General features: G+C 43.1%; 1 protein-coding gene and 1 pseudogene across 4 annotated transcripts; one reads left to right on the top strand and one right to left on the bottom strand.

The window, feature by feature from the left end:
• The first annotated feature begins 63,958 nt into the window (after positions 1–63,958).
• On the top strand, positions 63,959–128,860 carry Spin1 (spindlin 1). 4 transcript variants are annotated; one of them, XM_045130896.1, is made up of 8 exons: positions 64,565–64,647; positions 89,375–89,507; positions 94,604–94,813; positions 101,773–101,821; positions 103,393–103,476; positions 114,109–114,362; positions 119,631–119,864; positions 125,497–128,860. In XM_045130896.1, the coding sequence occupies exons 3-8, from the start codon at positions 94,762–94,764 to the stop codon at positions 125,694–125,696; spliced, it is 873 nt and encodes a 290-aa protein (XP_044986831.1). In that variant the 5' UTR covers positions 64,565–64,647; positions 89,375–89,507; positions 94,604–94,761; the 3' UTR covers positions 125,697–128,860. The 4 variants fall into 4 exon arrangements, with proteins under 4 accessions (XP_044986834.1, XP_044986833.1, XP_044986831.1 ...); XM_045130899.1 differs by lacking the exons at positions 64,565–64,647; positions 89,375–89,507 and adding an exon at positions 63,959–63,977; XM_045130898.1 differs by lacking the exon at positions 89,375–89,507 and having other exon boundaries at positions 64,542–64,647.
• Positions 82,174–82,290, bottom strand: LOC123453955 (annotated as a pseudogene).
• Positions 128,861–144,179: the final 15,319 nt, after the last annotated feature.

Below are 144,179 nucleotides of genomic sequence, written 5' to 3'. Positions count from 1 at the left end.
GCCATGAGTTTGAGGCTAACCTGAGACTACATAGTGAGTTCCATGTCAGCATGGGCTATGGTAAGACCCTACCTCAAAAAAAGTGTGGTGGTTGACTGGAGAAATGACATAGACATTAAGGAGCTTGCCTGAAAAGCCTAATGATCCAAGTTTGATTCCCCAGTACCCACATAAGTCAAACACACAAGATGGCACATGCATCTAGAGTATGTTTGCAATGGCTAGAGGTCCTGGCGTGCCCATTCTCTCACTCTCTCTCTTTCTCTGTCTCTGTCTCTCTCTTCTCTCTCTGCTTGCAAATAAATAAGTAAAAATAATTTTTAAAAGAGTATCTCTGCACACCATTAGCTGGTAAAAAAATAAACATTGTATGTTATATTTTTCAGGAAAAATATCCCCTGCCTGAGAATGTCATTTTGCTTTTTTCAGTATGTGTGTTTATGTTAATGTTCATGTATGTTAATGCAGGTACGCCTATGCCACAACATACATGTGGAAGTCAGAGGACCACTGGAGAGTTAGTCCATGCCTTCCACCTTGTTTTGAGATTGTGTCCCTTGTTTGTGGCTGCCCTTGCCAGAGCCAGCTGGTCCCCGAGGTTCAGGAGTCTCCAGTCTTTACCTTTCTTCTCACAGTTGGCATGCTGGGATTAGTGAGGCTTGTGCCACACATATCTGGCTTTGTGTGGAGTATTGGGGTTGAACTTGGGTCATTAGGTTTGAATAGCAAGCACTTTGCCCCTTGAGCCATCTCCCCACTCTGGAACAATTGTTCTTGATAGCTGAAGCTCATCCCTTTGACCTCTGTGTGACCCTCTAGAAGGTCACCAGGGGTTATCTGTAACACAGTGGAAATTTATATTGATCCCTCCCTAGGAGGTCACCCATGACTTGGCATAGTTCACCAAACAGGTGAAAATGGACTTGAACTGCAAGTCCTTCCCTTCCTTTCCTCTCCTTTCCTTTCTTTCCATTCCCCTTCCTTCCTACTTTACATTGTTTTTGCATGTGTATGTGTGTGTGCACATATGTGTGCATAGGGTCTCGCACTAAATTTGGAGCTAAATCAGACTAGCTGGCTAGTAAAACTCAGAAAAGTGCTTGCCTTGAATTGTGTTTCGAATATAAAATGCCTCTCATTGGCTCATGGGTTTGAAAAGTTGTTTTCCAGATATTGGTTATTTCAGGAGGTTGTGGAACCTTCAGGAGTGGAACCTTGCAGAGGAAGTGGGTCACTGGGGGTGGGACCTAAAGGTTTGTGGCCTGGTCCCACTTCTGTTTGTCCTGTTTCCTGTGAGGCATGAGGCCATTTTCCTTCCACAAGTTGCTCTGTGTCCTCATCAAGGCCTCTGCCCAGGAAAACACCAGATGACTAACTTTCAAATGTCCTGGGACTAACTCAATGCCATAATCCTGTTATCAACACTGCCCACTCTCTGTGGACCCCCTTCATCTTGACATTGCTAGTGCTGGTTTATTAATCGAACACCCGACAATCTGCACTGACTCCTGTGGACTCTTTGCTCTTCTCCAACTTTCTGTAACCTGGATATAATTTTGAAGTGTCATATAGGATTTGAGTGTTAAGGCATTCATGGTTGAGATTAAAATGGAATGTAGTAGACAGCTTCAGGTCACTGGATGAACTTCCAGACTAGACACAGCTATGGAGGAAAGGAGTTATTAAAGCTTACAGATCCAGAGAAAGTTCCATAATGGCAGGGAAAGCTGGCCTGCTTTTATAGGTCCAAGCAGAGAAAGAGAAGCCACAAGCCAAATTCATAAAGCCACTTCAAGAATTCCAGACACTTTGCATATCTTTAGATTGGAATTTCAAATCCACCACCACATCTTAGGGCTGGGACCCTAAGATCTTCCCAGTAATACCTCCTCCTCTCAAGTAGCTGCAAGTCTAAATTACAAACCGTAACAAAACACTGAATATATTGGGAGCCATCTATTCAAACTACAGCATTCCACTCCTGGCCCCCAATATAGTCATAGCCATCTCACATTGTAAAATGTATTCAGCCCAATTTCAAAGGTTTCCACAGTCTTTATCAACTTTGGATAGTCCCAAAATCCCAAGTCTCCTCTACATTTAAGATTGTCTCTTAGCTGTGAGTCCTGTAAAAGCAAACAAGTTACATACTTTTAACATATAAAGGCAGAGTAAACATGTCCAACTGCTATAAGGCATAGCAAGGAGAGACTGGACCAATGCAAACTCAACAATCATCAGGCAAACATAAAACTTCTGCAGTTCAGGTCCAATACCAAAGTGACTAACAATCTCTGGATCTTCCAATTCTGTCCCTCCAGCTGGGATGAAGAGCCAGGGAAAACTTCCATCCCAAGTCAACAGCCTCCATGGTAGCCCTTGCACAATTCTGGTATATCCAAAACATATTTGGGTCTCCATACAAACCATGGTCCATCTTCCAGTGGTTTTGCCAGCCTATCAAGATCATCATGCCCTGCCTCATGCCACATCTCAGCAGTGGCTCCAGGAACCATGTGTCCATTTATTGACACACTCCATGCATTTTTCATGCTTCCAAAACCAATACTGGGTGTGTAGGACATAGCTATATTCTTAGATCAGGGACAAAATAAATTGTAACCTTGAGCAGGTTTCTTCTCCAGTCAACTCTTTCCAAAAGACTTTGCATTTCTATCATAGTCTCTCCTAATGGATCCTCTTGATTGTTTTAATGCAAAGCAGTTGGGCCATCTTCCTTAAGATTGCTAATGTGTTTGACAACAGCAGCTCCAGCAACCTAAAAGCAGTCTCAGTGTCTATAATTTTAACTTGCTTGAGTTTTTCCAACTAAAAATCTTAAATCTCTCACTCCAATATCTTTAGCCAAGCACATCAGTCCATTACAAATTTAACCTTGATCAAACTCTCTGGGCCTGGGCAGCAGAACACATACAGACCTTATGCCAGTAGCCCAGTTCCAACAAAATCCTCTACAGTATTTTCTTTCCCTTAGAAAGTTCACTTAGAAAGTTCAAGTTCACTTCTCTCTGCACTTAGCATTCTCAAGTTCATCATAATAGTCAATAATACTTGGCTTACTGTTCCACAAGGCATCTTTAGTGGCAAGTACCAAGTCCATGCCTATTCCTCCAAAACAAAAGTTCCAAAAGACCAAAATCCACATGGTCAGATTCGTCTCAGGACTCTACCTCACTCCTCGTACCAATTTCTGTAGTAGACAGCTTCAGGTCACTGAGATGAACTTCCAGACCAGAACAGTTATGGAGGATGGCATTTACTGAAGCTTACAGATCCAGAGGAAGTTTCATAATGGCAGAAGAACCTGGCCTGCTTTCACAAGTCCAAGTAGAGAGAGAGAAGCCAGAAGTCAAAGCCCCAAAATGACACCACAGACAAGCATATTTCAGGAACTCCAGATGCTTTGCATTATCTTTAGATTGGAATCTCAAATCCATCACCACACCTTAGGGCTAAACCTTAAGATCGTCCCAGTAACACCTCTTCCACTCAGGTTGCTGAAGATCTAAATTATAAACTTTAATAAAACACTGAATATATTGGGGCCCATCTATTCAAACTACCCCAGCAGGCATGGTGGCTCATGCCCTTAATCCCAGCACTCAGGAGACTTGATGTGAGTTCAAGTCCAGCCTGAGCTACAGAGTGAGTTGCTAGTCAGTATTGACTAGAGTGAGACATTCCCTCAAAATAAATTAAATGGAGGGCCAGAGATGTAGCTCAGTTGGCACAGTGGTGCCTAGCTTGCACAAAGCCCTACATTTATCCCTTGCCACACAAAAACCTGCTGTTACAGCATATGCCTCTAATTTCACCACTTGGACTTTGGAGGTAGGAGGATTAGCATTCAAGGTCATCCTGGAACACATGAAATACTATCTCAAAAATAAAGGTTAGGGGCTGGAGATATGGCTTAGTGGTTAAGCACTTGCCTGTGAAGTCTAAGTACCCCAGTTTGAGGGTCGATTCCACAGGCCCATGTAAGCCAGATGCACAAGATGGCACATGCACCTGGAGCTCATTTGCAGTGGCTAGAGGCCCTAGTGCACCCATTTTCTCTCTCTCTCACTCTCTCTCTATCTCTCCCTCTTTCTTTCTCTCAGTCACTCCCAAATTAAAAAAAAAAAAATTAAACTAAATAAATAAGTAAAGTTTAGGGCTGGTGAGATGGGTGAATAAGGTGCTCGCCTGTTAAGCCTAAGTCTAAGGTTCGATTCCCCAGTACCCATGTAATGCATGTGGTGGCACATACATCTGGAGTTTGTTTGCAGAAGATGGAGGCCTTGATGCACCCATTCTCTCCCAAGTAAATAAATAATCAAAATAAAAACTTAAAAAACAAAACAAAGGTTGAAACAAAAAATAATTTATAAGAAGACTAAAGCTATGAAGGAAGTGCAATGGATAAAGTATTTGCTGTGTAGGTATAAGGACCTGAGTTCAGATTCCCAGTATCCATATAAGTGCCAGGTGGGCATGGTGGTACACCTGTAATCCCAGTGCTGTGGAGAGAAGGACAGAGGATTCCCTGAGGCAAGCTAGTTAGCTAGCCTAGCCAAGTTGAGTGTGCTGAACTCAAGTAAGAAACTTTGTCTCAATAAATATGGTGGAAGCTGGGCATGGTGGCACTTGCCTTTAATCCCAGTACTCGAGAGGCACCATGAGTTTGAGGACACCCTTAAAGTACAGAGTGAATTCCAGGTCAGCCTGGCCTAGAGTGAGACCCTACCTTGAAAAACCAAAATAGATAAATAAATAAATATGGTAGAAAGCCTTTGAAGATGACAGCCAGCTTTAACCTCTGGCCTCAATATGCATGTATATACACATGCACGTAGACTTTCCCATAAACATGTTAACACCCATACACATACATGCATACCACACACACAAATGAACTGAACACAATTTACAAAAAAAAAAAATGAAGAGGAACAAAGTATTTGTGATTGCTGAATCAGGAGTGAAGGGAATGTATACTCAGTGTAGGGAAGCCAGTAGAACTGATGCAGGCCTATTCTTGACAGTTGACACTTCCTCTCCTTCTTTCCTAAGAGTATAATTTTGAACATCATAAGCAGAGATCTGCTAAAGAGGCCACATGGACATGGAGAACATCCAACCAGCCTGCAGCTACTTAAGCCCATAAGGCTGAGGCACAGTATATGGGGAGTTTGCATTAGGTACTTTTCTCATCACTGTGACAAAATACTAGACAAAAGCAACTCAAGGAAAGAAAGGTTTATTCTGGTTTACCATTGGAGAGGACACAGTCCATTGTGGTGGGGAAGCCCTGGCAGCAGGAACGTGAGGCATTCAGCTACATTAAGTCTGCAGTCAGGAAGCAGAGAGGTGGATGCTGGTGTTCCCTCAGCTCTCGCCATGTTTAGATACATAATTTCGTTTGTTTATTTGCAATAAAAAGACAGAGAGAGAGAATGAGAATGAGTATGCCAGGGCCTAGTGCCACTGCAAATGAACTCCAGACACATGTACTGCTTTGTGCATCTGGCTTTACATGGGTTCTAGGGAATCAAACCTAGGCTTTTCAAGCAAGTGCTTTTATCAGCTGAGCAATCTCTCCAGGCCAGCTCTCTCCTTTTTATTCATTCCAGTACTCTAGCCCATGATGCCACCCACTGTTAGAGTGTTTCTTCCCACTTTGTCGGGCACTGTCAGGCACAGAATGGAGCCTTCAGGAGACAGGCCTGACCTTCCAGGCATGGCTAAGGACCCCTAAGCTACAGGAGCTCACTCCCTCTCCAAGCCTGGCACACCTGAAGTTAGGCTTTGCTCATAGCCCTGTGACTTTTGGCCAGTTGCCTAGGAAACTCCTTATCAGCCTTATCAGCCAGCAGCCTTCACACAGCCCATCCCCCTGTGACCCTTTTCCCACCACTATGTAGATCACTTGACTCTCTCCCTACATCTGGAATGAATGTCCCTAGGCAGAGGCTAGCAACCTTTGAATCCACCAATCCCCTTAGGACCCTCTTCCCACTCTCAACTGCTTATAAACCCGTTTCCCTATTGAATAAATGGAACTACTCTCTGGGGTTGTCTCCTGGGTGAACATCCCTTTGTGTTCACAGCTGCTCAAAACCCTGCTCTCCACAGTTGCCTGGATGCCTTCAGGGAACCGGGGCCCCAAGTATCCAGGGACCCACTCCACTTCAACTAGTATAACCTGAAAAACTATATCTGGGCATTGTAGTGCACACATTAATGCCAGCACTTGGGAGGCAGAGGTAGGAGGATTTCCCTGAGTTCAAGGCCACCCTGAGACTACATAGTAAATTCCAGGTCATCCTGGCTAGAGCGAGATCCTATCTTGAAAAAAAGAAATCTCTCACAGATATTCCCAGAGATTTGTCTCCTTGGAGATTCTAGATCTTATTAAGTTGACAGTGTTAATCTCCACAGCTTTGTTGGATGTGCCATGTATTGCAGCCCTGACACTTCTGCCCACTTCCATCACATGGAGCAGGTCTTCCCAGCTGAACTATGCTCAACTCCTGACCACACAATATTTCACAAGTTCATGGACAGTATCATCTCAGGTACTGAAGTCCGTGGATGTAAGCAGGACTCCCAGCAGTGCAGAAGGGAAGTGTGAGCAGCCAGGCCATACAAGTGCATCACTAGCCATTGAGGTCCTGTCTCCTGGGCATTCTGGAAGAAGCAACAACATCATGAGGCCTTGATCGCAGACGCTGATTTCTAAAATAGGTAGGGATTATATACTTCAAACCAAAGCCTGAGGACAGAGCTCCATCCCCCATCCCAGATCTGACCCCACAAAGTAGGAGGAAAGGCATTCAAAGGGCCCACAAGAATGTGTCTAAGCAACTGAATCATAATCTTGTTTTCAGGTGAGATCAGATGCTCCATGTAATTCAATGTGTCAAATGTTTCCATTGGAATAGTTTTATCAGAATCTGTATTCAGGGCTGGAAATATGGCTCATCTGGTAGAGAGCTTACCTAGCATGCATGAAGTCCTGGGTTTGATCCCCAGTAATGGATAATGCTATAATGGCCAGCGTTGGAGACACGAGGCCTTATCTCAAGAAAACAAAAAGAAGCGATTTCCTACCTGGCTCCATCTACTACCTGGCTGTAAGTCCCCCTTGGTCTCCATGGAAGTAGAGAACTAGAGGGGCCAAAATAGGTATGCTATGATAACAGCTCACTGCTTGAGCAGAGAGAATGTTTGGAAGGAAATTGCAAAGGAAGCTACAGCCAGACTTGCAGCTGTGGTTGGAGTGGGCACAGGGTATGTTTGAGTTACTTTCCACGTTGCTGTGGCCAACTACCCAGTAAAAGCAACATATGGAAGGCAGGGTTTATTTTGGCTCAAGGTTTAAGGGTACAGTCCATGATGGTGGGGGAGGCATGGTGGCAGGAGCATAATTCAGCTGGTTGCATTCAATTCACAGCTAGGAAGCAGAAAGTAGAGAATCCTGGTGATCAACTTGCATTCTTCTTTTATTTAGTGTAAGGCCCTAGCCCCTAGGGTAATGTACATTATGGGCAGGTCTTCTCTCCCCTGGAAACCATTTTGGACACACTCACACAGACACGCATAGAAGTTTTCCAGGTGACCCTCAGTCCTATCAATCTGGCAATAAAGATTATTGCAGGGTATGTACCAGAGTGGGTTCTTGGGCTCAGAGATAGAAAAATTGAAACCAGACTCAAATGTCTACAGTCAGGAATGTAGCTCAGTTGGTAGAGTGCTTGTCTAGCATGTACAACGCCCTGGGTTCAATCCCCAGGTCTTCATAAACTGGGTATGGTGGTGCATATCTGTAATTTTAGTACTCAAGGGGTAGAGGCAAGAGAGGGCAGCAGTGTGTCTGTGGATACCGCCCCAGGAGCCATAGTTGACATACTCCTTCTCTTCATTTATGGGTGCAACCAACAAAGGCTGTTTGGACTGCCAAACAAAAAGTTTGATGTGTCCTTGGCTACATAATGAGTTCAAAGCCAGGCTGGGATACATGAGAACTCATCACAAAAGTGTCTAATTTCTATGTCTTTGCTTCATATTTGTTCATCTTGCTTTTTTTTCTTTCTTTCTACAGTGTAGTAAGGAATTCCAGCTTCAGGGCAGGGAAGCTGGATCAGTGGTAAAGTGCATGTGCTACAAGCATGAGGTCCTGAGTTTGGCCCTAGAACCCACGTTAAAAAAAAAAAAAAAGTCATGCATGCAGTACACACTTGTAATCCCAGCTAATGAGCTCTATCTGCTCACCTTATGGAACTGTTAGTTCACTAAGTAGCTGAGGATGACCTTGAACTTCTGATCCTATTGCTTTCTGGCACAGGGTCTAATGTAGCCCAGGCTGTTCTAGTCTTCGTTATCTAACAAACAGCAGCTACTGGCTTTCCTATAATAAAGAAATGTCCAAGGTAGGAAATATAATACAAAACAATGTAAACAGAAACCATAAACATTTTACCAAACTTGATCACAAATTCAAGGAATTCTAAGCCTCATGGAACTTGAAAAATGAGTTCTAGACTTTTGTTTTTATATTTTTGCAATACTGGGGATTGAGCATATGGGCTCATGCTTTCTAGGCAAGTGCTCTGTCACTGAGCTACATCCCCAGTCCCCCTTTGTGTGTATGTGTTTTGATACAGGATCTTACTAAATTTCTCAGGCTGGCCTTGAACTCATTCTATCCCTTGGGCTAACCATGAACTTGTGATACTCCTGCATCCCTCTCCCAAGTAGCTGGAGTAATAAGCCTGAATTCTAGTATTCTGAAAGAGAAACTCAATCAAATCTATCCAGGAAGATGTGAAGGACAGGAAGAACAAGAACACAGTGTGCTAGCCACATGTCAAAGTAGGCAATGGTTTTTGCAAGAAAATCATATAGCTTTGGCACTTAAACACCATGCTTAGCATAAGGTGTTCAAATTCTAAGTGAAAGCAACTCGGTCAATAATAACCCAGTATGTACAGCTGGGCAAGGTGGTGCACGCCTTTAATCCCAGCACTTAGGAGGCAGAGATAGGAGGATCACCATGAGTTCAAAGCCACCCTGAGACTCCATAGTGAATTCCAGGTCAGCCTGGGCTAGAGTGAGACGCTACCTCGAAAAACCAAAAATAATAATAATACTAATAACCCAGTATGTGACAAAGTTTCCCTTTCATCAAAGCAGAGAAAGCCTGAGTGATGATCAAAATGCTGTTGAGACAGTGATCTGTCAAAATAGAAACAAGTCTCCCTATATTCTTTTCCTTTTTTTTTTTTGGTAATGGGGTGTAAACTCAGGACCAGGCACATGTCAAACTTGTACGATATCAACAAGCTATATGCATCTAGAGTTCATTTGCAAGACGTTGGCATGCCCATTCTTTGTCATTCTCTCTCAAGATAAATAAAATATTTGAAAAAATAAATAAAAGACTATGGGAGATGGCTAGGGAGATAATTTCGTGGTTAAAGGTGCCTGCTTGCAAAGCCTCCTAGCTGGGTTCAATTTCCCAGAAGTCAGATAAAGCCAGATGCAAAATGGCACGTGCATCTGTGGTTCCAGTATCTACAGCAATGGAAGGTGGAGCCAGGAAAATCCAAAGCATTCCAGTCAGCTAGTCTGACTCTAATTTGCAAGTTGGAAGTTCATTTTCAGCAGCAAGAGACTCTGTCTCAAAGAAGGTGAAGCACAGACACCTTGAAGTGTCCTCTGACCTCCACATGTGCACCATGACACACACACACACACACACACACACACACACACACACACACACACACTGTGTCTCTCTTGCAACCACCATGATTTCCCTTCTCTTTCTTTTCTTTGGCAGTGGGATCCATCTTTTTTTTTTAATTTAATTTATTAGTTTTCTTTTCAGCAAATACAGGCAGTTTGGTACCATTGTTTAGGCTCATCCATGACCTACCCCCTCCCAATGGCCCCTCCTTGTTGATGTAAATGGGTCATGCACTATGGAGTTAGCCCACAGTTATTGGTACGATAAATGTCTCTGCATATCATGACCCAGCGTGTGACTCTGACATTATTTCTGCCCCCTCTTCTACAAAATTTCCCTGAGCCATGTCGGGTTCATTTTTGGTCTGCTTCAGTGATGAGGTGTTGGGGGCCTCTGAGGCTCTGGCTCTCTGATTTGGTAGGAGTTGATTTTTCTCTGTGTTGGTCTCCTTCCCCTTTGTCCTGGTATCCAGTTCATCAGGAAAACAGCACCCTTGCTTGTTTTGCCAATTTTCCTTGGTTTCAGTCGGGCCCTTTTTGAGGTATGATGGGGCAGCTCTCTCCTTAGGATCTGCATTTATCTGAAAAAGAGAAGCACATTCTCTAACGGAGAGTAAGTTAGCACCTGGAAAATTGAGATAGCACTTACTTTTTTGATAGAGAGTTTATTAGGTGTAGGCCCTCTTATACCCCGTGATTGATGGTAGCTTGATATTGGAGAATGGGCTTATGTTTGGATATGGTTCTGACTTGTTTCCAGCTCCAGCTATGGGTCCCGTACCACTGAGGGGATCAGTTAGCCGAATCAAGAGCAGTTGGTTCCCCACCATGGTTGTGTGCCACTATTGCACTTGTGTGGGCATCACACCAGATTATTTGTTGCTAAGTAGGTTAGACCATGAGTTGCTTGGACAGATAGTGGTCATTTACCCCAGTCACCCATGTAGTACCTTCTGGCACTAGACATGCTGACTGTCTGGGGACTCTCTCCTGGCTTCCAGCCATGCCATTCCATTTTACATGTCAGCTGCGTATGGAGTCTTCAGCAATAGGGTCTTACCACTAACCTTTGGTGGGTCATCAAGTACTCTGACAGAAGTCTGTCATTCTTTTAGGAAACCTTGTAGGTTTCTCTAATCAAAAGCTCATTGTGGATGATAGCCCCATGCTGGTAGTGGGGGTTACAGGTCAGTGCCCACTAAGAAAATGAGGGAAAAAATAACTACTATACAAGAGTTGGGGGGGGAGGGAGGGAGGGAGATGTAGAAGATTTAGGTTAGACTTGATCCTACCCTCTCCAGTATCTTGTGGTTCAGGTGTTTCCTGTAAGGGTCTAGTGAAGGTTCAGCCATTTGATCTGTCTTTTAGGAAGTAGAATTTTATGGTACCATTGCCGTTTGGGTCCAGATTAGTGTTTCCCACCCCTTCGATGCTCTCCCCTCCCTCCCCATCCATCCTAGTGTCTAATCCATGAGGTGCTTGCTTGGTATGTAAGGTATCTTGGGTGGATTCAGGTTAGGTGTTGTAGATGAGTGAGACTATGTGTCGATTTTTTTTCTGTGATTGGGTAAGTTCACTGAGAATGATCTGCTCCAGGTTCAACCATTTTTCCTCAAATTTCTTTGTGTCATTTTTTCTTGCTGCTGTATAGAATTCCATTGTGTAGATATACCACATCTTAGTTATCAATTCTTCTAGTAATGGACATCTGGGTTGATTCCAGCTTTTAGCTATTACGAATTGAGCCACTACAAACATGGTTGAGCAAATCTCTCTGGCCTGTGGTTTGAAGGTTTTAGGGTAGATGTCCACTAATGGTCTAACTGGGTCTGTTGGTATCTCTATAGTCAGCTTTTTCAGGAGTCTCCATATTGCTTTCCATAGTGGTTGTACCATCCTACATTCAGTGTAATCCATCTTCCAGTCTCCAGGTCAAGAGGAAATCATGACAATCTAAACTGGTAGTATGGAGCTGGGCTATGACTCAGTGACAGAGGGCTTGCCTAGCATACCTGAGGCCTTACCACCACAATAAATAAGTTAATAAATATCTATGTAAACTGTTATACATTTTATACTCTGGGTTTTATTTATTTATCTCATCTGTTTTGTAGTGCCAAGCCTTGCACATTTTATATAGAATGGTTTAAAGTAATAATACAAACTGTGCTGGAATACGTGAGCACTTCAATTCATGCTTTTCTCTGTATGTTATATTTGATATTCAGAGGATATTTTACCTAGAACTCTATTTTATTTGTAGAGCTCATATGTTGTTTTCTGACAAGCTTGATTTAGCAGCTTCCTTTGGAAATAGCATCAACAATATTTATCAGTATTTCTTTCAGGGATAAGGCTGTAGCTCAGTTGGCAGAGTCCTTGCCTAGCATGCATGAGGCCCTGGGTTCAATCCCCAGCACTACATAAATCACGTGTGGTAGTACATATCTATAATTCCAGATCTTATGAGGTGGAGGCAGGAGGTTTAGGAGTTCAAGGTCATCTTCAACTACATAGTGATTTTGAGGCCAGCCTGCACTATATGAGACCCTGTCTCCAAAAATAAAAAGCCATTTTATTTTTATCTTTTAAAAAATGACTGAAAATAAAACAAAACAAAAATGACTGAATCTTCATTAGTAATGGAGGTTCTGCAAATCAAACACAGGCTTGAGGGACCTCAGAGAATGTTCGTGAGAATTTGCTTATGCAGCAGTTTAATCTTTCACGGAGAACATTTAGTCTCTGGACTTTGCTAAGAGCAATCATAGTGTCAATATTTGCACCAAAAATTTTAATACACCCTGCCTTGCTTAATTAACTGGTTTCCATTTCTGGGCAATATTTAGGATGGTAGATTATGAAAGTAATATAGACGTGCCTGACTTGCACGTGTTTATGAATCAATTAGTGTTATTGTTACTCTTGTTTTTCTCTTTGCAAAAAGAATTGTGCAAACAAATTCAAGGGAGCAGTTGGAAAATCTAACTTCATATTTTGGGGGGATTTTCTCCATAAGTGGGAAATTCTTTTGTCTTTCTCTTTAAACTTTCTTTTTTTTTAAAGATTGTTTTACACTTTTTAATAATTTATTTATTTTTTTATAAATTAGTTTTATACTCAGTGAATACAGTCAAGTTGGTACCATTGTTAGGCTCATCCATGTCCTACCCCCTCCCCCTGCCCCCTCCTTGTTTATGTATATGGGTCATGTATTGTGGAGTTAGCCCACAGTTATGGGTAGGAGAAATGTCTCTGAATATCATGACCTAACGTGTGGCTCTGACATGGGTTCATTTTGGTCTGCTTCAGTGATGAAGCGTTGGGGGCCTCTGGGTCTTTGGATATCTGATCTGGTAGGAGTTGATTGTTCTCTGTGTCAATCTCCTTTACCTTTTTTTTTTTTTTTTTTGAGGTGAGGTCTTGCTCTAGCCCAGGCTGACCAGGAATTCACTATGTAGTCTCAGGCTGGCCTCCAACTCACAGCAATCCTCCCACCTCTGCCTCCTGAGTGCTGGGATTAAAGGCATGTACCATGACATCTATCTCTTTAAACTTAAAAAAAAAAAATTATTTGTAAGCAAAGAGAGAGAGAAAACATGGGTGTGTGCCAGGGCCTCTATCCATCACAAATGTACTCCCAACGCAGGTGCCACTTTGTGTATTTGGCTTTACATGGGTAATGGGAAATAGAATCTGGGTCTGTAGGCTTTTCAGGCAAGTGCCTATCTGCTGAGCCATCTCTCCAGCCCCTGTTTGAACTTGTGAACCAGCCCTGGCAGCTCTTGTTTTTCCCAAATAAAAGCTTTCATCTTTAGCCGGGCGTGGTGGCGCACGCCTTTAATCCCAGCACTCGGGAGGCAGAGGTAGGAGGATCGCCAAGAGTTCAAGGCCATCCTGAGACTACATAGTGAATTCCAGGTCAGCCTGAGCCAGAGTGAGACCCTACCTCAAAAAAAAAAAAAAAAAAAAAAAAAAGCTTTCATCTTTGCCTCAGAGTGGTTTGTGTGGTCTTGGTCACTCATGAACCTTACACTCAGTAGCCACGTAAAGCCAGATACACAAAGTGGTGCATGCATCTGGAGTTTGTTTGCAGTGGCAAGAGGCCCTGGTATGTCTGTACTCACTCTCTCATTCTCTTTCTCTTCTTTAAATAAATAAAAATTTTAAAAATTCACTGACCTGTTGGGTGTGGTGGTGCATGTGTTTGATCCCAGTACTCGGGAGGCAGAGGTAGGAGGATCATTGTGAATTCAAGGCCACCCTGAGACTACATAGTGAATTCCAGGTCAGTCTGTGCTAGAGCAAGACCCTACCTCAAAAACAAAAACAAAAAGACAAACAAAAAAAACTTGACTGATTGAGATGGGGAGAATGGAGTTTCAAAGGGGAAAGTGGGGGGAGGGAGGGTATTACCATGGGATTATTTTTATAATCATGGAAGTTGTTAATAAAAAAAATTTTGAAAAAAAATAAAATTAAAATTAAAAAACTAATAATAAAAAAAACTTTCACTGACAATGGAATGCTCTTCCTGCATACAAGTGCATTCAACATAAACCCACAGACAATTGTACAACACACACATAGCTTTCCCCCTAGCACACTGTGGTTTGCCTCTGACTGAGAATGAAGAAGTAAACATTAGACTTTGAACTCTGCACTTTCCTACCAGCTCCTCTGGGATTAACCACAGCTGTTCTCCTAGACACACTCTTTCCCCACACATTGTTGTTTTTCTGTGGTCAGGGACTAGAGTGTCAAGATTCTGAGACTGAGGCTCACTCTTTCATTTACTAAATAAAGAAACAGACCGTTCTGTCCATCACACTGGTGGTGGGTTAGTCACTGTTACGAACAGAACCAGATGTGACAACCAGCCACTTATTCCTTCCTTTTCAACAAGGTTAAAGAAAAATTATTCTGACACTTGATAAAACAAGCAATAGCCACAAACGCATACATGCATATGCTTTATGCACACACATGCAAATCATACAAACATACATATACAACATATACACATATACATTATATGCACACATGCATATACATCATATATACACATGCATATACATCGTATACACAAATACATATACATCATATACACATACATATATATGTATATCATATGCACATATACACATATATCAGATACACATACGTGAGATATACACATACATGCACATCATGTACATATACTAGGGTTTGCCTAGCAGCTAAGGCTGACCCCACACTTCCAGTCCTTCTGCTTCAACCCTCTGAATGCTATGGTTACAGATGAATAAGGGATACTTTATTCTAGGCTTTTGCAATAGAGAAGAGAGAAGGGGCTGAGCTCCCAAAGCAGTGGAGACCACTGGAGATTGATAATAAAGATCAGGGTGGGGGAGCAAGTGAATGGAAAATAATGAAAAGAAGTCATCAAGTGTAGGATTCTACTAACCTGCATGCTATGGTGCGGCTAAGTGTGCCCCAAAGGCCCATGAGTCAAATGTTTTGATACGGCTTGTGGCGCTGCTGCGAAGTGGTGGAAGCTTTAGAGAGTGGATTCTAGTGGAAAGATGTCAGGTCACTGGAGCTGTGCTCTGGAAGAGGATTTGGAGTCCTCCACTCCTCTTACTTCCTCTCTCTTTCTGATTCTCTCCATCTCTCATCTTCATTCCTAGCTGCCATGAGGTGACTGAAACCTTCAAAACTGTGATTCCCAAATAAAATCTTTTTTTCTTTATTAAGCTGATTATCTCAAATATTTTGTATACTGACAGAAAGATGATTAACATGGTATATATGAAATGCTGAGCATATTACTCATAACACCATAACTCTATGATGTGATCTTATTTTCTTAGTCATGATAAAATTCAGCAATAATTTACATTTATAAAAACATGGATTATAGATTAAGGAAATTTCAGTCTTGCTATTAGAAGCAATATGCTTTATTTAGCCTCAGCAACAAATTATGAGTGAATTAAAAATAACATAAAAACAACTTGCAGCAGCAGGTCTAGAGTTATAGTTAGATTCATTTTTATTAAAAACAATATGGCTGGGTATGAGGCCACCCTAAGACTATCTAGTGAATTCCAGGTCAGCCTGGGTAGAGTAAGACCCTACCTCAAAAAGAAAAAGGAAAAGAAAAAGAAAACAATAAACTTCAGTTGAACATGGTGGCTCCTGCCTGTAATCCCAGCACTTGAGAGGCAGAGGCAGGCAGATTTCTGTGAATTTGAGGCCAGCCTAGTCTCCACAGTGGAGTTCCAGGCTAGCCAGGGCTGTCTCAAAAATAAATAAATGTCAAAGATGAGAGGTTAGTCAGTGATGGTCCAGCTCCAAAGAGATGAGCCAATAAACATATCGAATACCTTCCTCTAAGTCTCTGGGGGGTGGGTGTTAGGACATGCCCCCTCCTTCTACATGGAATTCAGTGTTTCAAAAAACAACAGAGACAGGTAAGTCATTCCCAGCTTCCCCCTTCTCCTTTCCTTCTGAGGCAGGTCATGAAACCTTCATTCTAGAGGTGCCCTCCTTGTGCCTGGAAGAAAGGAATATTCTTATCTCTGAAGATGAGACACAGGGCCATGGAGAGTAATCTGGACACACAGGTGCTAGGACCCCTCCTCTCTTCATCCCCATTTACCCAGTCTTACTTCTACACAGTTGTTGAGTCTTTACCAAATTTAGCATAAAACCTGACCATGCACAGAAAGTGAACCATGATTTCTGTGGTTTTCAGTTACCATTGTCCGACCATAGTCCAAAAAAATATTCATTGAGAAATTCCAGAAAAAAACAATTCATGGGTTTTAAATACTATGTTATTATGAATAATGTGATGGAATCTCACACCATCCTGCCCAAGGACAGGAGCCATCCTTGGTCTAGTGTGTCACACTAGACATGCTGCCCTCCCTCTACTCATGTACCAGTCTTTGGCTGCTATAGATCTTGTGTTCAAGGAACCCTTAGTGGCATCCAAGTGCAAGGGTAGTGGTGGTTGCTTGATTTTGTTGGCATACTTGATTGTTCACTTGTTACAACTGTTCAATCCTGATTGTTATAATCGACCCACTTTAGTATTGATCATCATTTATCTCTTATTGTACCTAATTTATAAATTACTTTATCATAGATGTATCTCTGTGTGTGTGTGTGTGTGTGTGTGTGTAAAAACATGTATGTATGCAGTTCTGCACTAGCAGCAGTATCTAGTATCTAATGGGAATCTTGGAATGTATTGCCATGGATAAGGAGGATTGAATTAAGATAATGTGCAGTTTTCCCTTTTTCTTTGAAATTATTTCTGAAGATGCTTGTGTGACATGAAACTTATATAAAAGATAATTGTATGGCTTTCTTTTGATGGTCTGTCTTTTCTGAGAGGGGCTTCAGCTATGAGCCCAGGGATGGGGAAGGAAAGGCATTTGTTTTCCCTGTATCTGCCCTCACTGTGGAGGTCAGCCTAAGTTTCTTTATGGCTCTGGGAATCTGGTGTGATACATATTGACTGAATAAATCCAAGTAGGAGAAGTGTTTATGGAATGAAAGAAGTCAAAGACATTTCACTGGCATGAAGAGACTTTAAAAAATACATATTTATTTATATTTTCAAGCAAAATGAATGAACACAAACTCTAGATGCATGCATCACTTTGTGCATCTGGCTTTATGTGGGTACTGGGGAACTGAACCTGGGCCAGAAGGTTTTGCAATAAATGACTTTAACCACTGAATCATCTCTCAAGCACCAAGAAACTTTTCTTAACAGGAAGACTTTTGTGGAGGACACTGAGGCTTTCTGGAGGTCTCCTCAATTCCTTCAGTCACAAAACAGAAAATAATGTTTGTCCTTATCAAAGGCCAAGTCAGGAAACCTGTCCATCTCACTCACAGGAAATTGGGTGTGGTGGCACACTCAGGAGGCTGAGGCAAGAGGAGCACTTCAAGTTTCAGGCATACTAGGACCACACAGGACCAAGCCAGACTTGGCTAAATAACAAAAATTATTAAAAACAACCAGCTAGGGGTGGCTGCTCATGCCTGTAATACCAGTGCTTGGGAAGTGGAGATGGGATTCTTGAGGCAAGCTGACCAACTACTCTAGCTGAATAAGTGAGTCCTGGGTCCAGTGAGTGACCCTGCCTCAATAAATGGGGTGGAGAGTGATTTGGGAATGACACACAACATTGACTTCTGGCCTCCACATGTACTCACACACATAGACACCCACACACATGCAAAGCCTAAGGACCCATGTTTGACTCTCCAGATCCCACATAAGCCAGATGCACAAAGGTGTGGCAAGCACAAGGTCGCATATGCCCACTAGGTGGCACAAGCATCTGAAGTTCGAATGCAGTGGCTGAGGCCCTAGTGCACCAATTCTCTTTCAATCTTTAAACGAAAAAGGAAGAAATAACAAAAGAAAATAAGGGGAGAAACTTTCCCTCCTTTTTCCTACAGAATGTCTTTCTCCCATTTCAAATGTATAGAAGTCTCTTTTGTAGCTAAATAAGCCTATTCTTAAAAATATTTTTAATATTTTTAATATTTTATTTATTTAGTTAAGAGAGAGAGAGAGAGAAATAGAATGGGCATGCCAGGGCCTGTAGTCGCTATAAACAAACTGCAGGTGCATGTACCTCCTTGTGCATCTGGCTTATGTACTTATTGGGGAACTGAACCTGGGTCCTTAGGCTTCTCTGGTAAGCACCTTAACTGCTAAGGCATCTCTCCAGCCTGGACTCTTTTTTCTTAAAGGAATAAAGACAGTTTATTCTTGAGTCAAATATGAGTAGTCACAGCCCAGGAGCACATATTTTTGTTGCTTCAAATATCATGTTCCAATGTGGTATTTATGAAGTTTTTATAGTAACAGAACAAAGAAAGTCATAAATCAAGGCACTTTTCAAATACATTAGTACAAATATCAGCTAAATTGGTTATAGCACATCAGGGAAATACTATCTGATGACCCTTTGTGTTGGTGGAAACCAGGGGTCTTAAACAGGACTCTCACCCAGCCTCATAATCCTGTGACTATTTTGTTGGGACCTAAGAGGCCTCTCTCCAAAGAGCCACCATCAAGGAATAAAAATTGTAACCAGAGTCCAGAAGCCAAGCAAAGTGGGTTCTAGCAAACCAAATCTGACCATTTGCCCCAAAGAAAGCAAATAAAAGTAATGGTGCAAAATCAGGAAGGAAAGCCCAGTGTGGTGATGCATACCTTTAATCCCAGCACACAGGAACCAGAGGAAGGAGGATTGTTGTGAATTTGAGGCAAGCCTGGGACTACAGAGTACCAGGTCTGCCTGGGTTAGATTGAGATCCTACCTCAAAACAAACAAACTAACTAACTAATTATCAAAAAAAGCAGAAAGGATTTTTTTTTTTTTTTTGGGCCAGGTAGGGTCTCACTCTAGCTCATGCTGACCTGGAATTCACTGAGTAGTCTCAGGGTGGCCTCAAACTCATTGTGATCCTTCTACCTCTGCCTCCTGAGTGCTGGGATTAAAGGTGTGCACCACCACACCTGGCCAGGAAGGAATTTTAATCAAAAACCTGAAGATGGACCTGACATGAGTTCTAGGTTTAACTAGAGGAAGAATTGGAACAGGGGACAGTTATGTAGAATTCAGCATTTTGGTGAACCTGTGGCCTGATTGATCACTGTCTCAGTTCTGGTCTTTAACATGGCCCTGGAGAAGCCCTGTTCTCTTGCCATGGGATGACTGCCCCTGCTGGGAATGATCTCCTCATGAGGTCATCTGGCCTGTAGGCTCTGCTATTGTAGGGATTCAAAGTGACTGGTAGACTGAATGTGTGTGCCCCACAGACTCAGGTGTTTCATTTGTTTATTTATTTATTTGAGGGAGAAAAAGAAAGCGAGAGAGAGAAAGAGGCAGGGAGAGAGAGACACAGAGAGAGAATGGGTGAGCCAGGGCCTCCATTCACTGCAAATGAACTCCAGACACATGTGCCACCTTGTGCATCTGGCTTAGGTGGGTGCTGGGGAATTGAATCCATGTCCTTAGGCCTTGTAGGCAAGTGATTTAACCACTGATTCATCTCTCCAGACCCACTCAGGTTTTTTAATAAAGTTTATAACTTGGATCTCTAGCCACCTGGCTGGTTGAGGTGTCATTGGAGGCAGATCCTGAGGTCCAGCCCTAAGGTATGTTTAGAAGTGGATCTGAATTCCAGTCCAAAGGTGTAAGAGAGTAGTCTGAGCTCTCAGATCCTGCTGCTGTGGGTTTGTCTTTGTTGCTTTGTTGAGTTTTGGTGTTAGTTGCCTGGTGATGGTTCCTCTCTGCTTGGATGTATGGAAGCAGCTTCTTCCACCACTGATGGAAGTCCTCCCTGGATCTATAAGCCTAAAATAAATACCTTCCTCCCCTAAACTCTGCCTGGTTATAATGTTCATCCCAGCAACATGGAAGTGACTACAATAGTGACTGAAGGTTTAGGACAATGACTGCAGATGCCTGGGTGCCTTTTGGAGGTCTGGAAGAGAACATTGTAAAGCTGATAGCAAGGTGCCTCAGTTACTCTCCTATTTGAGCCATTAGCCTTGAAAGGGGATGATATGGGTGAGGTTTCACTGCATTTTAGACAGACACTTCTTGAGAGATTGACATATCTATGTGTAGACTTAGGAAGGAACTTGGCTCAATGTAGAGACACATGCAAAATGAAGACAGAAAAACCCAGCTTCATCCTGCTTCAGTCACCTCTAAGCCCAGGTGAAGAGTCCATGACTTTTAGCCAAAATGGCTTCCTTAGTACTGGTTATAAGGCCCTAGTGGAAGAGACAGGCCTCACTTGTCATCTGACTCCACAATGCAGACATGTCCCTATGATGGATTATAGCCATGTAGCTGTACAAAAGAGGAAAGTCTTTCTTGCATTCTTTGCAGCCCCTTTCACAGATGACCTGTGATGTGTACCACATCCAATGTAATGTTTATTCCATGATACAACTTGTTTTTATTTTCAGATTGGATCTTGCTTTGTTGCTCAGGCTTGTCTCAAAACTAGGGAGCTCAGTGATCTTCCTGCTTTAGTCTCCCCACTAGTTGAGACTCTATATGCATGCCAGCATGCCCAGTTTTAATGTTGTTTTCTTTCTATTCTACCTTTTTTGAGAGGTTTTAGGGTTGGAAAGAAATTTTCTACCCAATTCTATTTCTCAGGCACTGACTAGCTATCTGTTACAGGCTGTTTGCAGGTGGGTGCAGTCACTTTACCCCCTTGGCCTCCTGGGAAGGAGTCTTTCCCTGATGCTCCTCTAAGGTACCTTGGGAGGTCCAGAGATGCTTATGTGGTAGAAGGACCTCAGCTGATTACCATCCATCAGAATTCCTGGGAGTAAGGCTAGGACATCAGCATAAAAGAAGCAACTCCTCCACTCTAAAACAATATCGGATGATGCTAAGGTTCTTGGCTGCCCACCTTAAGGATACCACATGCTTTGGTTGCAGGCCATGAGAAATCAAGATAGGACTAAGCTGGTAGTCTCCCTGTTGACTAGTGGTCATAGCACTAGAAAGTGCTGTCCAGGCTGCTGGGGGAAAGAAGTCCACATCAATCTTAACCAGCAGTGACCCTGAAAGCCACACACCTGACCAGTCAGTCAAGATGTGCCTATCAGTACAATAGTGGCATGTTTATTATGGGGGAAACCAACTGCTTTTGGATTAGACTTGAGGCCCACTCCATGGGAGGCACGTCATGCCTTTTACTGAAAACCTCATCAAAAGCTTATGGCTGGGAATGTTCTAGACCCTGAGGGGGGAAGTTACTACTGTTGTTTGGCTACATGGATAAGTTATGCCCACCAAATTGTCCTCTAAATATTTATGTTTCTGTCCATAGTTTAGTGCTACTCTTACTTTTGGTCAGGGAAGTGGTGACTACTGGGGAGACTCAAGACTCATCAAAGTGCTGAGAAATGATAGTTGAATGTTTAGCACTAAATGAGATGTATCTATCTATATGTCTATTATATCCTCCTCCGAGACTCACTGATTGTTGGGGAAGAGGTGGTGGAAAGACTGTAAGATCCAAAGGACAAGGACACACAAAGTGGAGGTTGCCTTCAATGACCTCACAGTAGCTGTCACTATCTCCATAAGACAGGCATAATATTGGGCCCACCAAGATATTGCCAAGAATGATAGAGAAGGGCTTTAAGAAAAGACATCAAAATAGAAAAGGAGCTGGGCATGGTGGTGCACACCTTTAATCCCAGCACTTGGGAGGCAGGGGTAGGAGGATCGCTGTGAGTTCAGGGCTACCCTGAGATTGATTACATAGGGAATTCCAGGTGAGCCTGGGCTAGAGCAAGACCCTACCTCCGGAAAAAAAAAAAAATAGAAAAGGAGCTAGTTGGAAGGAAGAAGAGGTTCAGTGGAGGAGGGATGAGGAACATGGGAAAAGGAAGGTGGTGGGAGGAGATTAGAATTAGAATACATTGTATATATGCATTTAAGTAGTCAATAAATGTTTTTCTAAGTATTTTAGTTATTTATGAGAGAGAGAGAGAGAGAGAGTTAATGGGCATGCCAGGGCTTCTAGCCACTGCAAACAAACTCCAGACGCATGAACCACCTTGTGCTTCTGGCTTTATGTGATACTGAATCAAATCTGGGTCCTTAGGCTTTGCAGGCAAGCACTTCAGCCACTAAGCCATCTCTCCAGCCCAATAAAAACATTTTTAATGCAGAAAGCAAGCAAGCAAGAAAGAAAATGCTCCCTAGGTAACTCCAATGTGCAGACACAGATGAGTTGGCTCAGGGAAAGTCAACAAACCCATCAGTGTTCACACAGAGCCTCAGGCAATGACCAAAACCTGGAGATGAGGCTGTAGCTGGGCTTTGAGCACTTGCTTAGCATATGTGAGACTTTGAGTTTGATCCTTATTCGTGGGGGCGGGGGGAGGAGATTATAAAACAAAGCTAGTATGTGGTAGGGTGCACATGTAGTCCCAGCTACTAGGGAGGCTGAGGTAGGAGGATAACTCTATCGACTGAGCTAATGAGACCTATTTTGACTGCTACAAGGTATGTCATCACTGAAGCCTGAAGTTAGACTCAAATTTGTCTTTCTCAGAGCAAGTATTTATGAAACGACCAGGTGGCTGTGGCATGGGGAAGGTGATGGGAGGTGAGGCTGGCGACGTACTCACTGGCTTGCTCATGTGTACACAGACCAGACAAGCTTCGTGACTTTTCACAGGCTGGTGTTCAGGAAGTACTGATGCTAGCATGATTTTATACATGGAGGTTTTGACCTTCTGAGGTCAAAAGGCCACCCACTGGATTCTTGTGGAGGCACAAGTGAATGTGGCTGGGGTGGGACTATCCCAAGTTTGAGGTCAAGCTGAGGTTACACAATGAGAGTGTCTCAAAACAAAAGCAAAAAAGAATGAATCACTGACAAGGGGTCCTTTGTGTCAGAAAAGCTATCTCTAGTAAAGTGGTAGGGTTCTATTATTACTTTTTTGTTTAGCTAAACTCAGTTCATTTTTTTCTTTTCTTTTCTTTTCTTTTCTTTTTTGAAGTAAGGTCTCACTCTAGCCCAGGCTGACCTGGAATTTACTATGTAGTCTCAGGCTGGCCTTTCACTCACAGCGATCCTCCTACCTCTGCCTTCAGTGCCTCCAGAATGCTGGGATTAAAAGTGTGTACCACCATGCCCAGCACCTTTCCGTTTTTATTGACAACTTCAATAATTATAGACAATAAACCATGATAATTTCTTCCCTCCCTCACTTTCCCCTTCACAACTCCACTCTCTGTCATATCCCCTCACCCTCTCAATTAGTCTTTCTTTTATTTTTATTTATTTATTTATTTGTTTATTGTGTGTGTGTGTGTGTGTGTGTGTGTGGTTTTTTTTCAAGGTAGGGTCTCACTCTGGCCCAGACTGATCTGGAATTCACTATGGAATCTCAGGGTGGCCTCAAACTCACAGCAATCTTCCTACCTCTGTCTCCCGAGTGCTGGGATTAAAGGCATGCACCACCATGCCCGGCAGTCTTTCTTTTATTTTAATGCCATCATCTTTTCTCCTATGATGAGGGTTTTGTGTAGGTAGTTCCAGTCACTGTGAGGTCATGGGTATCCAGGCCATTTTGTGTCTGGAAGAGTGCATTGTAAGGACTCCTATTCTTCTTTTAGCTCTTATAGTATTTCTACTACCTCTTCCGCAAAGGCCTCTGAGCCTTAGAAGGTGTAATAAAGATGTTTCAGTGCTAAACCTTCCTCTATCACGTCTTCTCAACTCTGTTTCCTTTTGAGTCATCCCAGAAGTCACTGCCATCTGCAAAGAGAAGGTTCTCTAACAAAAAGTGAAAGTAGCATTAATATATGGGTATGAACATTAAGAGAAGTGCTTACTAGGCAGTTTGGTTAGCATAATATATATGTTTATCCAGATGCCGGCAGGCATTACACCCCTAGGGCTCATGACCTCCCCTATCATAAGTTTTCAGTATCAGGCATGTATTCCATCCCATGGAGCAGGCCTCCAGTCCAATTATAGAGTGGTTGGTTTTCCCCTCACAGACATGTCACTATTGTACCCATTGGCTCATTTGGCCTGGCTGGACAAATTTAAGGCTTGTAGTGTCCAGTGTTGTTTATCTCCACTACTGACATCTCTCTCCCACTGAACTGCATGTAGCATATCTTTTTCCAGATTTCTGTCAGCTGGTCTACACAGAGGAGTTTTTCAGCTCAGCTCCAGCAAGATTTCTCAGTGACCTTCAGCCCAAGTATGTGGAGTCTTTAGCAATAAGGTCTTACTATCTATTCTTGGTAGGAAACAAAAAGCCTTGGCAATGACCTGTAATGTTTTGGGGGCATCAGGGATCTCCCTGGCCAACAACTCACTGGAAGGTATCTCATCCCCAGCACTGAAAATTTCTAGTAACAATCTATGTCTTCTGATGCATTATTATCCAAAAAAGTAAGTTACAATATGGTTTATTCATACCTTATTCATATCTTAGATTTTGATTGACCCTCCCTCCACCCTTCTTTTACTCAATCCCTTCCCCTGACCTCACTTAGACCTCTCCACCCCTAGTAACCTGTTCATCTACTTACATATATACAATACCATCCCCTTAAGTCCTACCCTCTCTTCCCTTCCTTATACTCCCTTTCCAGCTTACTTGTCTCTACTGAGTTTTATTCCTACTCACATAGAAGTCCTATCATTTATAGCTAGGATCCACATATGAGAAAGAACATGTGACATTTGGCTCCCTGAGCCTGGGATACCTCACTAAGTATAATCCTTTTCAGGTCCATCCATTTTCCTGCAACTTTCATAATTCTGTTTTTCTTTACCACTGAATAGAACTCCATTGAATAAATGTACCACATCTTCATTATACACTCATCAGTTGAGGGACATCTAGAATTTTTTTTAAGACAGGGTTTTATTGTGTAGCCAAGGCTAGCCTGAAACTCACTATGTTAATGCCTTAGTTTCCTGGGTGCCAAGACTACAGGCATGTGCCATCATATTTGGATGAGAAAAAAATATTCTTAATTTCATTACAGAACTCAATCATGTTGATGGACTAGAAGACTCAATGTAATTAGAAAGGCAATTGTGCTGGGCATGATTCTCTTGCCTATTATCCCAACACTTGAGAAGTTGAAGAAGGAAGGTCATGAGTTCAAGACCAGCCTGGGCTATACAGTGAGTTCCAAGTCAGCCTGGGATAGAATGAGACCCTGCTTCAAAACCAAACACAGGGCTGGAGAGATGGTTTAGCAGTTAAGGTGCTTGCTTGTGAAGCCTAAGGGCCCAGGTTCAATTCCCCAGTATCCACACAAGCCAGATGCATGAACGGGGTGGCACATGTGTTTGGAGTTCATTTGCAATAGCTGGAAACCCTGGAGCTCATTCTGTCTCTCTCTCTCATAAATAAATAAATAAATAAAATATTTTTAAAAACAAACACAAACAAACCAAAGGCATTTCTCACTATGTTGATGTGCAGGTGTTTGCTTGCAAAGCCTGTAGGCCCAGGGTTCAATTCCCCATCCTAGATGTAAAAGTGACATCTGGTGTTCATGTTCAGTGGTAAGAGACCCTGGTGAACACACACACACTTACACACACACACAACAAATAAAAATTTTTAAAAAGGTGTTTGCTTGGTTTGCAAGTTCAGGGCTATTCCTTTAAAAATTTTAGTAAGAGGGCTGGAGATATAGCAGCCCCATGGAGGAGCACTTGCCCAGGAATTAATGTGCAAGCAAAGTCTTGGGTTTGCTTCTCAGCACTGTAAAAACAAACAGCTCCCAGACATAGACAAGATCATTCTAAAATGTATGTGGGGGCTAGAGAGATGGCTTAGTGGTTAAGTCACTGGCCTCCAAAGCCTAAGAATTCATGTTTGACTCTCTAGGTCACACAAAAGCCAGATGCAGAACATGACTCAAGGGCACAAGGTCACACATATGCATGAGATGACACACATGTCTGGAGTTCAAGTGTAGAGGCTGGAGGCCCTGTCATGCCAATTCTCTCTCTGTCTTTCTCTCGTGCATCCTCTCTCTCTCTCTCTCTCTCTCTCTCTCTCTCTCTCATAAAAAAATAAAAAACATGTAATGTTAAAATGCATGTGTAAAGAACAAGAAGAGAAAATAGGCGCAACAATTTTGAAACAGTAAAATGGGAACCATCAGTTGATTTGATTTCAAGGCTCATAATATAGATATAATAATCAAAATAGTGTATAGTATTTACAGAGTTAGACTCAAGGGTCAACAGAGCATGACAGAGGACTGAGAAAGAGACCCACACAAGGGTGCCCAAGGAACTGAGAGAACACCCATCTACTTCTTCACCCAATGCTGCTGAACACCTGGACCACCATAAGCAAAACAACCAACTTGATCTGCGTCTCACATCTTATAGAAAAATTTATTCAAGTGGATTATGAACTTGAATGTAAAATGTAAATCTATTTAATGAAATTTGCAGGAAAATGGGTGAACTGGGAAAATATCCCAAACAAAGTCTTGCAGTCTAAGAAAGACAAATGCCACATATTTTCTGTCATATGTGGCTCCTAAAATAGACCAGCTAAAGAGGAGAGCAAAAGGCAGTAAGCATAGGACTAGGGGTGTATAACTAGAACAAGACCAGGAAAGAGTGAAAACAGAGAGGGAGGAGAGGAGAGGATACCAGACAAACTAGTAAAGGGGAAGAACATGAGGGGTGATGTTATGAGGTCCGGTGTCATACAAGTAAGACCATCGACTCACGAAATGTAAGGCAAAGTTTTATTGGGTAAAAAAGGAAGAAAAGAAAAAAGGAAAGTCTGGAATACCAGGTCTGTATCCCAGAGGGAATCTCACAGGGGAAGCCCTGAACTGTTCGGAGTGTCAGCTTTTATTGGAAATAACCACATGATGTTAGAGAAAAAAAAAAAACAACAAAACAGGATGGGAGTTAAACCATAATCACAATTTACATGTGACAGTTGTAGCCATAAAAGTAAAAAAGGAGGGCTGGAGAGATGGCTTAATGGTTAAGCACTTGCCTGTGAAGCCTAAGGACCCCGGTTCAAGGCTCAACTCCCCAGGACCCATGTTAGCCAGATGCATAAGGGGGCGCACGCATCTGGAGTTCGTCTGCAGTGGCTGGAGGCCCTGGCACGCACGCCTATTCTCTCTCTCTCTCTCTCTCTCTCTCTCTCTCTCTCTCTTCCTGCCTCTTTCTCTGTCTGTCACTCTCAAATAAATAAATAAAAATAATGAACAAAAAAATTAAAAAAGGAACTTGTAAACAGGTCTGTTGGTCAGTTACAAGAAGCGCCACCTGGGAGGTGTGAGGTAGGCCTATGACCCCGCTTATCATAAGTATTTGCTCAACAATACAGGCCCCAGGAAATACTATTCATCCCAGCAGAGCCTCTTGTCTATCTGTCCTTAGCAGAGCCTCCTGTTTGTCTACCATCAGCAGAGTCTCCTACAAGGAAGTGACTTCTATATTTCTCTAGGTATAAAGAAATATAGAGAAACATAACATTTTGCTCTCTTTATAGTGGTGGGGAGAGGGGTAGGGACAGGGGCAGGTGGGGAGGGAAACCCCACAAAACTAAAGATTACAGTTCTTAGCACATTAAGTACCTTCCTCCCAACAGCAGTTAAGCAGTTAAGGGAAGTGGTCAGACCAGAATGATATTACCAGTAGAAGGTGGAGAAAGCTTAATCCTAAAATCATTGGCTCTGGTTTATGAATCCCAAGACAAGAACTGAGTTACCCCCACAGTGACCAGTTGGCCAGGGAGATCCATGAGGTCCCCCAGACAATGTAGGCTCTTGCCAAGCACTTGGTTACCCAACAGAGCTAAAAGGTAAGACACTATTTCTGAAAGTATCACAGGCTGCCATCTCAGGACACCAAGAGACCACATGGGAACTGAGTGGAAAGTGCTATGGTAGTCTGTGTGACAATGGTCACAAATAGCAGGAATACGGCTGGAGAGATGGCTTAGCGGTTAAGGCATTTGCCTGCAAAGCCAAAGGATCCAGGTTCGATTCCCCAGGACCCATATAAGCCAGATGCACAAGGGACACATGCATCTGGAGTTCGTTTGCAGTAGCTGGAAGCCCTGGCATGCCCATTTTCTCTCTATTTGTCTCTCTTCTCTTTATCTCTCTCACTCTCTGCTTGCAAATAAATAAATAAAAATTTAAAAAAAAATAGCAGGAATAACCAGGAGGCCCTGAAAGCTGTGCATTCTACTACCTAGACAAGCAGTTCACACCTGTGCAATGGTGGCACACAGCCTTCATGGGGAACCAGCTGCCCTCTGATTGGACATGCTCAGGCCCGCTCAGTAGAAGAGAACTCATAACTGATACTGGGAGCAAAGTCAACATCCCACAGGCAGGAAGCTCACAACCCCCAGAGAGAAGCCCCCATTGTTATCCGGAAGTTGAGTAGGTATCTTCATCAAATGTCTGTCAAACTTCTATGTATATCCTCCTTAGTCAAAGCTTCTCTCACCCTTGGTTAGAGAATCTGTTTTATTTTACAGATGACAGAGAATACTGGGGAGATCTAAGATTCATCAGCACAAGAAAAGACAGCTGACTTCACCATGAGATGTGCCACCTCTACCATATTCACCAGGGTCCAAAGACTCTATAGAAGAAGCAGCAACAAGTATTACTCCTGATGCTAACCTGACAACCATTTCCAGAGAAATGACAACAAACACTGTGGTGAATCAAAACACATTATAATAGAAATACAGAGGCTACAGAGAAGTCAACACTAAAAACAAACTGCTAATACATCCCCCAAATCTCAGGGACTGTTGCAGAAGAGGGGCATGAAGACTGTAAAATCCAAAGGGTGGGTAGAACTACCCTGAGGCACAGCAGCCCCCTCCAGGCTGATAGAGGCCCTAATTACCCCACAGTGAACACCAAGGACTCTACTGAAGAGGACCCTCAGGGAAATGGAGACCAGGGATGAGAGGATGCAAGACTATAACCTAGGAGATAGATAGATAGATAGATAGATAGATAGATAGATAGATAGATAGATAGATAGATAGATAGATAGATAAAAGAAAAAATATAAAGCTATAAAATTTGTAGGAAAATATCAGACTTGGCACTGAAAGTACAGTCTATGAACAGAAAAGCTGATTAATTGTCGCAGTGGATTCCCCAGGGCGTACGTTACAAATACGCACTATCTGGACAGCTTAGGAGGATAGAAGTGTATTCTCTCCTGGTTCTGGAGGCTTGACAGCTGAAATCAAGCTGTCAAATGCCCGTGTTCCCTCTGAAGGCTCTAGGAAGAACCTTCCTTGCCTCTTAGGTCTGGAAGTTACTATGCCCCCTTGACTTTGGTTCAGATACATCACTGCCATCTCTTTCTCACCTCCCGAGGCTCAGGGAGAGAGCCCTGTTAGGGCTGCTCTTGGTGGCCCTTGTCTCAGACCTTTCCAAGGGACAGTAGTGGGAGTGACATAATGCACTCAGCTCATGGCCTCACTGATGAACTTCTTCCCGCCCCACCAGTCTTTCTCTTATACCCCTGGGAATATCTCTATTTCTGTGTCTTGATCTTCTGATAATATAAAATAACATCCACACACTCACACATGGCTCTCACCTCAAAGGGAATAAGAGGTAGATTATTCTGGGGCCAAATTTGAGTGATTATAGCTCAGAAACACAAATTTAGGTTACTCCAGTTCCAAGGTCCAACATAATAACAGTGAAGTTTTAAAAAATATTTTTATTTTTGCATTTTCAAGCAGAGAAAAATAGACAGAGAGAGAGAAAGAGAGAGCAGGGGGGGGAGAGAATAGGTGCATTAGGGCCTCTAGCTGCTGCAAACGAACTCCAGACACACATGCCATCTTGTGCACCTGGTTTTATATGAGTACTAGGGAATCAAACCTGGGTCATTAGGCTTTGCAGGCAAGCAACATAACCACTGAACAATCTTTCCATCCCTCATGAAGTTTTTGTAGATACAGAACAAAAGAAAGTCATAAATGAGCCAGGTGTGGTGATTCACATCTTTAATTTCAGCACTTGGGAGGCAGAGGTAGGAGGACTATTATGATTCGAAGCCAGTCTGCAGTTATAGTGTGAGTTCAAAGTCAGCCTGGGCAAGAGTGAGATTCTACCTCAAAAAAAAAATTTTATAAATGAAGATTCTCTTCAAAACATTGGTGGAAACACCAGGAAGGCTAGTGTAGCAACAGGGATCTCTGCCACAGTCCTCAGATGCTATCTGGTGACATTCTTAACTTTTGGGTTGGTGGAAGATAGGCATCTATTCATGTATCCCAAAGGATTTATCTAATAATCACAGGATGTTAGGTCACACACAGAGATGCATGGTAGTGGCTATCAAAGGGGCTAAGATAGCCCAAGATAATTTGGCTGTGGGCCTGCAATATTCTAACTTGCTATAATCACTAAAATCCTAATCAGTCAATCAGCCTTGAACCCTAAACAAGGGAGTGGCTTCTTTCCAGGAACTTTAGTTCACCCTTTATAAAATGACACCACTAAAAAATAAAAATAAAAATAAAAACAGTCACCACTACTGGTGAGCTTTGGGATATAGCTTAGTGGTGAAGCACACCTGCCTAGTGTGCATGAGACCCTGGGTTCAATCCCTAGCTACGAAAAAGGAGGAGCAGGGCTGGAGAGATGGCTTAGCGGTTAAGTGCTTGCCTGTGAAGTCTTAGGACACCAGTCTGAGGCTTGACTCCCAGGACCTACGTTAGCCAGATGTACAAGGGGGCACACGTGTCTGGAGTTAGTTTGCAGTGGCTGGAAGCCCTGGCGTGCCCATTCTCTCTCTCTCTCTTTTTCTCCCTCCCTCTCTCTCTCTCTCTCAAATAAATAAATAAAAATGAATAAAATATTTTTTAAAAAGAAGGAGCAGAAAGAGGAGAAGATAAGCAAGGAATGGAGACACAAGCCTGTCATCCAAGCACTCAGGAGGCAAAAGCAGGATGATCACGAATTGAAAGTCATCATGGGCTACAGAGGTGCTTGTGCTACATGAAACCCTGTCTCAAAAGAAGCAAAAGCAAAACAACAAAAAGATACCAACTAAACAAGATATTTAGCATTCCTAATCCTGTGACCTTGAAGACCTTATTTCCAAATAATGTCATAGTCACAGGTACCACGGGATAAGATTTCAATCTATTTTGGTAATGGTGAGAAATACAAATCAATTCACACAGACTTGATCAAAATGGAAAATGTATAATCTGGGCTAGAATAAGGCCCTGACTTAAAAAGAAAAAAAGTAGAAAATCTGATCTGGGAAATACCCAGTTCTGAAGATTAAAAGACAAGTCATAGAGTGAAAGTAAATACAAGCAGGCCACGTATTCAGCAAGATTGAACTAGTGTCCACAAAGTATAAGTAACTCTGAACTCCCAACAAAAGCTTCCCAACAAGGCTGGAGAGATTTCTCGGTGGTTAAAGGCACTTGCTTACAAAGCCTGATGGCCTGGGTTCCATTCCCCAATTCCCACATAAAGCCAGACACACAATGTGGCACATTTGACTGGAGTTTGTTTGTAGTGACAAGAGATGCTGGCATGCCCATACTCATTCTCTCTCTCTCTCTCTCTTCTTCCTTCTGTTTCTCTTTCTCCTTCCTTCTCTCTTAAATAAATGTTAAAAACAAAACAAACAACAACAACAAAAACTCCCCAACTCTTCAGTTAGAAAATGAGCTAAGGTCATCAAGAGACATTTCTCCAAGAAAGGTACACAGAGATGGCAAACACACTTAGTGCCATGGAGATTGTTTTCAATCATACTTTATTAAAAACCCAATAATAGGGCCTGGAAAAATGGCTTAGTGGTTAAGGCACTTGCTTACGAAGCCTGAAGACCCATGGCTGACTCCCCAGATCTCACGTAAGCCAGATGCACAAGGTGACAGACGTGCAAGGTTGCACATGCACAGAAGGTGGTGCACACATCTGGAGTTCAATTACAGTGGCTGGTAGCTCTGGTATGACAGTTCTTTCCCTTTCTCTCTTTCTCTCTCTTAATTTTGCTCTCAGTCTCTCGCATAAAAAAAAAAAGCCAATAGGGCTTGCTTCAAAAAAAAAAAGCCATTAACACATAGCTTTGTTGGGATGGGATGACTGATTTTATATAGTAATGTGGCGAGGTCACATTATGGGTAGAATTGTATGTTCCCCTTTAAAAAAAAAAAGTCAAGCTAAGATAGTATAGGGTTTACAGGGCCCTGAAAGCAAATTAAAACTGGCTAAAAAGTGGGAAAAGCCTGTAAGGGGAAATAAGGTTTTAACCTCTTTTCTCCTAAGTCCTGCAGCATCCACCTTGCTGGAGGCCAAAATGTTAGAAGGGTCTAGTCTTACCTCTTTTTCTTTAAAAGAATTCCCTTCCTTTAAAACCAGAGGTAAGACTCCAAGGGGCCTAGACACCTGACTAACCAGTTCAGCTCCCACCCACTAAAGCATTACTCACATAAAAATTCCCAATCAGTTACCATGTAGATAACCTTCTGGGGACCCCTCTTGCTATGCAGGAACTCTGACTCCTTTCCTTCTCTTAAGCTCTATAATAAAATATTTCTAGAATTAATGCCTCCTGGAGGGAGTGGATTGTTAGGGGTGGGCTTATGGGTGTTACAGCCAGTTTCCCTTGTCAGTGTTTGGCACACTCTCTTGTTGCTATGGTCCACCTTATGTTGGCCAGGGGATGATGTCCACTTTCTGCTCATGTTGTCATTGTCCCTGCCATCATAGAGCTTCCCCTTTAACCTGTAAATAAACCTCTTTTTCCCGCAAAAAAAAAAAAAAAAAAATCTTTCTAAACCTCACCCTCTATGGTCTGTGGATTCCATTCCTCAAATTCACCTTGAGTCCACTAACTCAGTGGAAGTTTTATGTGACCATGAATGTCCAGCACCATAACTCCTAAGTTAAAAGCCCAACCAAGATTTGAGAATGGTCCATTGCTGTCAAGGACACCTCATAATTCCTGCATCAAAGCCTCCATGAATCCAGATACATGGAAATGAGGCACTATGTGCAATGGTGAGCCTTCAAAAAAGAAAGCCGAGGAGGTCTGGGCATGTGGTATTACATGCCTATAATTCCAGCACGAAGGAAGCTGACGCTGGAGAATCAGGTCATCCTCAGCTACATAGCAAGTTGGAGGCCAGCCTGGGATGTCTGAGTCCCTGTTCCAAGAACAAGTACTTTGTGAAGTGCAAACCTTTCTATGAAGGTGGTACTTTGGGGCTGGGGAGGTAACTCAGAGATTAAGCACTTGCCTCACAAGTATGATGAGTATTAAAAATTCTTGGCTTTTAGTTTACTTTGAAACAGGCTTCTACAGTAGAGGAAGGAGATGAGACCCTGTCACAAACAAACACACAAAGGCTTCTGAGATCTCAAGGCAGAGATCTGAAACAACATAGTTTTGAAGTCTGCAGTAGTGCTGGAGACCCACATGCCCAGTTCACAAAGATATATTTATGTGGGATATTTGGGAAGAAGGGATGAGTCAGTTCCACCTTTCCTCATGAGATGTAGATACATCCTCTTAGCCAGGTTCTGTAGCCCATGTCTGTATCCCAACTACTTAGGAAACTGAAATGGGAAGATTAAACAATCCAGGCTGGGCTAGAGAGTTGGTTCAGTGCTTAAAGGCACTTGCAAAGCCTAAGGTCCTGGGTTCAATTTCCCAGTACTCACATAAAGCCAAATGCACAAAGTGGAGTTTGTTTCAAGTGTCAAGAGGCCCTGGCACACCCATACACCCCACCACACACACACTCTCTCTCTCTTAAATAATTAAATAAAATATTTTCTTAAAAAAGATCCAGGTCAAGGGTGGTGTTGGGAATACCAGCATATGCCAATAGTCCATGATTAATGGATAAAGTGCTGGCTGTACAAATGTGAAAACTGGAATCCAGATCCCCAGAGCCCATGTAAATGCTGGGCAGGCTTGACCTGCCTATGATCTCAATGCTTGGGAAGCCAGGAAGAGACCCCCTCAGCAGCTGACAGGCTAGACCACCTGAGTCAGTGAACTCTGGGTTCAAATGACAGACCTTGCATCCAGAAAGATACCTATCCCTGGAAACTTGGAGACATGAACACACAGAGAGGGCTCAGATGGCAGAGTACCATTGTGCCAAAATCAGTTTGGTGAACCAAAGAATTTATTGTGGTTGTGTATAGAGTTGGTTATTCATAGGACCTTGGAGCTCCCAAAGCAGCTGCTTTGATAAGGATCCTTGTATCAAGATTACTCCTCAGAAGGCCCCCTGCAGAATGAGGTAGGGGAGCAGGGAAAAGATGATACCAACACATGATGTATCCATATAAAGTGGTGAGGGCTTATTTACAGAGCATGGGGACCCCAGAGCAGCCACACTACTGAGAAGTCTCATCCCATCCTGGATCACGACCTCCCACAGGATTTCCCCTGCGGATGCTCTTCCTTCAGTCTTAGGGTGAGGGTTTACTAACAGAGAAGGGAGCCTTCAAAGCAGCACTTGGATGGGGCTCATTGTCCCTTGATATTTTACTCTCTATATAATCTATCTCCCCCTGACACCATGAGGCATCATGCATCATTGCACATAGCTGGCACTGATTCCTGAGATCTCAGGTGAGGGTCTAATGACCCTCATGTCCCAGTTGCTTTTGATAAAGCTGACAATGGTTGTTTGCTGCTTCCAATGTGAAGAAATTTTGCCATACAGCATCTGTAAACAACCTCCTGATTGGCAGGATTAGGGCTTATATGTCTAGTTTGAAAAGTGTTCCAATTCAGCCTGGGCCAGTCAGGCCCTGCACCCAATAATGACAGAAGAAAAAGACAATGACCCTAAAAATTAGGAAACATCAAATGCAACAATAGTCAACACCAAAATACTGCTTATTTGAGAAGGGTAAAGCCAACCAAGAATATATGATTCAAATATAATACATAACCTTTCCTGACATGGAAAAAGAGCTTAGCACTTCCAGTGTAGGATATGTATCTGGCTTTGTATAAATAAGCCCTGTTCTTTTGGGATAGCTTCCAATCTCGCCAATGCTGAGTGCCCACCTTGATCTCTCTTGGTACATGGCAGCCAGGGCTGAATGAGTTCTCCAGGTTGGGGGATGGGAGACTTTGCAGGATACCTGGGGTCCCCCAGGATCTTCTGAGGTGGTCCCACTTGTGTTCTCCTTTAGTAGCTTCTTGGATGGTCTCTGTTGTCTTCCCTTCCAGGTTTCTTGCTTTTGCAAGGAGGCTGATGCAAGTGGAAAATCCCCTCACCTGGTTCTGCCCTTACAGCTCTGCAGTGCTGGCCGGCTGTGCTAGGAGATCAGGACTACTGGCACTTCAGCAGGGTTCTGGCTGGTTTCCTCCTTTCTGGAAGTCTTGTTCTCTCTCCTGCTTCTCTGTTGTAGTTGATAATAACTTACACACCTTTACTTTTTAGTGGAAGAGTGTATTTTGCTGTGTTTCTTTCTATTTCCCTTTCTAGCCTGCTTTGGTGTGGGTAGTGTGCCGCCATCTTATCAGGAAGTAGTACATGACATTTTTCCTCATGGCTAGAAGTGGGAAATGCCACTAGGTTTAAAGAAACCTAGATGCTTTCCTTTCTTTTCTCTTCCCTAGAAAGTGACACTTACCAGAAAATATCTCTAGATTAAGTTTGTACACTTCTTAGATGACAGAAACTCTGCTCTTTACCTAAGATTTTGGGAAATATTGCCCCATATTTCTGAACCCAATTTTTCTCATCTTAAAACTGTGACATCTGGTCCTTGTCATGTAGCAACTGGTACAATGATCCATAAAAACCCTAACTAAAATCATCCAGTGAGTTTTCCTCATTAGAGACTCCCTCCTTTTCTATCAAGCTCCAATAAACTTTTTCTAAAATCTATACCTCACCCTCTGTGGTCTACTGTTGAATTCATAGAACAAGAACCTCAGAAGGCCACTAACACAGTGGAAGCTCTGTATGACTGAGTTGTTTCCAGCACATTAGCTCCTGAGTACAGACCACCAAAGACCCAAGATAGGCTCTGTTGCTCTCACAGGATACCTCAAAAAGTCCTGTATCATTATGTTGTTCAACTTTGTGGAACTCAGGTATTATTTAGTTCTATGAACTGTTTTTTGTTTGTTTGTTGTTCCAAGGTAAGCTCTCAATGTAGCCTACATTGACCTGGAATTCAATACGTAGTCTCAGGCTGGCTTCAAACTCAGCAATCTTCCTATCTCTGTCTCCAGAGTGCTGGAATTAAAGGCCTGTGCTACCACACCTAGCTCCTAGTTCTAGCAAATTTTGCTGGATCCTTAAGGGTCAAATGTGAAAGGTATGGGAGTGACCAAGACCACAAAAATGACTCTGGGGAAAAGATGAAGGCTTTTAATTGGGAAAAGCATGAGTTTCTAGGGCTGACTCATAAGAGAGGAGCACAGCCAACCTGAGTTTTCAGATAATGGGCTTTATGGGGCTTCTTCAGTTGGGAGAAGGTAAGGAAGGGAAAAGTTGAATAAAAAAGGTTCCTTTAGGGGAGATCTAAGATATCCAGGGTGTGAAACAAGAACAGTGACCAGGCAACTTATGAGATACTGGGGCAGGAAACCATGATTTGGGGCATTGTTAGGCAAGGAAGGGATAATGGCTAGGTACTTTCTTCAGGAATGTAGATAATCCACTTTATTATGCCTCTGTCACCATTCTTCTGTCATTGCAGACTTCATTTTGGGAGGCTGTTGTGACCCAGCCTTTTGTTAATGATAATAGACAAAGGTTACTTTCTTCATGCTGACCTTAGGGGTGATGAGTTCATATGGGAGAGGCTGGATAATGCAGTCGATGGGTCTCCCTTCAGGGCAGGTGATGAGGAAGCAGTTTCATGGTGGCTAGAAGTGGCAGAGTGATGAGATGGATAGTGAGCACCCTCTGTCAGTGCCAGGTGAGATTTATCTCATATCATCCCTGTATTGAGCTGGCTTTGGGGCCATCACTGGAGATACCTAATATAGAGAATGTGAGAGATACAGGCTCTGTGTGCCTCATGAGAGATCAGAAGAAAGAATTATGGAGCTTATTATCCTTTCCAATAGCTATGACATCAAAACACCAGGCACAAGGGGAGGATGAGCACTCAGAGGCAAGGGATAGAGGGCCTGGGGCAAGAGAGAGGAGGCAGAGGGGCATCAGTGTATTTGAGAGGAACATTTTGGGATCAGGGGAAGAGTAAGGACACAAGAGTTTAAGGTTGAGAGTGCCCTTTGGGGTGGTGGTATACTTATCCCTGGATGAAGTAGGGTAAGGGCTAAGGAAGGAGGGGGCCTGTGGAGTAGCTCCGATTCTGGCTAAGTCAAGTGGGAGGAACTAGAGCCAGGGTAGGTGAAGTTCAGAAGTAATCAGGGTCAGGCAGGGGCAGAAGGCATGAGTTAATGTTAGAGTTTAGTACTGTAAGCCAGCATCAGATAGGAGAGTCTATTAGTCTGAATCTTTGTTTAGATTGTAGTTATATTTTTCTTACTGGGTGATTAAGACCATGTAGGCTTCCAGAATTAACTGTATATTTTGGAGGTCAATAATGGTGCTATAGGAGAGACTTTTAGGAATCTGTGAGGAGTTCTATGACTCTCAGCATTGTCATCTGCTAGGATAAGTCAAGGCCATGCTGACCAAATGGCCCTTCCTCTGTTGGGAAGCCTGGAGGACTGATTTTCATCCGATGTGACTCTCCTGTTGCACATAAACTGACTTGGAATTCATCTCTGGGTCTCCATATCCTCTCTAGAAGTTCATAAGTGTCCCATCATTTCCTGTGGACTTCTGAGCAGGGAACAGGAACTAAAATATTGGTTATCCTTTTAACTCCAATGTTTCCAATTGACTTGGGCTTGATCCTGCCATTTTACAACTTTCCCCTTCTTTTCTTTTGAGGTAGGATCTCACTCTGGCTCAGGATGACCTGGAATTCACTATGTAGTCTCAGGGTGGCCTTGAACTCATGGTGATCCTCCTACCTCTGCCTCCTGAGTGCTGGGATGAAAGGCATGTGCCACCATGTCTGGCTATTTTTTTTTTTTTTTCTGAGGTAGGTGTTGGGTCAGGAGTCATGCAAATAATGAGGCAGAGACTGCTCAAGCTCAACAAAAACCAGAAAAGAGTTTATTACAGGGAAGCTGATCAGTCAGGGATGCAGCCAGACTTGGTAGCTGGAAATGTGACCCTGAAGGAGTGGCTCACAGGCTTTTAAAAACACAACCAGGTGCTGGAAAAACAAAGTATAGCCAATGGAGGAGTTGGGTGACCTTTAACAGGATTGGAGAGTTCCAGGTGGAGAGATACATTGGAACTATGTAACTGTAGTTAAAGAACTAGTTGTTTTGCTTTCAGGATGTTGGCAAGCATAGATAGTATTGTGAGAGGGCATCTGACTTCTTATTGGTTGGCTCAGTTACAGGGAAATACATTGTAGTTATTCCTGGAACTGGAGGTCAATAAGAGTACATGAACAAAATGGAGTCACTATAGTCTGCACAGCCCTTCATTCCCCCCTTTGACTTGTGACTGAATCAAGCCTTTGATTCAAGATTATGTCCCTCAGTTAAGTCTGTGACCAGGGGGTCATAGTGAGTTCTGAGTACTATAAGTTTTATAGGTGAGACCCTTTGTTTAATAAATTGGATCAATCAATTAAGGATACAGGGTCCTATGATTAATCCTAACAGTAGGAGAACTAATGGGCCAGCAAGGACAGTAAACAGGGTAGTTAGCCAATGGGACCAGTTGAATATTTTGTGAAACCAAGACCATGACTGTTTATTGTATTGTTGTCTACTTTCTATATCTGATTTTAGGAGTTCTAGGATCTGCCTGATGACTCCTGAATGATTAGCATAAAAACAGCAGGTTTCTCCTAATGCTGTACCTAGTTCCCCTTCCTTAAGGAACAAGAGGTCTAAGCCTCTTCTGTTTTGAAGGACAACTTCAGCCAAGGAATTGACTTGGCTTTCTAATAAGGCTGTTGTCTTGTGAAGTCTCATTAAGTCCTGGTTTACCATTTCAGTGAGCTGTTGATGACAAGAGACTGTGAGGGCCAACGAGGTGGCCCTGATGGCAATACACCTCACTATTGTTATTCCCACTAAGGTGAGGATTAGGATGGGAGCAGCCCTCTGAAAATGGCAGGGGCTGAGAGAAGGCATTAGATGTTGACATCCCACTTCCCTCTGTAATAGATTATTCTGGGTACAACAGTTATTAAAACACAGAATTCAGGGCTATTTTTCTATGTGAAAAAAGAATACTGAGAGGTAAGGTGTCAGTACTAGAGTGCAAGCAAAGTATGCCCCGTTGGGGACCGTTAATAGAGTATATTCACCTAATCCTCCCCAGGAGTTGGGGACTTGAACAACATGGGTGAAGGAGGGTGACATAGTGATGAGTAGGGGGAATCCTCTAGCTGATAGTCATCAGAGTGAAAGCAGGTACCATTCCCCGGATGTCACCCATAGTGATGGAGGATGACCAGGGGCATGAGCTGGAGTTATTAGAGGGAACAGTTTTTAGTTTGGAAAATGTTAGGGGGTCTTGAAAGATCACCCCCATGTAGTGGGGGGGGGTTTAGGGTTCAGGCAGAGCCAGCAATCTTTAGTGGTATTTGGGGTGCTAGAGTTTAGGAATGAGTATGTGGCATTAACTAGGTCCAATAGGGTATCAACAGAAGGAGAGGCTAGGTTTAGGGGGAGTTGGAAGGAGATCTTGGCTTGGTCCCTGGTTTGGTTTGGCCTGGGGGGCCTTTGGCAGTGTGGCTCTGGGTGGAGAGGTGAGGGGTCTGATAGGAAGACTGGGGATGGATTTCTTCTGCACCTCACACACCAGATGGTAAAAGAGATTTCAGGGTCTGGGCTGAACACATAAGCTTCCAGCATCCAGGATTTTCCTGTCAGCCAGGGCTTGGGGTTGGCTGGATTCCAGCTTTTTATGGTTAAGGTTAAGGGGTGACAATGGGCATGGTTTGAATTATAGGGTCAGGTGTGAGAAAGGGAAACAATGAAGTTGGGATCAGGACTGGTGACCTTCCATTTTCCCGGCCCTTCTGTCTCAGACTCACAGCCCCATTTTACACAGATCAGTCCCCCTCAGTACAGGGATGACCATCCATGTATGAATTCATAGGGCATAGGTAATAAGTGTTCTGGAGTGGACTGGATCATCCAAGGACTCTCAGTTCACTAAGAGTTGTCAATTGCCACATGTGCCCACTCCCCCCCCCCCAAGAGGTCTACAAGATCTACCTGAAGCATAGGTTGCTGGTTTAGGTCTCTGACAGAGAAGCTAGAAAGGACCTTCCCTGTTTTTGTATTAGATAACCTCCAGTCACAAGTAGGGGGCCTGTATGGAGAGATTCGAGATCTGGACACCCTGGAAGATAAAGAAGGTGTTAGGAGAAGACACGAAATAAAAGTCACAATGGCTGATGAACCAGCTTGACTCATAGGGGATCAGTTGGATGTCGTTGAGCTTGCCATCTGGAGTAGGGGTCGTCATATATTCCGTCCAGCAAGGGTTTGATGTGGGAGTGGTGAATCCTAGTCCAGATGCCATCTACCTTGACTGCTGTCAGAGTAGTGAGGATGATAGTGTATGGTCCTTTCCACCACAGGATAAGGTTTTCCTTGTGGTATTTCTTGACCCAAACCAGGTTCCCATGTTTGTGTCCATAGGGTTTGGTGGGTGGAAACTCGTAGACTTGCCTCAGGATTGAGAAGATATTATCCTGGGCTGTCTGCAGTGCCTGGACAGATTTGAGAAAATTAAATTCAGATATCTCAGCTCTAAATTCTGTCTGGAGTTTGGAAAGTAGGGGAGGTGGCCTCCCAAACATGATCTCACAGGGAGTCATGTGATAGGTGTAGGGAGTATTCCGGGTGTGGAACAGGGCAAAAGGTAGGAGGGTCATCCAGTCCTTGCCAGTTTCAAGGGTTAATTTAGTAAAGGTCTCCTTTAAGGTCTGATTCATCCTTTCTACCTGTCCTGAGCTTTGGGGGTGATAAGCACAATGAAGTTTCCAATTAGTCCCCCAAAATTTTTATTTTTATTAATCCTTGTGCTACCTGTTAGATGAAGGCAGGTCTATTATCTGAGTCTATAGTGGTGGGGAGGCCATACCTGGGGATGAGTTCTTCCAAAATTTTCTTAGTCACCATGTTGGCTGTTTCTTTCTTTGTAGGAAAAGCCTCAACCCACCCTGAAACAGTATCTACAAAAACTAAAAGGTACTTATAACCATATTTACCTGGCCTTACCTCAGTAAAATAAACTTCCCAGTATACTCCCAGTGACAATCACCTTTACCTCTTGTTGGGAGTCTGGTTCTTAGTACTTATTTTGTGACTTGGCAAGGTAAATATTTAGAGATACAGTCTTCTATAATTTGGCTGAGTCTGAAAGTTTTAAAGCGAGAAGAGGCCAAGAGTTCTCTAATTATGTCTGCCTTTATGGATCTGATGGATTAAGTCCTTTGTCATTTCTTCAGGGAGAACAAAATGTCCCTCTTTGGTATATCTCCATCCTTTTCTGGTGTAGCAATGTTGAAGGGTACCAAAGTCCTGGTCATCTTTGGCTGTATACTATAGTACCTCTGGCAGGGCTGGTGCTGGCAGCATGACCAACAGGTATGAGTCTCCTGTAGCTTCCATTTTAGCAGCCTGATCGGCAGTCTATTTCCTCGTGCTTACACAGTATCTTCTTTCTGGTGGCCAGGGCAGTGAATTATAGCCAATCTCCTTGGTAAGCAGAGGGCAGATAACAAGTTAAGGATTTCATTTTTATTTTTGACAGTCTTTCCTTCTGTTGTGAGCAGGCCTCATTCATGGTAAATGGCACCATGACCATGTGCCATTGCAAAGGCATACCTGCTATCAGTATATATGTTGGCCACCCGTCCATAACTCAATTTGAGCACCTCTGTTAGTGCCACAAGTTCAGCCTTTGAGCTGAAGTTCTTGGGGGCAAAGCAGTAGCCCGAACAGTCTCATCTAGACTCACCACAGCTGCCCGGCATACCTTATTCCATCCTGAATGAAGCTGTTTCCATCTGTGAAGAAAACCACATCTGGGCCATTCCAGGGGACATCTGTCAGGTCTGGTATAGTTCAGTGGACTTGTTGAAGTACTGAGGTATAGTCATGCAGTTTCTCCAAGTCAGGGTTGGGCATCAAGGTAGCCGCGTTAAGGGCAGATGAAGGCTGAAAGGTTATCCCCAGGGGATTGAATAAGAAGGCTTGGTAGTGAGTTAGTCTGGCATTTGTCATCCTGCCTGGGGGGGGGGGTTGAGAACCCCTTCAACAGAGTGTGGGGGGGTGATGGTAAACTGCTGTCTCAGAGTTAGTTTATCTGCATCCTTTACCAAAAGGGCAGTAGCAACAATGTTGTGTAAGCAACCCGGAAAGCCAGTGGCCACTGAATCCAGTCTCTTAGACAGATAGGCCACAGGTCATTTCCAGAGGCCAAGTTGTTGAGTCAGTACCCCTTTACCCACTCCTGCCCACTCATCCACAAGGAACTGGAAGGGTCTGTGGACATCTGGAAAGGCAAGGGCAGGTGCCTCAAGGAGAGATTTTTTTTTTCTTTTTATTTATTTATTTGAGAGCGACAGACACAGACAGAAAGACAGATAGAGGGAGAGAGAGAGACAGTGGGCACGCCAGGGCTTCCAGCCACTGCAAACGAACTCCAGATGTGTGCACCCCCTTGTGCATCTGGCTAACGTGGGACCTGGGGAACCAAGTCTCGAACCAGGGTCCTTAGGCTTCACAGGCAAGCGCTTAACTGCTAAACCATCTCTCCAGCCCAAGGAGAGACTTTTTAATAGCCTGGAAAGGCTGATCTTGAGCTTCATCCCAAGCAAAAGAGCTCTCACTACCCTGAGTGGCTTCATAAAGAGGTTGGACCATTTCTGTAAAACCAGGTATCCAAAGCCCACAGAAGCCAGCTGAAACCTAGAAACTTGTGTAATTGTCTTCATGTCCCTGGGGTTGGGATCCCAAGGATGGTCTGTTTGTGGGCTGGGGAGAGCCACCATTTACCTTCCTTTAATATGTAACCTAGGTAGGTAACTTCCGAAGCACACATTTGGGCCCTCTTAGCAGACACCTTGTAGCCTAAATTGGCCAAAGATTGCAGTAAGTCTTTGGTGGCCTGAAAGCAAGTATTTTGGTCTTTACAAGGCATCAAGAGATCGTGAACATACTGGAGGAGACTCACCTCAGTGTGGGAGGCATGGTACTCACTCTGGTCCTGGTGTAGGGCCTTATCAAATATTGTAGGTGGAGTTTTTGAATCCTTGAGGGACAAGTACATGTCAATTGGCCACTGAAACCCTGTTCAGGGTCTTGCCATTCAATTGCAAAGCGTGGTTGACTCTCTTTAGCCAGTGGCAGGCTAAAAAAGGTATCCTTTAGGTCTAGGACAGTGTAGACCTGTAATTCTGGAAGGAGTAAGCTCAGGAGGGAATATGGGCTAGGCACCATAGGGTGAATATCTTCAACCCTTTTATTAATTCCCCTCAAATCTTGTACTTGCCTATAATACATTGTGCCCGGTTTCCTGAATGGGAGGAAAGGTGTGTTCCAAGGGGACTTGCAAGGGATCAGAATACCATGTTGTCTCAGTCTGACAGGCTTCTGGGGTCACTAGGTATTGCTTTATTTGGATATGAGAGACTGAAGGCTTAAAGGTCACAATCACAGGGGCTTGATGAATTGCCAACCCCAGGGGTGTTGGATTCAGCCCAGACCTCAGGAGTTTGCCACTGTAATTTGGGCAAGAAAGCCTGGGGCTTGACAGTTAATGTGTTGAAGAACAGGCAATACTTTTCCTCCATATTGACATCCAAGACACAAAGTACTTCAGGCCATGGGGAGATCATCATCCGCTTCCCAGTGAAGTGAATGTGGGTCTTCATTTTGCTCAACAGGTCTCTTCCCAGAAGTGGGTAGGGGCAATTGGGGATAACCATAAAGGAGTGAGAGACCTTACTTCTTCCTAGATCCACTGAGTGTTTGGTGGTCCACGGGTACAGGTTGGTGTCCATCGCTCCTTGGACCCAGGTCTCTTTCTCTGACAGGGGTTCCATGGATGATTTTAGAACAGAGTGATGAGCTCCCATATCCACCAGGAAGTTGACTGGTTGCCCTTCCACTTTCAAAGTTACCTAAGGCTCGAGAAGGGGAGGTGAGGCAAGCTCCACTGGCCTCAGTCATCCAGTCTAGCCATTTCTAGGACCTTTGGTGGTTTCCCAGAGCTTACTTTCTCCATTTTCATTGGGGGCATTCTCCCTTCCAGTGGCCTGTCTCCTTGCCATAGGAACATTGGTCCTTTTAAGGGGTGGCCGAGAGGCAGCACCTCTGCAGTTGTTGTAGTTGGTCCTCATAAATGATTGGCCTCCCTTCTAGTCCCTGAGGCCCCTCTTATCTCCTACCCCTGCCACCAAGAGGACTTTAGCTAGCTCCTTTGTCTGTCATCCCTCTGGGGTTTCCCTATTGTTGTAAATCTTAGTAACCACTGCAACTAATTCAGAGAGGTTTTTACCTTCAAATCCATCTAGACGCTGGAGTTTTCTTTTTTAAATCTGGGGTGGCCTGGCTAAAAAAGGCTGTATTGATAGCCATCTGATTTTCTGCTGCCTCTGGATTCAGAGGAGTGTAGGCTCTGTAAGCCTTTAATAATCTTTCCAGGAAGGCACCAGGAGACTCATCCTTCCTCTGGATTATCTGACTAAATTTTGACAAATTTGTGGGCCACTTAGAAGCAGCCTGCAGACTACACATAAGAAGAACCTGGTGATAGACTTTTAGCTGCTTCCTACCTTCAGGTGAGTTGGGGTCCCATTCTCTTAGGTCCAGGAGAGTGGTTGGGAATGCAGCATTAATGAGGGCTTCATTAGTGGTCATATGTCCATCCTGCCCTGGGACCAGTTTCTAGCACTCTCTCCAAATATGGTCCCTTCATCTGTGGTAAACAAAATCTGGAGGAGCTGTTGTCAATCCTCCCAGGTGGGTTGGTGAGTAAAAAGGACAGTGTCAAGGAAGTCTATGAGAGCCTGGGGTTTCTCTGTGAAAGAAGGATTTTGAAGTTTCCAGGTATTCAGGTCGCTGGTGGAAAAGGGAAAATTGATTCCTGACATCATCAGGTGGCCTAGTAGCTCACAGAAGAAGGGCCACCACGGTTGGGGCATGGGGTTTACCTGAACGGGTATGGAGGGGACTAGGAGAGGGATCCCTGGTGGGGTCTGGGGCCATAGGAATGGAAGATAAAGGCTGGGGAGACAGGCTTGGCTCAGCCCTGGAGGGGCCTTGCCACAGATTGTAGGGAGGGGGGAAATCTTCCTCAGGCGAGTCTGAAGGAGAGAGTACTTTTGGAGGGTGATTCTTCTTCTTCTTCCCCCTGGGTAGAAGCAAGAGGATGGCGGGCCTATTAGGAGAAACAGAGGTTTTAACCACGAAGGGTGGGTCAAAGAGGAGGCAGCACCAAGCCACAATATAGGGTACATGGTCCAGGTGGCCAAAAATGACCATCTGGGTTTTAAGAATCAGGTTCAAGTCAAAAGTTCCCTTTGGTGGCCAGCCAACCTGGAAGGCAGCCACTCGAGGGAGCAGAAGGTCAAGAGTTTTCCAGGTTTCACTTTGGCTGCTGAGACTGCTGCAGCTTCCTGAAAATCCTTAAAGTGGGAGAGAATGAGATCAAGGGGGGTTGAGGACTAGAGGAAGAATGTCCTACAGTTAAAATAAAGTTCAGGGAAAGCTGGGCATGGTGGCACATGCCTTTAATCCCAGCACTAGGGAAGCAGAGGTAGGAGGATTGCCATGAGTTTGAGGCCACCCTGAGACTCCATAGTGAATTCCAGGTCAGCCTGGGCTAGAGTGAGACCCTACCTCAAAAAACCAAAATAAATAAATAAAATTGAGGGAGACAGAAACACAAAGGATAATGACAATGACAAAACAAAAATAACGAGAAGACAAGCTGGACACAACAGAAAGGAGAGTGCTGCACAGGAGTCACCAATAATTGTGACCCTAAACAGACCCAAAGGTTGCAAGTAGATAAATCAGTGGCAAGAGGTCAAGGCATCCCCTGGTCCCCTCCGGCTTTGAGACCAATAGCGCGTCCGCCTGTTCTTCTTTGAGCCCCGGATTATCTAGACACCAGAAAACCAGAAAATCAAAAGACTTACTGGCTGGCCTGGAACCAGGGGTCCCATGCCTCATGTTGCATAATCTTGCTGGGGCCTCCAAAATGTTGGGTCAGGAGTCACACAAATAATAATGCAGAGACTTCTTGAGGTCAACAAAAACCAGAAAAAAAGTTTATTACAGCCAAGGCAGACAAAGCTGATTGGTCAGGGACGCAGCCAGGCTCGGGAGCTGGAACTGCGACCCTGAAGGAGTGACTCACAGGCTTTTTAAAGAAAAGACACAACCAGGTGCTGGGCAAACAAAGTACAGCCAATGGAGGAGCTGGGTGACCTTTAACAGGATTGGTGAGTTCCAGGTGGAGAGATACATTATAACTATGTAACTGTAGTTAAGGAACTAGTTGCTTTAGTTTCAAGATGTTGGCAAGCATAGTATTGTGAGAGGGGATCTGACTTTTTATTGGTTGGCTCAGTTACAGGGAAATACCTTGTGGTTATTCCTGGAACTGGAGGTAAATAAGAGTACATGAACAAAATGGAGTCACTGTAGTCTGCATAGCCCTTTAGTAGGATTTCGCTCTAGCCCAGATTTACCTGGATTTCACTATGTATTCTCAGGGTGGTCTTGAACTTACATTGATCTTCCTACTTTGCCTCCCTCTCAAGTACTGGGATTAAAGGTGTGTGCTACCCCACCCAGCTCTTGAATCTTTTTTCTTGCCTATGATCTTAATTACTTTCAGTGTTTCTTTTGGGGGACACTCAACAGTAAAAGTTGGTTATGCCATCTAGTATAGTGGGCTTGGTGGAGAACATTCCCCACAATGAAATAACACTGCTCAGAAAAGAAATCATTCCACAGCCTTAGGGCTATGAGCCTCATACATACTCATACACACACATTCATTTTAAATATACTTTACATATAGACTCAAGACAACAATTTCCCTTTCATATATTCATTTATTCAGAAGATACACATTCCCATTTTAAATTTCTATTCTATTTACAATTCATGAGATCAAAATCAGACCTTGTTACCAGGCAGGGGTTCTGGAGAGGCTGAGGGAGCTGGAGGAGCTGGAGGAGCCAGAGGAGCTGTTGAGGCCAGGCCATCTATGGTGTCCGGGTCAAAAGTAGAGGGTGAGGACGAATATGGAGGAAGGGTTGAATTAGAGTGCATCCCTGAGACCTTCGCTAGAAGGACTTGGTGAGAAGAGCAGGTAGAGCAGAGAGAAGGCCATGTACACAGAGTAAAAAATGCTTGAATACAGGGTATTCTGGACCACCTGTCTGTACATTGGCAGCAGTTTTTTTAATTAGTGAGAATTTAGAAATCAAAAGTAGCATGCTAAGGCAATTTGGAGCCATTTTCCAGCTTATATTGTGGCCAGGCAGAATTGCAGAGAAAGATTAGATGATGAGGTTTGACGTTGTCCAAGAGTTGTAAAGGCTTTAAGCTCTTAAGGAGACAGGGAAAAAGCAAAACAAGGGTTAGAGAAGGGACCAAGGGCTTAAGCCAGGTTTATATAGAGCACCAATATGACTGCCTGTCCCATTAGGGTGAACGGGGCCTGCACCTCCCACATGGGTAGAGGCTGTACAGGTTGCAACTGTCGGCTTTTAAGCCTGTTCGTTGGCAAGGCAGGCAACTGTGTCCCCTACGGCATAAGCAGCTAGCAGTGAAAGATGAGACCTCAGGAGGTGGAGGGAGGAGGAGAGTGTCCTGACATGGTGCAACTGAACCAAAATGAATCCTTTAGGAACTCTCAACAGAGTGCATCTTTCTTGAGACTTGGGGTTGGGACCAAGAAGAAGTGAAGAGGTATAGCCTGATGTGCTGGCATAGCTTCCACGAGGAGGGATTAAGCCTGAGAGCAGGCCAACCAGAGAGGGACACTTATGGAGGAGGGAAGAAAAGAAGAAGAGCGAGGCCAAACTGTGGTGGGTGTGAAAGCTGGTATCAGGCAGAGATGGTCCAAAGCCTTCAGGGGGTGGTCTAATTAGGGGAAAGGTCTGGCTGCCCAAGGGGGCAACTGGAAGCCTCCTATCCAAGTCATGGTACCAGATGTAAGGTTTGGGAGTGACCAAGATCACGCAAACCACTCTGAGGCAAAGATGAAAACTTTTTTATTTTTTATTTTTTATTTATTTATTTGAGAGCGACAGACACAGAGAGAAAGACAGATAGAGGGAGAGAGAGAATGGGCGCGCCAGGGCTTCCAGCCTCTGCAAACGAACTCCAGATGCGTGCGCCCCCTTGTGCATCTGTCTAACGTGGGACCTGGGGAACTGAGCCTTGAACCCGGGTCCTTAGGCTTCACAGGCAAGCGCTTAACCACTAAGCCATCTCTCCAGCCCAAGATGAAAACTTTTATTCAGGAAAAGCACAAGCTGCCATGGCTGAATCACAAGAGAGGAACACAACCAACCTGAGTTTTCAGATAATGGGCTTTATAGGGCTTCTTCAGTTGGGGGAAGGTAAGGAAGGGAAAAGTTGAATTAAAAAGGTTCCTTTAAGGGAGATCTTAGATAACCAGTGTGTGAGACAAGAACAGTGAACAGGCGACTTATGAGATAAGGGGGCAAGAAACCGTGAGTTGGGGGCATTGTTAGGCAAGAAAGGGATAATGGCTAGGTGGTTTCTTGAGGAATGTGGAGAATACACTTCCTTATGCCTGTTGCCATTCTGCTGTCCTTTGTGACTCCAGTTTAGGAGCCTGTTCCAAACTAACAAAATGACCTTGACTTTTACAGCTTTTTTTTGTTATATTTTTTTAAAAGTAGGGTCTTGCTCTAGCTCAGTGCAATTCACTATGTAGTCAGTCTCAGGCTGGCCTCCAACTCACAGCAATCTCCTACCTCTGCCTCTAGAGAGCTAGGATTAAAGGCATGCTCCACTATGCCCGGTTTCTTTTTAAATTTTGTTTATTTATTTGAGATAGAGAGAGAATAGGGTCTCTTGATGCTGCAAATGAATTGCAGATATATGCACCACTTTGTACATTTGGCTTTATGTGGGTATTGGGGAATCAATCCTAGTCTGGCAGGCTTTTCAAGCAAATGCCTTTAACCATTCAGTCATCTCTCCAGCCAGCTAAGGCTCAGGCAGCATCACCTCCCAAACAGCCTTAGCCCAGATACAAGATTTCCCATAATTTTTATAATAAAGAACAGCACAGAGTAATGTTGAGAATTTCTGGAACTACATGACTTGTTACTTCAATCTCTAAGCAGGACAGGGATACCTGAAAGAGTTAGCAAATGCCATAAAGTCTGTCCCCTGCTATTTTGATATCCCCAGGGGAGCCAAATACCTGGCTGAAAGGAGTTCAAAGAAGTTTGCTTCCTTCACACTTTCTAATGCTTCTCCCATTCCCTTCTCCTTGGACACAAAATCCCCCTGAATGCTAGGGAGATAACTCGCATTTCCAGAGTCTTCACTGCTCAGATGTGAAGTGTCCTTCTACAACTCTCCTCCAATAATGTCTAATTCTTCTATTGTAGATATTCCTACTTGTCTGTCTTTTTCTAATAATACCAGGGGAGGCAGGGGGAAGATAGTCTCAAGGACACCAAACAGCCTGCTGCACACTGTACATGCTCCCCTTTTCTCTAGTTCCCCTTTACACCTCAAGCTGGGCTTCAAGGCTGTTCCCATGCATTAGAAACAGAACTGTCTTCTCTAGTCTATAAGGGCCCTTACCACATCCCTCTTACAACAGTGTATGTATGTGCATGTATGTTTGTGTATGAGTGCAGGCATGCATGTGGCATGGCGTGTATGTAGAGGTCAGAGGACAACTTTTGAGTGTTGGTCCTCATCGTCTACCTCTTCCAAGGTTTATTTACCATTGTGTTTGCCAGGCTACCTTACCCAAGAGCTTTAGGGAAAATCTTGTCTCTGCCTCCCATCTTGTTGTCAGTGTAGTATCATTACAGAAGCCTGCCAAAGCTTCCAGGTTTTACGTGGGATCTGGTGACCCAAACTTGGATATTCAGACTTGAGTGGCAAGTGTTTTAGGCACTGTATTAACTTGCCAGCCCTGGGGTTGACTTTTTCTTTTAATTTTCTTTTTTCTCCAAGATAAGGTCTTGCTCTAGCCCAAGCTTACCTGGAATTCATTATGTAGTCTCAGACTGGCCTGAGACCCACAGTGATCCTCCTACCACTTGGAAGAGTGGGATCCTGTAACTTGGGATGGAGATTTGTGGGAAGACACTGATAAAGCTGGGGACATTGAATGCTCAGATTCTGATGAACTTAGTTTGCCTAAGGAAGTAACCTCTCTTAGCAATGGTTGTATCCTCATCCCTATGCCCCAAAATATTGCCCTCCACCCTTGCCTGAAGAAATTTATCTTACTTTGAGGAACTAGCAAGAACCTTCCCTGAAGGAGACACCAAACAAGACCAGGTTGATGCCCCAATGCCCATCCACCTTTGCCTCTAGACCTAAAACTATCGAGGAAATATATTACTAATGTTCCTTGCCTATGTTAGTATGGATGGAATATAATCAATGTATCTATAAGAAACATATAAATACACCTAAGACTTTTTGTAAAGCAATAAATATTGCACTTCCCATTTCTAGAATTGTAGCTAGGAAGGTTCCTTTAAAAAATGTATTGTAGGGCTGGAGAGATGGCTTAGCGGTTAAGCGCTTGCCTATGAAGCCTAAGGACCCCGGTTCGAGGCTCGGTTCCCCAGGTCCCACGTTAGCCAGATGCACAAGGGGGCGCACGCATCTGGAGTTCGTTTGCAGAGGCTGGAAGCCCTGGTGCGCCCATTCTCTCTCTCTCCCTCTATCTGTCTTTCTCTCTGTGTCTGTCGCTCTCAAATAAATAAATTTAAAAAAAAATTAAAAAAAATGTATTGTAAAAGTCAATGTACTAACAGATAACAAGAGTTCTGTGACAATACAGCTAAAGTTAAACAGATAGGAACTCACTCAAGGGCTTGACCCCTTTTAGTCAATATATGACTACTTCATCTTGAGAGACAACAACCTGTACTTAATCTTATTTGACAGAAAGCAGTGTCAAGTCTATACTCATGGACCATAAATCTCTCCCCTCTACAGCCAACAGAGGTCCATGAATAAAAGGATTTCAATTAAATCTCTCTCCTTCTCTAAAGTGGATTTGCCTGATTACCCTTACTCACTTGGTTTATTTTCCCATAACATAATCAGACACAAGACTAAGCTGACCCCTAAAGATGAGAAAGAAGGCATGACCCAAGAGTACGTGCAATATACCCCTAATGAACTTGATGAGTTTTCTAACTCATATAAGCAGAAGCATGGGAATATGTGTGGGAATGGATTTTAAGGGTGTGGGATGATGGAGGAAGGAATATACAATTAGGTCAGGTTGAGTTTAAAGAAATGTGTGTTAGGTAGGACAAGAGTCTCAACATGGAGTTGAGATGAAGGAGGAGGACAACAGCAGCCTGACTGATGCAACTTCAGATGTTGAGATTGCCTAACCCTTACTCCCCTGACCTAACAATGCCCTTGGCCACAGTTTACCTGCTGATCTTACCTTAGAGACAATCTGGTCCCTCTCTGATGGCAATCCATTCTCTGATTGATTACCTCCTCAGTTTGGTCCCTGCCCTCCCTTGAATATCTCAGCCCTTTTGTCTTCTGTATCCCCCTACCAAGAGGAAAAACTCTATAAAAGCCCAAACTAAGCCATGCATGGTGGTGCACACCTTTAACCCCAACTCTTGGTAGGCAGAAGTAGGAGGATCTCCAAGAGTTTGAGGCCAGCCTGAGACTACATGGCGAATTCCATGTCAGCCTGGGTAGTGTGAGGCCCCACCTTGAAAAGCAAAACAAAAAAATTAAATTAAAAAACCCAAACTATTCAGACTCATGCCAGCTGTTTCTCTACCCCCCCTTCCCATGAGAAAGCCTAGCAGCTCAGGCCCCAATAAACAGCTCTTTTCCTGCCTTAGAGTGGTTGTGTATGGTCTGGTCACTCATGAACCTTACATCTGGTACCATGACTTGGATAGGAGGCTCCTAGTTGCCCTCTTTTCCCCCACCAAGCTACCACTGACCCTATGATGGCCTCAGACCATCTGCCACATGCAGGCTTCCTCACTCACTGTGATTTGGCTTCACTTCTCCTTTCCTCATCCTCTACTCCTTAGTAAGTGTCCCTCATGAATTGGCGTGCTCTCAGAGGTATTCTCTCTCTCTCTCTCTCTCTCTCCTCTAAACCTTCCCTTATCCTCCCCTTTTTGCCAAGTGTCCCTCACGGGTTGGCCTGATCTTGGTAAGTCACCTATCTTCTTTATCAGAGTAGACAGGAGAACTAAAAAATGGATTCCAGTCAATATCCGGTCTGCAGCAGGAGAGTCAAAACAGTGGGGGAAACCCTTAATGCTTCCAAGGGAAGAAAAGTCACATGGTCAGCATGGTCCGGACTCATCCCAGCAGATGGCACAAATGCTGATAGAGCCACAGGGCACCTCCCAGGTTTCTAAAAGTCTCCTCTAAAGCGCCACAACTGACCCTCAAAATTACATTATAAAATTAATAATTGGCTATCTACCTTGGTCTTAAACACTCAATAAAAAATATAGCTCAAAAGTAAGGTATATCTTAAAATTTTAATCATTACAGCCCAGACTGTAACTTCAGATAGACATACACACTGTGACAATAATAGGTATAGACCACATCATATGGTAAATTTCTAGATCTTCATGATGATCATGCCTGTCATTTCTGGTAATAATTCTGTTAATTTTGGGACATTGTGTCTTTAACTACAATCTTAACCCTGTATCCTCTGATCTACAGTTGGCCCACCCTCATATGGTTCTGTGACAATCCAATTCCACCTACTTGGGTCCCCTGGATCGTCCTCCAAGACCTAAAATGCTAATAGAAACCCTGGGTTCAAGTGGAGGCTACTTAAACCCTAACATCACCCAAACTTCAACTTTTTCATGTTACCTTTCTAGACAACCTAAATATTGCCTTAACCTCCTGCCACCCCACTTAAACCAGCTACCTTACCTAAACAATTTACACACCTGTGTCTAGAGGCTTTAAAGGAGCTTACCTACTGCAACCCCAGAAGTTCACTGTCTCCCCTCTCTGACCCTGACCACAATTGCTATATATAGATGGAAGCTATTCTATCACCCCACAGGGGTCCCAAATAACAAAATATACAATTGTTTCAGGTGACCAGATAATAAAGGCTGGCCTATTGCCTATGAAAAGTACATCCCAGAAGGCCGAGCTTGTCACAGTCCATTTACCTATGCTAGTAATATTGCCTCCTCAGTAGCAGCTACAAGGCTGGCTGCAGGTGGGCTGGGACACAGCCTAATCTGTTATCAACAGTTTTCAACAGAACTAAGTACATCCATTAAGGACTCTGCTATGGCCCTTCACCTGCTACAGCAACAACTCACCTCACTGACATCAATAATTCTTCAGAACCCTTGAGTCCTCACCCTCATCACAGTAGAGAAGGAAAAAACCTGTCTCTTCCTAAACAAGGAATGTTGCTATTATATAAACTAATTGGGTAAAGTAGAATTACTGATAACAAAGCTCCAAACTCTGACCAATAAATTCTACCCTGGTGCCCCACTGTCCTTAAGACCATGGGGTATCTTTGGGACAATTTGGCCTTAGCTATTACCATTACTTGGGCCATTAGTGAGGATATTTCTTTTACTCTTGATAATCCCGTTTTTGGAAATGCATCCAAAACCAAGTACATAATCTCACACATCACTCATTCAACAAACTTCTATTAACCCATCCCACTTCCATTCAGTACCAACCTCTAGCCTCAGACTCAACTCCTGTTGCCTGCTCCGAGAGGACTTGCCAGCTGCTGACACCAGCATCCTCGGAGAAACCTGACCATGCCCCCTCACAGCAGGAAGCAGTAATGATAAATCTCACCCCCAATCCTTAACAAAATGCTGGAATATTAGGTAGGATGAGTCCCAAGATGGAGTAGAGATGAAGGAGAATGGCAGCAGCCTGATTGATGCAACTTCATATGTTTACCTTGCCTAATCCTTACTCTCCTGATCTAACAATGCCCTTGGCCAGTTTTCCTATCAAGACATCCTGGGTCCTCTTCTGATGGCAATCCATTCTCTGATTGATTACCTCCTCATTTTGGTCCCTGCCCTCCCCTGAATTCATCAGTCCTTTTATCTTCTGTGTCCTCCTCCCACAAGGAAAAACTATAAAAACCCAAACTTTCCAGATTCAGGTCAGCTGTTCTCTCTCTCTCCTCCTGTGAGACAGCCTAGCAGCTTGGGCTCCAATAAACAGCTCTTTTCCTGCCTCAGAGTGGTCATACAGGGTCTTTGGTCATTCATGAACCTTACAATGTGCCCATTGAGCAGTGATTCTAGATTTAGTGATGCAGGATTTTGTGGTTCAGAAGGGGTTCCCCAGAATTTATGAACCCCAAGCTTTGTGTCCTGCCCTACCTTTAATAAAGAATAAAGAAAGTGAGGGGGGGGAGGGAGGGAATTACCATGGAATTTTTTTTTTATAATCATGGAAAATGCTAATTAAAATTAAAAAAAAAATCAGGCAGAAAAAAAAAGTTAAGATGGAGCTGGAGGGATTGTTCAGTGGGTAAGGCACTTTCCTTCGAAGCCTAAAGACCTGGGTTTGATTCCTAGGACCCACAGAAAGCTAGGTGCACAAGGTGGTACATGTGCCTAGAGTTCATTTGCAGCAGCTAGAGGCCCTGGCATGCCCATTCTCCCCACCCCTCATGCTTTCTCCTAAATAAATAAATAAAATAGTTTTGAAGGGTTAAATAAAAAAGAATAAAGAAGCCAGGTGTGAAAAAAAAAAAAAAAAAAAGAAGCCAGGTGTGGTGGCATACACCTTTAATCCTAGCACTTAGGAGGCAGAGGTAGGAGACTACATAGTGAATTTCAGGTCAGCCTGAGCTAGAGCGAGACCTTACCTCAAAAAAAAAAAAAAAAAAAAGAAAATATGGGCTGGGCTGGAGAGATGGCTTAGTGGTTAAGCGCTTGCCTGTGAAGCCTAAGGACCCTGGTTCGAGGCTCAATTCCCCAGGACTCATGTTAGCTAGATGCACAAGGGGGTGCCTATGTCTGGAGTTTGTTTGCAGTGGCTGGAAGTCCTGGTGCACCCATTCTATCTCTTGTTTTCTGCCTCTTTCTCTCTCTGTTGCTGTCAAATAAACAAACAAACAAAAAACAATAAAAATGAATAAATAAATAAATAAATAAGGTAAAGAACAAGAATAAAGACAGACTCAATAAGGATAAACCATGAAGTGGAAGAAACTTTATTTAGGGGAAAATCACAAATTATGGGGTTTATTTAGGGGATATTGGGATTTAAGTAACACTAAGGCTTTTAAAGATATTAAAGCTGAAAACATGTGGAAGGTAAGAGAAACTGAGGCCTTTTATGAGGAATTAAAGAAGAGCTGAAAACGTGTGGAAAGTAGAGTCTAGGGGCTTGTGTAGGGAGACTTAGGAGGAACCTGCATGGCATCTGCTATATGATTGCTCATGGAAAGAAGTTATGAGAGCTCATGGTAAGGCTCAAGGAAAAATGAGAGGGCAGATGTCAAAGCAGAGAACAAGAGATTCAGAGGAGAAATGAGTAACTGGAGGAGTTAGCAAATCTCTGTATTGAAGCTTTGAGGAATTCATAATTCTACTGACTGCCATGAACTCTGTCCAGAGACTGCCTTCTTGCTGTTTTGATAATCTCAGAGGAGCAGGACACCTGCCTGGCTATCTCAGAAGAAAGGAGTTCACTTACTTCACACTTGCTAATCCTTGTCCCTCCCTGCTCTTCCTGGACTTAACCCCCACCCCAGCCCAATGCTAGGCAGGCACCTCACATGTCCAGAGTCTCCACTGCTGAGACCACCACTCTACTACTATGACTAGACACTCCTCTAATAAAGTCTAATTTCTCTGTCATAGTTATTTCTATTTGTTTCCATTTTTTTCTAACAGCAATGAAGAGAGTTATACAACAGCATAAAGAAATTACACAGATAACAAACCTAGAGTGGCTGAGAGCACCCATGTGGTAGATTTGGAGTATAAGGGAAGTACATTTCCGGAGACCAGAGGAAAATCATACAAGTAATAAAAGTGACAAATTACTCTAAACTATAAAACAGAGGCAAACAGAAAACTTCAGATCAAGACACAGTGCTGTGCTCTCCAGTGGGTGGAGATAAGAGACCAGACTCATATGTGTCCAAACAGCACAGGGTAAAAGCTGAGGAGACACACATTCATGGAGGATCATGCCAGGAGAAAGAGAGGGACTGGAAGGCCACAGTCTTTATAGCATCACGTTCAGGTATGCAAGGGGAAGACATGATTGGTTTGTAGATTTGGAGGTCAGACCCCAGAGCCAGCTCACCTGGGCTATTTATTGAGGTAGCATGCTAGACTATGGGCACCAGAGGGATGGGTCTGTAGATGTCTCAATCAGACATTTCATTTCTGTCCTTGTGCCAGGGTGAGGTGGCATCTCCTGGTTCTCTTTGGACCTCAATCTCTAACTGAAACTGCCTAAAAGAAGCCAGTTTTCAAGCCAGGCGTGGTGGTGCATGCCTTTAATCTCAGCATTTGGGAGGCAGAGGAAGTAGGATCACCAGGAGTTTGAGGCCACCCTGAGAGTGAAACCCTACCTCAAAAAAACAAACAAACAAACAAACAAACAAAAAAACAAAAGGAAAAAGAAAAAGAAGAAGCTAACTTTCTCCAATCCTCCTCTATTCCTCCATCCTGAGACAAAATTCTAACCGCTGTTAGAGGGGGCAGGATGCACAGACAGCTCCAACTTCTTCAGGCCGAATGGAGTCACAGGGTGTAGCAGTTAGGGTCTCATTCAGAGAGTAGCATACCCCAAGAGAGAAATCTGAGAGCCAGTTGGAAGTCTCATTGCCCTCTGTATGTAGGTCTTTTTTCTTTGTCCCTGAGAAAAGCATTTAGGTGCTGGCCCGAGTTTGATTCCCTAGTACCCATGTGGAGCCAGATAGCCAGATGCAGAGTAGTGCATGTGTCTGGAGTTCTCCTGCACTGGCAGAAGGCCTTGGTGCATCCATACGCACTCTGTCTCTTTCTCAAAAACAAAAACAAACAAAAAAAAAAACCCAAAAACTGAAAAAAGTGAGGGCTGAGGATACAGTCGGTGTTAGGGTCAGTGTGTGACAGTGCTACCAAACAAGGAGCAGCCATTGTCCATCCAATGGTCTTGTGTATCTGGCTTTATGTGGGTACTGGGGAATTGAATCTGGGTCCTTTGGCTTTGCCGGCAAGTGCCTTAATGGCTAAGCCATTTCTCCAGCCTCAAAGGGGATTTAAAAAAAATTTTTTTTAGCATTTTTCATGATTATAAAAAAAATCCCATGTTAATTCCCTCCCTCCCTACCCCACTTTCCCCTTTGAAATTCCATTCTCCATCATATTACCTCCCCATCACAATCATTGTACTTACATATATACATTATCAACCTATTAAGTACCCTCCTCCCTTCCTTTCTCTTCCCTTTATATCTCCTTTTTAACTTATTGGCCTCTGCTACTAAGTATTTTCCTTCTCACGCAGAAGCCCAATCATCTGTAGCTAGGATCCACATATGAGAGAGAACATGTGGCCCTTGGCTTTCTGGGCCTGGGTTACCTCACTTAGTATAATACTTTCCAGGTCCATCCATTTTTCTGCAAATTTCGTAACTTCATTTTTCTTTACCGCTGAGTAGAACTCCATTGTATAAATGTGCCCCATCTTCATTATCCACTCATCAGTTGAGGGACATCTAGGCTGGTTCCATTTCCCAGCTATTATAAATTGAGCAGCAATAAACATGGTTGAGCACATACTTCTAAGGAAATGAGATGAGTCCTTCGGATATATGCTTAGGAGTGGTATAGCTGGGTCATATGGTAGATCAATCTTTAGCTGTTTTAGGAACCTCCACACTGATTTCCACAATGGCTGGACCAGATTGCATTCCCACCAGCAGTGTAGAAGGGTTCCTCTTTCTGCACATCCCCGCCAACATTTATGATCATTTGTTTACATGATGGTGGCCAATCTGATGGGAGTGAGATGGATCTCAATGTAGTTTTAATCTGCATTTCCCTGATAACTAGTGACGTAGAACATTTTTTTAGATGCTTATATTCATTCGTATTTCTTCCTTTGAGAATGCTCTATTTAGCTCCATAGCCCATTTTTTGATTGGCTTGTTTGATTCCTTTTTAACTTTTTGAGTTCCCCAAAGGGCATTTTTAATATGAATTTATCTTAAATTTTTTTTGTTTATTTATTTCTTTGAGAGTGAAAAAGAGAGAGAGAGAGAAAGGGGGGGAGGGGAGAATGGGCATGTAAGGGCTTCCAGCCACTGCAAATTAACTCCAGGTGCATGCACCACCTTGTGCATCTGGTTTACGTGGATCCTGGGAATCAAACCGAAGTCCTTTGGCTTTGCAGGCAAGCACCTTAATCGCTAAGCCATCTATCTCTCCAGCCCCCTTTATTATGAATTTAAACATGAGAGTTAAGAGAAAGAAGAAAAGAGTGAGGCACTCCCAGGGATATGGGCTTCTCAATTAACAGTCTGACTTAACTGTCTCATAAATAAGCCATATATACCATTTTGGTGGCTCAACAAAAGGGTTGCTAAAAAAACTACCCTCTTTTTTTATTTTTCAAGGTAGGGTCTCACCCTAGCCAGGCTGACCTGGAATTCACAGTGTAGTCTCAGGATGCCTTCAAATTCATGGTGTTCCTCCTAACTCCGTCTCCCAAGTGCTGGGAAAAAGGTGTGTTCCACCTTGCCAGTTTACCTTCCCTCTTGATAAGGGAAATTATAGGGTGACTGTAGGTGTGATAATGATCTAATAAGATAAACCCTGAGCCAGAAGGGTAGTATCATGTACTTAAGAATGGGATTCTTGTGAGATTCCTAGAAAACTCTAGCTTTACAGCTGGGAAAGGAGAAAGGCCATGTATGCTTAGGTCTTGGGCATAGTTCACTGTGATTTTGACATTGCTATTTGAAAATCTCTCTGTAAAAGAAATACTGTCTATTGGCAACCTTCTCAGATGTTTGTGCTGGAATTCCTGGCTGTCTTTTCATCCTGCTTCACCCTGACCTGCACTACTGTACTGCATGGAAGGTTTTCTTGCCCATCCAAGGACAAGCCTCCCAGATCCTGATAAAAAAGTATCCTTACTTACAAGGTGACTAAAAGAACTTCAAACTCACTTATTGTATTAATCCATTTTCTCAAGGTTGCTATTCAAAAATGCCTGAGGCTGGGTAATAGAAAGAAAAGTTTATTAAATTGGCAGTGTTGGAGGGTAAGTGTCCAAATAGGATGGCCTGAGCTCTGGCAAGACAAGGGCTTTCACAGCCATGTGATATGACAGTGGCATGTTGGTGCACCTGGCAAAGACAGATGCCCAGACTAGGCAGTGACCCATCTTGCTCTTTCATAGCCATTTTCTCTTGCGCTCTAACCAGGGTCTCAAGAGACCCTGTTTCACCTTCCTAGGGTGGTTCTGTGCTATAAAGCTGTTTCCTCAAGGCCTGATATAACTATCATCAGCTACCAGGGAGGAGACATTGTGGTGATGACCTTTTCAGTTAGCAGTGAAGGCAATGGAATAAGCAAAACAAAGCTGGGCGTGGTGGCGCACCCTTTAATCCTAGCACTTGGGAGGCAGAGGTAGGGGATCGCCAATGAGTTTGAGGCCACCCTGAGACTACATAGTGAATTCCTGTTCAGCCTGGGCTTGGCCTGCACTACTGCAAGACCCTACCTCAGAAAAAACAAAATAAACAACAAAGCAGCAGCTAGGCCCATGGCAATGGAGCTGTTAACATTTCCTTGCTTTACTGGGCCCTCACCTGAAATTCCATTCCTCACTCCCAATGCTGCTCTCCTTCCTCAGCTGTGGTCTTGGGGTGTGTGTGTGCTAGAATACAGTGACGGAAGGAGGGACTCCAGTGCTGCAGGGTTTCTGAGGTTGTCACTCATGCTGGGGCAGGACTTTTTGGTGATAAGGCTGTTTTTGGGTCACCCACACTCCTGCAAAGCCTCAAAAACTTGGTTTACCAAGCTAGGCTTGGACAGAACCATTTCTCTGGTCAGGGGATATCCCATCTGGATTCAACAGACAAAATAATTTAACAGGTGCTTCCAGTGATGCAGTTATTTCTGGCTAGGCCTCACCTCTTAAAGGTCCCACCACCTCCTAACATTACCACACTGCTGACCAAACTTCAAACTTTTGGGGGTCATGCTGAAATCATAGAAGCCACATAAAGTGAAGTGAATGCAAAGTTATTTATGTGCCTGGGATATATGCTGGATATTGAATATCCTTTACTATGTTGAATAATTCCAATTTCATAAAGACTTGGAGGGTAGGTTTCCAATAATTTTATCAATGCCAGTGGGGCTCACTAGGGTCCAATTGAAATATACCCCAGGCCTTTAATAGGTCTTTCTTCCATTTCCACATGACAAGTGTGTATGCATTCCCTGGGCAAAAAATCTCCCCCAAACAATAAAAGAACCCCAAATTAAAGCAGAGATTCACCTAGCATAAAAAGAGTCTTTTAATGTATAAACTTGTATTTAATCAGCTTGCTGTGGAAGGGAAGATGTACGTAGGACCTCCAGGTCAATCTTCAGAAGCCCAGTTTGGTTGAGAAACTGCAAAAAATACTCCGCATCCGAGTTTCAAGAAATACTTGGTTAGCCAGCTGGAGGAAAGCAGGGCTGCTTTGGGAAGGTGAATTAATGTGGTTAAAATCCCAGAAATTCGTAAGACTACTTGAATTCTGTTTTTCCAAGTTTTTGAAAATTTTCAGTTCTCCAGGGAAGTTGGGAAAGACTAAATAGTGAACATTTACAAATCCACCCCCTGGATTCATCAACTGTCAATATCTGATCAATCTGAAAGTTCGACTTTTGGGTTCATAATGGAGGACCAAATCAGACAGCTTCTTGGATCTAAGACTTTATTCTAACAGGGGAGAGGGAACAGTGGGGAAAGAGAGAGTAAGAAGAGGGGGAGGGGGAGAAAAAGTGATTCACGAACCTGAGATATAAAAAGAGAATGAGGGTGGGCCAGTGGGTGGGTTTTATGGGAAAAGTTGAGAAACTGCTTTGTGAGGGAGGGGCCTTGGTGGTGTGCAGAGTTGTGGGCTGGGGGAAGGTGGCCTTCCCTTCTCTTCTCTTCCCACAAAGATACACTCAATTATCTTACCTGGAGGCAGTCCCAGGGTCAACGTGGCCAGGAAATTTGGAGGAACTGAGAGCAGGAAAGAGTAGGGAGCTCTTAGACTAAGATAGATAGAGTCACCAGAACTCTTTTTAAACTTTTATTTTTTTCTGAGATAGGGTCCTGCTCTAGCCCAGGCTGACCTGGAATTCACTCTGTAGTCTCAGACTGGCCTCGAACTCACAGTGATCCTCTTACCTCTAACTCCCTAATGCTGGAATTAAAGATGTGTGCCACCATGACCGGCCCACTTTTCTGACTTTTTTTGTTTTTCTAAATATGCGTGCATGTGCACGAGAATGAATTGGTGAGCCAGGGTTTCCAGCCACTGCAATTGAACTCCAGGTGTGTGAGCCACCTTGTGCACATGTGTGACCTTGCATGCTTGTGCCACCAGGCATCTGGTTTACATGGGACCTGTAGAGTCAAACATGGGTCCTTAGGCTTCGCAGAAAGGCTCCTTAACCACTAAGCCCTGAACTTTTGAGACAGGGTCTCCCTGTGAAACTCAGGCTGGCCTGGAACTCTTGGCATTCCTCCTGCCTCAGCCTCCTATGTGCCAGGATTACAGGGGTGTGCCACCAGGTCAGGTTAACTGTTGGCTTTAAACCATGTACCTTAAGATGAATGATATTCTTTTAAATCAGTAAAGCTAAAAAATTCTAGTGATTCAATAATATTTCCAAATACACACAAAATCCTTGTTCCCCAACTGCTCTTCAAATCTCATAGCTTCTTACTTCAACAGAGTGCTGGATCAAATACCAGTAGATGAACTAGGTTGGGTTTCCTTCACCTGGTCCAGTCACCTACCTTTTTTAGTGTTTTTCCTGATTGGCTTTTGAAGAGTCCTCTGGAGTTGTTTTGTACCATGTCATCCAATATGGATTAATCTGTCCCCATCCCCCAAGTACTGGGGATTGAACCTAGGGCCTCGCACAAGCTAGGAAACTGCTCTGCCACTGAGCTACCTACATACCCCAGCTGGGACAGGCTTATTTTAAACATTTATATATGTATCTATTTGGGCTGGTACCCACGGCTAACATAGAAACTATGTCTAGTTCCCCAATTTAGACACTTATAGTTCTGGGGTGTGGCCCTTTTAAAGACCAAGTTGCAAGAGCTGTCCCTAGCCTATGCATTCCTGATAGGCCCCTGGTGACCACACCACTGGAGTTAAACCGGGTTTGGGAAGAAAAGCAAGGAAATGTATTTGACACTGGGGTTTTTCACTTAACAATACTGCGCATGAGGGTCTGCTACTGTAATGAAGGGCAATCCTCCTCGAAATACAGTACAATTACCCAGCCAGATGTGTTATCTCAACACCCTGGAGGATAAGGTAGGAGCACCTCAAGTCAGAGGCCTGCTTGGATTTACAAGAGTTCCAGGCCAGCCTGGTCTACAAAGGGAGACACTGGTCTCAAACGAAACAAATCAATTCCCTTCCTCAGTCATCAGGCCCCAAATATCAATAGTGGTGAGTGGTGATACCCATGCATCACATCAATGCCACAGAAATGTTTTAGGCTCTGCCACGACGGCCTTCCCATCACAGATCCTTCCCTGCTCTTGACAGACTGCGCTATCAAACACAGAACAAAAATAAAAACGAATCATTTCTCAATACTCACGAATTGTTTCGAAACTAGCCCTCTAGGTTGGCTGTATGTCGGACTTTGCCAAGTATGTCCTCTGAGACATCACTTTAATGTGAACAGGCACCTTATCAATCTTATTTTGAAAAAAAAAAAAGGTGCCAGAAAAATCCCAAAGAGCACCGCTAACTAACAATTGCGCTGCAGGTTGGCGTGCATGGAGTGCTTTCCAATAACGTCGTGTAACTTGAGCTGACAACACTCCGGGAGGCGGAGGTGATGATGCAGGCTGCAGACGCACTCGAGGAACCAGGTCGGGGACCAGCTGGCGGCACACACCGGGCAGGGGAGGGAGGAGCTGGAGCTGGGCGCCAGGCTGGCCCAGCGCATTCTCCCGCTTCCTCTCCCGCTTTTCCTGCGTACAGACGAAAACGCACTCCTAAGGCATCTTCACCGACACGGAAGTCCCACGCGTGGACGGGCAATCGTGGGAATTTCTGGCTGCTAACGTTGCGACGAAGAGCTCTGCGATGCAGCCCCGGTCCTAAGCAGGTGAGGTTCCGCGGCCGCACCTCCGCAGTGCGGTGGAGAAGGAAGCGTCGGTCGCTCCCCGGCAGAGGTTTCTTTTAAAGGGCCCGCGTCTGACGGCCTGCACACGGCCGGCGGCGCCGAGCTGCGCGTTGTCGCGAGCGCACCTGCCCTGCGCACGGCCGCGCCATGTGATGCGGCCTCATCCATCTTCGCCGCGTGCGAGCCTGGGGACGGCGGACGCTGCTGACGTCTTGGGACAAAGGGGCCCACGACTTCTTGCAAGCCTTCGAAACTAATAACCCCCTCAGTCCGCCTGCCGTCAGGAGCTAGCCGCGTTCCTGCGGGCTCCAGGAACAGCGCACGATCCGCAGCGGCGTCTACACAGCGCGCACCTGGCTGCTCGCGCTCGCGCCCCGCCCTCCAGGTGAGCCGCGCCAGGCCCCGCCTCCGAGCACCAGGCCCCGCCCCTTCCCGCGCCTGCGTAGTGGGGCCGTCGGCGCTAGGCGCCGGGGCGGCGCGGCCGTCGCAGTTCGGCGGGCGCAGTGCGCGTGCGCCGTGGCGGCTGGGGGGCGGGCGGCGGCCGAGGCGGCGAGGAGCGGGGGTGGGGAGGCGCCGTCTGGCTCGGGCTGGGCCGGCGGGAGCGCGAACGAGCCACGGCGCACCCGTGGGGCCTGCGGCCGGTGGCCGGCAGGTAAGATACGTTGGGCGAACGTGGGTCGTGGGGGGCAAGTGGGCGGCGGACGCAGCGGCGGCCCCCGGGACTCAGGTGAGCACGGCCCGCGGGCCCCGGGCGCATTGTCCGCGGGCGGTGCCCCTCAGCGCCCCCTGCCGGTCGGGCGCGGCGGGCTGGGCCTGGGGCGGGCGGGCGCGCGCTCCTTTGTTCGTCGCCCCCACCCGGTCCTCGCCGCCACCCCCGCCAACATGGCGGTCGCCCCGGCCCCGGCCCCGGCTCGCCGGCCCCTTCCCGCGCGCTTTGTTCCGCGCTGGGCGGGGGGCGGGGGACGGGGGCGGCCGCCTGCGGCAGCGCGGGGAGCATTGCATAACCCCGGCGGCGGGGGCGGGGCGTGGCGGGACCCCCGGACCGGGTCACCCGGGGGACTGCGGCCTTCCCGGGGCGGCGCCTTCATGGGGGCTCTAGGGACGCCCCCGCCCTGCTGTGCGCCCCGCCGGGGGGCCGCGGGATCCCCTCCTGCGTGACCTTGGCTGTTCGCGCAGGAATGCGCCCGGATGGCCGTGAGCGCGGCGCGGGGATTGCGCAGCGCCGGGGGTCTCAGTCTTCAAGGCTTCCTTGCACGGATGGTGCGTTCTTGGCATTACAGGGCGGTCGCTTTGAGGGATGGCTTCAGTCATCCACGTCGGTCCATGCCCACCTCAAAGTTTGTTTACGCCATAGCTTTTATATTGATTTGGTTTTCATGATTTGTAGGTTGGGTTTCGGGTTTGCTTGGGGATTTTGCGTGTGGAAGTGTTCTTACTCTGTATAAAGGTTTTTTTAGTGTATACATTAAAAATCATTGTAAGGCATGTTTAAGTCTTTTAAAAGGATTCCAACATGTACTGTGATCTGGGCCGGAGGTGGTGGTTATACCGAAATGTGAATGCCTCAATAACTTTGGTCTCTTCGAATTTTCTGGAAGGAATTCTGCAGTCTGAAAGGATTAATAGAGAGTAGAGTAATTGCTTCCTGCATAGCTTTTGTTAGACAGTGAAATTTAAACCTAAACCTCGGCATTTATAAGTAGGCTTACTGAGCACACCTATAAGAAGTGAAATTTTGGAACGGTAGACTGAAAGGAGGCCTCTGCTCTCCTGGCATTAATTAATGGGTAAACACCAAAAAAGAAAAATGCATTAAAGAGGAATTGAAGAGTGCTCATTGTCAGATTTGGTAATTATGTGAACTAAAGTTCCGGAAAAGTAGCTGCACCAACATCAAACATCCCACAAGGCTGATTGACTGCTAGAACTTCTATGGTTTGGGGGGAGAGGGGACTATTGCAGATGCTGAGCCAAATTACCTCCCCTTAGTAATAGCCATTTATTATCTACCACTGTGCCTGACCTAACATTCTTGTGATTTCCAGGTGAAATTTTTTGGAATATACTAATAGACTACTAGCTTCCACCAACCCAAAGGCCAAGAATGTCATCTGAAACCTACAGCAGAGATTTTCCTGCTTTGCTGTGACATGCCTAGCTGAATTTTCACCAGTGTATTAACATGTTGGCACATGGAATTTGAGGTCATCTAAATCTGTGTTCCCGAGCCTTGGTCACTCATACTTAGCTCCAGAATAAACTCTTCTTTGAGATGAGAGCTGTGTATTTTGCATGGACATAAACTTGCACAATATGTTGGTCAAAATTATGGGTGGTATGAAAAATAGGATTTATTTTTGAAATCTTTTGTGTAGCTGAAGTTATTGGCAAAATGATTATGAAATGGGGAAGAGAAAAAGGCCAGTTTATGCTTCTAGTCTAAAAAATTTTTTTGAGCAGGGTCTCACTCTGTATCCTAGATTGACCTTGTGCACATCATCCTCCTGCCTCAGCCTCCAGACCACAAGCTGTACCATCCATCATCCCAGCTGTCTCTTTGTATCTAATTTAAGATTTTAAAAGTATATACATGTTTGAGAGAGAGGGAGAGAAAGACAGGATGGGTGCTTCAGGGCCTCTTGCCATTGAAACAAAGTAGATTTCACTGATTTCCAGAATTTTGCTAATAAAATCCAGGGGAGATTGGTCTAGAACTTGCCTCTGGAATAACCAAATCTTTTATATAAAATAGTTTTACTATTCATTCATTAAGCATCCCAAATTCCAGCTGCTGCTTTGTAATCTCTAAATTGTATTGATAAAGGACATAGTGGGAAAATTAAGGAAAGCAAGGATATATCTTCTCTGCTTTTCTCAGCAAAGTTCTGCTGACAGGCTTGTGGTTTCTCCCCATAAATAGGAGCTTCCTCTTTGTCTCAGACAAGGACTTTTTTTCTTTTCAAGGAATTAACCCATTTTTTTTTTTTTGTAAAGTGCTTAGTTAGTTTTTTGAAACTTTATGCTCTTAGCCATTCAACATGTAAATTGCCTTTTAAAAATTAGTTATTCATTATTTTGGATTTTTTTTGCAAGCAGGGTCTCACTCTAGCTCAGGCTGACCTGGAACTTCATAGCATAGCTCTAGGCTGCCTTCCAACTCTACCCCACCTTGCAGAGTGCTAGGATTAAAGGCATGATCTACTATGACCAGCTAGTTGCCCTTTTTAAAAATATATATATTTTATTTATTTGAGAGAGAGAGAATGGGCGTGCCAGGGCTTCCATTCACAGCAAACATCAAATGCATGCGCCCCCTTGTGCATCTGGTTTAGGTGGGTCTTGGAGAGTTGAACCAGGATCCTTTGGCTTTGCAGACAAATGCCTTAACTGCTAAACCATCTCTCCAGCTCAAGTTGCCCTTTTTGTCTGTAACCCACAACCCAAAGTATAAAATGTAATAACTTCCTCCCTTGAGGTCCATACTTTGAGACTCAAGACCTGTGGACCAGGCTGCAACCTGAATAAAACTTGCTTTCTGAACATTCCTGATGTCTTGTCTTAATCTTTCCTGCAGCAATGTCTGCTACCACCCAGTCTTGTGACCCAGGCTCGCAATCCCTGCTACTCAGGACAATCAAAAGTTCAAGGCCTACTTGGGCTACAAAGTGAGTTCAAGGCTAATTTGGGCAACTTAGTGAGGCCTTGTCTCAAAAAGGAAGGCTGGGGTGTATGCTAAGTGCTGGTGTTCTTTCTTAGCACATATGAGCCCGAGGTTCAATCCTCAATAGAACAAAGCAAAACTTCACTACGTAAATACTATGGAAATAGTTCTACTGTTTAGGGAGTGAGGATGGAGAAAATAAAGGATGTGGAAGCCGTGATAGAGAGGGCTGACTGTAATAATTTTGATAGTGCTTTTAAAAAATATTTATGAGAGAGTGAGTGGGAATGTGTGTGTATGTTGTATGGGCATGTCAGAGCCTTTTACCACTGCAAGCAAACTCCAGACTCCATGCACTGTGTGTGCCTTGAGTACTGGGGAATTGAACTCAGGCAGTCAGGCTTTACAAGCACATCTTTAACCTCTGAGCTAGCTCTCCTGTCCTTGATAATGACCTATATTGAGCTGAGTTATAATATCAGATAACAGTAGTTCTGGGAGCTCTGCTGCTTGAGTGACATTCTTTGGGTGTGCTCAGATTTGCTACAGGGGATGTTAAGGTTCCATGGCCAGATATTTGGGGCCATAATTAACATGTTGGGGGGTCACTGAGAAAAACTGTAGTAGTGTTTTCCATGTTTTGCCCCATATTTTGTTTTGTTTTTGGTATGATGTTAATGAAACCCAGTAAACTAGATGCTCCTTGGAATAGCAAAATGTGGGCTATTAGTATTCCCCATGAACAAAACTACGCTTTGTTTAAAGATCTTACTTGGCCTTATTTGTGAGTCTAGAATTGGGCAATACTTTGTTCAATAAAATAGACTATGTCCCAGGGAGCCATAGAGGCTGTTCTGGAACTGCGAGGCTCTTGTGATCTTCTGGCCTCAGGCTCTGTGGTAGCCTTGTCCTGAGTCTGGCCCTGGACCAAAGAAAAGGACTGTCTTAAAGTTACTTCCGTTGTAAGGTAGGAACTTGTAAGGTAGGAACTGGGAAGAAGTGATAGAAAAATGACTAGTTAACATCAGATTACAAGGGCTAAGGGTGGGGAACTTGATTGTCATGCAGATTGAAACCCCTGTTGGGGAAATTTGGTGGTTATTTTTCCTGATTTCCCTGAAAGTCAGATAGTTTACTTTCATTTTGCCTGACTTCAGTATGAGGGATGCCATTTTTAAAAGCTTTTTATTTTTATTTATTTATTAGAGGGAGGGAGGAAGAGAATGGACACACCAGGGCCTCTAGCCACTGCAAATGAACTGTAGATGCATTTGCCACCATATGCACCTGGCTTACATGGGTACTGGGGAATCAAATCTGGGTCCTTAGGCTTTGCAGGCAAGTGACTTAGAATTGCAAAGCCATCTCTCCAGCCCGAGGGATTCCATTTTGATTAAAAAAAAAAACACTATTGACAACCTCCATTCACGTACACAATATATCCTAATCATAATTTCACCACCCTGTTTTGTTTTCCCATTTGTGTCCCCCAAATTTTCATTTTTATTTACTTGCTTGCAGAGAGAGAAGAGAGATGGACCGAGAGAGAAAGAATATATGCATGGGCGCACCAGGGCCTCTAGCCATTTCAAATGAACTTCAAATGCATGCACCACTTTCTTTTTTCTCTCTTTTTTTAAAGAACATCTCTTTCTTTTTTTTTTAAATTTTTTTTGGGGGTTACTTTTGTTTATTTGAGAGTGACAGAGAAAGACAGAAAGAGGCAGATATATATATAGAGAGATGGGCATGCCAGGGCCTCTAGCCACTGCAAATGAACTCCAGATGCATGCGCCGTATTGTGCATTTGGCTTACGTGGGTTCTGGACTCTCAAGCCTTGAACCAGGGTCCTTAGGCTTCACAGGCAAGAGCTTAACCGGTAAGCTATCTCTCCAGCCCATCATGCACCACTTTCTGCATTTGGCTTTACGTAGGTACTGTGGACTCAAACTCATGTTTGTTAAGCTTTGCAGGCAAGCGCCTTAACTGCTAAGCTCTCTCTTCAGCCCCCAAATTTTGATTTTGAGTCTGCTGTATTGGAGCCTGGTGAGAAGCATAACTGGTGACCTCCTGTAGTTTTTATTTCACACTGTCTTCACCCTGTGTCCTTGTGGTACTTCCTGTTATCTGGTTTGTGCCTGTGGGTTTTGTGGATAGTGTTTGAAGTTTGGCCTTTATCATTTGATGAGTTGATAGTTCTATTCTAATCCTGAAGAAATGTGTGTAGTAGTTTCACCTTCTGTGGTAGTTTGATTCATGTGTCCCCTATAAACTTGTGTTCTAAATGCTAGGTCCCCAGCTGGTGGCAATTTTGGAATTGGAGCCTCCTGGAAGAAGTATATTATTGGGGATGGGCTTATGAGTGTTAAAGCCAGCTTCCCCTTGCCAGTGTTTGGTATACTATCATGCTGCTGTTGTCCACCTGATGTTAGCCAGGAGGTGATGTCCACCCTCTTGCTCATGCTGTCATTTTCCCCTGCCATCATGGAGCTTCCCCTCCTCTTGGTTGGATTTTTAAAATTTTTTTTATTTATTTTTATTTTTATTTTTTTTGGCCACCAAGGTGAAGCTGACTGCAACCAGTAAAGCTGGTACCAGAGGAGTGGGGTCGTTGCTCACTGACTGTGGCTTCTGGCCTTTTGGAGCCAATTAGAGGGAGGAATGTGGAAGGATTTGAAACTTCGGCCTAAGAGACATTTTGCAGTGCTATAAATACAGCTTGACCATTCTGGTCAGAGTTAAAAGACCTGAATGCTGTAAGAACTGTAGACTATGAGGTTTGGCTTATTAGAGTGAGAAAGAACTAGTCTAGAAGCACTTTGTATGAAAGGCTTACCTGCCTTTGTCCTAAGAACTTGGGCAGGGTTGTATTGTGCAGAAATGGGCTGGTGTGAGCAGAAGGATATGGCACAGGAAAAAAAATAAAAATAAAAATCTTGGGGCTAAAACTACTGCCCATACAGGTGCAATTGTTTGGGAGATTACAACCATTGAGAGTGGGCCAGCTAATCTATACTGGGATAACAGGAAGCATATAGACTCTTTTTAGTTTTTTTTTTTTTTTTTTCTCTCAAGGTAGGGTCTCATTCTAGCCCAGGCTGGCCTCGAACTCAACAGTGATCCTCCTTCTCTCCCTCCTCCTGAGTGTTGGGATTAAAGGTGTACACCACTATGCCCATCAGTGAATACGGACTCTTTAAGGGGCCTAAGTGCTGATGTAGCGTCCTGTTCCTCAAAGTCTGCTTTATTCCCTCCTAGATTAACAAGTTGGTAGCCCACCTGGTACTATGAAGTATAACAAAGGCAGGAAAGAGAGGGTCATTGAATTTGCAATGAGGGTTTGTTCTTCTGGAAATGGCCTTGGTCAGTGTGAAGCAGGCTTACTGGATTGCCTGCGTGGAGGCCCAGTGGAACCATGAGGATGAACTGTGGGTTGTAGTAGAAACCCAATGGAGATGCCAGGACTATGGGATGGCTACCAAGGAGAGTTGCCAGCTGTGAGTAGGCTAGCTGGAGGGGTGGAATTTGAACTTTTGGGACGTGTTACTGGTTAGAATTATAGGATTTTGACACTTGTCACTGGCTAGAGTTGTTGGACTTGTATCTACAGAGTTTGATGTTTGCCCTGTTTGTTTTAAATCTTGCATTGGTTGAATATTTCTTTGCTATGCCCATTGCCATCTCTTGCAGTGTGAGTGTTTATTCCTGTGCCATTGTGTTTTTCTTTGATATTATGGCTCAGAGACCTTGGACCATGGAATGTCTGAACATCATTGGGATTGCTAAAAATTATGGGGACTTTAAAAGTATTGAATGCATTGCATTTTACGTCATGGATGGTTATCAGTTTATGGGGGTAAGCGGGGGGGGGGGGGAATGTGGTGATTTGATTTAGGTGTTCCCCATAAACTTAGTTGTTTTGAATGCTAGTCCCTAGCTAGTGGCAGTTTGGGAATTGGAGTCTTCTGGAAGAAGTATATTGTTGGGGGTGGGCTTATGAATGTTATGGCCAGCTTCCTCTTGCCAGTGTTTGGCACATTTCTCCTGCTGCTACTGACCATCTGATGTTGGCTAGGAAGTGATGTCCACTCTATGCCCATGCCATCATTTTTTTCAGCCATCATGGAGCTTCCCCCAAGTCTGTAAGCTGCTCTTAGTTGGGTGTTTTCTGCCAGCAACACAGAGCTGACTGTAGTATCTTCCATGGCTTACTTTATGACACAGGTTTACAACTTTACTGGGCATACTCCTGAATTTTTGATATCCTTTTTTCCTGGAATGTTAGAAATATCTGCAGGAGCAGGGTGTGGCACACAATCTGTAATCCCATCACTGTGTTGGCAGAAGCAGGAGGGTCTCTGGAAGTTTGAGGCCAGGCCAAGTACAGTGAGGCCCTGTGTCCTTCTGCCCCTATAAAGGACAATTTTGAAAAAGGGCTACTATTATTTTCTGAAAGGGAACCATGTGGCTTAATTAGAGATTGAGAATAGTGCCTTTGGGCATTTCTTTGGGTATATTTATTAGTAGAACCTCATTTTGTTCAGAGGAGCCTTTAAATTAATATTTATTTTATCTGATATTACTTAAAAATATTTGTATTGGGCTGGAGAGATGGCTTAGTGGTTAAGCACTTGCCTGTGAAGCCTAAGGACCCTGGTTTGAAGCTCGATTCTCCAGGACCCACGTAAGCCAGATGCACAACGGGCCGCATGCGTCTGGAGTTTGTTTGCAGTGGCGAGAAGCCCTGGTGTGCCCATTCTCTCTCTCTCTCTCTCTGTCAGCTTCTTTCTTGTCACTCTCAAATAAATAAATAAAAGTGAACAACAAAAAAATTGTATTTATTTGGGTGAAAGAGTGTTTGTGCACACCAGGGCCTCTTAAACACCAAAATGAGCAGCAGGTGAACACTAGACACATGCACCACATTTGTGTATCTGTATTTACATGGGTACTGGGGAATGGAACACTGGTTGGCAGGCTTTGCAAGCAAGTGACTTTAACCACTGAGCCGTCTTCCCCCCCTATTAATACATATTTTTGTTCTTTCCTTTTTTTTTCTTTTTAGGTAGGATCTCAGTCTAGCCCAGGCTGATCTGGAACTCACTTTGTAGTCCCATGCTGACCTGAAACTCCTCCTGCCTCTGCCTCCTGACTTCTGGGATTAAAGGCATATACCACCACTCCCAGCCTTTTTTGTGTTTGTGTTTTGTTTTTTTTTTTTTTTTTTTTTTGCTATTGATATATGTATAAATATTAAATATTTTTGTTTATTTGCAAGCAGAGAGGTAAAAGAGAGAGAGAATGGGCACATTAGGACCTCCAGCTGCTGCAAATGAACTCCAGATACATGTGCCACCTTGGGCATCTGGCTTTATGTGAGGAATTGAACCTGGATCATTAGGCCTTGCAGACAAGTGCCTTAACTGTTGAGCCATCTCTCCGATTTTTTAAATTTATATTCTTCCCTTTTCCTGAATTAGAAGCTGCAAGAAGCAGTTTTCCCAGTTACTTGGTATTGAAAAGAATGTGGGTTCTGAAGGGCATGGCAATAAGTTAGGACCCTCTGGAGTGACTGAAGACAGGCCTAAAGCGACATAGCAGATTGATCACATAGCCTTTTAAACCTTCCTTAGGTATAAACTGACATGAAATCTGTCCTATGAAACTCTTATTACATAGATGCATGATCAAAGTGAGCCTGGGATCTTGAATAAGACTGCACAATTCAAAGTAATTCTGTAAGGCAAACTTTTGCAGAAGATTGTGCAGCCAGGAAAAGTTGAGGCAGGCAAGCACACCAACAGGAAATCCGTTGGGAGTGTTTTTTTTTTTTTTTTTTTTTTTTTTAATTTATTTGAGAGCAACAGAGAAAAGAGGCAGCGAGAGAGAGAATGGGTGTGCTAGGGTCTCCAGCTGCTGCAAACGAACTCCAGATGTATATACCACCTTGTGCATTTGGCTTACATGGATACTGGGGGATTGAGGCTTGAACTGGGGTCCTTAGGTTTCACAGGCAGGTGCTTAACTGCTAAGCCATCTCTCTAGCCTCCTGTTAGGAGTTTTTATTCCCTAACACTTAGTGAGAGTTCTGTGCTTGACTTGACTGTTGCAGCCTCACATCCTTATGCTATTGACTAAGATATGAAAGCAGCACCGTTATCTGAGGAGAGCCTGAAGAAAGGCAGTGTCTAGGGACCTCTTGTCAGGTGCAAAGATAGAAGCTTGCTTTCCAGGATTGTTTTGGTCTCAAGGGCATCTGATTATCTTGGTCTCATGATTTGTCTAACCCTTCAAGTTTCAAAGACTATTGACTCAGGAGGGGCTTCCCGTAATCTAGTCTCTTTTTCAGAGCTAAGTTTATTCTTAACCCTTACTCTGAAAAGGCAGTGTGATTTGTTTTCATATTCCCCAAATGCAGAAATACAGTTTGTACTAGTAAATTTTGATTTCCTCCTTTGTCCTGTTTTCATCTTGACTTGCTGTGGTTACTTATGCTGATCTTCCCTCAGTTGAAGTTAAATAGCTTGGTGTATGTAGTGTTCATGCAGTCCAGTTTAATTTCAAGTTAAATCTTGACTAACTTACCTTTTTATACTTTTTATTATTTATTTATTTTTGAAATTTAAAACCTTTTATTTATTTATTTTTAATATTTTTTATTGACAACTTCCATAATTGTAAACAATATCCCATGGTAATTCCCTCCCTCCCCTGACTTTCCCTTTTAAAACTCTACTCTCCATCATATCTTCTCCCCCTCAATTAGTCCCTCATTTTGATGTCATGATCTTTTCTTCCTATTATGATGGTCTTGTGTAGGTAGTGTCAGGCACTGTGAGGTCATGGATATCTAGGCCATTTCGTGTCTGGAGGAGCACACTGTAAGGAGTCCAGCCCTTCCTTTGGCTCTTACATTTTTTCTGTCACCTCTTCTGCAGTGGACCCTGAGCCTTGGAAGGTGTGATAGAGATGTTTCAGTGCTGAGCACTCCTTGTCACTTCTTAACACCATGATGACTTCTCAGTCATCCCAAGGTCACTGCCATCTGAAAAGAGAAGGTTCTCTCTCAAAAGTGAGAGTAGCATTAATATATGGGTATGAACATTAAGAGAAGTGTTTACTGGGCAGTTTGATGAGCATAGTGTATACATTTAGCCAGGCAGCACCACGTTACACCCCTAGGGCTCATGACTACCCCTGTTGTAGGTTTTCAGTACCAGGGATGTATTCCCTCCCATGGAGTAGGCCTCCAGTCCAATTAGAGGGCAGTTGGTTTCCACCATCCACCATGACAGACATGCCACTATTGCCCCATTCATTTGGCCTGGCTGGCAAAAAATAAGGCTTGCAGGGTCCACTGTTGAGTATCTACACTGGTAATTTCTCTCTCTGCCATTGAACTGCATGCAGAATGGCTTCTTCCAGGTTTCTTTCAGCTGGTCTACATGGAGGAGGTTATCAGCTCAGTTCCAGCAGGATTTCTCAGTGGCCTTGCAGCCCAAGTATATGCAGTCTTCAGCAGTAAGGTCTTACCATATATTCCTGGTGGTAAACCAAGGGCTTCGGCAATGGCCTGTAATGTTTTGGGGTCATTAGAGACCTCCCTGGCCATCAACTCACTGGAAGGTATCCCATCCCTGGCACTGAAAATTTTCTGCTAACAACCTATGGCTCCTGAGTGTTCCATTGTCCAAAAAAGTAGGTTTCCATATGATTTATATTCTCTTAGATTTTGATTAGCCCTCCCTCTACTTTTCCTTTACTCATTCTCTTCCCTTGACTTCATTTAGGCCTTTTCACCCCCAATTAAGTTATTCTTCTATCCCTGTTGTAGGTTTTCAGTATTAGGGATGTATTCCCTCCCATGGAGTGGGCCTCCAGTCAAATTAGAGGGTGGTTGGTTTCCCCATGACAGACATTTTTATTTACTTAGTGGAGAGAAAGAGATTGAGACACCGAGCTTGCTGGGTCTTTAGCCATTGCAAATAACTCCAGGCACCTGCGACCTTCATACAGCTGGCTTTATGTGTATACTGGGGAATCAAACCCAGGCCAGCACATTTTGCAAGCAAGTACCTTTGACCCCTGAGCCATCCGTCAACCCCCGATTTACAGTCTTAAAATTGTACTAACTCCTTTCTACAATAAATCCTCTATAACATAAGTACATAACCAGAGATGTGTCTTTGCATTTTTAATTTTTTTTTATTTTTTGAGGTAGGGTCCCAGTAGCAGATAGCTTCATCTTGCTGGAATGAACCTCCAAACCAGGCACAGTTTATGGGAGAAGAAGGAATTTCTTTGAAATTTACAGATCCAGTGGAAATTCCATGATGGCAGAAGAAGTTGGCCCACTTTCACAGGCCCTAACAGAGAGAGAGGAAAGCTAAAACCCACCAGAACAAGCAAGCACACTTCAGGAACTCTAGGCAGAGCTCAAGCACTTTCCTATCTTTAGACTGGAATTCCAAATTCACCTCCACACCTGAGGGCTAGACCCTAGGGGTTTGCTGATAAGGGTAACTCCTCCAGCGAGGTGACTGGAGATCCATACTACAAGCTTTTAATAAATTCATGAATGAATTGTGGGGACATCCTTCAAAGGACCACAGGTCCTGCCTTAAGTCAGGCTGCCCTGAAATTCGCTGTGGCGTCTCAGGCTGGGCTGAGTGCTGGGATTGAAAATGTGTCCATTCCTGGCCTGCAGTCCTTTGGTCCGCCCCCCCCCCCCAAGTGCTGGGATTAAAGGCTTGCCCTACCACACACCCCCTTTTTTTTTGTTTTTCCTTTTTGAAACACTGATCCCAGGCAGTCCTTGAACATGTTATATACATAACCAAGGATGACCTTGAATTTTGGATTTTCCTGCCTTCACCTCCAAGTCAAGTGCTGAGATTGCAGGCATGCACCATTGTGCCATTACTTGCTTAAGCTGAGTTTTGACATAGACTATGGGGAAAGAATATTCTTTTTTTCAGGTTTACAGTGCTTTTACTAGATTAAGAGAAGAGAATACAGAATGCTCCTCCTGCCCATGAGAAGGCAGGAAGTGGTAAAGCCCCTCTTTTCCTGTAGTGGAGTGGGAGGATTGGGAGTGGTAAATTGCTTTCTTCCTTTCTCTGCTTTCAGGATGACTGTGGACCTGTGGATTTTCTTGTGTCCCATGTATTTTAATCACAATCACTCTTTCCTTAGCTTGTTGCACCTTGGGCTTGTTGGTTCTTTCAAGCTAGTTCCCTTTTCTTTGTCATGACACTGTTGTCTTTGAAGTGTTTACTTCCTCACATAGATATCAGAAGTTCACAGTGTGCTTTTCCTGCCAAGTCCTTATTAGTCAGTTTAGCTCCTTTTATTGGGGAGATTGAGATTCCCAAGTCTGTGCTCTGTATGTCTTTGTTGCTACCAGGAGTTTCCTACTTCACTTGTACTGTCTTGGGAACTGTGCACATTTTGATAATGTATGGATTCTTTCACTCATTTTAACATACAGGTTTTATGTTGAACTTACTCTTTTTCTCCAGTGTTGAGAATTCGAAGTCTTTGTAACATTAATGGACTTGCTTTATCTTAGGGTACAGATGTTGTTAGAAAATAAAATTACTGAGGCAACTGTAGGTTTATATTTGGCTTTTAGTACTTTCTGTTTGTAAAACATACCTACCTAAGGATTATAGTTGGCATTTGGGAAAACTATTGTTTATAATGTTGTAAATTTATAAATGTATTATTATTTATTTGCAAGGAGAAAGAATGGATATGCCAGGGCCTCTTTGCTAGTGAAAATTCTAGATGAATGTGCCACTTTGCATCTAGCTTTTTGTGGGTACTGGGGAATTGAACCCAGCCTTCAGGCTTTGCAAACAAACTCCTTCAATTACTGAGAAATCTCCCCAGCCCCTATAGCTGATGTTCTAAATGACAAAGCCAACTCATTTTAAAACATTTTGTCAGCTGAGATTAAAGGCTTGTGCCACATGGGCAAGAGTTTCTTGAATTTAGCATTTGGATACTGCAGCCTTGGAATCTGATGACCCAGGTGGCTATTGAGTAACTCATTGAGTACTGTTTATAGAATGGATACAGCAGACCAAAGGATTGTTAACGTCCTGGGCAGTACAGAGCAGAATTTCACCATGAACCTCAGAACCGTTTTCAGTTTACAACATAGGAGTTATTTTGGGATCTTACACTAAAATTCTCAGGCCTCCATCATGGTCATGTAGCTGAAGTGGTGGATGCCTGCAGCATTTCCTCTGTACTCTTGCCTGCAAGGCGGGCTGCCAGTCTTCTGTGCTCCCTGTCCTCCCCTTCACGATCTTGGCATTTGTTCTTTCCTTCTCCCTGTGTCTCTACTGGCCTCTTCCTTTCCTTCAGTTTTATTATCATGTTAATTTTTTCCTGAAATTGGTTTTATTGTGACATTTTCATACATATATATAAACTATTTGACCCTATTTACCTCTTATCACTCTTGTCCCCCTCACCTGAAGTGCTTTGTTTTTTGGGGGAGGGGAGGGGTTTTTATTTTTTATTTTCTCTCAAGGTAGGGTCTCATTCTAGCCCAGGCTGACCTGGAATTCACTCAGTATTCTCAGGTGGCCTTGAATTTACAGGGATCTTCTTACCTCTGCTTCACAAGTGCTGGGATTAAAGGTATATGACACCACACCCAGCTGTTTTTTTTTTTTTTTTTAGGTAGCCTGTAGCCCAGGCTGACCTGAAACTCACTCTGTGGCCTGAAACTCACTTTGTGGTTCCAAGCTAGTCTCAAACTCATAGCATGCCTCCTGTTTCTGCCTCCCAAATACTGGGATTAAAGGCCCTGGGTTGCTTTGCCTTTTTTTTTTTTTTTCTTTAACTTTTTGGTGATAACCTCCATACATCAGTCAGTGTACCATGATCATAATCCCCTCCCACCACTCTTTCTTTGTATCATCTTCTATACCTCTTCTGCCGAATTCCTTCTTTCCAACTAGTCTCTCTTATATTTTGATACGTTCAGTTTTGTCTTTTCCTATTAACAGTCTTGTGTAGTAGCATCAGCCACTGTGAGATCATGAATGTCATGGCCATTTTGTGTCTTGAAGACAGTATTGCAAAGCACTCTTCCCCTTCCTTTGCTGCTTACTTGCTTTCTGCTACCTCTTCCTCAATGGGTGTATGAGATGTCTCATTTAGTGCTTAACACTTCAGTTCTCAGCCTTTGATATGTTTTGAGTCTCCCCAGTGGCCACCACCATCTGAGAAGCTTCTGTAACCAAAAGTGAGAATAACATTAATATATGTGCATAAACATATTTTGAGAATAGTTGGTGGTCTTAATATATCCATTTAACCAGACAACAGTGGGTTCATGACCTCCACAGCTATAGGCTTTTTGATCAGGGCTTCAGTACCAGATAGTTGGTTTCCCCCATAGCAGAAATGTCACCATTATACCAGTTGTCACATTTTGCCTGGCTGGCCAGCTGTGTAGGTTACAGGGTCCACTGCTGATTATAAGACTGTTAGTGACTTTTCTCCCCAACGGGCTGCATAGCTCTTTCCAGCATCATGACAGCTAGTCAGTGGGGAGGCTTCTAGCTGATCTTCAGTTTGATTTCTCAGTGTCATGTAGCCCAAGCATGTGGCTTCTTCAGCAGTAGGGTCTTACTATCTAGTTCTTGTGGACAGCCAGAAAGCCTTGGCAGTAAGTAGGCTGTATTTTGGGGCGTCAGGAGGTCTCCTTGACCAATACTAGAATTTTCTTGAAAGAAGTTCCACCCACTCACTGGAATTTTCTTGTAACAATCTGTCTTCTGAGCATACATTAACCACACTCCCACACCTCCCCCCCCCCCAGTACTTCTGCCCAAACTCTTACTTAGCTAGCAAAGAAGTAGATTTCTATAGGTTTATTCATAACATCTTTGGGTTAATCCTCCCTCCACACCCTTGTCTTCATTCCCTCCCCTGACCCCATTTTGACTATTCCATCCCTGTAGAATATTAGGGTCAAATGCGGAAGAAGAGGGAGTAATTTGTGGGATGGTAACACAAGACTGTCTCAGAGTTTATAATTGAGCGAACTCTGAAGTGTGCAGCTGAAAGGGGAGCTTGTCTTTTATTAGAGAAAACACATCTTATTTACCATCAAGGTTGTAGGTTAAAAGTTAAGTTAAACTAATTACCAAACAAAACAGCACGTGTGAGTTTATAACTGAGTGAACTCTGAAGTGTGCAGCTGAAAGGGGAGCTTGCCTTTTATTAGAGAAAACACGTCTTCTTTACTGTCAAGGTTGTAGGTTAAAAGTTAAGTAATTACCAAACCAAACAGAGCACATGTGGGCATTGTTTATGAAGGCTAACATCAAAGAGTTTATACTTGGAAGAGTGTAGGGATTTTCCTGTCTGGGGAAAGAGTGAAAAGACAGAGTTGTTGATTTCACTTGTGAAGGTATCAGAGATTGTGGCTGATGTGTCTGCTTTCTAAACAGAAAGCACAGAACAGAACAGCAGAGAACATATAAAGACAGCATATATAAGGTTAATGAATGCATCTACTGCTCAGGATTAGCACTGTGCCAGCAAGGCAGGTGTGGAGTAGGTTAAAAGTTTAGCTTTGGAGTGGAGACATAGGTGGCTTGGTGAACCTAGGTTCAATTCCCCAGGATCCATGTAAGCCAGATATAGAAGGTAGCACATGCTTCTGGATTTGTTAGCAGTGGCTGGAGGGGCCCTGTTGTGCCCATTGATTCTCTCTATCTGACTCTTTTTCTCGCTGTCTCCATCCCAGTACCCCTAGTATCTGTTCTTCCCTTTACTCTCTCTTTTATGCCCTTCTCATCTGTCTCTCCTGGATCCCTAGTCTCTACTACTGATTTAGCTTGGACTCGCATACAAATCTAAAATGTTGTAGCTAGAACCCACATATGAGAGAGAACATGAGGGTTTGACTTTATGAGCATGAGTTACCTTACTTAGTATAATTTTTTCCAAATCCGTCTGTTTCCCTGCACATTTTATAGCTTCATTTTTCTTTATGGCTGAATCAAACTCCATTGAGTAAATGTACCACATCTTCATTATCCATCAATTGAAGGGCATCTAGGCTGGTTCCATTTCCTAGCTATTGTGAATAGAACAACAATAAACATGGGTGTGTGAGCAAGTATCTGTAGTAAAGTGTAGAGTCTTTAGGGTATGTGCCCAGGCTGGGTATAGCTGGGTCATATAGTAGTCTTATTTTTAGCTGTCTCAGGAACCTCTACACTAATTTCCATAACAGCTGCACCACTTTACATTCCTACCAACAAGGTAGAAGGGTTCTTCTTTTCCTGTTTATTTATTGTCATGTAATGTGATTTCTTGATGATAGCTGTTCTGACAGAAGATGGAGTCTCAAAGTAGTTTTAATTTGTATTTCTTTGGTGGCTAAGGATGCAGAACTTCAGTTTTTCGAAGTAGGGCCTCACTCTAGCCCAGGCTAATCTGGAATTCACTATGTATAGTCTCTCTGCCTGTCCTGTGCTGGGATTAAAAGCAAGGGCTACTACGCCTGGCTAGAACTTTTTGTTTGTTTTGTTTTTTGAGGTAGGGTCTCACTCTGGCTCAGGTTGACCTGGAATTCATTATGTTGTCTCAGGGTGGCCTCGAACTCATGGCGATCCTCCTACCTCTGCCTCCCGAGTGCTGGGATAATGCACCACCACACCCAGCTCAAGAACATTTTTTAAAAGATATTTATTGGCCATTTGTATTTCTTTTGTGAACTCTATTCACTCAATAGCCTGTTTGTTTGATTGGGCTGTTTGATTTATTATTTAGTTTTTGAGTCTTTGTATACCCTAGGTATTAATCCCCTGTCAGATGTATAGCTGGCAAAGATTTTCTCCCGTTTTGTAGGCTGCCTCTTTCTTGATTAACAGGTATCCTTTGCTGTATAAACACTTATTCCCCCCCCCCCCCCAGGTAGGGTTTTTACTCTAGCCCAGGCTGACCTGGAACTCACTAGGTAGTCTCGGGGTGGACTTGAACTCATGGCGATCCTCCTACCTCTACCTCCCAAGTGCTGGGATTAAAGGCATGCACCACCATGCCCAGTTTACAAAAGCTTTTTAATTTCATGAGGTCCCATTGGTTGATTAGTGGCTGTGTTTCTTGAGCAATTGGAGTTCTATTCAGAAACTCTTTGTCTATACCTCTTATGTTGAAGTGTTTTCCCTAATTTTTCTTTTTCCTTTTTTTTTTTTTTTTAATAACTTGGATTTTTGAGCTAGGGTCTCACTGTAGTCCAAGCTGACCTGGAATTCACTATATAGTCTTAGGCTGCCCTCAACTCAGAGATCCTCCTACTCTGCCTCCCAAATGCTGGGATTAAAGGCATGTGCCACCTCAGCTGACCTCCCCTATTTTTCCCTCTAGCACTTTTAGAGTTTCATATCTGTTGTTAAGATCTTTAATCCATTTGGGACTGATTCTTTTTTAAAAACTTGTTATTAGTATGGATTTTTTTGTTTTTACATGTTTATTTTTTACACTATTGTTCCAAATCTTAAGACAAAAGACAGTGGGCCTTAAGAAAGGGATCCACTCTAGTCTTTGGGATCTGGTGGTTACTCTTATGTATGGAGTTGGTTCTTGTGCAGGGAGAAAGATAAGGGTCTAGTTTCATGCTTCTTCTTATAGATAATCCAGCACCAATTGTTAAAGAGGCTGTGTTTTACCCAATGTGGTGGTTTGAATAGATAGCCCTCAATATATTCAGCGTTTTACTAGTTTATAGTTTGGATCTGCAGCCACCTGGCTGGAGAAGGTATGATGGTGGATTTGAGATTCCAATTTAAAGATATGCAAAGTGCCTGAGTTCCTCCTAGAGTTCCCGAAGTGCTCTTAGCTGTTTGGCTTGGGCTTCTCTCTCTCTGCCTGGTCCTGTGAAAGCAGGCCAGTTTCAGCTTCTTCTGCCATTATGGAACATCCCCTGGATCTGTAACCTTCAATAAATCCCTTCCTCCATAACTGTGCCTGGTCTGGAAGTTCATCTCAGCAAACCTGAAGCTGTCTACTACCCTCAGTGAATGTTTTTGGCATTTCTGTTAAAAATTCAGATGGCTGAGATGCACAAGGTGGCATATGCATCTGGAGTTCACTTGCAGTGGTTGGAAGTCTTGGTGTGCCCATTCTCCCCGCTCGCTCGCTCGCTCGCTCGCTTGCGCGCGCTCTCTCTCTCTCTCTCTCTCTCTCTCTTTCTCTCTCTTTCCCTCTCTGAAATTAAAAAAAAAAAATCAGATGGCTGTAACTGCCTGGGTTTACATGTGGGTTCTTTATTCGTTTCCATTGATCTACATGTCTTTTTGTACCAGCTATTTTGTTACTATGGCTCTGTAGTCTTTAAAATCAGGCATATGGAAACCGCCAGCATTACTTGTTTTGCTCAGGATTGTTTTGACTGTGATGTGTTTTTTTTTTCTTTTTTTCCTTCTTAATGAGTTAAGAGTTTTTTTTTTTTTTTTTCCTTCCTATTTCGGTGAAGAATGCCATTGAAATTGATAGGGATTGCACTAAATCTGTAGTTTGTTTTTGGTAATACAGCCATTTTCACAATATGATTCATATAATCCATTAACATGGGATATCCTTCCATTTTGAAATGCTTTTCTTTTAAAAATCTTCCCTAAAAAAAAAGAATTTCATTTTACTTATTTGAGAGGGAGAGAAGGGGGGGAGGGGCGGGGGCAGACAATAGTATGGGTGCACCAGGGCCTCCTGCTACACAAACTAACTCCAGGCACTTGTACCATGTGCATCTGGCTTTACATGGATACTAGAAAATTGAACCAAGGCCACTAGGCTTTGCAAGTAAGTATCTTTAACCACTGAGCCATCTCTTTAGCCCTCTAGTCCTGTTTTTTTTGGGGGGGGGTATTCCCTCCACGTTTTAACATGACATTCTTCCTCTCTGTGTGATTAGACAGCAGCTATTAGTTTTCTGAAGTTCTTGAGTTTTTTCTTGACTTCTCCAAATCCATGTACTCCTAGAACTTTCCAAAGATAGTGTTACTTTGCCTGATAAAAGTTAAGTTGTTTAGTTTTCTCAAACTGCAATGTGTAACAAAAGCAGACATGGTTCTGGTTTGCCTGGTACTCAGCTCAGTCTAGGCTTTGAGTGCTTGCGCTACCCTGTGCAGTAGCCAGGATTTAGTAACAAGGAAGCAGAGGCTGGGATTGTGTGATGGTCTTGGTTTGCTGTACAGCTACCTATCATGTGGTTTTTAAGTAAAGAGTTGTTTTTCTTTTTAAAGTTTTTTTACTTCTTAAGAGAGAATGGGCCCACCAGGACCTGTAGCCACTGCAAACGAATTCCAGATGCGTGTGCCACCTTGTGATCTGGCTTATGTGTGTACTGGGAAATCAAACCAGGGTCTTTCGGATTTGTAGGCAAGTGTCTTAACCACTAAGCCATCTCTCCAGTTGTTTTTCTTTTCAATATTGAACACTGAATCCGAGGGCCTGTATGCCTAAGCACAGACTCTCATTGAAAGTTTTTTTTTTTTTTTTTTTTCCCAGAATCACAAACTTAGGGTTAGTCAGAAATACCCCTGCTGGGACAGATGAAGAAGCACACAATGTCAGACTGAAGGGATCTATGCAGTGTATTGAGTTGACCAGCGTGAGGACTGGACAAGTATGTACTCTGCGTGCTATGCCAGCTCCTGTTGCTTCTACCTTGCTCGTGTGGGTACCCTATAAGAGCAAGACTCTTGGCAAAGCAAAACACACAGCTCAGGAGGTAGTGAAGCTCCAGGGGTATTTAGGCAAAGGGAGGCTCAAAAAGCAACTCCACATATCATTGTTATTAATGGGAGAAATGACTTTGTTGTGCCTAATTGGGCAAGATTATATTCTTTGGTGTATGGTAAGAAACTGGCTGAAAGTTGGAGGCTTGCCTACCTGCTCTTAAGAGCTGCCTTCCTTAAGAGCTACCTTGTCTTTGCCAGAGTGTTTGTGCTCTCATTATCTTTTTCTCTGCAAATACTGACCCAATATTCTTTCAATGTGGACATAACCTGGTTAGTCTTATGAAAAATTTTTTTTTTTTTTTTTTTTTTCCTGAGGTAGGATCTCACTGTATCCCAGGTTGACCAGGAATTCACTAGATAGTCTCAGGCTGGCCTTGAACCAGCTAACATGACACTCTTGTTGCATACTCTTTTCCCCTTCCCTCCTTGCCCCATAAAACCTCAGCTCAAGTAAATCCTTTCTTTTCCTAAATCACTTTGTCAAGTGTTCTATCCCAGTGACAAGAAAGGACCTACCATTACTTTGAGCTTTGAAAATTTAGAAACATCTTTTCAAGCTTGACCTAGTCTCTCAAACCTTGGGTGGCCTTTTCCTGTGAGTCATGTAGGTTCTGAAACCTTGGATGGCTGCCTCCTATGGGTCATGTGGCTTCTCAAAGCCTGGTTGGCTGTGTCCTATGGGTTATGTAGCTTCTTAAACATTGGCTGACTATCTCCTATGGATCATGTAGCTTCTTAAACCTTGGGTGGCTCTCTCCTATAGGACATGTAGCTGATTGTAGGGGGTGGAAATGTAATGATAGTAAGTAGTATTTGAACCTGCCACGAGAAAAATCTAATTCAAAATCAGATGTATAATGATTCTAAGGTGATTTTTGGTAGTGGTCAGCTCTGTGGCCTCTGTTGTTTTGTAAGACTTCTGTAGCCTTAGTTCTGAACACAAGAGGTGTACTTTGCACTTGCCTGCTGTTGGGCCTCAGTGCCAGCTAGTGCTGCCAGAAACATCTATGATCAGATTTGAGACCATTGTATGCTGTCAGATATAGGGCTTAAAACTACATAGTTACCTGCTCTATAGAAGCATAATGTTTGTAATTGCAGACAACAAAGATAGCTTCCTATTGTTGTTCCTTAACTTGTACCAAGTTATATCTTTGGATGGCATTGTTAGGTTGTTTGAATTTTAAAAATGACTGTTGGGAGTTTTCAACTTGAGTTTCATTAAAAAAATCAAAATACTTGCTCAACTCTAAAATAGATGATACTGTATGTCCTGCAGCATCAAATATCTAAGATTTAATTCTTTACATAATTAAGCAAATGTATATCAAAGAATTGGCTCTAAAGTAAATTTATGTATGGTTTAATACCAGGAACTGTTTTATTGGTGTATCTGTTCTATGTCTACATAACCCGAGTTTATGTAAAAAGCTTTTCAGGCATAAAGGGTAGTCTTAAGTGGAGAAACTTATGAAGTCTAGAAATAGATTTCAGTCTCTTACCCACTCCAAGCATCTTTCTGAATTCACAAAATAACTGTCAAGCGCAGGAAACTAAAAACTTTGATGAGGGCTGGAGAGATGGCTTAGCGGTTAAGCGCTTGCCTGTGAAGCCTAAGGACCCCGGTTCCCCAGGTCCCATGTTAGCCAGATGCACAAGGGGGCGCACGCGTCTGGAGTTCGTTTGCAGAGGCTGGAAGCCCTGGCGCGCCCATTCTCTCTCTCTCCCTCTATCTGTCTTTCTCCCTGTGTCTGTTGCTCTCAAATAAATAAATTAAAAATTAAAAAAACAACTTTGATGATTACAGTCTGTGTCAGAACAGGATATGAAGGAGAGCCAGAGCAGAGATTTGTAGATGAGAGTCCCAGATATGTAGCATCTCTACCCTCCTACTCTTTTGGCAGATCCATGTGTAACTTAAAAAGCTTCTAGAGGATTGTCAGTTGGGGAAACTCACATGAGCCTGTGTGTCCAGAGTTTTTATTGACAGTTCATTATATTAGCATGGTTAATTGAATTATTGGTAGAACTTGAATTGGTCTGTTAGCATCTCTCCTTGGATGTTCTATTATTGTCATGTGGCTCAAAGCCCCAGCCCTCTAGTCCCATGGTTGGCATTTCTGAATCACTTGTTAGTATTAACTATCTAGGACCTCATCTTGAACCTGAGGTGGTCATCCTCAGGGAATTTTAAGGACTCAGAGGGCACTTGTCATGAATGGGGTTAAAAAGCTAGCCAACCTAAACTCTTTTAACATTCACATTCCCACTTCTGCTTTCACTGTGGTTGCTAAGCTGTAGCTACTGCTGTGTATCTGGCTAGTTGCTGTGCCTGAGCTGATAAGTAACCTAATTTCTTTCCTTTTTGTTTTTTTAATAATTTTTATTCATTTATTTGAGAGAGAGAGTGTGTGTGTGTGGGGGGGGTGGCGGCATAGAGAGTGGGCACGCCAGGGCCTCTACCTACTGCAAACGAACTCCAGATGCATGCATCACCTTGTGCATCTGGCTTATGTGGCCTTTGGGGAATTGAACTTGGATCCGTTGGCTTTGCAGGCAAGTGCCTTAACCACTAAGCCATCCCTGTAGCCCAGGAACGTATTTTTCTATTGTAGCATCAGGTCCAGCAATTGCCAGCTAGAAGTAGCTCATGTATTGAAATTGGTTGAGATCTGCAGCAGATACAGTGAGTTAAGAAGGTCTGTGGTTTGTGTTGTTGAAAGTCAGAGGTACTGCTGGTACTTCTCTGGGAACCTCAAGGACTGCTGGAAGTACTGATTTGGTAAAAATTTCAGGAGGAAAATTTCAGGAAGAAAGAGATTCTCTCTCATCCACATCCATGATCCTTGTGATTTTTGTTCATGCTTAAGGCCTCCCTTGTTAGAACTTGGTGTCAGTGGTTTAGATCTCAATTATTTTGCTTCAGTTGATGAGTGTTGGGCTTTGAGGAGCTTAGATGTCTACATGAAATGTGTATTAGCAGATTTTCTGGATTCCCTAAAGAGCTGAGCACTATAATCAATCATAATTATTAGAACTGCACCATTTTTTCCTTTTCTATTTTTACTTATTTTTTGGTTGTATAGTATGTGTGTGATGTGTGTACCCCATGTGCATGAAGAGTCCAGAGGATATGTCTTCCTCTGTCACTCTTCTGCCTTATTCATTAGTCTGTCACTGAATCTGGAGTTCTGTTTTTCTGTAAGAGTGTTTGATCAGGAAGCCCCAGTGATTCTCTTATTTATCTCTGACACCCCCCACCTATTTCTGCTGTCCCCTCCACCTTGGCCCTGGGGTTGCAGGCATGTGCACCATGCCAGCTTTTTATGTGGGTGCTGAAGATTGCACTCAAGTCCTTATGTCTGCGCAGCCATCTCTCTAGCCCCGCTAGGTGTTTTAAATATCATATGGGTGCTGGTATTTGAACTCAGGTCCTCATGTCTGTGCAGTCATCTCCCCAGTCCCACTAGCTGTTTTCTTAATATCTTGGGAATAAAGGGCTTGGGATGCCACTCATTGGTGGAGTGCTTGTTTTTCATATGTGATTCCAGGGTAGGGTGGGTGCACAGATCTTATCTGGAAAAAGGAAGAAAGGAAAGACAGATGAATTTTTGTGGCCAGTTCTAAACTTCAACTTACTTTCCTGTACTGATTCTGTATGCCCCTACCCAGGCTCTCGTTGTTTAGTTTAGTTTACTTCTGTTTTGTTTTTAAGACGGGGGCTCAGGGGCTGAGTTGGCTCATTGGTTGAAGGCACTTGCTTGAAAAGCCTGATGGCCCTGGTTCAAATCCTCAGTACTCATTTTCTCTTTCTATCTCTCAAATAAATAAATAAATAATATATAATTTTAAAAGACAGGGTCTTGCTCTGTTGTCCAGGCTGGCCTAGAACTCTGTATCTCTTCTAGGTTGTCATGGAACTCTTGTTGGTCTTCCTGCCTCATTTTCTAGAATGCTAGGATCATAGGTATGAGCTCCCCGCACCTGGCTTTGTTTTCTACATTATTAAGGGGCCTTTTATCTGTACAGAGAAGAGTTGTAACTGTAACTGAGTGACCCAAACTATATACTGTTTATGGAAATTTCATTTGCTATTTTGCTGTTTTTATTTATTGCATCATTTGAAAGTTACCTTAAATTGTAGACATTATGGTACTTTTAAAGATAAGCATATCATTATTTGTAAAAAGATAAGTATATTGTTCTTTGTAACTGATTGCCATGCCTCAGAAAATTAACTTTCTTATCTGACAAGGCCCTGCATTCAAATTTTAGCTATATACTCCCATGGCTGTAATATTTTTTTTTCCAAGGTAGGGTTTTACTCTAGGTCAAGCTGACCTGGAATTCACTATGTAGTCTCAGGGTGGCCTGGCAATCACAGAGATCCTCCTACCTCTGCCTATAAGTGCTGGGATTAAAGGCGTGAGCCACCATGTCCAGCCCCCTGTAAATATTTTTGACATACATTTTTTCTACCATGTTAGAAATTCAAAGATTTTGTGTTTATCATTCAGCACACAGCACTGTTGTGACATAGCACAACACTGTTGTGACCAAGTGCTTGTGGAATTTTTCCCACACCAAGTTCTCTGTGTCTCTGGACATAACTAGTTGAACTCAATTTTGATATGATCTACCTGGAAATAGTGTTAGATCTCCTAAGATCTAACTTCTATGACAATTGTAAGTCTAGGTTGTTGCTTTTTTTCTTTTTTTAAAATTTAGTTTAATTTGTTTATTTGTGAAAGATAGCCAAATAGTGAGTGAGCGCTCCAGGGCCTCTAGCCTCTACAGACGAACTCCAGACACTTGCGCCACCTTGTGTATCTGGTTTATGTGGGTTCTGGGGAATCGAACCTGGGTCCTTAAGCTTCTCAGGCAAGTGCCTTAACTGCTAAACCATCTCTCTAGCCCTCATTTTTTTTCTGACCCACAGGCAGTTCCACATGGAGGCTCCCATGACCTAGTCCTCCTTGACTTTAATGAGTGTATTTGTTGGACTGCTGATGGATTACAAAGGCCTCTTCAGACACCTTCATTGTGCATCCATTTGGAAGCTCTCTGAAACGGTTGGTTGTTGAATTTTATTGACCTCATGCCCTAGGATACATTATTGGTCACTGGTGATTGATTAAGTCTTTAGCCCTCTTTCTTTTTGTGATACTTAATCCATTATATAAATAACTTTTCTTTTTTAAAAAATATTTGTTTGCAAGCAGAGAAAGAGACAGAGAATGGGTGTGCCAAGGCCTCTAGCCACTGCAAACGAACTCCAGATGCATGTACCACTTGGTGCATTTGGCTTTATGTGGGTACTGGAGAATTGAACCTGGATAGTTAGGCCTTATAGGCAAGAGCCTATTGAACCATCTCTCTAGGCCTTTTCTTCTTTTTCTTTTCTTTTCTTTCTTTCTTTCTTTCTTTCTTTTTTTTTTTTTTTTTTTGAGACAGTCTCACTATGTAGTTCAAGTTGGTCTGTCTTCCAACTCATTTTGTAACCCAGGCTTGCTTTGAACACTTTTCCTTAGCATCCCAAGTGCTGGAATTACAAGCATACATCACTGTACCTTTCTTATGTGTATGTGTGTGTTTTATTTCATCAGTGCTGCTTATACTGTGTATAACCTTGATCAAGCTATTACAAGTTCTGTGCTGACATAATTTTAATTTACCTGGATCAAACCAGGGTTGTTAAGTGTTGCAGGCATAATCGCTGAACCATTTCTCTAGCTCCCATTGTGTTGTATTTTTATTTTCATTTTTATTTGAGACAGGGGGAGGGAGGGGGCAAGAGAAAGAGAGAAATGTGTGCCATCTTGTACGTCTGGTTTATGGGGACCTGGAGAATCGAACCTGGGTCCTTAGGCTTTGCAGGCAAGCGCCTTAACTACTAAGCCATCTCTCCAGTCCCCGGTTGTGTTTCTAAAGTTTAATGATGATCCATAATGTCTGACATTTAGTCCCTACTTAAACATCCCCAGATGTTTTTAAGTCTTTCTTTTCTTCTTCTTTTTTTTACAGTGCCTTTTCCCAATCTGGGATTTGCTCATTGTGTTTACTTGGATTCTCTTAGCTGCTGCTGCTTTTTTTGTTTTGTTTTATTTTGTTTTTCCAAGGTAGGGTTTCACCATAGCCCAGAATGACCTGGAATTTACTAGGGAGTCTCATGGTGGCCTCGAACTCACAGTGATCCTCCTACCTCTGCCTGTCAAGTGTTGGGATTAAAGGTGTGTGCCACCACACCTGGCATTTTTAACTTGTTATGTCTACTTTAAAGAATACTGACTTTTTGAAGTTTATGGCCCATTTATTATGTAGAAACTCCTTGCTGAAGTTGTCTCCTTTCTCATGGTATTGATTTGGTCCTATATCACCTGTGTTTGCTATAAACTGGAGTTTAGATCTACAAGCTTGACTAGGTTTAGATAAAACATTAAAAAATTCTATTTATTTGCAAGTACAGAGAGAAGAGAGACAGGCAGAATTGGCACACCAGGGTCTCCACCTGCTATAAACAAACTCTAGATGCTTTTGCCACCTGGCTTTATGTGGGCACAGGGAAATCTAATTTGGGTTGTTAGGCTTTGTAGGCAAGTACCTTAACAGCTAAGGCATCTCTCCAGCCCATTTCTCTTTCATTACTAGCCAGGTCTCGAACTTAGTACCTCTGGAGTGCTAGGAGTGCAGGTCTATGCAGTCACTCCCGGACTAGATGAGCCTCCTCTCCCTCCTGTCTTTCCTTTCCTTCGTTCTTTTTTTGTGCATGAGTGACAACACTGACAGGGTATCTTATGTCACATCTGTAAAGTGGATAATGAGAATGGCTCACCATAGGGGTGGTAATTTGTTTGATATTCTGAATGGAAGGCCAGCCTCCCTTTGTAAATCAAGACCTTTTCTTTGTAATTGGCAAATAACTATTTTAGCACCCTTTCACACTGTCTCATCTTTGTCTCCCTCCTTTAATTGTGTGTGTGTGTGGGGGAGAGAATTGGCACACTAGTGCCTCCAGCCACTGCAATCGAACTCCAGATATGTGTGCAACCCTGTGTGCTTGCGTCACCTTGTGTGTCTGGCTTATGTGGGATCTGGAGAGTTGAACACGGGTAAAATACTTGTATAGCTTTTGTTATCCTAGAAACAATGTGATTTTGCTGTCTGCACTTGAAATTTAAAATTTTTCAGTTTTTATTTATCGAGTTTATCCTCTTAATATAATGACCAGCAGCTGGTATGTCCTTTTGGAAAACTTGAATAAATTAAGTTGAACTGGTTCTAGAATTTGTCTTAAGAATGCACTAATTCATGTTATTTCTAAAATGTCACATGACAGCTATTCAGAGAAGCTCATAAGTGCTGGCCAAGGCTTCTGTTGGTGCTGTCTGCTTTTTTTTTTTTTTTTTTTTTTTTGGCTGGTTTTCTTTATTTACTGGAGAGAGAGAGAGAGAGGCAGATAGAAAAAGTGTGCACCAGGGCCTCTAGCCCCTGCAAATGAACTCTAGACACATGTGCCACCTGGCTTATGTGGGTCTTGGGTTATTAAACTTGGATCCTTTGGAATTGCAGGCAAGCGCCTTAACCGGTAAGCTATCACTCCAGCCCAACAGTTTATTCTTGAGTTAAGTATGAGTGAACATGGCCCAGGAACATGGATTTAGATTGTCCCTAATAATGTGTTCCAATGTGGAAATAGTTTGATGAAGGCTTTAGAGTTACAGAACAAAAGAATGTCATAAACCAAGGTATTTTCCAAGTACATTGGTGGAAGCATCAGGTATGTGCATTACTTTGCTATTGGTCTCAGATGTTGTCTGTGGCAATCTTAGCTTTTGGGTAGAGGAAACTAGTGGTCTGTTAATGTTCCACAATGTTTGACCTAACAGTCAAGGATGTTAGGTCAGACAAAGAAGAGAACAAAGATAGCCCAAGACTATATCTGCTACATTCCAACTCTCCGTGGTCATGGTTCTACTCAGTCAGCCTTGATTGAAGGTTCCTTAATCTTTAAAGCAGTTTTGTAAAGAGAATCAGAAAGCCAGGCATGGTGCTGCACACCATCAATCCCAGAACTTGGGAGGTAGGAGGATAGCTATGAGTTCGAGGCCAGCCTGAGGTTACATAATGAGTTCCAAGTCAACCTGGGCTAGAGGGAGAGCCTTCCTCCAAAAGCAAAACAAAACAATAAGAAAGCAGGGGAGGGGCAGAAAAGGGTGGCGTCTTAGGCTTTGTGAAATGCAACATCACTTTTTGTATGATAGTAATACTCTAGTGGGGAAAAATTGATGCCAAAGGCAAGGATGGGATTGATTAAACAAGTGACAGGGCTGTGCTTTGGTGGCTCCGAATATTGTATCAGTGTTAGGGCAGCTAAGGCACTGATGAGTTGTTCACTTTGGTAGGGTGGTGGTGAATTGTGTTGCGATTTTCCTGACAGTAGCAAACCTTTTTATTGAGGGCATGTCTGGTAATGCAAAATAAAGGACCAATCCTAGGAGAGGGTGTCTAGATCATCAATATTGTGGGCATATAGCATTTGGAAGTATCTTCCAGATGCAAGAAGTTAGTATTTTTCAGTGAACATTTGTGGAGAAAGTATGAATTACTTACATTGGAACTACATTGGCTGTAGAGAACAGAGTTGGGACACTGGGAAGTGGTCTAAATCCTGAGTTAGGTGGGCCATCTGAAAGGAGCAGTGCCTATTGCTTGCTTTTTGGTAGGTTCTACAAGTGGAATGTGATGTTGCTGGTGGCTAACCTTCAATATGCAGGAGAGAAATGTGGATTGTTTTCCCCCTTGTTGGTCTAGCCCAAAGCTGTTAGTGTAATAAAACTCCTCCCCTTTTCCCTGTCCTCTGCCCTATAGCTTAATGTAGAATGTAACAAAATTCTTATCAGTTGCATCAAAATTAGTTCAGTGACAATGTTGGAGTAGGAAGTGTGGTGGTTTTGAGTGTGGGATGTTGGAAATAAGGAGTGTAGAGACTCCTCGCAGGTCAGTTATTGGTGATAAAATTAGTCTAGGTTGTGACTGGAAGCAGGCAGTGCATCTGGTGGTGGATGTGCAGTTTGAAGGGACAGCCCAGGGACAAGCATTGAAAGATCATAGGTATTACATATTGGGGTTGCCATGGCAATCAGTGGAAAGAAAACCAAAGTCTTGAGTTAGTATGTACAGATGACAACTGGATTGCAGCAAGCTAACTAGCTAGCTAATTAACTTTAAAAAAGGATCACTGTCAGTACAGTGTATGTATGCTTATGTCTCTCCAAGTGCAGGTTTGGGGAAGGAGAACCTGTGTAAGATATGCAATGAGAAAGACAAGTAGCCACCATTGCTGTGGATGGTGAGGGTCTTCTGGTGGCAGGAGATAGTATTTTGCTAAAGCTGTTTGTCCTCTGAAGAGGATTATAGCAGGAAGGAGAGGAGGGTGGTAGATACATCTCATTAAATGCAGCTGAGTTAGCCAAGTGAGGAATGTGAGGTTTGGTGTGGCAGAGGCTCTTGGAGAAGATGGGTAACCAGCTAGTTTCCCTACCTCTTATCCTTGTTGGTAACCTTCATTGAAGGCCTGGTCTCTGTGGGTAGGTTGGTACAGTTCCATCTAGTAAGACCTTCTGAAACTCTGGAGAGACATGGCTCTGCTGGTGGTGTCGTCGGCTTCATAATGCTGGGAAGAACGTTCAATCAGACACACTTTGTGGGAGGAACAGGTTTATTTCAGTTTACAAATCCAGGAGATAATGCCATCAGTGGAGGAAGAAGCTGGGTCCCTTTCACAGATACAAGTACAGAGAAACTACCAGGAGTCAGCAGACACCAAAAGGCATACCCACCGGAGCTCAAGCTTCTCTTCCACACCTTTACGCTAGAATCCGAACTACCCCCACTGACACCTCCTCCAGCAAGCTGCTGGAGACTTAAGCAGGAAGCTTCACCTTAATTAAAAATACCCAAGGCTATGGGGGAAATATGTTCACATTCAAACCACCACACTTCAGGAAGTACCACGTCCAGATTAGCTGCTACCCATTTTCTCTGCTCTCTTTATCAGTATCTGAAGATCTTTATTTATTTGACTTGTGTTTACATTTGTGTTGCATTAATGCCTAACAGGTGTGTTGGTGTCTGCTGCTCTTATAATAAATGCCTCACTGTCTTACAGAGTGCTTGTGATTCCCCGTGTTTGTGCTGAAGTTGTGAGACAGACACTTGGATGGTGGATTAACAGGAACACCGACCTTCTGTGGACAGTTGTGTGTTGGAGAAGAGTGAATTTTCACCCTAGTCCAGCAGCTCTGCTGCTCACATAAATACAGATGAATGAAGACCCCATTCGGGAAGACACCTGGCCAACGGGCCAGAGCTGATGCAGGTAAGTGGCACAGCTCTGCGTGCTGTAGTGTGGGTTTTATTTTTTTATTTTTTATTTTTTTGTTTATTTATTTGAGAGCGACAGACAGAAAGAGAAAGAGGGGGAGAGGGAGAGAGAGAGAGAATGGGCGCGCCAGGGCTTCCCGCCACTGCAAATGAACTCCAGACGCATGCGCCCCTGTGCATCTGGCTAACGTGGGTCCTGGGGAATTGAGCCTTGAACCGGGGTCCTTAGGCTTCACTGGCAAGCGCTTAACCGCTAAGCCATCTCTCCAGCCCCTAGTATGGTTTTAAAGCAAGTATGTTCATGTGAGTCCTAGGGTTTGCTGGTTTTGAAGCTTCCTGATACGTAGGTGTTCTATGCATATAACATATGAAAGAACAGCTTTGGTTTCTTGAAAAGAGAACAATCACTAATTTTTTCTGTGTAACCTAGCAATTTATAGATGTAAACTTGGGTAAATGAGTCGAAGTACATGTTTGATGTGATCTGTAGTCACATCAAGGAATTGTTTGTGAGCAGAGAAGGTGAGGTTTTAGAAACATAATTGTCCTTAGTGAAGCTTGGGGTCCATTGGGCAATTTTAGGGCAGAAGAGTAACCTAACTCAGCATTTAGATGTTATTTTCTCTCTGTCTCTGTCTCTCTCTTTCATGCAAGGAGGATAACTGAGTTTGAGGCTAGCCTGAGACTACATAGTGAATTCCAGGTGAACTTGGGCTAGAGTGAGACCCTACCTCAAAAACATAAACAAACAGAACAAAAAGCCACACACATACACCGGGGAGTGGGGGGAGGGAAACCCAAGAAGGAATTTTGCATAAACTCTTGTTTTGTGGTACAGCTAACACAAGAAGAGGACAGATTTTTAACTTTTCCCTAAAATAGAGACAAACTAAAATCTCACACAATATATTTTAAAATTAATAAATAATAATTTATTTAAAGAAGCTCTTGGTGTGTAGGTCTTGAATTTGTGACAATCCTCCTGCCTCTAGCTCCTCAGTGCTAGGATTATACATATGAGCCACTATGTGTGGTTGGTAAATAAATAAATAAATACAATACAATATGACTATGTAACTTTTTTTTTCTTTTTTCACAGTAGGGTCTTGTTCTAATCCAGGTTGATTTGGAATTTACTATGTAGTCTCATGGTAGCCTTGAACTCAAATCATCCTACCTCTGCTTCCTAAGTGCTGGGATTAAAGGCACACCTCCCCATACCTGGCTTTTTTTTTTTTTTTTTTTTTTTTTTTTTTTGGTATTCACAGTTTAGATATTTGGGCATTGGTAAAACTAAGTAAAATTGTTAAGGTTTCAAAAGTCTGTTGCTATGTGATTTAGAACTAGTTGTTAAATTTTTACTAACTACATTAGGAATTCCTTTGTAGAAGAGTTTACAAGGATTTTGATTTCTAAGGGCACTTTTAAATTTTAGCTCCTGGGGTTGGGAGATGGTTCAGTGGCTAAAGGCACTTGTTTGCAAAGCCAGATGGTGCAGGTTTGATCCCCTATGTACAAAGTGGCACATGCATCTGGAGTTCAATTTCACTGGCAATAGGTCCTGGTTGGTTGGTTGGTTGGTTGGTCAGTTTGTCTCCTTGCAAATAAATAAAGTTTACAAAAACTTTAAATAAAAACTTCTTTCTCCTTTATAAGGATGCTACAGACTTAATTGTTAGGTTGTCAGTAAGATACATCTAGAATCCATCTGAATTTTATTCTGAGTACACTGGGATCAACATTATAAAAATTGGTGCATTTCTTAGTCTTCTTACAATCTTTAGTTATTTATTTTTTAAAGAGAGAGAAATGGCGTGCTAGGGCATCAGCCACTGATGTCGAACTCCAGATGCTTGTGCCACCTAGTGGACATGCATGTGAGACCTTGAGCTTGCTTCACCTTTTATGTGTCTGGCTTGTGTGGGATCTGGATAGTAGAACATGGGCCCTTAGGCTTTGCAGGCAAGCGCCTTCACCACTATGCCATCTCTTCATCCTAGTCCTTAGGTTTTCACTTCTAAAACATAAAACTGCTAATGATATTAAGGACTGAATGAGATAATGTGTATTAGGGGTTTCTCTACATGAAATTGTAATGATGAAAATTTAGCAGATAGGAAGAAGTTAAAAGTCAAACTGCTGGGCTAGAGAAATGGCTTAGTGTTTAAAGCACTTGCCTGCAAAGCCAAAGGACCCAGGTTCAATTCCCCGGGACCCATGTAAGCCAGATGCACAAGGTGGTGCACTCATCTGGAGTTTGTTTGCAGCAGCTGGAGGCCCTGATACACCCACTCTCTCAAATAAATAAAATAAAGAAAAATAAAATATTAAAAAAAATTTTAGCGAAATCAAAGTGCCAGAAAACAGATGTTACTTTACACTGCATGACATCACACAACTCAGCCTTATTCAGTATTTGTTCAGCAAACTGCATGGCTAGTGAATGAGGAAGATGCTACATTACAGAGCCAAATCTTCAATAGAAGTCAATATTAACCATCAAGTACCGGTGGTTCAGGGTAGCTTTATTATTTGTTTTTATTTCACACAGTCTCATGTAGCCCAGACAGTCTTTGAAGTTGTTATGTAGCTAAAGCTGACCTTAAACTCCTGTCTCCACCTCCCCAGTGCTGGGTTCACTAGTATGCACCATAACGCTTGACTTCATTGAGTTCTTTTTCTTTATTGCATATGCTGCCTTCAGTTTTGGTGTGTACCCTTGTGTAGGAGAAGAGTGCATCTTTGCTTCAAGAGTAGACCGAGAATGAGTATATTGGTAAAGATGCACATAGGGTAATATGTACGTTAATGTATTTATAGTTCTCCTTTAGTATATGCTTGAAATTCTTTTTGAAAAAACATGTTTTATTTATTTATTTGAGGGAGAGAAGGAGGGGGAGAGAGAGAGAGAATGGGTGTGCCAGGGCCTCCAGCCACTGTGTAACTCCAGATACATGTGCCCCTTTGTACATCTCTGGCTTACGTGGGTCCTGGAGAGTTGAACTGGGATCCTTTGGCTTTGCAGGCAAATGCCTTAACCACTAAGCCATCTCTCCAGCCCCTTTGTTTTTAAAACAAATATGCATGGGAGTAGTCTTGTCCTTGTTGTTCTTGAACTTGATAAGTACTTCAGGCTGCCCTCATACTTGTAATTCTCCTGCCTCAGCCCTTCCAGTGCTAGGATTACATGCATGGCTTGCATGATGTTTTCTTCAATTTGTTAAACATATTTTTAAATTTTTCTTTAACGGCAAGAGAGAATGAATGAGAATGAACATGTGTGCATAAAGGCCTCTTGCTGCTGCAAATAAACTCTAGATGCATGTGCACCTTGCTTTACATGGGTACTGGGGAGTCAAACCAGGGCTGTCAGGCCCTGCAAGCAAGCATGAGACATCTCCTCAGCCCCTCTTTTCTTCAGTTTTAATGAGGTCCAGCTTATAAATTTTTTCATGGATCATAACTTTGGTGCTGCATTGAGCTCCACATTGTTGGGATGAACTTCCAGCCAGACACAGCTAATGGGAGGAAGGGGTTTATTTTAGGCTTATAGTTCCTGAAGAAGTTTCATCAGTGGCAGAAGAAGCTGGCTCTCTTGGACAGATTCAAGCACAGAGAAACCACCAAATATCCAGCAAACACCCAAAGCACCAAGCATGAACCGTCAGAACTTAAAACGACTCTGAACTCACCTAGTAGGGTTGGACTCAAAGATTTACCCCCCAGTGACATGTCCCTCTGCTAGGGACTCAAGTAGGAAGTTTAATCACAAATGATTGAATCTGGACTGGAGAGATGGCTTAGCAGTTAAGGCACTTGCCTATGAAGCCTAAGGACACAAGTTTGATTCTCTAGGTCGCATGTTAGCCAGATGCACATGGTGGTACATCCATTTGCAGTGACTAGAGGCCCTGGCACGCCATTCTGTCTCACTGTCTGTCTGTCTCTCTGTCCTCCTCTCTCTGTCATAAATAAATAAATAAATAAGTAAATGACTGAGTCTGTGGGACCAAACATTTAAATTCTCACGTTTAGAGTACCCACAGATGATATCTGATATCTAAAGGTAATTACTGTACCCATGATCATCCATACCCTTTCCTAACAATGCTCTTGGCAACATTGGTTCCCCACCTGCACCAAGCTTCAAATGATGCAACAGGTCCTCTTCCCTAGCAACTCCTTGGCAACTTCCTTTTTATGATTAGTTTTTATTCAAACACATCCTAGAAGCATGTCTTGGAATTAGAAGTAGGGGCTAATTCAGCTTAGAGTGGTTCTGAGTGCATGCTCAGTAAGGCCCAACTAGATAAGATTCCCTCTTTATCATTTTATGCCTGTGCATGACTATGCATGCATATGAATAAAATTAGATACATCCTGGGAAAGGACATATGCAGTGAACTAACCTATCAGTCAAAGCCGAAAGACCACCTACACCCTGTCCCTTGCAACCAACTCCTTTTCCTCAGTTCCTCATGAAGGAAGCTCCATGCACTCACCTGCTGCTCATGGGCACTGTAGTTCACATGCCTGCTGCTCCCTTATGGTGTGTCCTGTGCTGTTGCTTTAAGTAAAAGTTCTTGGTGCTTTGCTATTTGTATGCTTTTTCAATTACTTTCTTTCATTCCTGGAATAAGATGCCAAGAACCTGGAAAGACCAGGTTTAGACAAGAACTCCAGTTTTGAGAGGGTTAAGTTGTAGTCCTCTCTATATTTATCTTCTTGCCTTTGATTCTCTGGTTGGTCTAAAAGCTTGGGTTTTTGGTTTGTTTTAGTTGCTGATAGGACATATTACTGACTGGAAGATGTTCCTCCTGTTTCACTGTGAGCCCAGTGATGGGGTTCCCTTGTACTGCGCACCAGCTTCTCATTATCCATTCCATGCAGCACTGAGGCAGCAGCATTGCTGGTTTTCATCTTTGTTGCCTCTTCGTTGTTTTGGATTGTTTCTTGTCTCTGAACACTTAGGATTGCAGAACTGTGTGGTTATGGAGGTTAATCTTTAATTGACTAGGGAAGTAGCAGAGTCTCTTCTAAAACTGTCAACTCTGGGGATTGGTATGTGATGGTGTGTGGAGGCTTGGAGAGTTTTAAGGAGCAGGGAGTCTGTTCCCCAGAAGCCAGCCTGGTGTGTACCCAGTGTGGCATTATGGGAACCATATGGGGCTGAGGTGGGACAGTGGGGAGGACAGAGGGGATCGCAGCATCTAGTGTAGTTCCAGTAAACCTAGATTAATCTTTATCCTATAATTCTCTTTTTTTCACTCTACTTCTCTTACCTTGTCTTAGCTCAGAGGTATCAGGGACCGTTGTTCCTGTTTCTGGCCTGTGTCTCTTCATCACCTTTTGTGGTGTCATACTGCTTCATCACACCTTTTTTCCTTGTTCAGTGCATAAAAGATGCTGGTGGAGTAGGTTGAGGTGGTCTCCTGGCAGTCTTTCCCAGCCCACCATCTTGAGCTTTCTAGACCCACTGGCCCTTGGTCCCTTCAGTTGGTCCTGCAACATCGTAAATGTACTACAGAAATCTGTATTTTAAAGATGTACAACTCCCTAGGTATAGTGGCATACACCTTTAAACCGAGCAATTAGGAAGCTGATGTAGAAGGATCACTGAGATTTTGAGGCCAGCCTGGACTACAGAGTGAGTACCAGAGCAGCTCAGGCTAGAGTGAGACCCTACCTCAAAAAACCAAAAAAGAAAAACAAAGTACAATTTACATAAGGCTGTGGAGAGGGAGCTGTGCAGATAGTACTGGAACAACCGCCCCATCTCAGCTCTCTCTCCCACCCCAGAACACCCCTGGTTCTGACCTTGTGAAGACTTTCTTCCTAAATCCTTTGTCTAATAATTTTGGAGGGTGGGCATGTTGGACATTTGAAGTGTCATACAATTGAATGTAGGCATGTTGTTGACATCTTTTAGTGTTAGTTTGGCAAGTATATATTGAGGATGGGTTTTTGCTGTGTTCCATAGGCCACTGCAGACTTCCTAAGAAGTCTTGTGTTTTTTTTTGGAGGTAGGGTCTCTCTCTCTCTCTCTCTCTCTCTCTCTCTCTCTCTCTCTCACACACACACACACACACACACACACTCTGTCTCTCTCTCTCTCTCTCTCTCTCTCTCTCTCTCTCCCCCCCCCCCCAAGCTGACCTGGCTGGTCTTGAACTCACAGTGATCTCTCACTAGGCCTTCCAAGTGCTGGGATTAAAGCCGTGCATCACCAAATGATGCAACTCTTAAGAAGCCTTTTTAAAAACATTTATTTATTTAATTTTTGGTGTGAGTCACTGTGTACAGGAATGCATGTTGAGGTCAGAGGACAATTTTGGAGTCCAGCCTTTTCTTCTACCTAATTTTGAGGCAGGGTCTGTGGATCACCAGGCCATGGGAGCTTCTGGAAAATTCTCTTGTATCTATGACTTTTCAGAATATTTGTATTTAGCTCAAGCCTGAACCCCTTTTACTACCTGCCCTGCCCACACTCTTCCCCACAGGTCCAGTCTGACGCATCACTTGCCAGAGCTCTTCCCCTTCGTTCACATACCATCATCCAAAAATGGCTCTTGGAACAAGCTCAGGGTCTGAGGCCCAAGCGCCTCTTTCCTGCCTCAGTCCCTAGAGACTTTGGTGCCTGTGTTCTCTTCTGAGGCTTCATGAGTTTCCTGTGATCTTAGGTGATGAAGGAAGGCAGGATCTGTACATTTATTGCTTCATGGCTCAGATTATTACTTTTATGTTGTTCAAGTTTTGTTGTTTCGATGGCTGCTTTGGGAATGGAGAACTGTTGCTCCTGCTGTTGTCTGCCTAATGTCTCCTTTTTAAGAACTAAGTCAACAAATGGCTCTTACATGTTGACTGTTAATGATTTAGTTTCAAGCTTTATGTAAGTCTTCCCCAAGCTGTATTTTTAAATTTACCTTCACTAATCATAACTTACCTTTCTTACAGGCCATGCTGGAGTATCTGCAAACATGATGAAGAAGAGGACGTCCCACAAGTAAGCCATTCTGAAATCTAACTATAGATAACATATTGCAACTTAATCACCCAGCACATAAACAACCTCTTACACTAGGGTCTTCTTAGTTCACTTTTGCCTGGGAACTGGTTATGTTCTTGGCCCAGTTCCTCTCCTTAGTATGGCTGAAGGGTGCTAGGTATGTCCTTAAGCTGTTAAAAGCCCCTGAGCCATGTGCATACCTTATCTGATTAGGTGCCTGTCTGAAGGCAGGAAATAATAGCAGCATAAAGGCACACACTCAGCTGGCCAGCCTCCTTTGTCAGGCAGTGGGGGGGGGGGGGGGCACAGGATTCTTTTCCAGTTCTGTTAACCAGGAACTTCATTTGCACAGTGGCTTTATTTTGTGTTAGAGGGCCACCTAGCTGCTGTCATCTCCTTTGCCTTGTCACTTTGTAATTGATAGAAAGCATGCCCAACTATAAATTGAACAGTTGTGTTTTTTTTAGTCAGGTTCTCACTATAGAGTCCAAGCTGTCCTCTATCTTGTAGTTTTCCTGTCTCAAACTCCAACTTCTGGGTTGGCTGTATAACCAGTCCCTGCAGGACCATGTATTTAGAGTGACAAGTCTACAGTCAGTGTACAGAAGATGCCTTTTCCCTGTGCCATTCACTGGTGGCTGTGGGTACTGCATCCCAGAAATGCTTCTCTAACAGTAAGAATTGTGAATGAGTACTGGCATTAAAAAGTGCCCATAGGAGGAAGCCCCCCCCCCCCCCATTGCCTATGCAATAGTTATATCCTTTATTCCTTTGCTGTAAAGGTTGATGGTGAGAGACCTCTTGGTCATGGCAAGTCTGGTGAATTAAGAGTGCCCTTCAGGAGTGGCTAGTGATTGAAACAGACTTGTCTCCTGTTCACATGAATGCACACTGTGTAATGTAAACACAATATTCAGCTTAGGAAACGACCATTGGAGAGTTGGATGATATATTCTTCCTTTGCACATAATAAAATCCTTGTCAAATAGTCCTCATTGTTTTCCTGGTTTGGTTATACCCATGACATGAATGGTAAGCCATGTTTTTGTCTCATGTAAAGACTGTAAAACCTCAAACAATAGGCAGTGGGCAGGGCAAGTGAATACCAACTTTGCAAGGCCAAATAGCTCATTCATAATAGGTTTGTCACTTTAAAAAACTTCAAGAATGTTGACATACATTTGTTTTAGCCCCCTTTACAATTATTTTCCAGTAATTGCCCAAGTTCATTTACTTATGATTTTAGAAATTAGGTTTGAACTCTTAAGTGTTTTGTTCATGCATTTTGTACAAAGGGATTCATGTGCCTTTTCCTAAACAGTGTTGTGTATTCATTATCTCATGGGTTGACTCCTTCAGGCACAAGAAATAGACACTTACCTATTAAAAACTTGAAAGCTCATAGGCACAGTGGCTGAAAGAACTTGGTGCTCTGTGTCCCACATTGCGGGAATTTGGCGTGTGCTTTCACAAGCTTGGTGTGGAAGGCTAGAAGCCATGAGCACATTGCTCTGCAGTAGAAGTTGAAATGAAGGGAGAAGTTCTCAATCCTCGTTTTTTGTTCTCAGTTCATATTTTAAGATGGGCGAGGGAAAAGGCAGACTGGAACAAGTTTCTGCACTGGTGATGGCGCCTAGTATCTTCTGGACAGAGTAAGGAGTGGGGGTGGACACATGGAGCTTTGGGGAGATTACTTGCCGCTGGCCTTGGAGCTGGCTATGGCTTGCAGATTCCTTCTTGTGTCTGTGTCTGAAGCTTGGCTTACATGTCTGAAATCAAGGTATTGGATTTGATTAGAGAGGTTTCAGCTTTTCAGCATAGATTTCTTTCTACAAATGCAATCTTTATGGACATCCAATATGAAACAGCGGAACTATAAGCCTCTTGTCCTTATGAGGGGTTGCTCTGGTCCTGAGGCAGCATTGGGTTCTGGGATGGTGGTCACCTTTCCTGCTCCTCCCTCCCCCAGTGAGAGGGCTTAGAAGAACTCAAGTGTAGATGCCTCTGGTTGCTTGCGGGATAATCTGCAGAGTTATGCTCAAAGCAAACCTGTCTCTGGGCAAGTGCTCTCCCATGGTGCTATCTCCCTGCCTTTAATATATGAATTAGCTGTGGACTAGGTTATCTGCTGGGTTTGACTTTCCATGGAGCCTTTTGGGAATGCTGTTGCTTTCCAAAGACATCTTGAGATAGTGTCTAAGGTAAGCTTATTTACAGTGCATCTTGCTTTTTTTTAGGGATCTCACTCTAGACCAGGCTCACCTGGAATTCACTATGTAGTCCAGGTCTCAGGGTGGCCTCGAACTCATGGCAATCCTATCTCTGCCTCACAAGTGCTGGAATTAAAGGCGTGCACCACCATGCCTGGTTGTGCATCTTTTTATTTTCAGGTGTTAGCTTTACCATAGGTTCCACTTTGAGGGACTGTCTGTCCAAAGGAGTGACTTGGGCATATAAGACACTGAAATAAACATTGTTTGCTGCTGTTGTTGTTTTGAGGTAGGATCTTGCTGTACACCAGGCTGACCTGAATTCACTATGTCGTCTCAAACTCAAAGTGATCCTCCTACCTTGGCCTCCTGAGTACTGTGATTAAAGGCATGCACCTCCATGCCCAGCTTGTAGATATGTTTTGAAGGCTGCTTTTTTCGTCTCTCCTATTAGACACATACACCAGTCACTGATGGAGAATGTTGCTCATGCTTCCTAGTGTAGTCTCGTGTTCCTAGTCTCAGTTTACAGGGTAGCATCTGTCCAGGTGGATCTGCAAGCCCTTTTTACAGAGGAGGAAACTGATGCCTAGAGAGATTAAACAACTTGCCTGAGGTTATACCACCAGTCAGTACTTGACGTAGGTCTAAAAGTAAGTGAACTACCTTGAAAAAAAATTATTCAGTATGCAATCTTTCAGTTTTTATGAAGGAATGTTTTATCATTCACAAAATCAAGCCATTTATATAAATGTTGCACCCTTCATCCAACTTGAATACAAACATTTTAGACTGGAGATGGAGCTTGTTGGCAGAACCTTGCCTACCATGTATACAGCTTTGGTTTGATCATGAGCTACAAAAACAATTAAAATGTAAATACAGACGCTTGCCTGATATTAGACATTCTTGGATGCCTTTTGTTTGTCAGGAAACACTAAACCCATCTTGAACTAGATGTAGTAAGAAGAACTTCATGTTTTATGTTTCTACACTCTTTATATTGAGCCTGACATTAAAAAAATTTATATTTAGCATTATTTACATCTCACTTGTAAGTAAACTTTAGTAGCTTATTCATTCAAGACCCCAAAATTGGAAGTTTGACTTCTGATTTTTAACAAGTAGTGTGTCATTTAAATTACTACTCATTTTTACCTTGTTATTTGTTCCTGGAAAAACTGTCATTATATGTCTTTTATATCTAAGTTCATTAAGTAAATTTGAGAGAAATAACGTTTGTATCAAGCCAACTTCAGTTCTTTTTGAACCGGAGGGATGACATTTTAAAAGTATAAGTGCTCTTGGAAAAAAGCAACAGAAATTAAATACAGGGATTGATGGGATTAAGATACAAATCTGGGACTAGAAAGTGGCTCAGCGGTTAAAGTTCTTTCCTGCAAAGCTTAACGATCTGGGTTTAATTCGGTAGGACCAACATAAAGCCAGATGCATGAAATGGCACATGCATCACAGCTTGTTCACAGTGGCTGGAGGCCCTGGTGCACCTAGTCTGTATGTCTCTCTTCTATCTCTCTCTGCTTGTAAATATATACATATATATATTCTATGTATATGTATATATTTATATCTATTGAAATGTAGTGCTTAGATGATTATATAAAAATTTGAAAATCTAGGGAAAAACAGAACTATAGTGCTACACCCAGCTATTAAGAATTTGTATTTTAATGATTAATAATGCGTATTTTAAGTTTTTCCTATATATCTTTACAGATAATTGTGTACATCTGAGTTTTTGCTTTTGCTTGCTTTCTTTTTTTTTTTTTTTTTTTTGATGTTTCAAGGTAAGGTGTCACTCTAGCCTAGGCAGACCTGGAATTCACTATGTAGTCTCAGGGCAACGTCAAACTCATGGCGATCCTCCTGCCTCTGCCTCCCAAGTGCTGGGATTAAAGGCGTGTGCCACCATGCCCGCCTAGTTTTTGATTTTTGATTTTTATTTATTGATTTGTTTGTTTATTTTGTTTTTTTGAGGTAGGGTTTTGCTGTAGCCCAGGCTGGCTTGGAATTCTCTCTGTAGTCTCAGAGTGGCCTTGAATTCAAAGCAATCCTCCTACCTTTGCCTCCCAAGTGCTGGGATTAAAGGTGTGTGCTGCCACGCCTGGCCTTATTTTTAATTTTTTAAAAAACGTTTGTATTTTATTTATTTGAGCAAAAGAGAGGGTACACAGAGCCATTCAGCCACTGTAAATGAACTCCAGACGCATGCACCACTTTGCACATCTGGCTTACGTGGGTCCTGGGTCATTTGGCTTTGCAGGCAAATCCCTTAACTGCTAAGCCATCTCTCCAGCACCACCACCCCCCCCCCCCTTTTTTTTTTTTTTTTTTTGGTTTTTCAAGGTAGGGTCTTGCTCTAGCCCAGGCTGTCCTGGAATTAAATTCAGGCTGGCCTCAAACTGATGGCAATCCTCCTACCTCTGCCTCCCAAGTGCTGGGATTGAAGGAGTGTGCCACCATGCCTGGATCCAGCCCTAATTAGGGTCTCTATCCCAGGCTGACCTAGAATTCACTATGTAGTTTCATGGTGGCCTCAAACTCACGGTGATCCTCCTACCTCTGCCTCCTGAGTGCTGGGATTAAAGGCATGCACCACCACACCCAGCTCCTTTAAATATTTTTAAGCAGAGAAAAAGAATGGTTGCACCAGGGTCTCTTGCCACTGCAAATGAATTCCAGATCCATGTGCCACTTTATGCATCTGGCTTTACATGGATACTGGGGAATCAAACCTAGGTCATCAGACTTTGCAAGCAAGTGCCTTTAACCACTGAGCCATCTCTGTAGCCTAACACCTGAGTTTTTAAAAGTCTTTAAGTTCTTCTTCATAATTTAGATTTTTTTCTTTGTGATATTATGGATCAAACTCATGGAAGTATTCCACCATTGAGCTATAACTCCAGTCCTTTTGCATAATTTCAGTAGCCAAATAGTTCTTCATTGTAATAGGCCAAAATGCTTTCATCTGTGAGATCTAGTAGTTTCCTGTTAGCAGTGTCTAAACATAGCCATCGTTTGCTTTTTAAAAATATTTTTCTTTGTTTATTTTCAAGTAAAGAGGAAGAGAGAAAGTGGGTGTACTAGGGCCTCTAGCCACTGCGTACTAACTCCAGACGCCTGTGCCACCTTGTGTATCTGGTTTATGTAGGTATTGGAGAGTCAAACCTGGATCATTAGGTTTGACAGGCAGGCACCTAAACTACTAAGCCATCTCTCCAGCCCCCACTTTTGCTTTTGAAAAATCTCAACATGTGGACTCCCTGGGACTCATATGTTCCAGATGGTAAGGTTTTGGGCACCTGATATCTTAACTTGTTCACTAGAAAGGTTATATCTGTTCTGTAAGCAAATAAAAACATGACACTCCAAGCCAGTGTGGTGTTGCTGCACACCTGTAATCCCAGCTCTCAACAAACAGATCCACTGTAAAGTAGATCCATTGTAACTGAAAAACAATGGAGCCAGAGATAGACAACTGTTGGGATAGATCTCTAGGGTATAGTTTGTGGGTATGCCACCACAAGCATCTTGAGCTGAGAGTTTCTTAAGGTGAAAAGTGTGATGAGGCCATTGAATCGTGGAAGATTACTCCAGAAGCGCCAGTCTTTGTCCAGTGAGACCCTAATGGATGAATAAATAGCCAGTAATTTGCTCAGCTGTTTTGACTAGTAAGAGGTCAAAAGTCCTGGTGACACTTGAGAATACAGGAACAAAAAACAGCAAGCAACTTGAAAAGAAACATTGTCCTCAAAGGACTGGACTTCAGTGTCTATAATCTTGCAGTCCAGATGACAGAAGAAAGTGAAAATACAGGTGTGAGTAACCATACCTGGCCCTTGATTATTTCTAAATATGGCAGTGACTTAAAAAAATAAAATTCTTGGGCTGAAGAGATGGCTTAGCAGTTTAGGTGTTTGCCTGCAAAGCCTAAGGACCCATGCTTGACTCTCCATAGTCCACGTAAGCCAGACTCACAAGGTGTCAAGTTCCTGTGTCTAGAGTTTGCAGTGGCTGGAGGACCTGGCACACCAATTCTTTCTCTTTCTCTGCTGCCCCTCTCCCCGCCCCCCACCACATCTCATTAAAAATTCTCTCAAGCTCTGGAGAGATGGCTTAGCAGGTAAGTGCTTGCCTGTGAAGAATAAGGAACCTGGTTCGAGGTTTGATTCCCCAGTCCCCGCATAAGCCAGACATGCAAGGTGGCGTGTGTATCTGGAGTTCTTTTGCAGTGGCTGGAGGTTCTGGTGCATCCATTCTCTCTCTCTTTCTCTGTCTGTCGTTCTCAAATATATAAAAATAATAAAAATGAGTTTCAAGATAGTAGCAAAATAAGAAATATTGAAACAAAAACCTACATTTAAAAAATATTTATTTGAGAGAGAGGGAAGGAGGGAGGAAGGGGCAAGCATACCAGGGCCTCTATTCACTGCAAATAAACTCTATAGACACATGCATCATTTTATGCATCTGGCTTTATGTGGGTACTGGGAGTGGAACCTGGGCCCTTTGGCTTTGCAGGTAAGTGCCTTAACTGCTAAGCCATCTCTCCAGCCTAGAAGCCTATATTTATGTGGAGGAGTGCTCTGAGTTTGAGGCCAGCCTAGGACTATAGAATGTGTTCTGGGTCACTTTGTGCTGGAGTGAGACCCTACCTTGAAAAAAATAATAAAACAAAAAGTGATTTTTAAAAAAAGCCTAAATTTAAGCATTGTAATAGAAATAACCAAATGTGCCTTTAGTCTTTTCTTTTTTTTCCTTTTTTTTCGAGGTAGGGTCTCACTATGACTCAGGCTGACCTGGAATTAACTTTGTAGTCTCAGGGTGACCTCGAACCCACGGCGATCCTCCTACCTCTGCCCCTCGAGTGCTAGGATTAAAGGCATGCACCACCATGCCTGGCTAGTTTTTTCATTTTTATGTGAGATATTTTAACTATTTTATAATTAAATATGTATTTTAAGACAAAAAGAGGTAGACATGGAGGAGAGTGAGTATTGGCAAGCCAGGACAAACTCCAGATTTATGGGCCACTTTGTGCATCTGACTTTATGTGAGTCCAGGGAAATCCAACCCTGGGTGTCAGGCTTTGCAAACATGCGTCTTAAACTGCTGAGTCTTCTCTCCAACCCTAAATGGTTATTATTATCTGCAAGCAGAGAGAGAATGTGAGTGACAGGGCCTCCTGCCACTGCAAACAAACCCCAGATGAATGTACCACTCTTATCTGGTTTTACATGGGTACTGGAGACTCGAACCTTTTTGTTGTTGTTGTTGTTGTTGTTTTAAAATAGCCCAGGCTGACCATAAACTCACAGCAGCCCTCCTACCTCAGCCTCCAAAGTGCTGGGATGAAAGGAGTGTGCCAACACACCTGGCTTTTTTTTTTTTTTTGCCAGGATCCTCAAGTATCTCAAACTGGCTTCAGACTCCCTCTATGACTGTGAATGACGTTGATTGACTTCCTGATCTTCTTGACTCCACCTCATGCTTGGTGCTGTGGCTTTATGTGCTGGGCCAGCCCGCCTTCAGCTGGGCCACACCATCGTTTCTGAGGGCCTCAGCATAGGTGTCCATTAGTGCAGACTTGGGTATATTTGGAAAGTTGAAGGCAATTCTGGAAGATGAGAAGCGTATCCTAGAAAGTTTCCTTTGGTTCAAAGGAGCCTCATTGTAACAGTCAATAGAGAGGCAAGGGATGAAAATACAGGCACTAGAAAACCAGATAAAATGTCTGGAAGAAAAATTCTTGTTGAAAGGCCTCTGCTGGGAAGTATGGGAGGGATGAAAAGTTGAAGTAGAAATCCTGCTGGGTAGGGTCTTGTTCTAGCCCAGGCTGATCTGGAATGAGAGGAGAGGTGATAGAAGGGAGGAGAGAGAGAAAGAATGTGAATGAGAGATTGAATAGGAACTCGAGGACCTCTAGATGCTGTGAGTGAACATCAGAATGTGCTGCTTTGTGCATCTGGCTTTATGTGGACACTGGGGAATCAGATTCAGTCGTTAGGCTGTGCAGGCAAGTGCCTTACTGTCAGTCTCTCCAGGCCTTCATAGTTTTGTGGAAAATTAAAGTGATCCGAATCTAGAATAGAATACCTTTTCTGATTACAAGGCTTCTCATAGACGGCACCAGTCACAGGCTGATAAGTCTGTAGTCCACAGGGATGCCAGCACTGGAGGCTGATGACCTAGCTTCAGAGCAGTTGCTCCTCAGGTGCTTTCCTCTTTATGGGATGTGGCCTCCTACATACATGGGGTAATTGCTTACTCAGTATGAGATTCAAATAATTCTGGCTTCCACTAGTCAGGGTAATTGCTTACTCAGTATGGGATTTAAATAAGTCTAGTTGGCACTAGTCAAGAACTGTGACATCGCCACATTAGCACATAATGAGCCATACTGGGTGAGGGTGCCATATTTGCTTAATTTGGTAGTAATGATGGAGTATCATTAAATTACAAGATGGGGCATGTGATTGAATCCTTTATCTTCAGTGAGGTCTGGGAACCTTTCTTTGCTTTGGCTGAGTCTGGTCCTGTGTAGGGGCAACACTGGTACTGCTTATACATCAAAAAGTAGTATGTTGGGCTGGAGAGATGGCTTAGTGGTTAAGGTGCTTGCCTGTGAAGCCTAAGGACCCAGTTTTGATTCGCCAGGTCCCACATAAGCCAGATGCACATGGTGGTGCATGTGTCTAGAGTTCATTTGCAGTGGCTAGAGGCCCTGGCACACCCATTCTGTATCCCCCTTCTTCTGTCTTTCTCTCCTTCTGTCTCTAATAAATTAATAAATATAAAAAAGGAGATATGTCCTTGATTGAGGACAAAGAGAAAAAGGATTACTGAGTATTTTATTCAAAAAGAAAATGGAACTAGTCATTTCATTTCCTAAAGGCAAGTATCCATAGAAATTACAAAAGAATCTAGAAATATGCAGGCTTTTGGGGACTGAATGTAGTAGTTCTGAGCTTAACTTGAGAGCATACTTTGTTTAAGTGGTCTTTTCCTCTTTGTCATGTTTTAAGTCTGCATTTTGTGTGTGTGTGTGTGTGTGTGTGTGTGTGTGTGTGTGTGTGTTGGGGATTGAGAATTGTGTTAAACCTGTAATCGTCAGAACAGATGACAGTTACACATTTGACCATTCAATTGATCTCAGAATTTAGAGTACGAATTGTGTGACTGAATTACACCTGAAGCTTTAGACAGATGTGTAATGATTTGGAGGAGGGGTATCACAGCTAGATCTTACAGCCAATAAACTTCTGTCATGCTGTATAAAATACATGTAGATAGTAATGTATGTTATCATGTATTATCATAAAATATATGCATCTATTATAAAGAGGTTAAATGTGCCAAAACTCATACAAACACAAGAAGCATGTTTGGGCCTTTTCTCAGAGAAATGGAAACAAGTGTGGAAATGAGCATTAAGCCCTAAAACTTGACTTCAGGGCATGCTGTACTGTGGGCACAATCTCAGCCTCTTGTTGTTGGTGTGAGTACACATCTGTCTGTTGCTGAATACCTCCATGGGAGCAGCTGTCTCCACTAAATAGCAATCACAGGGAAAAGTGATCAGCTCTGGGTCATATTTTATTTTTACCATGTATGATGTTTGACGACTGTTTATATTATTAGTAAGGTAGCAGTTACGTGGGCCCGCTCCCCCCTCCTTTCCTGGTTACCCTGGAACTCCACGTGTATCTTAAAACTGGCTTCAAATATGAGTCCTGCATCAGCTCCAGAATGCTGGAATTACAGACATGTGCAACCATGCCTGGTTAAGTGTGTAAGGAATTACTTTTTTTTTCTGAGACATTTTTACTGTGTAGTCCAGGCTGACCTAGAACATGTGATCCTCCTTTCTCAGCCTTCCCGGTTCTAGGATTATAGGCATGTGGTACTGTCTGGCAGTTTGGGGGTATTTGATTGTCTGGGCTGAGCTTTGTTACCCTAACTACCTATTCTTGTTCAGGAGTCAGCTATATGCTGTTTTCTGGCTCCTCCTCTTCATTTGTTCTCAGTTGAGTGTGCCCACTGCACCTGTCAGTTCTGGGCTGGCACCTCCACAAGTCCTTGCTGGTTGAAACTTGTGGAGCTGAAGCGTCCTTTATGCTCTTAACTGTTTTATCTGTGACACTTCCTATCTGAGTCTTAAAATCCTTGGCTTATATTTTCTTTTCCCTGAGAGCCCTAAGATTTGCCTCATTGTCTTCTGACAAAACATGTTACTGCCAAAGTCTCATTTTCTTTACCTTCTATGTGACTTGATCCCTTTGATTTCTAGGGGATGAGTTTGTTCAGGTGTTTTATTTTAGGAAGAGTTTCTTGTGATTTCAGTGCTCTTTTCTATATCTTTGATTTCAGGTTGCACCTTCTGTTACATAGTTGTTCTGCCTGTCACATTTTTAGCATCCATTTCCCTTACAAGCTCCCGTGCTCTCATTCTATCTTCATTTCTAAAAACTTTTTTGTTTCAATTTGCTGGGTTCTTTGCCTTGTCTGATTTTTTTTCTCTCCCATGTTTTACCTAGCTATCTCATTTCTGAGCTTTTCTGTTTCTAATAGGTATTTCTGTATAAGTATTCTCTGGAACAGAACCAGGAGGGATAGAGGATTATAACGGTTGTGTGAAGGCCGGGCGTAGTGGTGCACACCTTTAATTGCAGCACTTGGGAGGCAGAGGTGGGGGGTTGCCATGAGTTCAAGGCCACCCTGAGATTACATAGTGAATTCCAGGTCAGCCTGAACTAGAGTGAAACCCTACCTTGAAAACAAACAAACAAAAAGTTTATGTGAAATTATGCAGTATATAATAATGAATGGTTCAGTTCAAATGGAAAGCCCTGAGAACAGGGGAGCCCTGGTACAAATCCCAGGCCAAAGGCAGAGAGAACAGATGTCTGCCTTTTGCCATATTCAGCCCTCTATAGAATGTGTGATCATCCCATTCACTTGAGGCATGCCCTCTTTCCTCAGACCATCTCTTAAAGAGAGCATCCTCAGATATACCCAGAAACAAGTGTTTAATCAGGATACTCTTTAGCATAGCCACCCTGACAGGTTCTCCTTCATGGCTTCTGTTGTTTGCTTCATTGTATATAGCAATTTTCATCTGCTAGAATATATAGATTATATAGAACTACAGCTTTAAATATTATAAATAAATATTTAATGATTGTTATAAGTTGTATATAACCATAATGTGGGAAGGGATTTCTTTTTCGCTCCTTCCACTCATGGCCTGTACTAGCATCTGTCAGGTTGGTGTTTGTCCCTTATCTTGCATGCTTTGAATCCTGTCACTTGTCCTTGGATTTCAAAGTGAATGAAGATTTTTTCCCCCTGATGTCAAGAGCCATTTTGTTTGTTTCTAAGCATTTATGTGAATTATGTCAATTGTTCACTCAGTAGTAGTGCAGAATAAAACAAAAAGATGGAATGGTTCCTAAAGAAGTATGGCATGCACATCAATGATAGACGCCACCAGGACTGCAGTAAAAGTAAAACACTCAGCTCATTCCTCATGTTTAAGCTAGTAGGAAAAGGGTGTTCTGGCAATGAGATGAGTGAAATAGAAGAGTTAGCTGCACATTTCCACTTGACCTGACTTAGATTATCCTATGTAAAATATGTGTGTGGTTCACGTTGTAAGGTATTTCATGTAGTTGGCCCTTCTCTTTAACTTGGTAATTCTGAGTTGTGTGGGAAACTTCACAAAAAACCTGCTTCCTAGAAGTGGTTTTCTTCCTTTATATATGGCTGTGTGCCACTCTTGGTCCCTTAAGCACTGCCTTTCTCAACAAGAGTGAGACAAATTGGGGTGTGTGGTTTTGAAATAGGGTCTTGCCATGTAGTCCTAGCCAGTCTCAAACTAGCAATCCTCTGCCTCAGTTTTCTGAGTATTGGGATTACAGACTTCATACACTTAGCTTACAGATAGTTTGCAGTGCATTGCGGTCAAGCGTGATAAGAGCATGCCAGCTAGTGGTTGTGTGGGGTGTAAGTGTACATTCTTGCGAGAATAATACGTTATATGTGTGAATACAGAAAACATCGGACCAGTGTGGGGCCAAGCAAGCCTGTGTCTCAGCCCCGGAGGAACATCGTAGGCTGCAGGATCCAGCATGGGTGGAGAGAGGGCAACGGCCCTGTCACCCAGTGGAAGGGGACTGTCCTGGACCAGGTGCCTGTGAATCCTTCATTATATCTCATAAAGTACGATGGATTTGACTGTGTTTATGGACTAGAACTTAATAAAGATGAAAGAGTGTCTGCACTTGAAGTCCTCCCTGATAGAGTCGGTAAGTTTTGTTTTAACTGTATGTAACCACTTTATAAAAGTGATGATTGAAATGGATTCATTTCGGGGAGAGGGTTTTGAGTCAGGTCTCACTCTAGCCTATGCTGGCCTGGAACTCACTTCTGTAGCCAAGCCTGGCCTCAAACTCATGTACTGCAACCCTATCCTATCGGCCTCCAAGTGCTGGGATTAAAGGTGTGTGCCATCATGCCCAGCTTGAAATGGTTGCTTTTTGATTATTTTGTATTGTCAGTATTTCACCTTCTTTTTTTTAAAAAAAATATTCATTTATTTATTTATTTGAGAGAGAGAGAGGCAGATAGAGAGGGAAGAATGGAGATAATGGGCATGCCAGGGCCTCCAGATACATGTGATACCTTGTGCATCTGGCTTATGTGGGTCCTGGGGAATTAAACCTGGGTCCTTAGGCTCTGCAGGCAAGTGCTTTAGCCACTAAGCCATCTCTCCAGCCCATCAATATTTCTACTTCTATCAGAAGTTAAGCAGTTCTTGATAAGCATTTAAATCACCTAAAACCAGAAAAATTGGCACAGATGTTCTGAAATTACAATTGATGGAATCGTGAAGGAGATGAAGATTATAAAGTGTTGGCCAAGAAGTTTGTAATCTAGCAGTTTCTTAATGGCTGTTTCTATCATGTTGGCTTCCAGTTAGTATCTTACTCTAGAGTGATAGGGTCACCCTTGGATCAAATATCTGTTGTATTGATTGCGTCATGTACAGTGGCTATGTGATGTCTGTGTCTGTTGTATGTTACATAAATGCTAATTGTACTTTGCGCCAAGAAGGACATGAGCTTAATCCATTCTTTAGGGTTTGTCTGAACAATATGGAAGTACCAGTTTTGCATTGCAAATGTTCCTAAATTAAGTAATAACTGATCCTAGTTTAAGTAGGGTAGAAATACACAAGTTATTACTTTCTAGAGTGTTTATATGGGGCTTGGGACATGGCTTAGTCCCTGGAGCCCACATAAATGCCAGGTGAGCATGGCAACCCACCTGTAATTCCAGTATTGGGGATACAGAGACAGGATCCCACTGGGAAAACTGGCTAGCTAGACTAACCAAACTGGTGAACTCTGGGTTCAAGTGAGAGACCTTGCTTCAATAAAAAGTATAGAGCAGGCTGGAGTGATGGCTTAGCGGTTAAGTGCTAGCCTGTGATGCCTAAGGACCCTGGTTCGAGGCTCGATTCCCTAGGTCCCTCGTAAGCCATAGGTACAAGGGGGCACATGCATCTGGAGGCCCTGGCCTGCCCATTCTCTATCTATCTGCCTCTTTCTGTCACTCAAATAAGTAAAAATAAAACAACAACAAAAAAAATTTTTTTAAAGTATAGAACAATTGAGGAAGACATCTGACTCTGGTCTCTGTTCTTCTCACACAGTACATTGACACACGTAGGCCCATATTTACATACACTTGAGCACACACAACCCACAAGTAACTTTTTTGAAAATTAAGTGGCAGGGTATGGTGGCACATGTCTTTTAATTCCAGCACTACGGAGGCAGGGGTAGTGCATAATGAATTCCAAGTCAGCCTGGGCTACAGGGAGAACCTACTTTGAAAAACTGGAAAAAGGAAAAAATGTTAAGCTCTGTTGCTGCTTTTAAAAACTACTTTGAGAGAGAGAGAGAGAGAAGGACAGAGTATGGGCACATCAAACAAACAAAAATCAAACAAACAAAAATCAAACAAACAAAAATCGTGTATTTTTTGAGGCTGGTCTCATTCTAGCCCAGTCTGACCTGGAACTCTGTAATCCTACTTCAGCCTCCATAGCTCTGGAATTAAAGGAGTTATCTACCACACCTAGCTCTCAAGTTTTTTGTTTGCTTTCTCCATTACTTTCTCCTCTCCCTCTCCTACTTAGCCTCCTTTCTGCTTGCTTTTTGTCCTTTCCCCCCCCTTCTTGTCATATCTTGTTTTCCTTTCATGCTCTCCTGTCTTAAATAATAACTCATACTGTCTCATGTCTGCTTATTGGCATACAGACAAACATTTAAAGTTGCAATTAGGGCTGTGTGTGAAGTTTAGTTGTAGAGTGCCTGGCTAGCATGCACAAACCTGGGTTTGATCCTTAGCACTGCCAAAACCAAAACAAAAACCAAACAGTGGTGATGTAGTAATAGTTAAGATTGAGGAGGATAACAATTAAAGTTAGATCTAGGTTTACAGGATGTTTCAGCAGCTAAGTGTGCTTATATGAGGGCCTGAGACTACCCAAGTTCAAATCTCCTGAACCCACATTACAGTTGGGACATGGTCATGTGTGCCTGTAACCCCAGTTCTGTAGGGAGTAGAGACCTGAGCACCACTAGTGCTCTCAGAGAAACATTTCCAGGGTCAGTGAGAGAGAGAGCAGGTCATTTGACTTTTTGCCACTATACGTGCATGGGGTGCCACAAGTATACACACAGGTATATAAAGCACACACAGGCCAAAAAATAAGGATCCACATATGAGCAAGAACATGGCAATTTTTTGTGTTTCTGGACTTGGGTTATCTTATTTAGTTTAATTTTTTTTCTAGTTCTATCCATTTTCCTGAAAATTTTATGACATTATTATTTACAGTTGAGTAAAACTCCATAGTATATATGTACATTTTCATTATCCATTCATCACCCATTTCCTAGCTATTATGAATAGAGCATTAATGAACATAGATGTGCAAGTGTCTTTGTGGCAGGACATAGAGCCATTTGGGTTGATGTTGTAACCTCACAGTTGTCCTGTACCTCTGCCTCCCAAGTGCTGGGATTTAAGGTGTGCACCCAGCCATGATGCTGCTTATGCTTTCAGAATAATAAAACAGGACAGATCTGGACTTGGAGCTAGGAATATAGAGACCAAGTTGTCGAAGGAACAATCCAGTCCTCTCTCTTTCTCTTTTTCTTTCTTTGGATGTGGCATGTTCTGTGTGTGAGTGTTGGCATGTACTGAATAGAGGTCAGAGGACAATTCAGGCTCATGACTCCATTTGCCAGACTAGCTGATCTGTTCTGGGCAGATTCTCCTGCCTTTACCTTGTTTCTCTAGGCATGCTGGGATATGCTGGCTTTTTCATGGATCCTGGAGGTCTGAAGTCAGGTACTCAAGCTTTTACTTTAACCACTGAGCTATCTCCTCAGCCTCCCTCCCTGTTTCTTCATACAGTCATTGTACACTCTTGGGACGAGAGTTCGCCAACAATGTCTTAAGTCAGCCACTCAGCAAATCATTTTGTTAGTCTTTCCTGTAGATAGGGAGTGCTAGTTCTGCTCATTCCTATATACACATAGTTCAATCTCATGTGACCCTCCTACCAGCTAGGACTGCAGGTATGCACCACACACTGTTCTTAAGTATGACAGAACTGTCAGCCTCTTGAGTGCACATCCTCTATTTCTTCTTGTTCTTGACGCCAGTCCATTTCCTGCATGGGAAACTCCATGGTTACCACGTAGTATTTTCGGATCTAGCTCACTTGAGCCTTGGTTCCTATTGCTCTGTTTTCAGTCCTTTTATAATCATAGAATAGAAAGAGCCATGCATGCATGTCTGGTGATGTGAACAAGTGCTACACATGATCTGTCTAGTTTTGGGTAGACATTTGTTATGTAGACTGTGAGGCAATTCACAGAAAAGAATCCCTTCTCCCTCTGTCTTTTTTTTGGGGGGAGGGGCATGGTCTCACTTTGTATTCCAGATTGTCCTCCATTTCACTGCAGTCCTTCTGCCCATTGAGATTTGAAGCAGAAGCCACCATGCTGTCTTTAACTTTAGTCTTCATGATTGTAGTGATCTCTATAAAGACGTTTTCTTGCCTTTTCTATTCTGTGTAGGAAGAAAAGGTCGTCTTCCATTTGCTTTAGTCAGCACATTGAGCTGAAGATGTGAACGAGTCTCAGAGCTCTACCCAATCCCCTCTCATCTACCACCAGGCTATGCTAACTTAACTTTCGAAGTGCCTCCTGGCATGGTCATTCCCATTCTCTTTGGGCTAAAAGGGGAAGAGGATACCTTCCTCCAGCTCCTAAGTCTGAATAGCACTGAAGGGCCCCGCCCCATCCCCACCCCCGCAGGACATTTTCTCTTCTCTCCATACCCCCGCCCAGTCCTCTTTTTCAGCTTTTCTGTTCCAGGGGTATGCATCCCTCTGTCTCTCCCTCTCTCTTTACTTTCTTATCTCTCCCCTTTGCCCCATTACAGTGAAGCCTTAAAGAAAATGTCCATCTTTGTCCTCCATTGTGAACCCCAAAACAGTAACTATAGTTACAAAGTAGAAGAGGTGTCTGGTTAGGCAGAGACTGCTAAATGAGGAAATGTGGTGTTGGAGACTCACACAGGAGAGCAGAGGCTAGAAAGAAGATGAGAAAATGCCCAAGTGGCATAGAGATTTGGGTGGTGGGCAGAGAACATTTTAAATGATATAATCTGATTAGACTGGTTGTTGTAGGGAATAGGTTATAGGCTAGAGAGTGTATATAAAGCAACAAAATCTACCTATATGTCAAGTTTCTTTGAAGGTGTGTGCTACCACACCTAGCATCAAATCCTTTAAGTATCTATATGCATGTGGGTGTATGTTTGTGAGTTGGAGGGTAGGGGCTTTTCTCTTCTTATTGCCAACAAATGCTTGTTTAGCTTTACACAGGTGGCTGGGGAATTGATCCTGGGCAGACAAGCATTGTAAACAGGCACCTTTAAACACTAAGCCATTTCTCCAGCCTCCCCCTGTCCCTTTGACATGGGGTTTTACTTTACCCCAGGCTGACCTGAAACTCACTCTGGAATTGGTCCTCAGCCTCCTGAGTGTTGAGATTACAGGTGTGAGCTTCTACCTTGGTAGTTTCCTTGTATGTCAGCATGAAGGGAAGCTAGGTGAACTGTATAATGGAACTATACTATTTTGGAAATTCTGCTGCTGTAAGTCTGAAGTTACTCAAAATTCAAAGTAACTTAAACAATAACAAAACATCTCATAACTTGAATGAACAGTAAGCTGTGATTTGCATGCAATACCAAGCCCAGCAAAAATTAAAGGAAAACATTCTGTACCTGGCTTGGCCAAATTCCTTTCTGGTTACTCCATCTCTGTGCCCTGTGGTTTGGTGGCCTTAAATCTTGAAGAGCTACTAATAGTTGTCATGTTCACGAATACATTGTATGGACAGGATGTCAAAATTTCCTTTCATAAGTTCAGTTTGTAGCAAATATTCAGTGAAACATTTTGCTCTCTTTTACCCTTTGATTTCCAGCAACGTCTCGAATCAGTGATGCACACTTGGCAGACACAATGATTGGCAAAGCAGTGGAGCACATGTTTGAGACGGAGGATGGCTCTAAGGATGAGTGGAGGGGGATGGTCTTAGCACGGGCACCTGTCATGAACACATGGTTTTACATCACCTATGAGAAAGACCCTGTCTTGTACATGTACCAGCTCTTGGATGACTACAAAGAAGGTGACCTCCGCATCATGCCTGACTCCAGTAAGTCTATTAGCAGCCTTGGTTTTGATAAGCTGAAAGGAATTGATATTTTTTAATCAAGGTATTTGATCAACTACTGTGCAGATCTGTATTTGGATACTCTCTTGGTAACGCACATTCATAGGTTGTTAAGCTTTTCCCTGTGAGCTTTAGGTAAGAAAATGTTTGATCAGTTTTCTTAGCTTCTATAATAAAATGGAGACCATTTGAAAATGTTAACACTATTGTGTATTTTTTAAAATTTTATTTATTTATTATTTGAGAGAAGGAAGGAGGCAGGCAGAGAGGGAATGGGTGTGCCAGGGCCTCCAGCCACTGCAAACGAACTCAAGATGCATGTGCCACTTTGTGCATCTGGCTTACATGGGTCCTGGGGAATCAAACCTAGGTCCTTTGGCTTTGCAGGCAAATGCCTTAACTGCTAAGCTACTTCTCCAGCCTCTACTATGTATTTTTACTGTTTCTTATTTAAACTCAGCTTGAGCAGCTATAATTCTAGTCTTGTTTAATCTACTCTTTTCCCAGTTGAATCGTTTTGAAGGTGATCAGTGTGGATGGTTTATCTGTAAATATTTGAAATCAGAAAACTGTTAATTGGGGTCTCAAGATACAGCTCATTGGAAGACAGAAGGCTAGCCCAACACAAGTATGGCCCTTGTGGAATCCCTAGCACCACAAAAATAAATAAATAAAAAAAACAGTAACTGAGGAGGAAACCACTAGAATACAGGTTCCATATTTAGATCATGTAGCTATTCCCACAACAGCTTCCAGCTCATGTGGATAAAGTGTATTTCTTTTTTTCTTTTTAGATAGTCTATCATAGCAGAGGCTGGTCTTGAACTTGTGATCTTCCTGACTCAGCCTCCATGTGCTTGGATTAATAGGTATGCACCATCAGACCCAGCAGGTTTGGCATTTAAAACTAGACAGGGACTGGAGAGATGGCTCAACAATGAAATAAAAGTGCTTACTTGAAAAGCCTGATGGCCCTGGTTCAGTTTCCTAGTACCCACATAAAACAGATGCACAAAGTGGCACATGTGTCTGGAAGTTCTTTTGCAATGGTAGAAGGCCCTGATAGCATCCCTACTCACTTTCTTTCTCTTGAATAAATAGATAAAAACAATTTAAAAAGCTAGACAGGTTTGTTATGATATAATTTTGTGCCAAACACTTAACTCAAAGTGTATAGTTCAGTGGTTTTTAGTATATTCACAAATAAGTTTCAGAATATTTTTATCACTTCAGAAAGAACCATGTTATCTTTTATTCACCATTTTCTTATCTCCCACCCCCTTCCTCACAGCTCTAAGGTCTGCCACCAGTAGTTTACTTTCTTTGTGGATCATCCTACTGTGGACCTTGTGTGGGTGGGTTTTGCAGGGTATTTCTGACTAGCTTTGGTTCTCCATAATTTCATTGTTTAGTCATGTTGTGATATACATTAGTTCTTCATTCTTTCTAGTGGCCACATGTGGTTCCTGTGTATGCACAATTTCATATTTTGCTGTGTATACACAACTTCATATTTTGTTTGTCTATTTACTATTACTTTATCTGGCTATTTCTACTTTTAGATTGTTATGAACATTGCTGCTGTAAACATTTGTGTCTGAAATTGTGTGGGCATTCTGTCTTCATTACATACTTACAAGTGGTCATTTTACATTTTACATTCCCACCAATGGCATGTGAAGGGACTGCTCTCATCACACTGTTGGTTTCTTTGCTGCTCGGGCAATGCTATGAGTATGAACTGGTTTGATATGAGAGTTCCCCTGATGACTCACAATGGGTACCACAGAGATCCCTTCATGTACCTGTTGCCATGTGTGTTTATTTAGGTTGCAGCTCATTTGGTGTTTGTGTGGCATCACTGTTTTACATGAATGTCCTCAGAGAGCTGGCTGGCTGATGTTTTCTTTATGTTGTGGGCTGTCTGTGTCCTTGGCTGTTTATCGCTTTTTCTGCAGTGAGATCTCGCTTTGGAGCTCTGGCTGCCTGCAGCTTAATGTAGCTGAGGCCGAGTTCTCCATGTTCTTGCGTCAAACTCCAAAATACTGGAGTTACACACATGCACTGTCTTTTGACTTCTGTGATGATGATCTTTGGGACATGTTAACTTTCCAGTCCAGTTCATGTTTTTTCCCCCATTTGTGCTTTTGTGCTGAGAATTTCTTGTCAAATCTAAGGTCATGACTTAACCGATAAGTTTTCTTTTAAATGTTTTATAACCTGATGCATTTTTACATTAACACTTGTTTACTGTATGAGGTAAAGGTCATTTTCACTCTTTTTCATGTAACTATCCAGGTTGACTAAACATTGTTTTTTGAAAAGACTTTTCTTCCATAGAGTGTTAAATTTGGTTAACTGGGATATATATTTCTGAACCCCATGTTCTATTTCTACTTGTTTACTTAGTGTCTATGTGATTCCCACACATTATGTTCATATTTCTTTGTAGTATTTTAGACCTTTGTTCATTCAGGACTGCTTTGGCATTTCTGAGTCTCTGGCACTTCCATATGAATTTTGAAAGCAGGTTGTTAACTTTTCTCAAGAAGACTGCTAGAATTCTGATATTGTGTTGAATCTGTTGGCAGAGTATTGCCATTTTAACAAGTTAATATGTGTACTATGTGTGGTGCGTGTGTATATGCTCCTTGGACTTGTGTGTGGAAGCCTGAGGCTAATGTTGGGTGCCCTCCTCTGTGGATCATCTCTGTGTGTATGTAGAGGCCTGAGGCTAAAGTTGAGTGTCCTCCGCCTCCCGTCTGTGTGCGTGCGTGCGTGCGTGCATGTATGTGTGTAGACCTGAGGCTAAAGTTGAGTGTCCTCCTCTGTCACTCATCTGCAGATTTCCATGACAAGAGTTTCTTTCTGAACCCAGCGCTCTACTTTTTGTGAGCTCAATCAACACTTCCCACAGACTGGGGTTCATGAACTGGAGTTCCAGGCATACATGGTCACATCCAGCTGCTTTAACAAGGGTGTTAGGGAACTCAAGCAGTCTTAGTACCTCTCAGACCTTCACACTTACAGCCAACACTTACTGCCTCCTTGGTCCTAAATTATTTAAAGTTCTGTATACGTGGAAGTCAGTTAAGGAACTTACTGATGGGCTTATCTGTTCTGTAATACATATGTTTAAAGTTTGTATACTTTGTTATAAAAGAATTATATGTATTCTTAGAGGTTAAATTATCTGTGAGCATTCCTTAAAGGCATTTCTACAGCCTGGGAGAAGTTCATTTTTTACATTTTTGTAGAGAAAATACCCAAAGGAAATATTGTTAATCTAATGGTAGAAAGTGCAAGGTTGTTTGCACACATATCATTGGCTTTTCTAATTCCTTACTTCCTCACTCCTTTCCCCAGCCTTGTAAATGCCTTGTGAGTGGTGTGGGAATAATGCGATGTTCTAATAAAACACTTGGTGAGGTGGTTCTGTCACCTGTGTGGGTCTGAGCGCTGTTGCTGGAAAAACAAGCCTAATTTGAGACTCAGAGTCTCACAGCTACCATCCATATAGTTTGGCATGAGGTGCCTGGAGTTCATGAAAGCATGGCAGTAAGATGGTGCTGTTTGAAGGAAGAGAATTTTTGAAGAGAAGAATTTATGTTCGATTTCTTTTTTTTAATATCCTAGTTTAAAAGAATTATTTGTGTGCAGGTGTTTAGCTGCATTGTATGTATTTGCACCAATGATCATGAGCAGTATGTAGATTATTATTCTGAGAGGACTTACTATAATCAGAGGTGATGTTAATTTAAATACATTACATGGTCAGACTAGTGTGTTTATACTCTGGACTGGACTAGAGGAGTCTACTATGAATGGTAGCTGAGATGTCTGGTCCTTTTTTTTGGCGGTGGCAAGGGGTTCGAGTTAGGGTTTCACTCTAGCTCAGGCTGACCTGGAATTCACTATGTAGTCTCAGGGGGCCTCAAACTCATGACGATCCTCCTACCTCTGCCTCCCAAGTGCTGGGATTAAAGGTATGCGCCACCACGCCTAGCTTTGGTCCTGTTTGAAAACCGTCTGTTCCGGTGAGGAAGAGAGCATATTCAGAACCTCCAAGGAATTTCTAGAAGTAGACTTGTACCTGCCCTGCACCTCTCCCCTACCTTCTTATGAAGAGCGAAGGTGTCCCAGAGTGCTGTGTTAGAGGTCTTATGAGCAGTGCAGGTGCCTGGGCCTTGCTTGGAGATTCGTTAACTTGGTTTGAGGTGTTTATTAAGTGCTTGTTCATCAAGCATGAGGAGCCTCTTCTCTTCTGAAACCGGGTTAAGAAGGTAATTGGAAATGCAGTGAAATTGAGGGGGAAAGAGCTTTAAGGACTCATAGAGTATATAACCAGTAGTAGTTAAGAATTTCACATGAGTAACATTTTCGCACTCATTGTAGAAATTGTCTGCTCTGACATTCTGTTTCAAAGTCATTTAAGCTTTTTTTAGATAGTTACAACTTAATATGAGCCTACAATATTTCATTTATAATGTTTATTTATTTATTTGTTGGGTGGATGAATAGATGAATGGATGAATATGACTGTGCCAGGAACTCCTGCCATTGCAAACCAACTCCAGATACATGTACCACTTGGTGCATCTGACTTTATGTGGTTTCTGGGGAATCACAACCATGCCGGCAGCCTTGACAAACCAGTGCCTTTAACTGCTGAACTAATTTCCCAGTCTTCTTCAAGGTAGGGTCTTACTCTAGCCCAGCCTGGGCTGACTCAGCAATTACTCTGTAGTCCCAGGCTAGCCTCAAAGTCACAGCAGTCCTCCTACCTCTACCTCCCCAGTGCTGGGATTAAAGGTGTGCACCACCAAGCCTGGCTCTCAGTTATAATTTTTAAAGTTGCTCACATATCTATATAGATAAGGATTGACAAGTGTTTATAAGTGATGTTGTTTTAGAACATAGCATGACTACTCGTTTCTGTATCACTCTTGGTCACTTGAGTGGTTAAGACATTGGCCATGTGCTTCTCAGTCCAAAAGTACTTAGGATATGGCCCTTTAAGAAAAAGTAGACTGAGGGCCAGGTGTCATGGCACACACCTTTAATTCCAGCACTCAAGAGGCAAAGGTAGGAGGATCACTGAGTTTGAGGTGTGCCTGAGACTACAGAGTGGATTCATCCTGGGTGAGAGTAAAACTCTACCTAGAAAAACCAGACCAAACCCCAGACCAGAAAATAAATAAAATAAAATAAAATAAAATAAAATAAAATAAAAGTAGACTGAGCTCTGGGTAGTCATGATGAGTACAGGATGTTTTAAAATTTATAATTACTGGCTGGAGAGATGGCTTAGCGGTTAAGCACTTGCCTGTGAAGCCTAAGGACCCCGGTTCGAGGCTCAACACTCCCCAGGACCCACATTAGCCATATGCACAAGGGGGCATATGCATCTGGATTTCGTTTGCAGTGGTTGGAGGCCCTGCTGCTCCCATTCTCTCTGTGTGTCTCTCTCTCTCTGCCTCTTTCTCTGTCTGTTGCTCTCAAATAAATAAATAAACAAACAAAAATTAAAAAAAAATTATAATTACTATTAAACATGTGATTGGCTATGTCTCCAAAAACTGCTAAGCTTTTTTTTTTTTTTTTTTCCTTATAGATGATTCGCCTCCAGCAGAAAGGGAACCAGGAGAAGTTGTGGACAGCCTGGTAGGCAAACAAGTGGAATATGCCAAAGAAGACGGCTCGAAAAGGACTGGCATGGTCATCCACCAAGTAGAGGCCAAACCCTCCGTCTATTTCATCAAGTTTGATGACGACTTCCATATTTATGTCTACGATTTGGTGAAAACATCCTAGATGTCATCATGAACTTTGCCAAATTTGTGGAACTATTAAATGTATAATTTGTAGACATAAAGACTTGATTGCTTTCCAGTTTAATGAAAGCTTAAATGTCCCTGCGAACCCACAATCTCTGCCAGCAGAACTGGTTTTGTTCTGAGTAGTACAGATTGGTGTGAACACAAAGCATTTTGTGTACGGGAACCCTTTCCTCTCACAGGATGTCTGTTGGGAGGGACGTTACATACAAGTTGGGTAAAAGTTAAACTAGTGTCAACGTCATTTAAATCTGAATTGATCTGAACCATCTCCCTCCACTCTTAACACCATCTTACGCTGCTGCCACAATGCAAGCATAGTTGGTTATTTTTGTTACTGCCTTTTTTTTTTCAGAGATATGTATCTATAGCTACATAGCTACCTGTCTATATCTGCACCTGTGTGCTTACGTATATAACATACACACACACACACACACACACACACACCACTGGCAGTCCTTTCCTCTTGGATTGGGATAGGAGTGATAAAATTTCCTCCAGTTTAACAGGAGTGCTGGACCCAAGCCAGTCATATTTATGATATGCCTGCTCTTTATTTAAAACTGGAGCACAGGAACAGTAGGGACGTCTAGGTGGTTTTGAAAGTCCACATTGCAGAATAGCATGTCAACCTGAGGGCTCTAAACTGTAAGTCCAAATGTAAATTAGTTGAGAACAGTTAATGACACATGTTAGAATTTAGGAAACTGTTGAGAAATCTGGGTAAAAGGCTGCCTTCAGTTCTGAGCTTTGTTAATTTTTTTATTTTTGTTTACACTTTAATCATAAATACTTTTAAATGAAGCCCAGGTCCTCGGTTCACATGGTATAATAATGTAGGTGTGTTTTGGACAGCACATTTGGCCCATTATTTAAAAAGCAACAGTATATCAATGGTTTGTATGTGTGTGTGTACATTCCTGGAGGAACAGTACATTTATGTTAGAGGTGTAAATTTTAAGAATGGCGGTGTTGCCTTCTAGCAAGTTCTCTGGGACTTTTAAATTTTTGTTACTATTATTGTTGCTACGTGATTATGGTCAAAGGCCTTGTCTCTCCTTCCTTGCTCCTACCTTCCCCCACCAGGAATGTCTGGACAAACACCAGCTCACTCTCTTGACCCCTCTGTGGTGGTGCCTGCTCTTGGCTCCAGGTGTGCTGTTGATGTGAGGTCATTCCTTACAGCCCGCAGGCTCTGCACGTCATTGGCGTGTCACTACAGAAGGCCTAGTCATGCTCTTCAACACAGTCTTTTGTGGCTTATTCCTGCAAAGTTGTTTGAAACCAAAATACAACTGTAAGTGTGACTGGTTGATGACAGCCAAATGGCTACTCTCGTTTTGTGTCAGAAGAACCCTGGTGGCCTGATGGCCTGATGGCCTGATGGCCAAGAGAAAGGTGGCATGTGAAACCAGTCTCCTGTGGAGATGGGAAATTGCCCCTGTGGTCTGAGCAGACCCTACACATGGTGCATGCTGTCACCCAAACACCAGAGGTTTGGAATTCCGGTCTGCGTGCCTCTTTTGGGCACTTTCTGATATAAGAGACCACTCGATGGTTTCAAGGCCTCAGTGCATGGGTTGCTTAGATACCCATTTAGCCTTTGCAAAGGCTGATGCCTTGTGCTTTTGAGTGGTAACAGCCACTCACCGTGTGACCACAGTACCTCAATTCTCCGTCTGTGGCTGCAGTGTCCTGTGCTCAGTGTTTCACCACAGGTGCCGGGGACAAGCTTCTCAGAGCTGTGTGATACCATAGTCTTAGGTGCTTCTATGTTCGCACAGGTGTGGTCCTCCAGTGTGTGTGGGACTCTGCATGTAAGCCTCAGCTGAGCCTGGCATAGACAGTGCTGAGCACAGTGACTTCAGGCTGAAGTGTCCTGAGGGTGGGGCCAAATGAAGCATTTCTAGCATTACAATGACTTGCATTGTGGTTTTTCTGTGAGCAACTTCAATGACTTTGATATACCCATTATCTCCCAGTCTAGAGGAATGACCATTGTTCCATTATTGCCATTAGGGCTGAGGGAAGGGGAAGGAGTTTTTATTTTTGTTTTTGCCCCCCCCCCCCCGGTGGTTTACACCACATTTAATGACGCTGTGACTCACTGCTCCCGAGCCACAGGCCTCTTAGGCTCATGGTTCAGATCTGCATGCGTTGCTTGCATTTTTCTGGTATCTGAATGTTGATTCCTTGTTCTAGGATTTCAACATGATTCCAAAATTAATCATGGGGCTTGTGGCAACACAAGACTTGAATCTGTGTATAAAATTTATTGGCCTTCCTCACCTACCTGCTCTAGTATTGTATCGTGTGTGCGTGCGTGTGTGACGTCAGGCTGCCACGTAACTTCGGAGACGAACCTTAAAGCAGACCATCCTTTTTTGCATGCTCTATTCTAAGTAGAATGTTCAGTGTAACTAACTAAAATTGCATGTTAAAGATATTTAGGTTTTTTCTTTCTTTCTTTCTTTTTTAATTTGCTTTCAGTTTTCTGTATACTTGCTTCCTGTGCTGTTTAGTGGTCGTAGGATAAAAATGCACTGGTGAAGCAGACATAGTGCCGACAGCAGGCGATTTCCAGTTGTGAATGTCACGCAGCATCTGAAGGGACTGTGCATTTGTAAAAGTCACGGTTACTTCCAAGCCAGATTTCATTTCTACTCTTGTTTTTCGTGCCAAACCCCAGAGTGCATTGGGCTTGAATCTCTGAACACTGTAGACCGTTCTGATTGTCAGAAATTGTAGTGCCTGAAAACACACTCAGCTGATTGTCTAAAAAGTGAAAGTCCTCCAAAGATGAACCAGGAACAATTATCCTAACAACATGATGATGGTCAGCGTCTGGTTCTGTGGAAAAAAATGCTGCGCTATTGTATCTTCCATCGTCAGTGCAGTTGGATGAATGTGTGTAGTTCAGAGGTCTTCGTGTTCATATTTAAAACTAGGTAAACGACCTCATTCTTTTGAGCTTGAATTCATTTTTAATTTTATTTTATACAATGTGTAGACAGTTCCCTGTTCTCTGCATTTAGAAGTATACACAGTATAAATCTGTTAATTCTGTAAGTAATTTTTATAATTATGATGTAACTCTATCCTTCCTTAAAACATTCAAAATAAACCCTTTATGTGCAACTTCTGACTGTAGATTTTGTGCTGATGAGCAAAATGTGATGCGTTAAACATGCTTCTGAAGTAACCATTTTCCTGTATGTCAGTGTCAGATTTGACAGAAACAAGAAACATGAGCTCTGGATGGTGACATTCAATAGTGCCTTTAAAGACAGGAGCAGTAGCATATTCCAGGGATCTATAACCAGTAGCATTTATGATTTGACAGTAATTGCAAGTTTTAGTTTATCTTGACTTTAAAACTAAAAGATTATTTTAAGCAGCCCTCAATAAGCATGTTCTATGTTTCCCATCTCCTAACCCTTTGAGCATTGCTTATGGTACTTTTATTCATACGTAAACACCAGTCAGTGGCCCAGTACTGAGAATGACCCAGTTCTCAGGGAAGGATGAAGAAATGCAGAGATGCTAGCATCTTGTGTTCTGTGTTCTAATTAGCAAAGTCAACATGGAATTTGTGACATTCTCTAATTAGATCCGTGTTTTGTTTCCACATTTACTCTTGAGAAAAGGATCCTGTGCTTAAGGCTAGGCTAGGGAAGTGCACCTTTTTTCTGCTTTGAGGAGCATAGTTGATGCCTGGTGAGGACTGAATATCTGTACCTCAGGACCCAGGCTTCAAGGTTCCCATCAACTGGAATGCTCCACACCATTCGCTTGAGTTGTCTGAGGCCAGGGCTGTATGGGAAGAGGGCTGCTAAAAGGAGGAGAGATGAGGGGATAGGCCTGGGGTACACTGGTTTTCATAACCTTCCTTGCAGATTAGTCACTGTGTTGTGTACTGAAGCCTGATCAGTAAATATTGTCTCCCTAAAGCAACAAAGTGAGTTCAGCCTGAAGGTCACATGTTGATGACTGTATTTGTAAACCAATGTTTAAAGAGGCCGTCGCTCTATGAGAGACCTAGGGAATGAGCCCACTTTCTCCTGTTTGTCGTGGTACAGTTAAGCATGGGCATGAGGAAGCAGAGGTTTGGTATTAATATAAATAAGTACCTTGTGCATGCCTCGTGTGTCCATGCCCCAGTTCATTTAATAACAGTCCTGTGGGGAATACTTCTTCATGTTTTGTAGATAGGGAGGACAGGAGTGGAGGCTGTGTCCAGGATTCCAGGATGGAGAGAATGCAGACCTTCTGCCAAGCTGTGTTGTCAATGCCTCAGTAATAAATACTTCAATAATTAATAGTGTAGTATCTGAATAACTTCTGAAGACTTAAAGAGTTGATAAGTGATAAGATTGAAAAATATTTATTATTTATTTATGTTTTGAGATAGGTTCTGACTGTATAGCTCAGATTGTTCTGGAACTCTACACCAAGCTGGTCTCAAACCTTCCAAGGTCCCAGTTTCGGCCTCTTATGTGCTGGGCTCAGTCCATCATGTAATGAGTGCGGATTCTTTTAGGCTCATAGTACACTTTCTCAAACAGTATCTATGGTGAGTAGTTTGTCCTGTTTCATACCATTCATTGTGAGTTTTGAGGCTGCAGGTTCTGAGAAGCGTGTACTTTTCCATCTCCTTTAGGTTGGTGTGACCGGATTTAGTGAGTTTGGGTGTTCCCTTGCCATGTAACTACGCCTAGGAAGATGGCATTTTCTTAGCTTGGTTTTTAAGCGAGAGCACTGAGCCCACCCATGATTATGTTGGACTTAGCAGGTCTAACTTGAAAGGTGCTCTCCCTAAATGCCTTGTTTTCATTGGTTATTAGTTCTAGTTGAGTAAACTCACTTCTGGCTCTGTTTTTATTATTCTCTACCTGTTACTTTCAGTTTACACTTCATGGAAGAAAGTTAAGAGCCAATTTCTACACTGTGAACTACCTAAAGTTTATTGTAGGGTTGGCTGATTATATGTAACTTTAGATTCTCTTTTTGTGTTAGAACTGTTAGAACATGGTGCTGATGTCTGAAAGGACAGAAGGTCGTTTTAAGCCTTGATGTTAACTTTAAACTTACACCTTACCAACACAAGATTGAGTTGCAGTCTTCTGAATTGTCTTCACACACAGATTATTAAAGCTTCTAACCTTGATCTTTGTCTCTTCAGGTGTTGTAGGAAATTTGACATCCACTTTACAACACCTTCCCTTCACCTGCGCACACAGGTATATGTGGGGTTTGTGGTATTTACTGAGAAGATGGGATGGGGTGACTGTGCTGAAGTTCTATACCATATATTGTGGGTACTGTTTACTGGGCAAATGAGGTTTTAGGTTGTCCTGTAATTCTTTGGTTAAAAAATAGTCTCAACCTTGAGTTTGTTTCTTAATCTGAATTTGACTTGTCATGATAGGAAGGACAAAGCTTGTCATTTTCAAACACCTGCTTAGCAGAGGACTGTGTTTTCTTCTCTGTGTATCTGAGGTGGTAGATTCCAGAACTGGAGTGGCCTTTCAGCTAGCTCAGGGGATAGTTGTTGGGAGTCATCAAGGGGAGTACACAGAAAGGAACAGTTGTCTACAGGCAGGAGTCACACCTGTTTTCCAGCAGCTTGTTTATTATACATATTAGTCTAAGATACAGAAAGCCTCAGTCATTGTCTGGCATTTGAGGGGGTGGTAATTGCATATTAAAAAGTTTCCCACTCTGGGCTCAAATGTATATATATGGTGGTCTAGAAACTTGTGTTTCTGGGCTGCTAGTCTTCATGCTGTGTGTATTGGCCTGTGCTGCTATGAGTACCAGATAGGGAAGCTCTCACACCAGACATTTGCTTCCTCACACTTCTGGAACAGAGATGAAGGTGTGGCAGGGTTAGTTTCTTTTGAGGCCTCTCTTTGTATCCAAATGACAGACTTTGTGTGTCCTTGTTTCTTGTCTGTGTATGTGGCTTGTCCCCTAATCTCTTATAAGGACACTTAGTCAGAATTGGGTCCTAAGGACCACATGTTAACCATAATCACTTCTTCGGCCAAATGTTCCTGCCTCAGCCTCACAAGTGCTAGAGTTACATGTGTGCACCACTATGCCCGGCTCTATAATAGTTACTGGGCTTAGGGCTCCAGCATGTAAATATTAGGGTAACAATTCAACCTGTAATCCCACATTAGATGTTGGGCTTTTTGTTGGTTAAAAAAACTTGTCAGCATTCTTCATTGGCAAAGCCTTTTTTTTTTTTTTGAGGTAGGCTTTCAATCTAACCCAGGCTCACCTGGAATTCACTATGTAGTCTTAGGGTGGCATTGAACTCATGGCGATCCTCCAACCTCTGCCTCCCAAGTGCTGGGATTAAAGACATGTGTGTGCCACCATGTCCGGCTTCAGAAACTAAATTTTTTTAATAACACTAGTGCTCTATTTGATTATAAAAAGAGCCAGATGAAAAGTAGGGTAACCAAAAAGAGCAGAAAAGACAGGCATGGTGGTGCACACATGTCAGTCCTGGCACCTAAAGGACCCTGAGGTAGAGGGAATTCAAGGTTATCCTTGGCTACATGGAACGCTCAAGGCCAGCCTAGGAAATTTGAGATTCGCTCCAAAACAAGTCAACTAGCAGTTTCTCAGGTAACCTACCTAGTTTTTGGAGCAGTCTGCAACTAGGGGACTTCTCAGGTTTCCTTCACTTCATGTTTGAGATCACACATGTCGATTTCACTTAAACTCACTGGGTCATTGGGAAAATGACTGTTGTGAGAGCCCATAGCATTAGCTACCTGCAGAGTGTGTAGTAGCGTGATTGGAAGCTGGGTGGCTGTGCACACTGTATTCTGTCAGGCTGCAGACTGAAGACCCACGTTTTATGAAAGAAGGTACATGTGTGTTTCCACTGCTCCTCACTGCTGCTGACTTTGGAATGAAAAGTGTGGTGTGTACTAATGAAGCTCATGGCCCTTGGGCAAAAATAGGTTTGCTTTCAGAGTGGCATCCCGCTGGGCTCTGGAGGGAAGCTACAGTCTAGATGTGTGGGTAGCAGGGGAACAGCCACAATTGCCCCTCCTGCCTTTTCCTTCATGTACTGTGCATTTCCTATCAGCCTGCTCATCTGGGATGATTTGTTTTTGGAGGAGCTCTAAACATTTCTAGAGGGAAAATTTCTAAGCTAATGTTCACTTTAGGTTTTAAGGCTTTTCTTTTTGCATGTGTGTGTATGCATGTAGATTGTATGTACGTATGTGTGCAGATGTGCTGTGCCCAAGCATGCAGAGGCCAGAGGAGAGCATCAGGTGTCATCCTCTATCACTTTGCTTGTTTCCTCCAGGTGGAGTCTCACTGAACCTGGAGCTGCCATTTTCAGCTAGACCAATCAACCCAAGAGATTATCAGGGTGGGTATCAGCCCAGACAGGACTTGTTACAGGTGTGCCTGGCTATGCCCTGCTCACCTTAGTTTTTGGCATTCCTTCATTAATTGGGTGTAGCTTTGTCACATTGCTTGGGCCTTACTCTGAGTAAAGCTACCTGCTTCATTAATAACAGTCTCACTCTGTGTTAATGTTTACTGTATTCTTTCTTCAACCTCACACTTTCCAGCTGAGCTATATCAGCCACATGAGGGCCATGCAAGGGTTCTTTCTTTCTTTTTAAATATTTTATTATTATTTGTTAGAGAGAATGGGTACACCAGGGCCTCTAGCCACTGCAAATGAACTCCAAACTCCTGTGCCCCCTTGCACATGTGGCTAACAGGAGTCCTGAGGAATCGAACCTAGGTCCTTTGGCTGTGCAGGCAAATGCCTTTACCACTAAGCCATCCCAATTTTCTTTTATTTTTTTGGTTTTCGAGGTAGGGTCTTGCTCTAGCCCAGGCTGACCTGGAATATACTATGTAGTCTCAGGGTGGCTTCAAACTCACAGCAATCCTCCTACCTCTGCCTCCCAAATGCTCAAAGGCATGTGCCACCATACCTGGCCCATCCCTAATTTTGAAGGCTGACCTGTAACTGGAAAGCTACCCCTCGTTGTGTAGGAAATGTGGTAAGTGGGTAGAGCGCAAGGGTGGTAGCAATAGTGAGGTAAGAAGACACATTTTGGCCCTTCTGAGAAAGCAGTTAGTAGGCAAGCTTTCTGAAGTATTGATAATTTAAACCACTTCCAGCTGCATTTTCTAGACTACTAATTGAGCTTCTTTAGGGTGGGTTTCAAATGTTTATGTTTTCTGGATCTTTATTATAACACCTGGAAGTCTTTGCTCACCCAACTGAGCTTTAATGTTACAGTAGCAAAAATAATGTATTCTCTTTGTTTCGGTTTCGGTTTTGGTTTTGGTTTACTGAGACAGGATCTCATGTAGCTGAGGACGGTCTCCACCTCCCCAGTGCTGGGATCATAGGTGTGTGCCACTACACCTGGCTTTATATGGCATTAGGGATTGAACCCAGGGTCTTGTGCCTGTTGGGCAAGCCCTCTACCAACTGAGTATCATCCCCAGTTCTCCTAATTTAGTGTATGTGCCTAAAATTTCTCAAGTCATCTAAAAGCATTTATAGAGCAAAGTGGATGTGATGATTTTATTTTTGAAAGTTCTCCGTTTCATTGTGACTCTAACCTGTCATGTTGGACATTGATTGCTTTTTTCCTTCCCAGATAAATGTAAAATGATTGGATATGTATCCCCTATCTGCAGAGGCAATTAGTGGCTTCTGAGATATGTGTCTGTTTCATGTTTACAAATTGTCAGTGGAGTTCCCTGTGGCTATGGCCTGGAAGCTGCCATGCCAGGGTAGCTGCTGGGTTGTGAAAGAAATTTAGGTATTTAAGAACCAGCCTTAGAGCAGGGATTTTTGGGTTTTCTCATCTCTATTTAAAAACCTCCCAGTTTCCTTGTGGGATTTTCATTTTAGTTTTTCCAGGTAGGATTTCCCTCTGGCTCAGTATGACCTGGAATTCATTATGTAGTCTCATGGTGACCTTAATTCTCCTCCCTCTGTTGGGACTAAAGGCATATACCACCACGCCCTGCTGGATTTCCCTTTAAAAAAAAAATGTATTGACTTGACATTTGTTGTACATATGCATAATGTGTTTTGATCATAGTCTCCTCCTATTGTTTTCTTTTGCCTTCCTCCCCATCCTCTTTATACTGAACCCCTTCTTTCCAACTAGTCCCTCTTGTGTTTTTATGTGTTTTGCTTCCCTTTTCCATTCTCCATTACAGCAAGTTGATGGTTCTGGTATTATGCAGGACTTGTGCAGGTAACAGCAGCCACTGTGGGGTCATGAATTCATTGGTCACTTTGTGTCTGGAAGATAGCATTCCAAAGCACTTCTGCTCATCCTTTGGCTCTTAGCTTCTCTGCCACTCTTCTGCAATGGTCCCTGAGCCTTGGAGGGTGTGATAAAGATGTCTCTTGACACTTGAACGCCCCACTCTAGTTTTGAGTCATCCTAGTGGTCACCACGATCTGAAAAGAGGAGGTTCTCTAACCAAAAGTGAGAGCAGCACTAATCTATAGACATAAACATATTTACAGGGCAGTTTGGTGTCCATAAGATACATAATGTAGCCAAAAATGATAGTAGCATCCCCCCCCCAGGGCTCATGACCTTCACAGCTATAAGTTTTTCATTAGGTTTTCAGTTTGGGGTATGAATTCTATCTTGTGGAGAGGGCCTCAAATTCAGAGAGCCCTTAGTTATCTCTATAAGAGACATGCAAGTATTGCATAGGCATATCTTGCCTGGCTGGCCACTTGTATAGCTTGCAGGATCCACTGCTGGTTAAGACTGTTGACTTTTCTCCTCCTGCAGGCTGTATAGTGCTTTCCAGCATTAGGAAAGCATGAGGAGGCTTTCAGCTGTGTTCCAGCTTTATTTCTTAATGTTCCGCACCTGAAGCATTTGGTATCTTCAGCAGTGGTTCTGGTGGTCAACCAAGATCATTGACTATAGCCTGTATTATTTCAGAGGCCTCAATCTCTCTGACTCAACAAGTCACTGGGAGGTCTCCCACCCCTGGCACTGGGATTTTTCTGCAACAGCCTATGGCTTCTGGGCACTGCATTATCCACCCCCATAGAGCACTTCTGTCCAAACCTACCTCTTTTTCATTCATTTTCTGTCCATCCATCCATATATCATATATTTAGTAGAGAGAGAGAGAGAATGGGAATGGGTATGCCAGGGCCTCTTGGTAATGCAAACAAATTTCAGATGTGTATGCATCTGGCTCTATGGTACTGGGGAATAGAACCTGGGCCTGGTATCAGGCTTTGCAAGCAAGTGCCTTTAACTACTGAGGCCCTTTCCAAACTTTTCTTTTTTTTTTTTTTTTTTCCTCTCCCTTTTTGGGTTTTTCAAGGTAGAGTCTCACTCTAGGCCAAGTTGACCTGGAATTCATTGTTGAATCTAAGGGTTGCCTCAAACTCCTCCCAATTCCAAATCTTTTTAACATGTGTGTCTAGGGTTTTGTTTGTTTTGTTTCTTTTTTTTTTTTTTGTTTTTCAAGGTAGGGTTTCACTCTAGCCCAGGCTGACCTGGAATTCACTATGTAGTCTCAGGGTGGCCTCAAACTCACAGTGATCCTCCTACCTCTGCCTCCCAAGTGCTGGGATTAAAGGCGTGTGTCGCCATGCTTGGCTCTTTTTTTTAGATTCAGAATAATAGTATGAATTTCTGTTTTGGAGAAAGTAACGTTTTTGCAGAATTTGTCAGAATCCATGGTAGTCCTAATTGTGTATGAAATGTGAAATTTGGAACACTGACAAGCCCTTGACAGTTCAGGACTAGAGTCCAGGGTGTTAGCATGTCACAGACTTCATTGCTCCACACTCCAGTCAGACACTTGAACTGCCAGAGCCTTAGAATGAGCAGGTGCTGTTGGAGGCATACATCCGGTGGAAGTGGGCACTGGTGACTTGCCATGTTCTTTCCCCATGCTCCCTGTTGGGGAACCCAAGTCCACAGTTTTCCCCTTCAGGCATTTTAACTATTGTGAAATAAAGGAAAAGGAAATAAAATACAAATGATAACATATTCTCAACAGGCCGTTCTCCCAGCTGGCTGGTAGTGGGTGGAATGCTGATGCTTTGGAACTCAGCAGTGCTGTTTCTGCAGTGTGGCTGTTTGGCCAGGCACTGTGCACTGCACACAAGAAGTGCTGCCTGCCTTCTGGCCATATCCTTTGAACTGTGGTCTGGACTTTTAAAGGTGTTTCAGAAGAGACATGTTTCAAGCTCGCAGGGTGCATTATTCTATAGCTTTATCATGGTTGAAAAGGTAAAATTTTAGGCTACCTCTCATACAGTCACAAAGTCCAGATATTGAATTTTCTGATGGGAATATTTAGTGGGATTTTACCAAATTTTTAAAAATTACATATCTTGATGAAAGAAGCTACTAAAATGAGAGTTCAGTGAACCAAGGTGTTTTAATATTTTCTTTACATTATAGAAAGAATAGCAGGTTTGACTTACTGATTCAGGATTGATCTGAATAATTAATGTTTTTCAAAGCTAGTGTCAGAGGCCTTCAATAAATATGTGGTTTAATCTGAGGTATTTTTTTTTTCCCCAAAAAGCAGTTCCTACTATAATATGAAATGCACTTCTACCTTGAAACTCATACTATCTACAAAGCTGTCTTGCCTTTTTTGTTTGTTTTTCGAGGTTGGGTTTCGTTCTAGCTTAGGCTGACCTGGAATTTACTATGTAATCTCAGGGTGGCCTTGAACTCACACTCACCCTGATTCTCCCAAGTGCTGGGATTAAAGGTGTGCGTCACCACGCCTGGCTTGTCGTGCCTTTATGATCTTTCAAGGCAACATTTTACAACTTGTGTCATGAAGAAATTTCTTTCAGTTAATACTACTTTATTGTTTGAGAAGTTTTTTCTAGAGTTGAAGTCATTTTGAAACCATTCTATGTTTAAATGAGTTTGGGAAGAAAATCCCCAACAGGGAAAAATATGATAGTACATTATTGAGAGAAGTAGTTTCACATACAGTAATACCTCAGGTACCTTTTTAGAGGAAATACTGCACAAAGTCAAGTTCATCAGTCCATCCTTTGAAAAGCCTTCATCTTGGGTTGTAGACACACAGAGCCACCTTCAGCAACTCTGGTCCAGCTGCTCCCCTCTCCTTGCTCTCCTGCACCCAGGTCAGAGCTTAAGCACACCACTTCCTGCAGTGCCATGATTGTTGTCACAGCACCTAAGTGTTGCCATGGTTACCTGTGGAGGCCTCGGTAACACCTGGAGCAACTCGGGCCTGATGTTGATAGAGTGTGTCCTGAGGTGACATGCCTCAAGAAAGCAGGATATTTGCCAGCTTGGAGGCCACTGCTTTGAATCACCCCTTGGTGACTCAAACGGAGGAAGAGGAGGTCTGCAGACAGAGGAGCAGCATCCAAATCCCAAAGGACCGCACTGGATTTACAGTCTCACTGTTTGTCTAGTACGGGCACCAGGTGAGGAACGTGCATCTTTGATGACAGAGTCACTAAGGCCTGTGGTTATGAACCCAAATTCAAGCCTTCCAGAAAACACAGGTACTACCTCAGATCCTTAAAAGCTGAAATTTGATGTACCCTTTATCATCTGTATATGGCAAGGAGTTATGTCCTCTAGAGGCTGACTGGGGTGACAGTCCAGAGTAAGGAGCTCATTGCACAACAGTTTTGTCTCGTGGTGGTAGCTGGTCTTCAAGAACCCATAAGAATGCAAACTTGTCTCTGCTAACCCATCTTGGGCTAGTGCTGTGACTATAGCATGAGCTATATCACTTGGGTGGGTTTCAAAATGTGGTTTCAGGGCTGGGGGTGGCTCAGTGGGCAAAGTGCTTGTGCAATCCTGATGGCCAGTTTGAATCCCTAGCACTCATGCACAGACTGGTCATTGTAGTAGCCATCATGGGCCAGCTAGTGTGGAGTATGCATTGGTGGGTGACAAGAGACCCAGTCCCAAACCCAGGTGTCTCACAAAGGTCCATGTATTAAGGTGGGGGGGATCTCCTGTCCCACAAAGGTCTATGAAATGTGAGGATAAACATTTGATATATGCACTGTCAACATGCATACCTGCATTCATAAATACATAGAAGAGATTTATTTGGTGGGAGGGAGGTTCAAGGTAGAGTCTCATCCTAGCCCAGCCTAATCTGGGTGGAAGAGAATTTTTAAAATTTATTTATTTACAAGTAGAGAAGAGAGACTGTAGCAGACAGCTTCGCATTCCTGGGGTGAACCTCCAAATCAGTTTATAAGAGGAATAAGATTTATTGAAGCTTACAGATCCAGGGAAAGTTCTGTAATGGTGGAAGAAGCTGCCCCCTTTACACAGAGAAAAGCAACCACCAGCCCTAGCAAGGAACCCCAGCCAGAACTCAGGCAGGCCCTTTGCAAACCTTTAGACTGGAATTCAGGCCTGCCCCCACACCCTAGGGCTGGACCCTAGGATCTGCCCAAAATGACACTAAGTTACAAGCTTTAATAAAAATGAATCTATTGGGGTACATCCATTCAAACTACTACATTCTGCCCCTGGCCCCCAGTAAATATATAATCATCTTATGTTGTACATTATATTTAGTTTGACTTCAAAGGTCCCAATAGCCTACCAATTTAAGAGAGTCCCAAGTCTCTGAGATTTAAATTTTATTTTATTTGAGACAGAGAGAAAGTAGTAGTGCGCAGTAATGCCGCCGAATGTTTGCTTTTATTTTTTCCCCGTGAGGGAAAACCATTTCTCCTTAGAGACACAATTACTGACTATCTGTTTTCCCAAGCCAGAAACATTTCTTGTGTTTGTGCTACTGTGTGGAGGGGGAAGGAGCAGGTGGAGAAATCGCAATAGGAGCCTCCTGAAAGAGGTAGATGCTTCCTGCAATGATGTCTGGTGGGGCCAGGTACAATTGAGGATGTCCGCTACCAGAGTAGCATTCCTCTGTGTTATATTGTGTGCCTGTGTGGACATGTGTATGAGTGTGAATCTGAAGAGCAGGGGACATCCTTATGCTTTGTTTTTGTTCCTCAGACACCTTTTATGTTTAAACATTAGTTAGATAGATGGATGGATGGATAGAGATACAATTATTTTCATTTATGAGCAAGAGAGGGAGGGAGAGAATAGGCACTCCAGGGCCTCTAGCCACTGCAGATGAACTCTAGATGCATGCCCCACCATGTGCATCTGGCCTATGTGGATTCTGGGGAATCAAATCTGGGTCCTTTGGTTTTACAGGCAAGTGCCTTAAGTGCTAAGCCATCTCTTCAGCCCCCCATCCACCTTTTTTCTTTTGGTACGGTGTCTCTCATTTCTCTGGAAATCTCAAGCTAGCCTGACTATCAAGCAAGCCTAACTGTCAAGCAAGGCCCAGGGATCTTCCCTCCTCTGCCTTCCCAGTGCTTTGACCTATGTTTTTCATATGATCTTTCTTGTTACTAATGAGGGGTAGTTACATCTTTGAGCAGCTCTCAAGAGATCCTGTCATTTGGGCTCAGAGGGTGATAAAATCTGCCAGCTGCAAGTATGGCACAGTTGGAGATCTGTCTCCTCAGAGGCTGTGCTGAGCAGGGCCCAGTGGCTCACTGGCTGGTGGCTTTGGGTGCACCCACCCCAGTATTGGCGCTCCTCAGGCCAGCTCTTATAGCAACTGTAGCATTGGGATTATCCTTCAGTGTGTTAGTTACTGTCTTGTTACTGTGACAAAATACTTGAAAAAAGCAGCTTGAGGGGGCTGGAAAGATATCTTAGTGGTTAAGCCTAGGGCCCAGGTTCGATTCCCTAAAACCCATGTAAGCAAGATGCACAAGGTGGGGGCACATGTGTCTGGAGTTTGTTTGCAGTGGCTAGGGGCCTTGGCATGCCCATTCCCCCCGACCCATAAATAAATAATATTTTAAAAAGAAGCTTGAGGGAGGAAGGGATTATTGTGGCTCATAGTCTTATTGTGGCTCACAGTCTGAGGGTGCAGTCCATGGCGGGGAAGCATGGCAACAAGCTCATGTGGCAGCTGGTCCCTTTGCATCTTGCGGTCAGGAAGCCGAGGTGGGTACTGGTGCTCGGCTCACTTTTTCTTTTATTCAGTCCAGGACTTCAGCCCCAGGAATGTTTTTCAGCTACAGTTAGGGTACTCTTCCTACTTCAACTAACCCAATCTAAACTCTCTTATAGTCATGCCCAGAAGTTTATCTCTGTGATCCTAGATTCTGCCAAGTTAACTATTAACTGTCACACAATGGGGAGACATGGGAGTGTGGATTTGTCTTTTTTTAAAAAGTGCTGAGGGCTGGAGAGATGGCTTAGTAGTTAAGGCATTTGCCTACAAAGCCTAAGGACCCAGGTTCAATTCGCCAGTACTCACATAAGCCAGCTGTACAAAGTGGTACATGCATCTGGAGTTTGCAGCAGTTGGGGACCATGTCATGCTCATTCTGCCTGTCTTTGCTTGCAAATAAATAAAATATTTTTTAAATGCCTTTGATCCCAAGCAGTGGTGCGAGGATTGCTGTGAGTTGGAGGCCAGCCTGAGACTACATAATGAATTCCAGGTCAGCCTGGGCTAGAGCAAGGTCTTTTCTCAAAAAATAGAATTATATATATGTGTATGTGAGTATGTATGCATATATGTATATATTGTGTACATATATGTAATATATGTGTGTATTGTAACAGCTCTAACGGGGTAAAAGCAATGGCAAATAGTATCTTCACCTCATCATATGAGCTATGCTGTGTGATATATTAATTGACAATGACATGTCTTTCACAGGCATTCTTCCAGGTTTAAGGGAAGGAAAAATTGTGTCTCCTTACTAGATAACTGAAAGAAATGAGAGGAATAGTGGAGCTCAGAACCAAACAAGATCTTGGAGATGCCAGCCCACTCACTTCTTCACCAGCCAGATAAACCTCTGGGTGTGGTGTTTTCACCCGTAGAACAAAATAGGGAACCACCCTCCTTGTCTGTATATGTGTGTGTTGTGCATGTAGGCATGTTTATGTGCATGTGAGCACACATGTAGGTGTGTAGGCTAGAGGCCAACATTTAAGTATCTACCTTAGTTACTCTATACCTTATTTTTTGAGATAGGACCTCAGAAAACCTGAGGTAGCTAGTACTAGAGGCAGTACTAGGTAGCCAGTAAGCTCTGGGGATCTGCCTGTCTCCGCCTCCCAAACACAGATCTTAGGCGCATGCCAGGAAACCTGTTTACAGGAGTGAAGTAAGTTTCTCTAATGCCAGATGTAGCCGATTTACAGATTAGCTTGTGCTGAAGAGATGAATAACCTGGTTCTTCATGGCTGTCTTATTTGTGAGTTGCAAAGCATATATTTTCACCTGAGCCTGGAAAGCCCTGGGCCTTTGCACACAATAAACATGACCCTGGAAGGGTGGCATACCTTTGCTGCCCCCCTGCCCAGCATGGGAATGTTGAGTAGCCACCCCAGAGTAGAACAGAAGAATGATTCACAGCTTTGAAAGCGAGCCACTTTACTAGAGTCAGGGAGGGACAGAGATCTTAAAACATGTGCACTGGGCTGTTCTCGATTAATCTGATTCAGAGTCCAAAGCCCGGGGTCAGTGGCATCCTCTCCACCACCTACCACAGTCGACTTCACTTTGACCACTTCCTTCTGCAGCTCCTTCGAGTTGCAGAGCTGGAATGACAAGAGGTTTCAGGGCACTTCAGCCAATAGAGAGCAATGCTGTTTTGTTCACAGGAAAGTGAAAGCCCTCACAGCTGAACCCACCCTGTGAAGTCAGAGGAGGAGCAACTGAGACCTCCATGGGCAGGCGAGGCATGGCCCCCCCAGCCCCTGAACAGCCTCACAAAGGCAATGTGCCTGGACATGTATGCATGATACACATCGATGCATCCACACTCACAGATGTCTGCTCAGTTCAGACCTGACACATCTGTCTGTGTGTCTTTCTCTCTCCCCCTCTCTCCCTCCCCCCCCTCTTTTTCTCTCTCTTGGTTTTTCAATGTAGGGTCTCATTCTAGCTCTGACTTTCTTTCATGTTACTTACTACATCTGACCTGGAATTCGCTATGTAGTCTTAGAGTGGCCTCAAACTCACGGAGATCCTCCTACCTCTGCCTCCTGAGTGCTGGGATTAAAGGCATGTGCTACAGTGCCTGGCTTTGTTTTTTTGTTTTAATTTAAATTTTAATTGATTATTTTCTGGCAGGAATTTCTTACGTGGTTGTGCCCCCCCCTTTTTTTTTGCCATTTTTGTAATCAAGTTCAGCTGATGATTTAGTGGTCCTATGCAGTGGGCTTGTCTTGAGACTGAAGGCCCATGCTGTGGTCCTCAGTAGGATGATTGGTGTGGTGGGTTAGTTTGGGGAATGAGAAAATGGGTCTGTCAGTCTTTGGATAGCTCTGGAAAAAGTGCAAGGCAGAAACAGGACACCAAAAACTGGGTAAAGACACTTGCTTTCAAAGCCTGACAGCCTAGGTTTGATTCACCAGTTGCCATGGAAAGCTAGGTGCACAAAGTAGTGAATGTATCTGGAATTTGTTTTGCAGCAATAAAAGGCCCTGGCGTGCCTGTTTGTAAGTGACCAGTAAGAGTCCAAGGGGGTCTCCTGACTGGTCGGTAGGAATGAAGCAGGCTCGGGTTGGAGGGATCCCAGCAAGGCTGAAACAAGTTTATGTGAAGAGCATCTGACTTTTATGCTTCTCAGGACAAAGGAGAAACTACTCTTAACTTTGCAACATCGGGAAGACAACTGCAGTCATACAATCATAGCATTCTGCCGGAATAAGCAGGAGAAAAACAGGGAGCAACACACAGGGCTTCTATCACAGACAGATGAGGAAAGCAGCGTGGTTCAGTACTCAGCACAGAACATTCAGTTCCACATTCCCAGGTCTAAAGGAGATTTGTTGGGAGCTTAGCTTGACCCCAGGCAACTTCCATAATTGTAAACAATATACCATGGTAATTCTCTCCTCCCACTTTCCCCTTTGAAACGCCACTCTCTATCATATCCCTTCCCCCTCTCAATCAGTTTCTCTTTTATTTTGATGTCATGATATTTTCCTCCTATTATGATGGTCTTGTGTAGGTAGTGTTAGGCACTGTGAGGTCATGGATATCCAGGCCATTTTGTGTCTGAAGGAGCATGTTGTAAGGAGTCCTACCCTTCCTTTGGCTCTTATATTGTTTCTGCCACCTCGTCCACAATGTACCCTGAGCCTTGGAAGGTGTGATAGAGATATTTCAGTGCTGAGCACTCCTCTGGCACGTCTTCTCAGCACCCTGCTGAGTCATTCCAAGGTCACTGCTATCCAAAAAGAGAAGGTCTCTACCAAAAGTGAGAGTAGTGTTCATATATGGGTATGAACATTAAGAGAACTGCTTACTGGGCAGTTTGGTGAGCATAGTATATACATTTAGCCAGATACCAGCATATGTTACACCCCTAGGGCTCATG

This window comes from Jaculus jaculus, chromosome 12 (genome assembly GCF_020740685.1).
Source record: "Jaculus jaculus isolate mJacJac1 chromosome 12, mJacJac1.mat.Y.cur, whole genome shotgun sequence".
Classification (NCBI taxonomy): Eukaryota; Metazoa; Chordata; class Mammalia; order Rodentia; family Dipodidae; genus Jaculus; species Jaculus jaculus.
The sequence above is the reverse complement of the archived record's forward strand: the minus strand, read 5'-3'. Positions and strand labels throughout refer to the sequence as shown.

Excerpts from the sequence above, each read along its gene's own strand:
- Spin1 (XM_045130899.1), top strand. The coding sequence starts at position 94,762 with ATGAAGACCCCATTCGGGAAGACACCTGGCCAACGGGCCAGAGCTGAT. Across the intron at positions 101,822-103,392 it reads AAGAAGAGGACGTCCCACAA|TTCATATTTTAAGATGGGCG; the intron begins GTAAGCCATTCT and ends TTTTGTTCTCAG. Across the intron at positions 114,363-119,630 it reads AGTCCTCCCTGATAGAGTCG|CAACGTCTCGAATCAGTGAT; the intron begins GTAAGTTTTGTT and ends TTTGATTTCCAG.